This window comes from Manis javanica, chromosome 5 (assembly GCF_040802235.1).
Source record: "Manis javanica isolate MJ-LG chromosome 5, MJ_LKY, whole genome shotgun sequence".
Lineage (NCBI taxonomy): Eukaryota > Metazoa > Chordata > Mammalia > Pholidota > Manidae > Manis > Manis javanica.
Genome location: NC_133160.1, coordinates 55,836,420 through 55,980,598, shown reverse-complemented (window position 1 = coordinate 55,980,598; position 144,179 = coordinate 55,836,420).

Here is a 144,179-nt window from a genome sequence, read left to right as displayed (position 1 = left end):
TCAAAACCAAAAGTTTCTTTGATGAATGCCCTTGTACTGTACACCATGTAAGAACTTATTCACTATGTAAGAATTTGTTCACCATGCAAGAACTTGTTCATTATGCTTCAGAAGATTGGAGTGTGAAGAGAATTAGGCTTGGGGTGGATTAATGATTGTGCATTGAGCATTGACCCCCCTATACAGAATTTTATTGTTGTTAACAACCATTTGATCAATAAATATGAGAGATGCCCTCTCAAAAAAAAAAAAAAAAAGAACCTCAGTAAATTCCAAAAGATTGAAATCCTACCAGCCAACTTTTCAGACTACAAAGGTATAAAACTAGAAATAAACTGTACAAAGAAAGCAAAAAGACTCACAAACACATGGAGGCTTAACAACTTGCTCCTAAATAATCAATGGATCAATGACCAAATTAAAATGGAGATCCAGCAATATATGGAAACAAATGACAACAATAACACAAAACCCCAACTTCTGTGGCATGCATCAAAAGCAGTCTTAAGAGGAAAGTATATAGCAATCCAGGCATATTTAAAGAAGGAAGACCAATCCCAAATGTATAGTCTAATGTCACAATTATCGAAATTGGAAAAAGAAGAACAAATGAGGCCTAAGGTCAGCAGATGGAGCGATAAAATAAAGATCAGAGAAGAAATAAATAAAATTGAGAAGAATAAAACAATAGCAAAAATAAATGAAACCAAGAGCTGGTTCTGTGAGAAAATAAACAAAATAGATAAGCCTCTAGCCAGACTTATTAAGAGAAAAAGAGAGTCAACCCACATCAACAGAATTAGAAATGAGAAAGGAAAAATCACGATGGACCCCACAGAAATACAAAGAATTATTAGACAATAGTATGAAAACCTATATGCTAACAAGCTGGAAAACCTAGGAGAAATGGACTTCTTAGAATAAAACAACCTTCCAAGACTGACCCAGAAAGAAACAGAAAATCTAAACAGACCAATTACCAGCCCTGAAATTGAATCAGTAATCAAATAACTACCCAAGAACAAAACCCACGGGCCAGATGGATTTACCTCGGAATTTTATCAAACATACAGAGAAGACATAACACCCATTCTCCTTAAAGATTTGCAAAAAATAGAAGAGGAGGGAATACTCCCACACTCATTCTGTGAAGTCAACATCACCCTAACACCGAAAACAGGCGAAGACCCCACCAAAAAAGAAAACTACAGACCAATATCCCTGATGAACGTAGATGCAAAATTACTCAACAAAATATTAGCAAACTGAATTCAAAAATACATCATCAAGAAGATCATACACGATGACCAAATGGGATTCATCCCAGGGATGCAAGGATGGTACAACATTCGAAAATCCATCAACATCATCCACCACATCAACAAAAAGAAGGACAAAAACCACATGATCATCTCCATAGATGCTGAAAAAGCATTCGACAAAATTCAACATCCATTCATGATAAAAACTCTCAACAAAATGGGCATAGAGGCAAGTACCTCAACATAATAAAGGCCGTATATGATAAACCCACAGCTAACATCATACTGAACAGTGAGAGGCTGAAAGCTTTTCCTCTGTGATTGGGAACAAGACAGGGATCCCCACTCTCCCCACTGTTATTCAACGTGGTTCTGGAGGTCCTAGCCATGGCAATCAGACAAAACAAAGAAATACAAAGAATCCAGATTGGTAAAGAAGAAGTCAAACTGTCACTATTTGCAGATGACATGATATTATACATAAAAAACCCTAAAGACGCTATTGCAAAACTACTAGAACTAGTATCAGAATTCAGCAAAGTTGCAGGATACATAATTAACACACAGAAATCTCTAGATTTCCTATACACTAACAATGAACTAATAGAGACATCAGGAAAACAATTCCATTCACAATAGCATCAAAAAGAATAAAATACCTAGGAATAAACCTAACCAAGGAAGTTAAAGACCTATACCCTGAAAACTACAAGACACTCTTAAGAGAAATTAAAGAGGTCCCTAACAAATGGAAACTCATCCCATGCTCCTGGCTAAGAAGAATTAATATAATCAAAATGACCATCCTGCCCAAAGCAATATACAGATTCGATGCAATCCCTATCAAATTACCAACAGCATTTTTCAATGAACTGAAACAAATAGTTCAAAAATTTATATGGAACTGTCAAAGACCCCAAATAGCCAATGAATTCCTGAGAAGGAAGAGTAAAGTGGGGGGGGGATCTCACTCCCCAACTTCAAGGTCTACACAAAGCCACAGTAATCAAGACAATTTGGTACAAGCACAAGAACAGAACCACAGACCAGTGGAACAGAATAGAGACTCCAGACATTAACCCACACATATATGGCCAAATTAATATTTGATAAAGGAGCCATGGACATACAATGGGGAAATAAAAGTCTCTTCAACAGATGGTGCTGGTAAAACTGGACAGCTGCATTTAAGAGAATGAAACTGGATCACTGTCTAACCCCATACACAAAAGTAAACTGCAAATGGATCAAAGACCTGAATGTAAGTCATGAAACCATAAAACTCTTAGAAAAAAACATAGGCAAAAATCTCATGGACATAAACATGAGTGACTTATTCATAAACATATCTCCCCGGGCAAAGGAAACAAAGGCAAAAATGAACAAGTGCAACTATATCAAGCTAAAAAGCTTCTGTACAGCAAAGGACACCATCAATAGAACAAAAATGTATCCTACAGTATGGGAGGACATATTCATAAATGACAGATCCGATAAAGGCTCAACATCTAAAATATATAAAGAGCTCACACACCTCAACAAACAAAAAGAAAATAATCCAATTAAAAAATGGGCAGGGGAGCTGAATAGACAGTTCTCTAAAGAAGAAATCCAGATGGCCAACAGGCACATGAAAAGATGCTCCACATCGCTAATCATCAGAGAAATGCAAATTAAAACCACAATGAGATATCACCTCACACCAGGAAGGATCGCCATCATCAAAAAGACAAACAACAACAAATGTTGGCGAGTTTGTGGAGAAAGGAGAACCCTCCTACAGTGCTAGTGGGAATGTAAACTAGTTCAACCATTGTGGAAAGCACTATGGAGGTTCCTCAGAATGCTCATAATAGAAATACCATTTGACCCAGGAATTCCACTTCTAGGAATTTACCCTAAGAATGCAGCACTCCAGTTTGAAAAAGACAGATGCACCCCTATATTTATCGCTGCACTGTTTACATTAGCCAAGATATGGAAGCAACCTAAATGTCCATCAGTTGATGAATGGATAAAGAAGATGTTTTAGATATACACAATGGAATATTATGCAGCCATAGGAAAAAAACAGGTCCTAACCATTTGCAACAACATGGATGGAGCTATAGGGAATTATGCTCAGTGAAATAAGCCAAGCAGAGAAAGAGAAATACCAAATGATTTCACTCATATGTGGAGTATAAGAACAAAGGAAAACTGAAGGTACAAAACAGCAGCAGAATCATAGAACCAAGAATGGACTAATAGTTACCAAAGGGAAAGGGTCTGGGGATGATGGGTGGGACAGAGGGATAAGGGCGGGGAAAAAGATAGAGGGCATTATGATTAGCATGTATAGTGCATGGGGGACACGCGGAGAACTGTGTACCACAAAGAAGACAAATAGTGATTTTACAGCATCTTACTACACAGATGGACAGTAACTGTGAAGGGGTATGTGGGGGGGACTTGGTGAAGGGGGAAACCTAGTAAACATAATGTTCTTTCTGTAATTATAGATTAATGATACCAAAACAAAAATAAATAAATATAAAAAAGTAAAACAAAACAAAACAAAACAACAACATCAAAAAAAAAATGTACCAAGGTATCATTTCATCCTCTGCTGTTGAGGCATCTATACGATTTTGAAAAAATCAACATTCAATATTTTTCTCTATTCTTTTCTTAGAGAACATAATTATGGTTTTCTGCATTTACTCAGGTGCTTTGACATTAATGGATTTAGCCATATAATAATAGCAATTACAATAATAATAATAGAATAATCTATTCTAGGGACATGTAAATTAAAGGCACTGTAGTATTAAGGCACTGTAGAATATGGTCCTTAATAAAAATAATTTGAAATAATCCTGCCCCTCTATTTTATTTAAAAAATGACCAATCTTAAAATACCATGAAATCTTTTTATTTGAACAAGTTCACATGTGAAATTGTCAAACTTAAAACACATCTGTCAAATTCCAGTAATTAAAAAAAGTAAAATATAAGTATAATAAAAATATGAAGCATAACACTAATAAAATATTGAGACTCATTAGAAAAGAGAATCTATCTGAAATTTTCTTTCATCCATTTTATCATTGTGACAAAAATTTAGGATAAGGCAAGATTAATTTGATAATTGTTACCTTATCCTAGAGACATATTCTTATTATCTTAAAAATTCTCACATGATTTGATTTTATACAGTAAATGATCCATTCTTTTAACAAATTCTTTAACACATATTGTTAAATACCTACTATATGTGAGACACTGTATTAGATGCTGTGTATCCATTAACAACAAGCTGTTATATCTGCTGTCATATAATTTAAAATCTGGTGGGTGATAAAAATAAAAGAATTAATAAAGTAATTTTGTTACAAATTTACATAAAAGCTATTGCAATGTTTATTGACTTGGTGATCCTTAGGTCTGAAGGATGAGCAAGACCAATTGTTTATGAAGTCAGCTCTTCCACAATCAACAAACCACACATTCTACATTTTAAAATTTCAACTAACAGTGATCTCAAACATATTCACTTAGATAAACACTGTGACCACATAATTGATCTATTTTATTCCCTTAGACAAATACAGTAATAACTTAACAGATCCTAAATATTTATCGGGCAAATTATTTGACTTCAAAGGTATGTCATCACTTTCACTCTCAGAGAACCTATTTGGAGTTTGGTAATTCATGGCCATATAGTCCACTTTTCACTTCTTTGCTTAAAGTCCTGCTGTCTCATCTCTTTTTCATTGCATGTCATGAGGTCCCTCTTCCTTTCCTGATCACAGGTCTTAGAGGGAATGTTGATAATATACAGAAATGGAAAGAGTTTACCCTTTTGACATATCATAGAAACCTGACTGTGTTTATGCCCAGCCTTGACTGGTGAGCCCTCTCTACCTTCCTTACTTTGCATTTGCTGTGAAATATGTAGAATTGACAAAGTCTCCTTTTTTCCTTCCTTTAATTAATTTCATATCTGTGAGCTTTTACTCCAAACCCTAGCCAGATATAGAGAAGGGAAAATAATATTTCAGGCAGAGACTAGAGTGCTTCTAAACAATGCTTTCTTCAGAAAGGGGAAATAATTTTATGTTAATTCTATTAAATAATGAAGCCATAAAAAGACTTTAACTCTTACTGGTGGAACTTTTAATGCATATTATAAGCCATTTATATTAAAAAACAGCATAGGGTATAGGCTAAGCCCTCAGGATCTAGACTTTCATTACTTCCATTGATTCCTATGTCTATCTATTATCAATGGTTTCATTTTGGTTAAGTTTTCTAAAGTTTGCTACCTTAGTTTTCTCAGGTGCACAATGAGGATAAGTAAGAGGATAATGAGGGCTTCTATCAGATGGACTTTTTCTTAGCTTTGGTGAATGCTTATCTGTTGATTGGTGCACTGTGAGGGCTTGCTTATGCTAGCTCTCTCACTGTGCCATTATCAAGTGTTTCCAACTTTATATACCATACCTTTTTTTGCTAAATGCAACCCAGATTGCCTCAACTCTTAATGATCAAATGTAAATGTTATTTCTCAGTTATTTTTTTTTATATATCACTAATTTTTTAGAAAAATGTTGAAGTCAGTGAAAAAAAAGTGCTCATCAAAATATAGATGTAGATGACTGGAACAAGTTGGCCACATGAGAAATGAGGCAGAAATCTCCTCTGAAAACCACATATAATATGAAAATACAGCAAATACAACTATTCCTAAAAGAGTGACCAGAATAAAGATTTCACCACCCAGTCTACGTCTGGGAGAAGAGAGCATCTCATAGAAAAGGGCAAAGTAATAAAGTTTTAACCTGGGGGGACCTGAGCACTCTCCCCACACCCCAGCTCATTGGCAGGAGGAAGCAAATCAGAGCAGGGAAGGAGTAGAAGCCCAGGACTGCTAAATACCCAGCCCTAGACATCTACTCTGGGAGCACAAACTCATATTGCATGGTGCTCTGGAGATTAGAGGGGGTGAAAAATAAAATCTTGGACTGAGACTGCGAACAGGTTCCCACAAACAGCTGCCCTGGGACAAAAGAGACAGGGGTGCTTTGAAAGATTTCCCAAGAGTGAGAGGGTTGCTAAAGGGGCAAAGTTTCAGGAGAAGGAACAGGTGGACAAAATCATCCCAGCACACTCAGCCCAGCAGGTTTGGAACTTTCAGAAGCTACAGGCACTCCATCACCCTGACAACACAGCCTTGAGGCTCCCCACAATGACAAGCAGCCTGCCACTTATTTCTCCTCACCTGCACCTGTGTGCAAACCTGCTGCCTCCACCATGACTCCAGGCAAGTGAGAGGGCAGTTCTACCTATGGCAGTTTAGGGCCTTAATGTAGAGACTGCTCCCTGCATGAGGCCCACTGCCCCTGACAGTGGAGACAGGCATGGTGGCCAGGAAGGAGGAAAGGGCTTGCTCTTTAGGGTTAGCGATGGCACTGCTTTCCTGCAACTACTGCCATTGCTACAGGTATTGGGAAACTCCAAAGAGCAGAGCTTCTGGGCATAGAGGGTGCCACTTACACAATCCTAGTATTTCTCATGATCCAATAGGATTATGAAAAGGCAGAAGAACCTTGTTCAATCCAAAATCCCTCAAACACCAGAAAGAAGGCTCAGTGAGACTGAAATCACCAATCTGCTTGAAAAATAATTCAAAATAAAAGTCATTAGAATGCCAATGGAGCTACAGAAAAATATTCAAGAGCTAAGAGATGAATTCAGGAGGAAAACAGATACTTTAAAAAATAAAGAACCTGAAATGAAACATACAATGTAGGGATTTAAATGCAGATTAGTTGACATAGAGGAGACAGCAAATAGAATAGAAATTAGAGAACAGGAATTCAATGAAGCTGAGGCAGAGAGAGAAAAATGGATCCCTAGGAATGAAAAAATAATAATAACTCTGTGACTGATCCAAATGAAACAATATTCCCATTATAGGGGTAACAGAGGAAGAAGAGAGAGAAAAAGGGATAGAAAGTGTCTTTGAGGAAATAATTGCTGAAAACTTCCCCAATCTGGGGAAGGAGATCAGGCCATGGATGTACACAGATCTCCCAACACAAGGGACCCATGGAAGACAACAAGAAGACATATAAATTTAAAATGGCAAAGACCAAGGACAGGGACAAAGTATTAAAAGCAGTCAGAGAAAGAAAAAAGAACACCTACAAAGGAAAACCCATCAGGCTATCATCAGACTTCTCAGCAAAAACCTTACATGCCAGAAGAGAGTGGCATGATATATTTAATACAATGAAGTGAAAGGGCCTCAAAACAAGACTATTTTACACAATAAGATTACGATTTTAATTTGAAGAAGGGATTAAACCATTTCCAGATAAGCAAACATTTATAGAATTTACCTACCACAAACCGTCTGTACAATGTATTTTAGAGGGACTGATCTACATGGAAGTGCTCCTAAAGCTAAGTAGCTGTAACAAGAGAAAATAAAACCACAGTAAAGGAAGTAAACCAATTAATTACTAACCAAATGCAAAATTAAATCAGCTACGCACCAAGTTATATAAGGGATAAACAGATTACAGAATATGACACCTAATATATTTAGAGTGGAGGACAAAGAAAAAGGAGAGAGACAAAAAAGGATCTTCAGATTGTTTATAATAGCCAATTAAGCAAGTTAACTTAGACAGATAGTAAAGAAGCTGTGCTTGAACCTTTGGTAACCATGAATCTAAAGCCTGCAATGACAGTAAGTACTTAGGTATCAATAATCACCTTAATGTAAATGGACTGAATGCACCAATCGAAAAACAGAGTTACAGAATAGATAAAAAAGCAAGACCCATCTATATGCTGCCTACAAGAGACTCAGTTCAAATTCAAAGACATACACATACTTAAAGTGAAGGGATGGAAAAAGATATTTCATGGAAATAATGGGGAGAAAAAAGCAGGAATTGCTATACTTGTATCAGATAAAATTGACTTTAAAACAAAGAAAATAACAAGAGACAAAAGTTATATAATGATAAAGGGGTCAGTCCAACAAGAGGATATAACAATTATAAATATTTATGCACCCAACATAGAAGTATCCAAATATGTACAACAAATACTAACAGAATTAAAGGGGAAAATAAATTTAGTGCATTCATTTTGGGAGACTTCAACATACCACTCACTCCAAAGGACTGATAACCCAGACAGAAAATAAGTAAGAGACAGAGGCACTGAACAACACATTAAAGCAGATGGACCTAACAGGTATCTACAGAACGCTCCACTCAAAAGCAACAGGATACACATTCTTTTCAAGTGCACATGGAACATTTTCTGGATTAGATCATAACTAGGCCAAAAAAGAGTCTGAATGTACTAAAAAAGATTTAAATTTTACCAATCAACTTCTCAGAACACAAATGTATGAAACTAGAAATAATTTGTGCAAAGAAAACAAAAAGGTGCACAAACACATGAAAGCTTAACAATATACTCCTAAATAACCAATGGATCCATGATCAAATTAAAACAGAGATCAAGCAATATATGGAGACAAATGAAAACAATAGTTCAACACCCCAACTTCTGTGGGATGCAATGAAGGCAGTTCTAAGCGGAAACTATACAGCAATTAAGGCCTATTTAAAGAAGGAAGAACATCCCAACAGAACAGTCTACATTCACAATTAATGAAATTGGAAAAAGAAGAACAAATGAGGCCCAAAGTCAGTAGGAGAAGGGTGGGACATAATAAAGATCAGAGAATAAATGAAATTGATAAGAATAAAAAATAGAAAGAACTAATGAAATCAAGAGCTCATTCTTTAAGAAAATAAACAAAACAGATAAACCTGTAGCCAGACTTATCAAGAAAAAAGAAGAGAGTTTACATACACAGAAACAGAATCAGAAATGAGAAAGGCAAAATCACTATGGACACCACTGAAATACAAAGAATTATAAAAATACTATGAAAAATTATATGCTAACTAATTGGATAAACTGGAACAAATGGACAACTTCCTAGAAAAATACAACTTTCCAGACTCTTCTAGGAATAAACATAAAATCTGAATAGACCAATAACCAGCAATGAAAATGAATTGGTAATCAAAAACTACCCAAGAACCAAACCCCTGGACCTGATTAGACATTTAGAGAAGACCTAATACCATCCTCCTTAAAGTTTTCCAAAAAGTAGATGAGGGAACATTTCCAAATGCATTCTATTAAGCCAGCATCACACTAATACCAAAACCAGGAAAAGACAATACAAAAAAAGAAAATTACAGGGCAATATCCCTGATGAACATACATGCAAAAATACTCAACAAAATATTAGCAAACTGAATTCGAAAGTACATGAAAAAGATCATACATCATTATCGAGTGAGATTAATTCCAGGGATAAAAGGATGGTGCAACATTTGAAAATTCATCAACTTCATCTACTATATCAATAAAAAGAAGTACAAAAATCACATGATCATCTACATAGATGCTGAAAGAGCATTTGACAAAATTCAAAACCCATTCATGATAAAAATTCTATCAAATGGGTATAGAGGGCAAGTGCCTCAACATAATAAAGGATGTATATGACAAACACACAGCCAATATCATACTTAACAGTGAAAAGCTGAAAGCTTTTCCCCTATAATTGGGAAGAAGACAAGGATGCCCATTCTCCCCACTTTTATTCAACACAACACTGGAAGTCCTAGCCACAACAATCAGACAACGTAAAATACATAAAAGGTGTCCAGATTGGTAAGGAAGAAGTTAAGCTATCACTGTTTGCATATGACATGATATTGTACATAAAAAGCCCTAAAGAATCCACTTCCAAACTACTAGAACTAATATCTGAATTCAGCAAAGTTGCAGGATACAAAATTAATACAGAGAAATCTGTTTCATTTGCTGTACACTAATGATGAACTAGCAAAAAGAGAAATCAGGAAAATAGTTCCATTCACAATTGCATCAAAAAGAATAAAATGCCTAGGAATAAGCCTAATCAAGGAAGTAGAAGACCTAAACTCTGAAATCTATAAGACACTCATGAGAGAAATTAAAGAAGATACCAATAAATGGAAACATATCCCATGCTCATGGATAGGAAGAATTAATATTGTTAAAATGGCCATCCTGCCATTTACAAAGAAACAAAAGGGAGCAATTACAGATTCAACACAATTCCTATCAAAATACCAATAGCAATGAACTGGAGCAAATAGTTCCAAATTTCATATGGAGCCACAAAAGACCCCAAACAGCCAAAGCAATCTTGAGAAGAAAGAATAAAGCTGCGGGATTATGCTTTCAAGCTCCATTACAAAACCACAGTAATCAAAACATTCTGGTACTGGCACAAGAACAGATCCATCAATCAATGGAACGATTAGAAAGCCCAGCTATAAACCCACACATATATGACCAATTAATATATTATAAAGGATCCATGGATATACCATGGGGAAATGATAGTCTCTTCTACAACTGGTGTTGGCAAAACTGTAGAACTACATGTAAGAAAATGAAACTGGATTATTATCTGACTCCATACACAAAAGTAAACACAAAATGGATCAAAGACCTGAATGTAAGTCATGAAACCATAAAACTCTTAGAAGAAAACATAGGCAAAAATCTCTTGAATATAAACATGAGCAACTTTTTCCTTAACACATCTTCTTGGGCAAGTGAAACAAAAGAAAAAATGAAAAAATGGGAATGCATCGAACTAAAAACTTCTGTACAGCAAAGTACATCATCAGCAGAACAAAAATCCATCCTACATTATGACAGAATATATTTGTAAATGACATGCCCAATAAGGGGTTAACATTCATAAAATACAAAGAGCTCACATACCTCAACACCCAAAAAGCAAATAACCCAATTATAAAATGGGCAGAGGGTCTGAACAGACAGTTCTCCAAAGAAGAAATTCAGATGGCCAACAGGCACATGAAAAGATTCTCCACATCACTAATCATCAGACAAATGCAAATTAAAAACACAATGAGATATCACCTCACTCAAGTTAGGATGGCCAACACAGAAAAGACTAGGAACAACAAATGCTGGCGAGGATGCAGAGAAAGGAGAACTCTCCTGTACTGCTGGTAGGAATGTAAATTAGTGCAACCATTATGGAAAGCAAATGGAGGTTCCTCAAAAAACTAAAAATAAAAATACCATTTGACCTGGGAATCCCACTCCTTGGAATTTACCCAAAGAATACAAGTTCTGTGATTCAAAAAGACATATGCACCGTTATGTTTATTGAAGCACTATTTACAATAGCCAAGAAATGGAAACAACCTAAGTGTCTATCAGTAGATGAATTGATAAAGAAAATGTGGTTCGTAAGCACAATGGAATACTATTCGTCCATAAGAAGAAAACAAATCCTATCCTTTGCAACAACATGGATGGAGCTAGAGGGTATTATGCTCACAGAAATAAGCCAGGCAGAGAAAGACAAGTACAAAATGATTTTACTCATCTGTGGAGTAAACAGTGAAGCAAAATCTGAAGGAACAAAAAAAGCAGTACTCACAAGAACCCAAGAATGGACTAGGGTTTACCAAATGGAAAGGTGCTGGGGAGAGTGCTTGGGAAGGGAGGGATAAGGGAATTCAAGGGTATTATGATTAGTGCACATAACACAGGGGGTCACAGGGAAGGAAGTATATAGCACAGAAAGACAGCTAGTGACTCTATAGCATCTTACTATGCTAATGGACATGAGTGTAATGGGGTAAGTCGTGGGGACTTGGTAATAAAGGGGAATGTAGTAACCACAATGTTGCTCATTTAAAACCTGAGCAGAAGATTGTATATCAGTGATACCTTAATAAAAACATATATGTAGGGGTAGATTATTTAACCATTAAAATGAGAGTCTATGTTTTACATAAATAAAAATGATATTCATTTGGTTCACAATAATTTGAAAATATAATTAAATCTCTAAATATTGATATCTAGTAGAAAAGGATATGGACTACTTTCCTACATCAAAATTTAAGAATACAAATGAGAAAAAATTTCTTAGTAGGAGCATTTTAAATTTTCAAAATACAGCAAAGACTAATTGAAATGAAATAGATGAAAATTCCTAATTGTTTACTGACCTGATTAATAAATATATATACTTCCCAGAATAGTTGATTGCACAGGGAAAATGGGCTGACACACTCCTTTTATTGACTAAGACTTCATTCACTTAACTGATTCATCTAAGAATTAAATGGACTATTTTTCCTCTATTCTCAGGTCAATTTCCATTTTTCATTTTTAGTAAAAAATTCTCTGAATTACCAGAGAGTAGAAAGAAAACTGGAATTGGCAGCACTTTGTAGTGAAAACTTAGATTCAAGACTATTATCATTGTTATGTGACTTCAGGCATTTTATTAACTAGCTATGTGATTTGGGCAAGTTAGTTAATTCTCTGCACTGGGTTTTGTATATCTATTGCATATATAATGACAGCCTGGAAGTACATTATCTCTAAGGTACTTCCGGCTCTGATCTATTATCTCTCACGTGTACCATGAAATTCCAAATTTAGTATATTTTTTGATGACCAAGAGAATTGTGAATTATTTTAAAGGGCATTATCAAATTCTCAAATCTTTCTTAAAATATTATTGAAACTGCAAATGCTATTTGTAACAAGTATTTTGGGTTATGTTTGCATCATCATATTGAGTAGAGGTTTTTAAAGTATTCCAATTGCAAATGTATTGAGAATTACTTAACTATGATTTTGCCAAGCCATCTTATAGCTGTAACACACATTGCAACAGATAAAAGGAAAAAAACAGTGTTATTTGAATGTCATCAAACAGATCCAGCCTAATGTGATCACATTAAAAGTCAGACTGAGTGCTAAATGGATATCATTACTGCAGAAATGCCTTGTGTCATTTTTCTTTTTTGAGGTTTTATTCCATCTCTATTTTTTAAGAGTTCTCAGAGTATTCAATGTGCTCTTGAATTAAGCCTCCCCTCCTCCCCCTCAGACTTCTGCACCATGTTCCTACTGTTGTGCCCCGTTTCTTTGAGTTCCCCGTGCAGAGTCCCAGTCACCAAGCCCAGTCACGAGATGCGAAAACAGAACAGGTCTTTATTGCTAGTTCGAACTAGGGTCCCAGCAGCCTGTCAGAACACAGGACTCAATCTGAGACCCTGAACAAAGTTCCCTTTTTGCTTTTATATTTGGGAAGGTAGCAAATACAGCAAAAACAGTTAGCAGATATAGCTAAAATGGTTAGGGGCTTTCTAAGGGGCAGGTTCAGCAAAAATGGATAATCACATTTTCAGCAAAATGGACATTTACTCATTGTGGTTTTCTAGCTTGTGTCTTCTCTAGGGATGGGGTACTTCCTTTCTCTTATTTTGCTTAGGACTATGGTTTTAGTGATTGTGCTTACAACTAGGGTTTTACACAAAATGGAGTTAGGCTAAGATTACAAAATGGAGTAAGTTAGGTCAAGCTTACTTTCCAGGTGTCCCACACCTACAGTCTCAGGAAACACTGCTCTGCCACGGACTGGTGGTGTCAGTCAGAAGCTTCATCAGCCATGCCCATTTGAATTAGGGATGGGGGTGGGGCGCTCAGGCCATGCCCTCTTTCCTCTGCAGAAATCTGCCCTAAACTACCCATCCTCTCTCTCAGGTCTTACTGCCCTCACTACACCTTTCTTGCACTGCCAGCCAAAGGGTTCTATTGCACTACCTAGACAAATTTCCCATTTCTGCTTGTTAGCAGGGAAAGTTTCCCCCTTTTCTACCTGTGAATATTTTAGGGAGATACCACAGAAAAATTGCTTAAGGGCCCAAATCTTACACTCTTTTAGTCTCATAAACAGCCTTTTCTTCCTCAAGGCATACAACTGTTCAGACTGAGTGTGCCATTCTAGGTCTTATGCTCAGTCCAGAGAATTGTGCTGGATTCCTTCTCACATGCTGCTTGCATCCCTCCACAGTGGATTCACTAGACTCCACCACATGCCCACCACATGCATATCTGAATTCCAACCATGAACAGAATCCAAATGCCCAGGAAAACTCAGCAAGTGCGGCTAGATATAAGGTAGGAGTTGGTGCTGGAAGTGGGCAGTGTCGTGGGGCATTGTCTAAGACAAACTTGACAGTCTCTGGGTTCATTGGGCTGATACAATGGATTTCACAAGAAATGGAAGATGTTTCATTAAGTATTCTAAATGTACTAGTCACTTGTAACTAGGGACAAAACATATATAATAATAATTAGCTGAATTTATGTCAAAGTTTAAGCAAAATTTCTACCAGTGAATGTACTCTTTAATGAGTTTTCAAACAAGTAAACTAAAAATATTTTTTTAGTAGCATGGTATTGCCTTTTCAAAAAATTAATTATAGAACAAAAATAGTTAAAAAATAGAAAATACAATAAAAGTGGGAGAGGTTTGGGGAACAGATTGAAACTGCCACCTCCAAATAATCTTTGTTTTGGAGTCTCTTCCCCATTTTAATTCCACTGTATATAGATCATTGCCTTTGTTATTGATATTAATCACGTTTTTATATTGCTGCTAGAATAGTGTCCACACCATTTTATAAGCTTTTCATTTTAGATTATTATATATTTGTCTATCCTTGCCATTCCTGAGAATTTATGAACATTAACTGTACTACCTGATACACTAAAATCCATCATTACAAAGATTATTAAGCCTTTATCACTGACTATCAAAGTTTTAATTTCTCACATTCACTTTCTTTTAATATACGTACATGTACTGAACATATTTATTTCTGATTATTTCTTTAGGATAGATTACAAAAGATATGGTTTTAAAGTGTATAAACATTTGGAGATACTTCATACGTATCATCAGCTGTTCTGCAAAAAATGCCAACTTACACAGTTTTGATCTATCAAGGTACTAAAAAAATATTTAAAAAATTGAATTATTAAATCAAAATTATAGATGTTAATAGTTGAAATATTATCATGCAAATTTGGATAAAAATTAGCAAGTTATTTCAAACTGATCTCCAGTTTAGAGTTTTAGAGAAGAGTCACTAATTATATGTGTATAATCTATTTTTTTATATTAGCCATAAACTAATAGAGAGGAAGTTATCATATGGATTCTTTAGGGTACCCATGAAGGCTATTTATCAAGGTTTCCTTATCTGAGAGTCATTAAGTTGTTTTTCATTTTTCTTTCTGAGACTTAGGCTACTTAAATTTTACTAAAGTAAGTAGTAGAAAAAAGAATGAAGTATACCCATGTATTACCTTAAAAATCATCTTTTGACTGGTACTTTCTGACCATAGCACTCATATTATCTTCCCTTTGTGTGACTGGATGGGTGGATTCATGGACAGACACATAACTGAGTGAAAGAAGCCGTGCTCGACTTGAGTCAGAATTGAATAAACAGCTTAGATGCTTTTTTATTTTCATATTGGCAGTGGTCTAAAAATAAGAGTACTGGTGTTCAGCTAATAAAAAATAAAAATACACAATACCCAGAGGCTGAAGGTTCCTCACTGGAATGCTTTCTAAACTTTAATCCCTAAGGAACTTGCTTATTGCTGGTTGTCAGCTGGAGGCCACTCTCAGTTCCCAGAGGCATCTTCAGTTCCTTGCCACACAAGTCTCTTTAAAGCCAACAAGGAGACTCCAGCTATCTTATGTAATGTAAACATGTACATCTCATCACCTTTGCCATATTCTATGGGTCAGAGGCAAATCACAGGCTGTGCCCTCATGCAAGGGGAAAGATTATACAAAGACATGTATGCCAACAATCTGAAGAGTCTGTCCAACAAATCTACTAGCCTCTCTGTGCTAGCTCAGAATTGTTTGTGTGTGAGTGTATTTACATACACATACATCATACTGCTTTAGACATTACTAAATAAATGTACACTTACATATAACATCCAATTTAAGTAGATGGTTAACCTTTGAAGGCTATTACTAAAAGATCAGTCATTTCAGTCATTCTCAGTTTAATGGGTTCATTGTGATTTTACCATTATTAAAAAGAAAATAAAACAAATTAATAAGCAAGTTAGATCATTCTTGAAAAGTACTGCATTTCAAAAATGGCTCCATAGTAAATAAATGGCTAATCATGAGTCCCGGACAAAAGAAGAGCCATTCACCACTGGAGATTTAGTTGACTTTACAATATTTCCTTGGATGCTTTTTCTGGAATGTTTCGGTGAGATCTAAAAATTCTTGTGCAACCATTTCAATTGAGATTGAAGTATATTGCAAATAACAGAAAACAGGGCTGGGTTAGTTTTTGATTACTGCTGTAACATGTTATCAATAACATAATGATTAAGACAACACAAATTTCACTCACAGTTCTGGACTTGAGAAGTCTAACATGGGTCAGCAAACCATTTTCCTTCTGGAGGCTCTAGGAAAGAATTTATTTGCTCGCCTTCTCTAGTTTCTAGACGATGTGTGTATTCCTTAGCTAATGGCCCCTTCTCCCATCTTCCAAGCCTATATTGAGCCATGTTTAATCCCTCTCTGATTTTGATCTTCCTTCTTTCACTTAAAAGAACCTTTGTGATTACATTGAGTTCACACTGGATCATAATACACCAGATTATTCTGTAATCCAGAACAAAGTACCATCTCAAAACCTTTAACTACATCACGTCTGCAAAATCCATTTTGCTATGTAGGGTTTCATAGTCGCAGGTTCTGGGGATTAGGATGAAAGTGTCTTTGGGTGGGCAATTATTCAACATATCACAGTGGCTTAAATAAGGAGTTTATTTTTCTCATGTAACAAGAAATTGGGAAAAAAGGACTATAAAGGATCGATCATGTTCAAACTGATACATTTCATTTGGGGAGGGTTTCCCCTCATAACTAGAAGGTGGCTATTACATCTTACTGTCATATCTGTGTTTATGTTAGGAAGAAGGAAGGAAAAGCAGTAGTTAACTTCTGAGTTATTAACCAGAATTCTTCCTGAGCATTATACTAGATGCAAGAAGGAGAAAGGAATAAAAAATTTGGCTTGTGCCAGAATTTTAGAGATAGAAAAGGGAGAATGGTATTAGATTTTAGTATTTGGTGAGCTAGTTGACAGTTTATGCTAGAATTACAGTATCTTATTATAGGATCGTTTTATATTTTACTAATTGTAAAATTACAAGGAAAAAGTGCTTTTTGTATGTCCCTACTTGGAAAAGAGATATATCTTACTAAATGAAATGATTTCATCAGCCATCTTTGTGAAAACTACTTCAATAAATGTGATTTCTTTTCTTCTCAAAAGGGCAAAGAATTCATGACTGAGATTTCCATATTTACACCCTTATCCTATACAGAGTTCCATTAGTCCTGTGTAATCCTCCATTATTTGTTTTCCTCTTGGGACAATGAGTAGAGATTTACAAATGAACCTAAGAAATTAGGTTCTGTAGCTTTCAGCTAGAGATGTAGCCTTTTTGGTTTCAACCTTCATGGTATGGTAACTAGAGGGTTGTCAATCAACTTTGTCTGCATATATTTTCAGACAGAGTGGAGCAGAGTAAATGCATACTGGAAATGAATTTTGAACAGTTCAGAAGAGAGGTTTTCTCTCACAGGAACACGGCATGCAGCCAGAGTTAAGGTCAGAACTGATGCACTTCTGTCAAAATGCTCCCAGATTTACACTGTGGAGCCCTACAGTCATCTTTGGAATCCCTGGCCCGTCCTTGTCTGAACAAGGATCCCAGCAGTTATGACCCTCAGGGCACTAAACAAACATTTCTTTCAAGCTGGCTTAGTTTAAGACATAGTCATATTTTACAACATCATGTACCTTCTTTAGTGTAGATAATAGTAACTGATCTTTATTATTTGAATATTTCAAGGAACATTATATATTATTCTGTGCATACTGTGAGTCATAGAGCAGGGTTATATTTTAAACATAAAAATAATAATAATAAATATTTTTCTGATTCGAAACCAACTCTTCTACAACACACATATGATTTATCCTAAAATGTAAGCACAATTTGGGTCACATTGATCACTGCCACAGTTCTCTTTTTTTAATATTAATTTAGAGTTGTATCAAAGCTTTATTTTGGTTTATTTCCAAGGAAGAAGAGATAAACTTCTACCTTTGTAATATCAGAAAGGAGAAATATAGTGAATGGTTCTTATTTTAAATTTTTTTGAAAGTATTGTATATGCTTTCTCCAAACTTAAATCAAAATGTTATGTAGTATCTTTAAGAGTAAAACTTTAATTGGATGGCTCTCTGGAGTGGAAAAGAAATCTATTTTAAACTTATGGTCCTGAAATGAAAATATTAATAAGTTTTTCTAATAATAGATCAAAGTCCCAAGTTTTTAGAACTCAATCATAATTTATCTGTCAAAATTAAACATCTTTTAAAATCCTTTCAGTATTTTCTATTACATTAGTGAAGTCCAGACCTTTCATCAAATTCATAAATGCTTTCATCATAAAGAGTATATTCCAACTTTACTTTTAAAGAAGAAAAAGTCTTACCTTTATTCCCTCCATATTTTCCTACCATATTAAAGCCTGTAATGTTCCCTTTTGGGTCGTAATAGATTTGTTAGTCCTCTAATACCCAGCTAAGGAATTAAAGTACAAAAAATAATATGTTGATCTATGTTTTCTTTTACAGTGTTTATCAGTCTTTGGTTTTAATTTTATAGTATATACATGTATGATTCTTGAAAGGAAAGACTCATGATTGAATTATATTTGTGTACATCCAGTTTCTGAAGTATACTTTATATATAAAAGGCACTAAATACAATTTTCCTTGGAAAATTGAGACAAGGAAGAGGCATAAATAATTACTACAATTCCATGTTCTCTTTATCTGTCTGCAATCACCTCTTCTCCCTGTGCTGTGTACAGATTAGTGATACCATCAAATACAAACTATAGTCTCTTATCCCTCCTGGATAATATATGATTAGGATTTCCATGAGTGCCTTCATATCTTCATAAAACTGTATAACCACTGCAGTCATATTTTAAGTTTGCCTACCTTTTACTGCTAGTTAAAATAAATTAGAATAACTATAAAACTTGATACAAGATGATACAACCCTCTGTCTTGAGTCACTTCAATGGTTTCTATTAAATTGGCATGATTCTGCTAATTAAGTCATCATGGTTTTAGTATGTTTATCTTAGATAAAATTTAAGGTATTTTCATTAGCTCCTAGGAGAATCAGGTACAGGAGCATATGTGATATGGATTTAACTTAAATATGATAAAGATTTGAGTGGGTTTTTTAAGTTGTGCATTTATATACTTTAAAGAATTATTAAAGCCAACTGAAGCCATTTAACACTCTCAAAAAAAATACTGCTGAAGAGTTCTACTATTCATTTGAATCTAGAAAATAACCCAGATCAATTTCTATCATTTATCCAAAATGTTATTCATTTTTCCTTCAGGTCAAAATGAAATCAAGTATAATTCAGAAATATTTCTTCAGGAAAAAAGATTGGTCAAATGACCACTTAACTACTTGGTTTCTGGGAACGTTAAGGTCATGCCTGCACTAGAAATGTGAAGACATAAATGAGACAAATTTCCAAGATGAAGTAAAGCTGAAAGCTCTTTTGCTAGGGCAGGCCTGCTGCCTAGCTAAATTATAAAACTGTAATGTGCATGACTCTATCCACCAATAAAATGGGAATTATACTATAAGCCAGTTCTGTCAGAGGATGTTATTGAGATAATGAGATAATGTCTTTTAAGTGCTTTCAGTGTCTCGGATGAAAGAAGATAACTTTTCCATCCTCAGGAAAGAGGAGACCCATGATCAGTAACGTTTCACATTGGTAAATTTACCTTCTTTAAAAAAAAGGTGATATTAAAATAATATACATAAAGCACCTCTACTAACCTACTGAAAGATACATTCATCAATAATGAAGACATAGATCTGCAGCTGAAGTAGGGAAGCTTCTTGAAATTTTTCAACTATCCATATTCAAAGGCATTTACTTAAAGTCGAAATATAAACATGAAGCATTCCAAAACATTTTGAATTTTATAAAAACAAGGAGGTTTCCCAGTTAGTATGCATATGTGAAAAATGTAATGTTATCCTCTTTAATGTTGTCTAAAATGAAACCTAGTGTATAAAACCTAGATGCTCTTTTAAACAGTCATTTCCTTCCACTGCGCAGTAGAATTCATTATGTAAAACATACTCAACCAATCTGTCCTCTTGGTCATCACATTCCAGAGACATAATTAAAGTTGGTTCAGCCAAAGTGAAAGGCAAATCCAAAACTGACTTGGTATTAAATTAGATCCTGATCCTCTCCAACTGTGATGCTTTACTTTAAACTGAGAAATAATAAATTAATCATATTGTCAATAAAAGATATTAAAGGGCAGTTTCTTTTGCTTTTTTGTTTCCTTTGGCCGCAGTTACTAGTAAAGTTGGTGCAGTTTCTACATATGGAAAAATAAAATGCCTAAGAAATTAATAAATGTCCATAACAATAATGAAAAACTTTATATCTACAAAGGAATAAATTGTAGTAAAATGATAATAAGCATTATACCACTGAAGCTGTGAATGACAAAACAGACAACTGCTTGGGAAAAGATACAAATTGTTCCTGAAAGGTTCACTGAAATAAACATAAATTACTCTTTTTAGTATAGATTTTGTCCTAGCCATAAAACACTGATGCCCAGATAAATGTTTAACATTTCCAATTTGATATTTCTCTAATTATAAAATAGGCCATTATCTTCCTCTTGCACTGATTGCCTTAGGTGAGTCTTTGTGTCCCAACTGCAGCCAATGAGAAGTTAGAAGGCTTCTGATAATGGAAACGTTAATTAGATCATACACATGTCCTATGGATATGATGATCTCTGTTCTACCTCCACACACTGGTGTGTAAGAATATGATGTCTGGAGTTTCTGCAACCATCTTTCAGTGGAAGAGGAAAGTCAATAAAGATGAAAAAAACATTAAAAAAAAGAATTTTCACCTTGATTAAGATTGGTTATAGTCTCTTAATGCTTATATCATTTGAGTTTAGATTTTCTAGTATTTGCATACCAAGATGTAGTACCTTGGTGAGACCCATATACAGCTACATAAACTTGAGGTTTTGACGCAGCAGATCCTGATGCGCTGTTGGAGTTAGCTTCAGCAGCCTTGGGATCCTCAGTGTTGTGCTGCTTGGTTAGAGCTCATCTTTCTGGGAAGCGACAGCTTTCAAGTGACAAGTCCCCCTGTCAAAAAGAAGAACACTATTGCTGAATATGGCACTGACAATTAGGGGCTCAAGTAATTTCATTTGGAGGTCTATCCACCGCTGTTCTCTTCCTTTGTATTGAGTTTAATACAAAGCAATTGTTTTGCCTTTTGGAGAGACTGGATTCTCCACTTTGAAGCACCTCAATGTTTCATTCAGGCAGGCTGAACTCTGAGGGCAGTAGCAGACCAGGGGGGCAGAATGTGTATGAAGAAACGTTGGGTATCCAACATCTTTGAGGGTTTGAAAGCAATGAAAAATTTAGTATTTAGTGGAAACATGACCTTTTGTTGTAATCCCAAATTAGTGAGGCCCTGACAAGCTTTTCAAAATAAAGCTTGTCTGATGTAAACCTAGTTAATAGCAGAAATGGGAATCAAACCCAGGTACTCTGGCCCTTAGTATTTAAAAGCGGTAAGATTAAGTTCATATTCTTAATCATTAAACTACACAGCCTTTCGTATGGAATAAAATATATTAAAAAAACAGAGAGGTGTGTAAGTGATGTCCCAAAAGAGAAATTAATTTGGCATTGGGTTTGTTTTGTAAGAAAGTAGTGGCAGACGGGGTCATGTCATATTTTCTAGGTGATTTGGCTTAACATGGATCTTTAAAGAATGACTAAGAACTCCACAAATAGTCTGCCAGGAAAAGAATATTCCAGTAGTTGGAGTAGCACATAAAAATAAAATAAGTGAACTTTATTCAGCAAACTGCCTATTCTTTAATCTCTCTGATTCCAAGTGACACCGGTAGGTAAACAATGAGAACAAACCAATGTAAGGAAGAAACAAATTATGCTAAGCATTAAATAACCTCTTTGTATGTGTTCATGTTACACCCTGTACCTCACCTAATTTATAACTTGATTTCATGATACTATTGCTGCCTCTTTATATGTCTATTTTACATTGGTTTCTTCTGTTACATTCTTCATTTCTGTTAAGGTAGATATTATGTCTGCCTCATTTATAGTTGTGTTCTTTAAGACAGAGTGTCTGGCACAGAATGATTCAATTAATAAGTATATGTAGTTATACCAAGATGACTTGTTTTTCGAGTCTCTTTTTACCTCATTCTTCCAAAGCCTTCCTTCAACCCTTCTGCAGAGACAACGAGGATAGAGTCAAAGACTGAAAAGAAGAATCTAATGTCCACAGTCATAGAAGTACTGAAAGGAAGGCCCTCAGAATGAGAAGTATGGAACACTGGAAACATTCTGAAACTGAATTATTTCACTTTCACCTTTTTTCTTTTTTAACTCAAGGCTATGTTTCAACAAAAATGAATGCTGAAAATATTTGAATATGAGTAACTAAGACGTGATTAGTATTTTTTTATTGCCTTATAAAATAAAACAATGAGGAACTATCTTTGGAAAATTAAAGGAGCATTTCAATATTAACTAAACAATGAGAGGAATATTGTGATGCCACTCTCTGGGTGATTACATGTTTTTGTTCTATGATTGAGAATACTTGGCCAACAAACCTAAAGACACAGACTCTTATTAGTAGTAATGCTGACATTTTGGTATACATTTGAATAACTCCAGTGTCTATTTTTCTTTTAGTTCTAAACATAAGTTGAGAAGAGAGATATTAATTTAAAGATTTAAAGATACCTTTAAACTTCAATATCAAGCAGAGAGAAAATATATTTCATCTGGAGATCTCTGATGCTAAGAATGTCATTAAGAAAGAGATTGTATTTGACTTGAATCTGATTAGGGCCCCCTACTCATCAGGAGGAGAGAAGACCACAGACTTTCTGCATGCTAGGAGAAAACTTGTAAACAGTAGCATGGAGAATAACATCATGCATACATTTTCAGGAATTACCAGAGAGTAAACTGAATCCCAGAGGAAATAGGAGAAAATTGGCATTAAGTAGGTGGAAAAAAAATTTGGTTACATAGGATTACAATTGCCACATTAAGAATTTTGAACTTTAAGACCAGGCAAACCATTCCTTGTTTCTGACCAATTATCTGTTCTTAAAAGGACATGTGGTACACCATTACTAATGTCTATTGAATATGTTTGGGAGAGCAGCCAAGAAGAACTGTAGTGTTGAACCAAACTATTGACTGACTCTGTCTAAGCCCCTAAAGCTACAAAAACTTACACATCTCAGTAGAAACTGTGATAAGTTTCCCTGACTTAAATAAAAGGACTAAATTGAAAGTAATGAATTCTTGGTATTAAAACAACTAGGATTGGAGTTCACTGATGTGGTCAAAAAGGGTTGTCCAGTATATCATGATCACAAATATCAAGAAATTTATGGAACTCTCTAGCTTCCTATTCTTGCTTCATTTCCCTACTCATTATCTTTTTATTTATACAAGTGCATAATTTATGCTCATCAAGCCAAGTGATCATTGAGAATTGGTTTTTACTTTAACTATATCATAGACTTCATATCTTAGCCCAGGCCATGTGTTTTATTCTCAGTATTCAAGAGTCTAGGCATTTTACTAGTAACTGAAATTTAGGGGCAGTTTCAATGAATATGGAGTTGACACTCAAGTACCATCTTCATAGGATTTATCAGTTCCTGTCTGAATCTGGTCTCCTTTTAAAAGCACACTTCACATATCTGTACATTTTCAATTTGATTTTGTGAGAAGGCAACACTGTTTTAAGTAATCTTGAATGTTAATTTCATGAAGAAAATTATTTAACTATCCATAAGTACCATTAGTAGTCAATTTGTTACATTGTACATTAAATTGTCATGTTGCTTTGAAATTATTCTGCCTCTTTAAAAAGAAGCCAGTTTTGTTTAAATAAAATAATCTTAAATTAGTAAGTTTCCTTAATATATCTTTTTTGTTAATAAAACATTCTTCCTGTTTTATGTACTAGTAGGTTTCATTTTCTATTTTCTTAAATACTTTTACATCTAGACTTATGAGGTCTTTTGTCAGTAATAGTCTTACTTCTTTTAATACCTCTAACAAGTTTTGGAATGAAGAAATGCTTCCTCCCCTCTATTTTTGTGAAAGAATATAAGTTTGACAGTATTTCTTCCTAAACATTATATATCATATTTATAACAAAGGAAACTGAAAGCTTCTTTGTTGTAAATATTCAATAACTAAGTGAATATTTGTATCAGTATTGGTAGGTTCTGTTTTTTAAATAATTTTTTCAATTCATCTAAAATGCAAAGTTCATTAGTTTAAAATTATTTATAATTTCTTATTATTACTCATATCTGTAGATTCAATAGTGTTATAACTTCTTTCATTTCTGATACCAGTAATTTATTTTCTTTTTTACTGATATATTTTATTAAATGTTTTTCAAATTTGTTATTATTTTTTAAAGTAACAGCTTTTGGTGTACTTATTTTTTTGCATTGTTTTTTGATAGGGGTAACTTCTGCTCTTTTCTTAATTAGTCATTTATATTGCTTCCTTTGTATTTACTTTGATCTTTTTTTCTATTTTCTAAGAAAGAAGTTTTAGATTCATGTTTTAAAACTTTGTTTTTGCATATAAGCATTTAATGCTAAAAATTTCCCTGTGAGCATTATTTTAGCCCTGATTTTTATTTTCTAAGTATTTGATAATTTTCTAGATACGCATTATTGATTTAATTCCAATATGGTTGGAAAATAATTCTCTAATATTTTATCCTTTTGATACTTACCAAGACATCTTTTTTATGGTCCAGCATATAGTTTATCTTGGTGAATATATTTACATTTGAAAAGATGTATATTCCGCAACTATTGGACATAATATTGTGTACATTTCAATTATGTCACAATAGTTGATGGTCCTATTCAGATCTTCTATATACTTAACTAATTTTGTCATCTAGTGCTGTGTCAACTACTGAGAGAGTTCTGTTAAAATCTCCAACTGTGACTGTGTATTTGACTATTGCTCCTTTAGTTTGTCAGTTTTTGCTTCATGTATTTTGAAAATCTATTAAGTCCATATACACTTATAATTGTTTAATCTGACTGATTAGTCTAGCCTATTAACATTTGATATTTCCCTTTTTACTTCTGGTAACAATCTTTGTGCTGAAGTCTGCCTGGTCAGATAGAATGCAGTCACTCGACCTTATATGTAATTAATGTTTTCATGGTACATCTTGTTCATTCATTTTACTTTGAACATATCTATGCCTTTGTATTTAAAGTGTATCTCTGATATACAACATATGGTTGGGCTTGTTCTTTTCTCTTTTTTTAAATCTAGACTGGCATTCTGTCTTTTAACTGAAGTATTTAGTCTAATTAATAGAATTATTGATATGGTTGAATTTAGGTTTCCCCCTGTTTATTTTTCTTTGTCTTCTCAGGAATTTTGTTGTTGTTGTTCCTACATCCCTCATTTCCTGCCTTGTATTGTGTTAATTAAATCATTTTAGTGACTGAATCTACTGTGGAGAATTTAACACATGCAATTGAAAAGAATGTGTGTTCTCCTGTTTGGGGATGGAATGTTCCATACACTATTAAGTCCATCTGGTCTAATATGTTGCTAAAATTTCCTTGTTGATTTTCTATCTGGATAATCTATCCATTGACATAAGTTGGGTGTTATAGTTCACTACCATGATTGTATTACAGTTGATATCTTCCTTTGTGTCTATTAATATTTGTTTTATATATTTAGGTGCTTCTATGCTGGGTTCATAGACATGTATAATTGTTACATCTTCTTGATGGATTGGGTGCTTTATCACCATGTATTGCCTTCTTTGTTTCTTGTTACAGTCTTTGTTTTGAAATTTAGGTTTTCTGATGTAAGTATGGCTATCTAGATTTTTTTCCCACCTCCATTTGCATCGAATATTGTTTTCCATCTCTTCATTTTCTTTTTATTTTCCTTTTTTTAAAATTAAAGTATCATTAATACACAATCTTATAAAAGTTTAGTATGAGCAACATTTTGGTTACTACATTCACCCATATTATCAAGTACCCCTGAGACCCCATTGCAGTCACTGTCCATCAACATAGTAAGATGCCATAGAGTCACAACCTGTCTTCTCTGCATTGCACTGCCTTCCCCATGTGACATGTACATTATGTGTGCTAATCATCATGGTCCTTAATCCCCTTCTCTCTCCCTCCTCACCCATCCTCCCCAGTCCTTTCTCTTTGGTAACCACTAGACCCTTCTTGGAGTCTGGGAGTCTGCTGTTGTTTTGTTCCTTCAGATTTGCTTTTTTCTTATACTCCACAAATGAGTGAAATCATTTGACACTTGTCCTTCTCCACTAGGCTTATTTCACTGAGCATAATGTCCTCCAGCTCTTCCATGTTGTTGCAAATGGGAAGATTTTTTCTCTTCTTATGGCTGAATAATATTCCACTGTATATATGTACCACATCTTCTTTATCTATTTGTCTATTGATGGACACTTAGGTTGCTTCCATATCTTGGCTATTGTAAGATATTCCATATCTCAGTGCTGTGATAAACATAGGGGTGCATATGTCTTTTTGAATCTGTGATCTTGTTTTCTTCAGGTAAATTCCTAGAAGTGGAAAATCTGGATTAAATGGCATTTCTATTTTTAGTTTTTTGAGGAACTTCCATATGGCTTCCACAATGGTTGAACTAATTTACATTCCTACTAGCAGTGTAGGAGGATTCCCCTTTCTCTGCATCCTCACCAGGATTTGTTGTTCCTTGTCTTTTGAATGTTGGCCATCCTAAATGGTGGGAGGTGATACATAATTGTGGGTTTAATTTGCATTTCCCTGATAATTAGCAATATGGAGCATCTTATCATGTGCCTGTTAGCCATCTGAATTTCTTCTTTGGAGAAGTGTCTGTTCAGATCCTCTGTCCATTTTTAATGGGTTATGTGCATTTTGGGTATTGAGGCATGTGAGCTGTTTATATATTTTGGATGGTAACCCCTTATTGGGTAGGTCACTTGCAAATATATTCTAACATACTGTATGATGCCTTTTTGTTCTGCTGATGATGTCCTTTGTTGTACAGAAGTTTTTATTTTGATGTAGCCCATTTTTCCATTTTTGCTTTTGTTTCCCTTGCACAAGGAGATGAGTTCAGGAAAAAGTTGCTCATGTTTTTATGCAAGATGTTTGTGCCTATGTTTTCTTTTAAGAGTTTTATGGTTTTATGACTTACATTCATGTCTTTGATCCATTTTAAGTTTACTTTTGCATATGGAGTTAGACAATAATTCAGTTTCATTCTCTTACATGTACCTGTCCAGTTTTGCCAACACCAGTTGTAGAAGAGGCTGTAATTTCCCCATTGTATATCCATGAATCCTTCATAATATAATAATTGGCCATATATGTGTGGGTTTATATCTAGGCTTCCTATTCTGTTCCATTGATCTGTGGATCTGTTCTTGTGCCAGTACTAGAATGTTTTGATTACTATGTCTTTGTAGTGGAGCTTGAAGTCCGAGAGTATAATTTACGCATCTTTATTCTTCCTTCTTAAGATTGCTTTGGCTATTTGGGGTCTTTTGTGGTTCCCTATGAATTTTAGAATTATTTGCTTTAGTTTGTTGAAGAATGCTGTTCGTATTTTGTTAGGGATTGCATAGAATCTGTAGATCATTTTAGGCAGGATGGCCATTTTGACAATATTAATTTTTCCTATCCATGAGCACAGGAAATATGTCTATTTAGTGTCTAATTTCTCTCATGAGTGTCTGGTAGTTTTCGAGGTATAAGTCTTTCACCTCCTTGGCTAGGTTTATTCTTAGGTATTTTATTATTTTTGATGCAATTGTAAATGGAATTATTTTCCTGATCTCTCTTTCTGTTAGTTCATCATTGAATGCAACAGATTTCTATGTATTAATTTTGTATCCTACAACTTTACTGGGCTGGAGTGTATCTAAGAGTTTAATGTGTATTGTTATCCAAAAATGTTATGGGAAATAGATCCAGCATCCTTCTATTGTTTCAATGGCCTGGTTTCCTCAATTTCTACCCACCTTTAGTCAGCCCTACTGCCATCAAAAGATTTATTTTTAAAAATATTTTGTAATTTAATAATGCTGTAATTGTTATTCATTTGAAATGTATATACTTCAAAAATGACATATTCAAGGATACTCTTTTGGAAAGAGCTATGGAAATGCAGGTGGTTTTAATCAAAATTATATAAAACTGGTGAATTAAGGAAGGAGAAATGTTAAAGAAAACATGAAGAAAAAAGACATTTTAAGTAACAGATTTTATGAATCAGTTAGCTAAAAGCATGTTCTATTCCTGTATGTAAAGTCAGTGATATTGTCTAAGTTAAAACTCCTTGTCCCCTCTGATATCAGAAGGCATCAAACAATCATAAATTCCCAAAATAATCCAGGTAACAGGTCTTTGCAATGACATCTCTGACTATTCCCATGCTTATTAGGAATTGACCTTGTTCTTAACATTTTTCTCCTGACAAACAATCATTATGATCCAAGCATTTCCAGGTGTGGAAGACCAATTGAATAAGGCTCAACCCAATTCATCTACTTATTGAGAATTCATGAAATTCAAGTAATTATGAAGAAGCACTATTCAAAATCCCCTGGATTTTCAGGCTAAAGGACAGAAAGAGAAGGAAAATAATTAAAGTTTTTCATGATTTTATTGAATCACTTCAGTAGAAATACTTCTGCTTCACTCTAGTATCTATTGTGTGCAAAGTGGCCCACAGGGTTGGCAGTGATGAGCACTCAGACATAACTGGAGCCATTCTGGAACACCAGAACCAAGAATAAAGACTTCAACCTCTATCAAGAGACTATTACTGAAGAAGGCTATTCATTTTTTAAAGAATTGATCATTACAAAATTCAAGATAAATAGATACCAAGGGAAAACAGAAGAACTTTTCACCTAAACTTACATGCTGGACAGTCAGATGAAAATATCAGCACTCTTTCCAGTTTCTTCAGAATAAAACAGGAAAAAAAAATTTTGATCATCTGAGATCTATAGAAATAGACTTTTATATATCTAGCTAAAATAATTGGACTGAAAACTTTTCTTTAATATTACTTTTTCCTCCATCAAAGTAAAAAATGGCTTTGACTTACATTATTAAGAGTAATAAAAATAGGATATAGCTATAATTTCAAAAGAAATGCTTGGCCAAAAAAACATAAATAAATGTGTTCATCAGTCGGACTTTGTCACAGAGCAATCATAATTTTATAATATAAAATGCTGAGTTTGTTAGCATTTTTGATTCAATGTGAGTTCTATAAAAATGCTATCCACAAATATAATCAACTGCACCCAAAATGATGTCATATTTTCCTTAATACAGGCTTCAAGTTTTGACAATTGTATAGCCATATAAGGATAGTTGCTTTCTGACAGAATGTAAATTTTGACTAGGCAATCACCATTATTACACAGATTTACTGTATGTGACTTGTTACCTTAAAAGAGCATTTTATGATTTCAACCAACTCAGCATTCTGATAACAACTCAGCATTCTGATAATAAATTATGTAAAAGCAAAGCAACATGAATGTTTATACTGTATTTAAGTTTTTAATTTTTCTTAATTCTCCACATAAAATTCTATTCCTTGGAGTATGAATATACATTTGAAGAAAACATTACATTTCTTTGAATTAGAGTAAATGCATCAATTCTCAATTAGATAGCTGTATGTCACAGTGATTGCTTATAAATAAATAAATTTTTATTTCTCTTTAAATGAAATTATATCACAAAAAGGAATATAGTTCAAAAGGGCATATTCATAAATTGTTAAAATTAGCTTTAAAGAAATATACAACATACACAAGTTCAATTAGAGGGCAAAATTGAAAAGTAATAATGAAAGGACTTCTAGTGAAAAAGATGGCAAAGTAGGAAAGCAAGGAAGAAACCTCCACCCACATACACATCAAAGAAGCAACTACAATAAAAAAAGCCCTGAAAAGAACCTGAAGTCTGCAGAGCAGTCTTCTGTACCTGGTGGAGAAGGGAAGACCACACAGAAAAGATATGTCAGGCACATGATCAATCAGGACTCCAGCTCTTCTCTTACCCTAGCCCATAGCAGTAGAAAGAGGAATGGAGTGGGAAGGGAATAAGCAATCAGGAACTCCACATACTTGGCTCAGGTAATCTGCTCTGAGAACACAATTCCACATTGCATTGGGTTCTACTGATTAGCAGGGCTGGACACCAGGGAGAGTCAGAGCACTCTGGAAGGCTGAGAATCCTGCCACTGTGGAAGACAGTCCCCTCTATTGGTCTCACTGAGACCGAACACAGAGGAAGCAGTTTGAAAGATTTACCACAGCAGGAAAGGTGCCAGAAGGATGAGGGTTTGATGGAGATCTCTCTGGAGGAGAAAGGTCAGGTGGATGATGATTCCCTTGGTCTACCTCAGGTACTTATGGGAGTCAGCTCTCCAAATTTCAACACCTTTACTGGTGGCTTAGCCCTGAGGTGCTTCTCTGTGTTGCTGTCCACCCTTCCAGCCCACTTGGCAGAGCATGATCATAATTTACTGCCTGGAAGAGGGAAGGAAGATTTCCCAGCATTCCTGGCCTTGTTTCAGCCCAACTGGGGAGCCAATTCCAAATGCTCCTTCCTCCTTGTTGGTAGCCCAGCCCAACACTGCACTTACCTGGGCAACCTCCCTGCCCACCCTCTCCACCCAGCAATGCTGCCATCACTTCAGGACAGGCAGAGGGAGGCCCCACCCACAATGATCCTCACAGAAGCACTGCTGCTGGGCTCACAAAGAGCTGGTTGAGGTGAGCTGAGACCAGCCACTGAAGGCAGGTAGGCAGAGGGCTAGCCCCATCCACAACAATCTCAATAGAAGCCCCACTGTATGGCTCACAAAGGGCCTCTGCTGACAGAGATCAGCCACTGCTAGCAGACAGGCAGAAAGGTAGCCTCACCCACAGCTCACCAGCACCAACTATAGCTCCACCATGAAAGAGAATTAAGCACAGGTGAGCAAAGTGTCTTGAATTTCTGGGCACCATAGGACACCTTCATCCTGATGCCAATGCTGTTTAGATCAGGAAGCATAGCAGATTTATCTAACACAAAGTAAGAAACATAAAATCACAGACACAATGAGGAAGAAGAGGAATATGTTCCAAACAAAAAACCAGGATAAGACACCAGAAGGAGGGCTAAATAAAATGGAGATCACAGCCTTCTTGATAAAGATTTCAAAGTAACAGTCATAAATATGTTTATCGATCCATGGAAATGTATTGACAATCTCAGGGAGGATTTCAACAAAGAGAAGATTTTCAAAAGAACTACCAAGAGCTGAAGAATATAGTAATTGAAATAAAAAATACAATGGAAGGATTGAATAATCAATTGCTCCAAGTAGAGGAGAAAAATCAATGAGATAGAAATAAAAAAAAACAGGATGAAACTGAGGAACAGAGAGATAAAAGAATCTCTAGGAATGAAAGAATGCTAATAGAGCTGTGTGACAACTCGAAATAAAACAGTATTCACATAATAGGGGTACCAGAAAGAGATGAAACAAAGGAATAGACAGTCTCTTTGAAGAAATAATTGCTAAATACATCCCCTATCTGGGGAAGGAACTAGACACCCAGGTACTGGAAGAACAGAGAGCTTCTAATAAAAGGAACCACAGAAAAATAGTACCAAGACATATAATAATTAAAATGACAAATATTAAGGAAAAATAGAGGGTACTGAAAGCACCTAGAGAGAAGTAAAAAATTTTAGGGCACTCCCATAAGGCTATCAGCAGAATTCTCAGCAGAAATTTATAGACCAGAAGGGAGAAGCATGAAATATTTAATGAATTGAAACAAAAGAACTTCAACCAAGAATCCTCTACTCAGCAAGGTTATTACAGAATTGAAAGAGAGATTAAAATTTTCTGAGATAAACAAAAATTAAAAGAGTTCACCACTATTAAAGTAGCCTTACAGAATTTGTTAAAGGGACTTCTGTAGATGGAAATGTTCTTAAGCCTAAATATTTTTCATCAGTGAAAATAAACTCATAATAAAGGTAGTAGGCCAATTACTAACCAATCAAGTATGAAGTTTAAAAAAAGAAAAGAAAACCAAAAGTGGAAAAATCAACTAAAAAAAAGTCACTCAAGAGATACTAAAAAAAAAGCAGATTATGACATCTAATGCATTAAGTGTGGAGGAGGAAGAATAAAAAATAAGTACTTTTAGATTGTGTTTGAAATAAAGCCACAATCAACTTAATATAAATAGTTATATATTTAGAAAACTCCCTATGAGCCTTATGGTAACCACAGCCTAAAGCCTATAACAGATACTTTAAAAATTAAAAAAATCCAATCACAGTACTAAAGAAAACCATCAAATAACAAGAGTATAAAACATATATATAATTAAAGTGAAGGAATGGAAAAAGATATTTCATGAAAACAATAGGGAGAAAAAAGCAGAAGTAGCAGTACTTGGATGAGACAAAATAAATTTCAAAACAAGGTAACAAGATAAAAAGAAGGATGTTACATAATAATAAAGGCATCAGTCCAACAAGAGGATATAACCATTATAAATATCTATGTACCCAAATAGGAAGGAGCACCTAAATATGTAAAACAAATATTAAGAGAACTAAAGGGAGAAATACACTTAAATTCAATCATATTAGGGAACTTTCACACCCCACTTACATCAGAGGAGAGATGAGCCAGACAAAATATAAGCAAACAGAAGAATTGAACAACACATTAGATCAAATGGTCTCAACATATAGATACAAAACATTCCACCTCAAAGCAGCAGGATACACATTTTCTCAAGTGCACATGGAATGTTCTCCAGAATAAATCACAAACTAGGACACACAAAAAAGCCTCAGTAAATCTGAAAAGATTGAAATTGTATCAAGCAACTACTCAGACCCAATGGTATGAAGCTAAAAATGAACTACATGAAGAAAAGATAAAGAACTCACAAACACATAGAGGTAAAACAAAATGCTTCTAAATAATCAATGGATCATAGAACAAATCAAAGTAGAAATCAAGCAATACATGGAGACAAATGAAAACAAAAATACAACAGTTCAGAATTTGTGGGCTGTCGCAAAAGTGGTTCAAGATGGAAGTACAGAGCAGTATAGGCATGTCTCAAGAAATAGGAGAAATCTCAAATAGTGAAAACTTACAACTAAAGGAACTAGAAAAAGAAGAACAAATGAAACCCAAAATTGGTAGAATGAGGGACATAATAAAGATCAGAACAGAAATAAATCAAACAGAGAAGAATAAAATAGTAGAAAAAAATCAACAAAACTAACTGCTTCTTTGAGAAAAAAAAGAAAATGGACAAACCACAGGCCAGACTTACCACAAAGAGAGAGACAGGACACAAATAATCAAAATCAGCACTGAAAAAGAAATAGTCACAATGGATACCATAGAAATACAAAGAATTATTAGAGAATTCTATGGAAAATTATGTCAATAAATTGGATAACCTAGAAAAATGGACAAATTCCTAAAAAAGTTCAACCTTCCAAGACTGACTCAGGAAGAAACAGAAAATCTCAACAGACCAATTACCAGTAATAAAATTGAATTGTTAATCAAGAAACTCATAACAAACCAAAGTACATACCCAGATAGGTTCATAACTGAATTCTACTACATATTTAAAGAAGAACTAATAGCAGTCCTTCTTAAAGTATTCCAAAAAGTAGAAAGGTAAGGAATACTTCCAAACTCATTCTATGAGGTCAGCATAACTCTGATACCAAAACTAGACAAAAACACTACAAAAAAATAAAATTTTTGACCCATATCCCTGATGAACATAGATACAAAAAAACAACAAAATATTAGGATATGAAATTTAAAAATACACTAAATATATCATCCATCACAATGAAGTGGAATTTATTCCAGGGATGCAAGAATGTTACAATACTTGTAAATCAATCAATATGATATCCCACATAAACAGAAAGGATAAAAGCCATATGATCATATCAGTAGATGTTGAAAAAGCATTTGACAAAATTTAACAACCATTCATGATAAAAACTCTCATCAAAATGGGTGTGGAGGGAAGGTACCTCAACATAATAAAGGCCATATACAACAAATATACAGCTAACATAATACTCAATGGCAAAAAGCTGAAAGTTTTCCCTCTAAGATCAGAAAAAGACAAGGATGTCCACTTTTACCACTTATAAAAAAATAGTACTGGAAGTCCTAGCTAGCCATGGCAATCAGACATGATAAAGAGAAAAAGACATCTAAATTGGTAAGGAGGAAGTAAAACTATCACTATTTACAGATAACATGATACTATATATAGAAAACTCTAAAGACTCCACCAAAAAAGTATTAGAACTAATAACTGGTTTTAGCAAAGTTGCAGGATATAAATTAATTCACAGAAATCTTCTGTGTTCCTATACACTAACAACAAATTAGCAGAAAGAGAAATCATGAAAACAATTCCATTTACAATCGCATCAAAAAGAATAAAATGCTTGGGAATAAACCTAACCAAAGAGGTGAAAGACTTACCCTCTGAAAACTGTTAAGACACTCATGAGAGAAGTAAAAGAAGACACCAATAAATGGAAATCTATCCTGCACTCATGGATAAGAAGAATTCACATTGTCAAAATGATCATCCTGCCCAAAGGGATTTACAGAGTCAATGCAATTACTATCAAAATACCAACAGCATTTTCAATGTACTAGAGCAAAGTTTCTTAAAATACATATGGTAACACAAAAGTAGCCAAAGTAACCCTAAGAAAGAACAAAACTTGGGGGTATCACACTCCTTGACTTCAAACTACACTACAAAGCTACATTAATCAAAACAGTATGGTACTGGCATAAGAACAGATCCATAGGTTAATGGGACAGAATAGAGAGCCCAGATATAAACCCATGCATATATGGTTAATTAATATATAATAAAGGAGCCATGAATATATAATGGGGAAAAGATGGTCTCTTCAATAACTGGCATTGAGAAAACTGGACAGCTACATGCATGAGAATGAAACTGGACTACTGTCTAACTCCACATACAAAAGTAAATTTGAAAAGGATTAAACACCTCAGTGTGAGACATGAAACCATAAAACTCTTAGAAGAAAACAAAAACCTCTTGAACATAAGCATGAGCAATTTTTTTTTCTGGTTACATCTACCCAGCAAGAGAAACAAAATAAGAAATGAAAAAGTGGGGCCATATCAAACTTGAAAGCTTCTGTGTAGTGAAGGACTCCATCAATGAAACAAAATGTCAATCTACAGTATGGAAGAATATATTTGTAAAAGATTTATCTGATAAGGAGTTAACATAAAAAGTATGTAAAGAGCTCAATACCCCAAAAGACAAATAATCCAACTGAAAAATGGTCAGAGGACCTCAACAAACATTTTTCCAAAGAAGGAATGCAGATGGCTAACAGGCACATGAAAATATACTCCATAGTGCTAATCATCAGGGAAATGCAAATCAAAAATGCAATGAGATATCACCTCACACCAGTTATAATGGCCACTATCCAAAAGGAAAGAAATAGCAAGTGTTGGCAAGTATGTGGAGAAATGAAGCCCTCTTACTCTCTCGGTGGTACTGTAAATGGTGCAGCCAGTATGGAAAACAGTATGCAGGGTCTTCAAATACTAAGAACAGAAATACCATAGGACCCAGTAATTCAATTTCTATGAATTTAGCCGAAGTAAACAAAATCCCTGATTTGAAAAGATATATGCACCTCTTTGTTTATTAATGCATTATTTACAATAGCCAAGATACGGAAGCAACTAAAGTTCCCATCAGTAGATGAATGGATAATGAAGAGGTGGTACATATATATACCCAGTGTAATATCATGCAGCTGTAAAAAGAAAGAAATCCTGCCATTTGCAACAACATGGATGCATCTAGAGGTATTATGTTAAGTGAAATAAGCCAGGCATAGAAAGACAAATACCATATGAATATAAAAACAAAACAAAACAAAATAAACAAAATAGCAGTAGCCTCAGGGACACTGAGAAGGGATTGTTGGTTACCATGGGGAAGAGGTTTGGATGACTGGATTGGGGTGGGGAGAGGGGGATAAAGAGGCACAAAAATCTGAATTGTAATTCAAGTTGGTCACAGGGATAGTTGTATATCATGGAGATGAATATAGCCAGTGATTCTGTAACATCTTCCTATGTTGGCAGTAGTAACTACACTAATTAAGGTGAGGATTAAAAATGTGGGTACTTGGTGAACCACTGTGTTGTATAATTGAAACTAATATAAGATTGTATATTAACTGTACTTTAATTTTTTAAAAAGAAAAGTAATAATGAGGGATCACTAAAATATAACTGCAGATTCACTTTAAGCTTTCTCTTTGGAAAACTGAGAGAAGAAGAATGGAAAAGTGGAAGAAAAGGGAGTAACGATGGCCTTCTCCACACTGAAGAGTATAATGCCTAAATTTGACCCATGTACACAATGTGTTTATAATCTTCAAGGAAGAGTGAACTAAAAATTTTCAGTTTCTAAATATGAGTCAGGCACTTCATCCAGAAATTTCCACATAGTCTCTCATTTCATAATGAAATATAATACGAATTTCAAGATAAGTGTGATACTGTTGTAACAATCCTTTCCAGGTAATGAGGGTAAAATTATTAGTAATAATATGCATGTTTTCTGCAAGGGTCATGGAACTTTGATGCTATCTGTAAGTCTAATACTTAAGGTTTAACTGAAGATAGTATTTGCTCTTCACAAAATGGTGTCTCTCTGTGGGCAGTGAATTCTGAAACTACATATGAAAAGGTATTATCTAATGAGTCATGTTAGTGTTAAATCTTGTGCCTTTCTGCCTTCTTGCCTTCCTTCCTTAATTTCTTTATTTTGCCGTTACCTCTCTACATTATTGTATTAAGAATTGGGTCAATAGCTGAGAACTGGTCTACAAATTTGATTCTGTTTTACAACTAATTACTGAATGTTAAACTGACTGATTCAAGTGTTAATATTTAATTTGTATAATTATCATTTCATTGCCATTTGATGGTTCCATATGAGTCATTGCTTTACGTTTGGCTTCTAAAGAAAGATTACCAAAAAAGGGTTGCTAATGAAAATAACTGAAGACTTTCTCAGTTTTCTCACAGACCACTCATTACCACTTGACTCTTTAAATCATATTCTTTCACAAGCTCTTTATCATCATCTTTGCCAATGGATCTTCCAATTTAAAAAATGTGAACTCTGCCCTCTGCACAATTTTCAGTGGTTTTAAGGGATAATTTTGCTTAACATTTTACTTTACTGACTCATGAAATTCTTCATCTTTGCCAAGATACATGCAAATTCACCTTGTAATCACTCTCTTTTGTATTTTCATTCTGCCATGAGATGTTCATAACATTCAAAACTTAGCAAAACATTTCCAGGGATAAATACTTGTATTTAGTGTGTATGTATGTGTTTTGGATAGTGGGGGTGGATGTTTAAATAGGAACTAATTTAAGGAGTTAATATTACAGTAATAAATACTTTCACATTATAAAATTATTTTATTTCTTTTACAACCTCATTAACTGCAGGATTCATATATTGAGTACTTTGATTCTTATCAAAGAATTAATAATATGGGCCCTGAAGCAAGAAGCAGAAATCTCAGAATAGAGAAAAGAGCATGAGACAGGAGGAAAATTAGATAAAAAAGAATCTAGACTAGACCATCACCATTTTCTTAGCCAAACCAATTGTCTCATCACCAATTCTTTAGTGATAAAGAATAAAGATTGACTTTAGAATCAACCTTTGCTTTTGTTTGCTTAATCTGTGTATATAGTTATCATTTCCAAGTGCATTTGAAAATGTATACTCCTTCCCATAGGTTTTCTCACTATTTTCACAATGTGTTGAGTTAAGAATTCCATGAGGTACCAATATATCAATATAACAGGAAGTAAAATTAAGAAAAGTGAATGGTAACAGAATTTCCAAATTTTAGACAAGGGGGATTAATGTTACAAGAAGATAAAGCTTTTGGTTAGAAAACCTCATTATTGGACATTTTTTAAGTAGAAACTAAGCTCTAAAAAGGAATTGTGAGTTTTACCTTAGTTGCTCCTAAGGGGTGGTGGATAACAAAAAGTGAAGAAGAAAGATAACAAAATATTTTTTATGAGGTCAGAACATCTGTTCATAGTTCAATGTTAAAATATCATACAAAGAAATGATATACTCCTTGGGGTAGATAATATTGAGGGACTTCAGTAAGAGGAATATCTAGTTTTTGATATTAAGCTATTACTATTATATGCTATCATGTAATTATTTTATTATTGCAATTATTCCTTCATTAATAATACATTTAAATCAGTGGCCTTGTTTTAGTTGCCCTGTTAATAAATGAGAAAAGACTGATCAGGCATGCAAGGAAGTGGTAAGTCAATATGAAGAATTAAAGATCTGAGCAGAAAATAGAAATGTGCAGTAAAGTTGACCAGAGGAATCAAATATCCCTCCAGATCATCCCCAAAGAATCCTTGGGAATATTGAGGGATTGGATAGGATAGCTTGCATTTTGGTGGAGATAGTAGAGAAACTAACCCAGGAAAAATGGGTGATTTCAAGTAATTTTCCCTGACAGGGCTAGATATTACATGACTATTATAGTCAAGACTATGGTGTGCAGCAAAATTTTACCCATATAGTTAGTATTTACAAGATACTAGTTGGATACACCACATAGTATATAAACAAATGTTGAACAAAACATTCTTCAACCCTGAAGTGTTGAGAATGACAGAGAAGTTACCTTGGTATAGACCGTTGATTTTTTTTTAAACTGTATTAAAATTCTAGCACATGTAATTACCCTAACAATACTAAAAGAAGAAATAGTTCCACCAAATGTGAGTAATATAAATTGTTCACATCAGTAATAACCCAATTAATGCAATTATTGCTGGAATTCTTTTTAAGTAGGATAACCATTGACTCTTTTCAGATAAAATGTGGAATTCTTAAAAGAAAAGAGACAAGTCACTGTATTTTGTAAAGTATAGTTTTTAATAAGGTGACTTCCGAAAATTAATTGGTTCTGTAATGATAGCAAAAAAAAAAAAAAAATCCAAGCAAAAAAATGAAGTCAGAATCATAAGTGAATCAAATAATAAATTTAGATCTCTTACATAAAATTGCAGGGGTTAGCTGAATTTTGGAGCATAATGAGCATTTATTAAATTTCTTCCTTGCTTTCACTCACTTCAACATATATACTAGATATACAGCTTTAATAAATACATTTATACATATACAATTTGTGTTAGTATATATTTGTATATATAATAGATACACGTTGATATATATACTGCCATAAATATAGAAGCTGGAAAAACCTCTTAGCTCTTGTTTTGTGGTGAAGTCATATATTTAGACAAAGAACTCAAGAACCATCTGAAAGCAACAAGTGAGAGAGCAGTTTACAGAGTCTCTATGTTATTAGCAAAGAAATTCTAAGTAGAATGTTTGGGTGAAAATTTAATAGGAAACTATGCAAAAGAAAACAAGGAGTGCGCTTATTAGTTCTTCAGAGAAAAGTGGGTTTTGGATTGAATGATGTGCAGAACAAGTTGAGGGATTTCTGTAAAGTTAATTTAGATGAGAGGATTATGGAAATTGGTTATCAGTTTATGATTCAACTCATGACAAATAAGTAGATGGTATTACTCAACAAGCCTTGCCCATGAAGGCAAACTTCAAAGGAGCAAGAAATGTGAGGACGGGTTATGTGGTTCCTTATAAAATAATTACTGAAATCTTATGTATATGTAATAGACATTTGTATAAATTTTCAGAACTTTTAAGTATATCCTTTAATTCAAAGGAAATACTGAGCAGGCAAAAGTCAGAAAGTCTTATTTCCTTCCTCCCTCCTTTCTTCCTTTCATGCCTTCCTTTGATAAACATTTACCAATATTGAACTCCATGAAAATCCTTCTTCTGAGTACTAGGAAGAGACAAAAATTAACATAAAATCTTCTCTGCTGATAAATACTTATGTAGTGGAGAAAATAATGCTGGTTGTAATAATGCCAATTCAGGTAAAACAGGAAAAGCACTATGCCAGAAAGAGCACCACTTAGATGAAAATAAATTTTTGAGAAAGAATGAAAGGAAAAAGTTTCAATGGAGAGAATAGGCAAGTCCGTTCAGTTTACCTAGAAACTGAACAGACTGAGCTGGGCGGAGAGTAAGAAAGGAGAAAAGCTTTTAGTATTAGGACTTTGGTAGCAAAACAGTGATGCAGAAATATGCTGTTAACTGTTGGAATTGGCTGGTGCTCTAGTGACCCTAGAATAGAAAGGACATAGGGCAAGAGGTACAGCTGTAAAGGTCCACTGAGTCCAAGTTCTGTGTGTGTGTGTCTGTGTGTTTAGAGGTCAGGGTGTTTGACTCTGAGCTTTAATTTTTTTTCAGTAAGGCTTAAAAAAGATTTTATGCTAAAGATTTACTTAAAAATATTGATGCTCTAATAAGTAATTGGCAGGGAAAGGATGGACTGAAAAGAAGCTTTGAAGCTCATACAAGAGAAAAAATGAGAAGCAATGAAATTAAAATTAAAGTCAACAGAAAAGTTCAAAACAGATGCAAGACAAATTCCAGAAATAAAAATAAATGAGACATATGAAAAATAACTTCAAATTTTAAGTTTTGGTGATAGAACTGAGGAATACATAAGAGGGGTTTTAGGATATAGCATGGACATATCTCTTGTGATTCTCCTTCAATTTAGCACATGACATAAACTAAATGATTAAAAACTGCTACTACAATTGTTTGATACTGAATACATCATGATTGTAAAAAAAAAAAAACTTCAATGTAACATTGAAAATTTAAATGGTCCATGACTTTTAAACCAGATTATTACAATTACTTTCACCATCTTTTGAATTGATTTCTATCAGCAAGAGCTTACAATATAATTAAATGTTTTTATCATTAAAACAGGCTAAATCAAGAGAATATGTTACACTCTGTTAAATTAGCTTCAGTAGAACACACCCTAAGGCATTGACTACATTTCTATGTGATTTTATTAAGGACTTAAAAATTTTAAATTCAAAAGATTTTTTATTACAAATTTAGACTAATTAGTAAACAAATTTGATTTAGAAAGGATAGCAGGGTTTTTCCTCACAGTACTATTTATGTATTTAGTTCTTTATGTAAAAAAAGTTGTCTTCAAAGTTGTCATATTTTAAGTTCATACGCTGTCTCCTGACATTCGACTCTAAATGTTTATCATGAAAATCATGATGCTGTTACATTTTAAATTAAACATTGTATATTAGTACAAGTTAAATGTAATTGCAGAATGCCTCTTAATTACTTGTTTAATAACTGTCAGAGCTCATAGGATCACAGAAATTAAATGTAAAAAGTATTAACTAATCTAGTTTATTCCTTTGACAGTGTATGAATATTCTCTGTTAAGAAAAATGTTGTTTCACAAAGTGCTGTTTCTATTCCTGTTCTAAATTACTTTGTCTTGTTTTTTTTTTAATACCCAACAACACTGTGGAATGAAAAGAGTTTTGTATTTTACTTTAAAAATGGGACTAATTCTTTGAGTGGGAAATTTGAGGGGTTACTTAGATCAATGGGTTCAAAACATATCATGTTACACATGTGTATATGATGAAATTAAGTAACACCATGTTAAATAATAATGTAAAACATTAATATGATATAAGTTTTGCATATAGGTTTGTAGTAATCAATAAAAAGCAACCTTCCAGAGACAAAATTGACAGGAAATGGTATATGATTCAACATGCTGGTGAGATAATGGGAAGAGCTGTGAAATGTCAAATTTCTGGTTTGAGACATCCACAGTAAAGATGGGAAGTTAGGTAGGGTACAGGTTAGAAACATGTATGCATAAGAAAAAGAGAACATTTGCATGGAGAGCACATCCTAAGTACATGTCTTTCCCATTCCTCTGCATCCTAATTGCCGGCTCTCTTCTCCAGCTGCTTAAAGTCTTTGCTCGGCCTTTTGGTTCCCAGAGTTCTAATGCAGGGATTTAAACTCAACCTGCTTTCCTTCAGAGAAACAAAAGATAGCAATACTACTTTACACACTTTATGCAAAACATTTTCAGGAACTTTAAATAAGTTGCTGCTTACCATACCCAGAGCCAAGTAACAAGTGTCATACTCTGATTTTTGCAGATGTCTAAATGAGGCGTCACAACTTTAAATCTTTGAAATAGATCCAATACTAGTAGCCAGTTCTGCTCTGAAGCAAGCATTCTTTTCTCTCTTCCTCAATCTCTTCAGAATGACCAGAACTTTGGTCATTTACTAAATGACCCAACAGTCATTTCAAATATTTTGATAACAGATTTATGAAGTGGTAGAAATATTTTAAGTGAAATGTGTGAAATTCAATAAAGTTTATTATGATATAATAATTCCCGGCATTTTAGCATTATAAACATCTATTACACGCATTTAAAAATACATTTATTGACAACACTTAGAGTTGTATTTTAACAACAAATAAGAGCATTGAGTACCATACTGAAAATGCATCATTTTAGTAATGTTTTTTTCTGAAATATTAGAGTAAAATTCATGTTATCTAATAATTGATATTCAAAAATTATTCCTTAGAAAATGTGAAATGAAAGGTGTTGATTTTTGCTTTTGAAATCTCAAGTTGATAAAGATAGCACTTTGACAATTGAGTCTCTCATGGAACACATTTCATCAGCAAAATCTCACATATGACATGCAAATTTATTTAACAAGTGGTATAACTAAGTTGAATGTGTAGAAACAGTTGTATTCAAATGTAGGACAGTAAATGAGATTTCATGATGACACTTTATGCATGCTTTTTAGAGGAAGAAATGTCAAAACTATCAGTTCAATGATCCACTAGAGAAGAAAAGAGATTCATTTCCATTAAAAGAAATTCATAATAAATATAAAATATATAATTAAATAAAATACGGTCAAAAGCTGAATAATAAGATATAGATAGGTGTGTAGGTTCTTTTTTCTCTTTCAAGTCCAAATGAAGAATGTTGTATTAAATTTGAACAACAGTTTTTGGGGTTAAGGTTTGTTAAAATGATACATATCTAATATATTTTGATATTAGAATTTTCAAATAACTGACAATGCAGTTATGATATAAAATGTTTTAAGAATCATTTAAATAATTTGAAAAGAAATGATTATTGTGCTTATTGTGCAAGGATATGCTTGGTTGGAAGGGGATACTGAATACTATCAACTTTCATGATGAGGAAGAATAATTAGTCAATCCATTAATTATGATTATATTTTGAAGTATTACTCTTTTAGTTAAGTTAGTACTACTTTTATATGGCCTTAGTCAATGTGTTATTAGCATGTATAAAATTGAACTCCATAAATGCACAGGATTTCTAGCTAGCTCTTCTGTCTGGCACATCAAACGTTTTCTTTCAATTCATTTCAATGAAATTTGTATTTCCTCTTCTGTAAGAAGACCTATGCTGTATCCTGAGAGATACAAAGATAACCAACATGTGGACTTTGACCTCTAGAAATTGACAATTCTTTTGGAGAAATAGACAAACACCAGTAGTTGGGAAACACCTCTGATGCCGGTAAAGAGGTCATAGTAAAATATCATCTAGCATTCAGGGTAAGGAAATTATAGGCAATGAACTGCACTCTCATTCTTCTTTACTATAGATATGAGTGATATTCAAATTTAGCCTGTGTAATCAACAACACTTTATTCAATGATGTAGCACTGGCCTTTTTTCTATTTAGGTGTTTCATGTCCTAAATATGTTTTTCACAAATTTAAGAAATTTTCTTATTGTTCATATTCACCTGAGATTCAGTTTTTCTCATCTTTTTTGTACTTTTGTTTTGTGACTACAATAGGTTCTGATATAATTTGAATATTCTTGTAAAATTATGGAGCTGAAAAATTAGCCAAACCTATATCTCAATATGTGTTAGCTAACAGAAGATTAAGATTTTTCTTGTTTCATTTAAAATATTTGAATATGCAAATCCTCCTAAAATCATTTGTTTCCTCTTATATTTCCTCTTAGCTCTAGTGTTCATTATTAATCATTCAATCAGCAAAATATTATGGAGTCCCTGATACGTGTCAGATACTCTTTTAGGCACTGAAGGTGTAGTAGTGAAAGTCACTGACCAAAAAATTCTGTCTTAATACAATTTCCATTGTAGTAGGAGAGACTGAAAATATGTATGTAAAATACCTTGTATGTTAATGATACAGGCTAAATATTTAAATCAAAACATATAATTGTATGGCCAACCATAAATCACATGCTGAAACCTGGGTATTATGAAGTCTAAAGAATCTAGTTACCAGGCTTTTAGCTCTTTTGATAGAAAGACGAGCATAGGAGAATTTGGAAGCAAATGTTGAATGTCAAAAGAAACAATAGGTAGCATACCGTATACCACTTTAGCCAGTATTTAAAATATATACCTGCAGCAATGGCAAAAACAGCATGATTCTTTTTAATATAATAGAAATATTCTTTATGCAAAGATTTTCCAATCTCTCCCTCCAGAATGGGGACCCACAGTATCTTCAATTACCAAATCCATCCTTGAGTGATATTAATCCTTCCCTAAACTCAGTTTCAACCCCTCTTTGATGTAGTTAGTCCCTAAAAATTTATTTATATGAATGACCAACAGCTTATGTAAAATAGTAAGTGAAGAGAAGTTGATTACTATAGACTAAGATATATAATAAAGTAAGAAAATATACATATGCATCATTATTAAAGTTCTCTTTTCTGCAGTGGGTCATAAAGTTCTAGTTTGCATTTTTTTATTTTTTCTTCCACTAACCATTATTTGTTTGCTCTCAGGCAGAATTTAGCTGATGAGATTTAAATCTTCATTCTGGAAGGGATCAGCAGCTTCGTTGATTTCTGTCTTTAGTGAGTTGCTGTAGTTTTCCAGGAAGTATTAAAATGTATTCCTGGAAAAAGAATCTGTTGAGATTCAGACTTATGCCTCTTTTTCTCCTTTGTTAAGCAATATTGTGTTGGACATTTTGATACTAAATGATACAGTGTTTTAACAGTAATGCCAGGAACTAGACCAGGAATGGAAATCTGAGATGAGTCTTCTGACCTGATGGGTCCTGAATTTACTGATGATGTCTTTGCCAGGGTTGTGCTTGTTCAGTTGGCTCACACTCAGTGTAGCCATGGTGGTACACATAGAACTTCCACATAGGCTTTAAACATGAACTTTCCCTTACCAGGCTCACCTGCACCACCACTGCTGCTGAGCATCTAACCGGCAACTGTCAGGTGTCAACACTGGCTCACTATTAGGGCTTCAGCTAGTCACCACGTGGCAGAATAATTATAGGAGATGTTTTTTAAGTATGAAAAAGCCAGAGATCAGTCCTTATAAAAATAAATCTGTTGGACATAGATTATTTTTCTCCTCAATGCTTGTAATATTTCAGCAAAAGCCACCTTCTTTGACATCCTGAATGTTTTATTGTAATGTTGTCCCAGGGCATTCACAGGAGAAAGATCTAGAAGTTACTCCAAAATGTCATGTCTGTGAAACCCATGGATTTGTTTACTGATGTTATAAAGGAAATGATAGTTTTTCCTTCTTTTCTGTCTCACAATCTCATATGAATATATGTGGTTGGCAGAAGATCAGTCATACTGAGGATCCTGAAAGAAAGAGAGTTTGAGAAATATGGTTCTAGGGCTTTTATTCCTTGCAATACAGGAGACACTATAGAAAGGTGTGCAAGTGACTACAGCTTGGAATGTGGGAAAGCACGAGAAGGTTTTGCCCAGACAGGTAGCATGATCTGACTTTTCCTTCTAGTCCTCTCACCATAAGTCTATTGCTCAAATCAGATGTATTTCTTTCATCATCTGCAAATTTAGATTGATTGTCTTAATTGGTTAATACAACATAGGAATTATATTCAAGTTTTAAAATAGGTGGGTTGTTTTAGGAATGAAAGCTTTCATAACAGTTATCATAGACCCTTCGTATACTAAAAATGTGTTGATAAGATGTAGGCACTGAGATTACAGATTTAGTGACCCAGGCCTCTGGACACAAAATTCCAGTTACATTGGGAATACAGTTTTTTTTAATATTATAAAAAAATTTGGTCAACAATATGCAGAAATTTCAGAAAAGGATATCTGACACAGACTGTGACTGAAAGAAAAAAGATTTAAGGATAATTTGTTGGATAAAGAATCTTGGATGATAAGAATAAATTAGGCAAAGGCAAAGAGGAAGGATGTACTAAGAAGGCAGAGTAGATGCTATACAACAGTGAAAGCACATACTCCTATCAGGGAGCAACAAGCAATCCATCATATAAGTAGAGTGTTAGGGTAAGGTGGGAGACATTCCAGTCTCTAGAGGAAATTCAAAACTGTCTTTCCTCCTAAAGAGGTAAAACTTTGTAGTTCATGTAAGAGAAAACGCACTTATTAACAACCAAACCAGACCACTGTACTCTGGTGCAAAGGCGGATGGAATAGGAAATTTTTCCAATAAGAATAAAGGGCTTATACATAGAATTGAAATGGCCATATGTTCTTTTGACTCACATCATTTGATCTTAAATGCCCTTACTCCATCTCAACTAGCTGCTCTGTCAGTGTGATCCTGAGAACCTAGAGGAGATAGTCAGCCTTGGGTGGTCACAGGGCGACCAAGCAGGCCTCATGCTGGAAAGGAGGCAGGAATAGGCCACAGAAGCTTCTCTGATGTGGGCTTGTGCTCATGGGAGATGTCTTAGCTTCTGATGGTCCAGCTCAACTCAATAGAATCAGAAACTAGGAACAGTTTTATGGGCTGTGCCTTAGCAATAAATAACAATGTGCATTTTCCAGTAATGGTGGTGATGTATAAAACAATCATCAGATTAACAGAAGTAGCCATATAGTAGGTGGCTAGCCAGAGATTTAAAGGAATTTGGTCCTTTTATTGGCTATTTACCAAGGTAGTGCCTGTAATAGTCAATAGTCAAAGTCTATATGAAAAGGATCTGTTTTGTAATTTTAATTTGACTAATAAAAGAAGTAAAACTGAATAAGATGAAAAAGACTGCAAATAAAAAAATAACATGGGTTCTAAAGTAGACTATGTGGTAGTCCACAAGCTTTGCTTAATTTACCAATTCTTGATAATTCTTGCAATAAATTATTACTCAATTGTTTTTAGAAAGTTCTACAATATAGGTAGAAATATCTGTCAGGATTTATATAAATTGTACAGGTGCAGAATATGCATCTGTGTGCCAATGTGTATGAGTTTAGTGCTGTTCCCTCCACAAAAAGTAGCCCCACAGTTGAGAATTTAAATTTAGGCCACTCTTTTATGATGCTACACAGATTCTATGAAATATTTTGTTCAGTGACCTGCTGAAAGGATCCTATCTATCTCCATTTAATTTTGAGCTTCATCATCAACAGATGTTTAGTAGAGGTTTCCATAGTAAGGGATGGTTTTACATTATATATTGTAAAATCACAGTTCAAAATTACCTGAGTAAATATACTTTCTTTATCAAGTGCTTTATAAATATTCATTTAAAAAGTCATGTTTATAAATTGAAATGGTCCTTTGTAAATGTCCAATTACAATCATTTGACAAGTATAAATACACTTTGTGGCAAACAATACCCTGATTTATGCAGATCCCATTAGATATGACTGTGAACTATAATTATCCTAGTGGACTATAATTTTGCCTGCCCAGTCATTCACAGAGTTTAATACACTCAACTGAGACTGAATTTTCAAAGCTAACAGTGGCAATGATGTATGTGTCACCACCCATTCTAATTATGTTTTTGCTTGAATAAATAATCTCAGCTAGAACCTCATTCATGTTATTTTTCTCAACAGGTCCAAAACAAAGCAAAAATAATATTAGTAGAAAGTCACATTCACTCAGTCTAAAAAACTTGTTTGCTAGATTTTTATGTAATCTTCTCTTTTTAGTATATTTGGTTATTAAAGGTTAAACACATTGGTAGCTAAGTTATTTCCCTGATGAAATAAATTGCCTCCTTTAGAGAGTACTAGATGTAGGGTAAGAAATCACAGCTTAAATATATGTGTTAAGTTTAAACAAAAAAATGCGTATTTACTTCCCTAAATACATGACCCATCATTTCTCTTAACTTGGTAGATAAAATCAGTTGTTAAAATTTAATATGCCTTTAGTGATAGTAATTAATAATGCAGAACACAACTTAAACCCAAGGGAGTACATACACGTAATCCCTTTTAACAAAGTGTTTATGTGACACCAAAACAGGTAGTTCAGACTAATCACTGGTTTGGGCACCATTCAAAAATATGTTACTGTGAATGTAATTCTAAATAGCACTATACTGATCCGAAACAGTCTCTATGTTACAAAGTTTTTCAGGTGACATTCACGAAATAATTGTGAAATGCATCCCTACTTTTCTAATTCTTATGACATTCTATGGCGAACAAAGTCTATATTCATGGAGAGATTCTTTCATTTCTTCTGAACTTAGCAGCAAGGTTCAACTTATAGAAGTTATTCTTCCCCAAACTTTGGTACTATTATATTTCCTTTATTGATTAATGTTTCTTAGTACAAAGATAAGAAAATCAATGAAATCCCAATGAAAATCTCAGAAAATTAATTTTTGCATATCAACAAACTGATTCTGAAGTTTACATGGAGAAACAAAAGACCTCAAACAGCTAAAACTATATTGAAGGAAAAGAACAAAGTCAGAGAACTGAAGCTATCTGACTTCAAGATTTACAGTACAGCTACGTTAATCAAGAAAGTGTGGTCCTGGAGAAAGAACAGACAGATGAATGGAATGTAACAGAGAGCACAGAGATAGACCTCCATATATACAGTCAACTTTTGGCAAAGGAGCAAAGGCAATACAGTGGAGCAAAAATCATCTCTTCAACAAGTGGCGCTGGAAGAACAAAACATTTACATGCGAAAAAAAAAATCTTGACAAAGACCTTACACTCTTCACAAAAATTAACTCAAAATAGGTCATAGGCCTAAATGTAAAAGACAAAACTATAAAACTCTTAGAAGATAACAGGAGGAAACCTAGATGACCTTGGATATAACAATGGCTTTAGGTACAGTGCACCAAAGACAAAATCCTTGAAAGAAATAATTGATTAACTGGACTTCACTAAAATGAAAACCTCTGCTCTGTGAAAGACAATGTCAAGATAATAATAAGAAAAGCCACATACTGGGAGAAAATATTTGCAAAAGACATATCTGATAAGGACTGTTATACAAAATATACAACTCTTAAAACTCAACAATAAGAAAAGAATCGTATTAAAAATGGGCCAAAGACTTTAATAGACACTTTACACAAGAAAATTACAGATGATAAATAAATATATGAAAAGATGCCTCACAATTTATGTCATTAGGGGAATGCAAATAAAAGCAACAATGATAGATGTATTAGAAAGGCCAGATCCAGAACACTCACAGCACCAAATGCTGGGCAGGATGTGGAGTAATAGGAATTCTCATTCATTTTGGGGAATAAGAATGGGTGGAAATGCATTTAAGAGTTTGGTGATTTCCTATAAAACTAAACATACTCTGACCATGCAATCCAGCAATGATGCTCTTTGGGATTTATTCAAAGAATCTGAAAACTTATGTCTACATGAAAACCCAAATACAAATATTTACAGCCTTCTATTGTTCATAATTGCTAAAACTTGGATGCAACCAAGACATCCTTCAGTAGGAGAATGGATAAAGTGTGGTACATACAATGAGTACTATTCAGAGCTATCAAATCATAAAGAGACATGGAGAAACATTAAATGTGCATTATTAAGTGAAAGAAGTCAATCTAAAAGGACCTATAGCTATATAGGTCCACTTATGTGACTTTCTGACAAAGGCAGAACTTTATTGAGACATTAAAATGATAAGCAGTTGAATGGGGTAGTAGTGGGGGGTAGCATGGATAAATAGGTGGAATGAAGAGGATTTTTAGGGCAGTAAAAATACTCCGTATTTTCTGATACTATAATAATGGCTGTATATCATTAAACAGTTTCTCAAACCCATAGAATGAACAATATCTAAAATAGACTATGGACTTTGGGTGATAATGATGTGTTAATATTGGTTATTGTATGTAAAAAATGTACCATTCCAAAGAATGAAGTTGAAAATGGGAGAGGCTATGCATGTGTGCGGACAGGAATTACATGGGTAATTGTTGTACCTCCCTCTCAATTTTGTTGTAAACCTAAAACTGCTATAAAAATATAAAATCTTTTATAAAAATATAAAGTCTTACAGAAAAGTGTAAATTTTAGAATTGAGTGTTGCAATTTTAAAATAAATTTGTAAAGCAAAAAATACTTATTTCACAATGCAAATATTTTTTTCATCTCTTAAAGCTACTGTTCTCTGAATGTGGTTGAAATCTAACATAAGTATTTTACTCTGAATTGCTTTCTATTAAACATAAACCCAACTGTTTGGTGACACTTGTTTCTAGGAATTGCCTCCCTTGTCATTTTGGGGGACACTGTTATTACAGGAAATGCTATAATAAGATTGGCCCCTTTACTTTGGGCATGGAGTTCTGGGTGCCATACCATCCAAATGAACTGTTGACTAGTTTTGAATACAGCATTGTGGTCTCTGTCAATAACAAAATATTTTTCTTTCATTTTGCAGTTATACTATGTTATATAAGTTTCAAAACAAACTAATTTTTCTCTAAATATATCATTAAATTTTAACAAAAACACACTTTTCAGTTTTTATTTGTAACCTTGTTTCAATCTTAAAGTCTGTCATGAGCCCATAGGAGACTGTGTATAGTATACTCAAGGGGGAGAAAAAATGACAATTTTAACCAACAGCTGGCATGTTTGAAACTTAGAGACTCTGACATCTACAATCCTGTGACTCTAGGCAGATAAGCAAGACAAACTCTCTTGTAGAGATTTTCCTCAAGACTTTAACTATTTTCAAGGGACTTTCAATCTCTTTTGCTTACAGCTCTGCTCAGACATGAAAGTTTACTTCCAGAAGTCCAGAAATGTTTGCAACCTCATGAAGAGCTCAGTTTAGACTCATGATGAGCTTCTGCTGTACAAGGACATTTAAAAACCTAATGTTTCTTAATTCTATTGTCAGGAAATATAGTACAGGAAAGTCTCCCTGCACTAGGTAAGACCTCAACCCAGGAGGCTGACTCTGACTGAGAAGAACTCATAAGCGGGTCTCAGGTGCAGACAGAAGGGCAAGAGAAGTAAGTATGCACTCAGGGAGGGAGCGCAGGTGTGCTCTGGGCATGAGCTGTGTGGTGGGCTCTGAGTAGGGTGGTCTTGCAGCTGACGTTTAAGCTGGAGGTGGAATATTAATCTGGATAGGTGAGTTTTTTTCAGAATAGGGAGTGGATTTCAGTTGAAAAGGGGCAGTGCCCTCTTTTTGTTCTGATATAGTCCACCTCGGAACTGTCATGACACCAAGGGGTGTAATTTTTAGTATGCTAATGAATGTATAATGAGTTTTGGAGTAACTGTAGGTTATTTTTGTCCCACCATTCCTGTTCTAGTTGTTTTGAACTGCCTAGAAACAGCATTTTCTTCTGCCATCAGTTATTTTTCTAGAATCTAGCTGGTATGTTTTGGCTTAATATGCTCTGCCAACTGACCACATGAACTGGTCCCAAGTTTTTCTTGACTCACCCAGGGCCTGGCTCTTTTCCTGACCTACACTGCCTATGTCACTATGTATAGTATTAAATATACTGACACATGTTTACTCATTTAGTTTCTCCCTCATATCTAAATTTTGTGTTTCTATGTTTTGTTCTTAATGTTTTCCTTGTTATTATTCATATTAAATAATTGTTTCTAATCACTTTATTAGTGTCTATGTGGAGAGATAAATGTGTTTATCAATTTTATTTACATTAGGTTAAAAGTAAGGAGAAATCAATTTTTTTCACCCACATAAACATTATAAAAATTGTTAAACTCTTAAATTACTATAGTCTATGTCTTTTAAAAATTCTGGTCAGTTTTGAAGACATGATATACTGCTTCAGAAGATGCTTGAGATGAAATTTCTTCCACCAAGAGGTTATGATTCTGAATATTTGTATTCTGTATATAACACTACTTTGGTTTACAATCCTGTTTTCACCTTAAGAAACCACAAAGTCCCAAATACCATTGTGGGTAGAACTGCAGTATTTCCAGAATTTCTCACCTGGTTTTAGTGCATCTCCATATCAATAGGTGTTTCCAAGGGGTGGAGAGGGGTAGTTCATCTCCATATCAATGGGTGATTACAAGGGGAAGCAGGGCATATCTGGACTGGAGAGGTTCGGTGGGTCCCATTTTGCAGCTGGGCCACAGAGACAAGGGCAAGAGGAAGTGGATGACTGCTTGTAAGTAATAAATGGTTTTTTCCCACCTTATTCTTCCCTTTGACTAATTTGGGTTTCAAAGGTAATTTGCCCCAGGCTGAAAACATATTTTCCTAGCGGAATTACAGCTGGCACAGTTGCAGGAACTGTGAACCCTAAATCTGTCTTCATAGGTCTGATGCTCGGGCAGGCTGCCCCTAGGGATGGTAGGGAGATACCCAGAAACCTCCCTGTGGTTGGTAGGGAGGCCCCAGTGGCTACAACAGTGGAGGGTGTTGCTTCACACAGGAGTCCCCATCCATGGGGTTTCCACTTGGGGAGCCCCCAGAGTGGAATTGGTCTAGGGTAAAGCACTATATAGACGGGTAGGCACTTTCCCAGAATTAAGGTAGGATGGACACACGAGAAGCTGTAGAATAGCCCTCCATGAGGAGAAGACTTCTTAGAAGCCCTGAATGGCTGTGTAGTAGCCTGGATTGTTGGATGTTGCTTTAGATAGTGGAAAGGATTATAGAGGAGAGAGGAACACTGTAGCAGGAGAGAGAAAAACTTCAGCATCACTTGGGTAAGCTGGGCAATGACCTATGGAATGCCCTTAAGAAAGAGAAACGGTTATTGAGAAGACAGGTTGTGCTCCTGGAAGATACATTAGCAGTGAGGGAGGAGGCAGCTGAAAAATCCACTGAAGAGTTGTTCACTGTAGGAATGAGAAATCTGGTGTTTCATACAGCTCCTCCATCACTCTTTGGGTCCCTAGTTATGACTATTCATGCCCCCTAAATAGGGAAATTCATAAGTGAGGCTACACATACTTCAGCGGATCTAGGGAAGGTTGAAACAAAAAAAGCATGGAAGGAAGTGCAGGCTGCAAGTGAAAGGAGAGGTGCAAAGGGACCCATGAAGGTCTCGAGTAACCCAGATATGGGTTGATTTGATATAAGCCTGGGTAGTGAAAGAAAAACTTGATGCACAGCCCAATAGGGTGTTGTTACAACTATGACACTAATCAAACCAAGAGCAGCAGTTCCAGCCGCTGAGGTCCAGAACACAGAAGCTGGAAACAAAGTCCCATGTCTGGCCTGTGTCCCTGCAAGACTTCCTGGGGGACAATATTCAGGCTTCACCTGGGCACTCACCACCACAGGAGGATTATTAGGCATTGTGGTTTGAGGCACTGAGGGGGTGTCAAGACCCCCAAATTGGGGGATGTGGTGGGGAACAAAAGCCATATGTAGAATTAGCAATTCATTTGGACCCCATGAATATACAACCTGTCCTGTTGCGGATGGACACAGAAACTGAAGGTTCTCTGATTTACAGCAATCCTGAACAGTTTTCTGGGAAACCTGTTATAATAGATGGGTATGGGGGTAAGGCAATTAGAGTGAAGAAAACCCAAATCCCACTGGGGACAGGTATTTACTCCAAAGGAATATACTGTGTGCAATTTCTCCCATCCCTGAATATATCTTAGTTGGTACTAAAGGGCATCAGGTGGGACTAGGATGAAACAGTGAAGATGATTTAACTGCAGCTAAGCAAGCAGTCAAGGCTGTACAGGTCTTGAGTGTAATGGACTTATCAAGGCCCTGTGAGCTAGATGTTCATGTAACCAAAAATGGTTTGGATGGGGCTTTTGGCAGTGGCTTGAACAGGCACACCAACCTATTGGGTTTTGGTCACAAGTATGGAAAGGAGCAGAGGTCTGGTATATCTTGATAGAGAAGTAACTGGCTGCTGTGTACCATGCCTTGCTGGTTAAGGAGCCCACCACTGGAACTGCTCTGACCAAGTTAATAACCACCTATCCTGTCACAGGGTGTGTGCAAGACTGGACCCAAAGGCAATGTTGTGGCATGGCACAGATGCCTACACTGGGCAAATGGGGCACACAGGTACAGCAGCATAGCACCCTCTTTACTAGCCCCTTAAGTGGAGAACTCCAACACTTATTGGGGCCAGTGACCTATACCAGTGGAAAGCAGGAAGAACTTGCTTTTGAGCCATTGGTAGCCAAGAGTCATTATCAGGAGGGAAAAGCCCCTATATCTGAAGATGCTTGGGATACAGACAGCTCCAGTCAGGGGCAGCCCCTGAATTGGAGGGCTGTGGCTTTCCACCCTAAGACTGAGACAATATGGTTGGAGGATAAAGAGGAGAAGAGCAGTCAATGGACTAAGTGACAGGCAGTGTGGTTTGTGATCACCCAGGAGCCCTCCCCCATAGTTGTCTGCACTGACAGCTGGGTCGTCTATCGGGGCTTGACCCTGTGGCTACTGACATGGTACCATGCCATGGTAACCAGCCCCTTTGGGGGAAAGAGTTGTGGCAAGAACTATGGGTCTCTGGTCAGACTAAGACTGTTACTGTATATCATGTGACTGGCCATTTGCCTTTAGAATCCCCAGGGAATGAAGAAGCAGACATAATGGCCCAGGTGTGGTGGCTAGAAGGAAAGCCTGCCTCTGATGTAGCCCAATGGTTATATCAGCATATGCTCATGCAGAGCAAAAGACCATGTGGGCTGTAGCCTGTTTGTGAGGCTTGCTATTGACCTTTGAAGAAGTCAGCAGAGCCCAGAAGGGAGTGCCTTGTGTGCTCTAAGAATGACTTACACTGTTCCACAGCAGCAGAGGATAATAGTGAGGGGCAGATACCCCTTGTCAGGTGGCAGATAAACTATATTGGGCCTCTGCCCATATCAGAAGGATGTCAGCATGCCATGACTTGTGTGGACACTAGCTACTAGATTGTTGTTTGCTTTTTCTGCATGTCATGAATTTCAGAAAATCACCAAAAGAGCCCTAGAGCATCTCTTTGCAGCCTATGGCTGGCCACAGATGATTGAGAGTGATCAAGGCAGCCACTTTACTGGACTTGTATTATAAGAATGGATGCAGCAATTTGGAATAAAGTGCAAGTTTCATGTACCATATAACCCTACTGGGGCAGGCATAATAGAGAGGTACAATGGTTTGTTGAAATCTGGCCTGAAGTCAGACACTAAGAGTCTACAGCACTGGTCAGTTTGCTTTTTGACAGGGCTACGGTGTTTGAATGAGAAGCCCCAAAAAGGAGCCTTGAGCCATGTGGATATGCTCATGCACCTTGCTGCCTCCCCTATACAACTGCATGTGCAAACCAAAGAGGAGTTATTGAAGCCAGGATATGGCCAGCAGAGCAACACCCTGCTGCCAGCAGCAACGGCATTAAACCCTGGAGACTGTTGAGTGGATGTGGCCCTGAACTTTTTGACATTGATGGCTGGCCCTTCTGGCACTTTGGGGAAAAGGTCTGGAAGCTGGCCTCCTGTGTATTCCTGGAGTAACAGCAGAGTGGCCCCCAAAGATCATGATAGTATACCTAAAATATCCAGAAGGTAAGAGCACCTTATTGGGAAGTTTTCTTTAATTTTTTTATTATTTATTTTGGTATCATTAATCTACAATTACAGAAAGAACATTATGTTTACTAGGATCCCCCCTTCACCAACTCCCCCACACATACCCCTTTGTATAATTAATCTACAATTACAGAAAGAACATTGTGTTTATGAGGTTCCCCCCTTCACCAAGACCCCCACACATACCCCTTCACAGTCACTGTCCATCTGTGTAGTAAGATGCTGTAAAATCACTACTTGTCTTCTCTGTGTTGTGCAGCCCTCCCTGTGCCCCCCATGCACTATACATGCTAATCGTAATTCCCTCTTTCTTTTTACCTGCCCTTATCCCCTCCCTTCCCACCCATCGTCCCCAGTCCCTATCCCTTTGGTAACTATTAGTCCATTCTTCGGTTCTGTGATTCTGCTGCTGTTTTGTTCCTTCAGTTTTCCTTTGTTCTTATACTCCACATATGAGTGAAATCATTTGGCACTTGTCCTTTTCCGCTTGGCTTATTTCACTGAGCATAATACCCTTTAGCTCCATCCATGTTGTTGCGAATGGTAGGATCTGTTTGTTTCTTATGACTACGTATATTCCATTGTGTATATGTACCACATATTCTTTATCCATTCATCTACTGATGGACATTCAGGTTGCTTCCATATCTTGGCTATTGTAAACAGTGCAGTGATAAACATAAGGGTGCATCTGTCTTTTTCAAACTGAAGGGCTGCATTCTTAGGGTAAATTCCTAGAAGTGGAATTCCTAGGTCAAATGACACTTCTATTTTGAGCATTCTGAGGAACCTCCATAGTGCTTTCCACAATGGTTGAACTAGTTTACATTCCCACCAGCAGTGCAGGAGGGTTCCCCTTTCTCCATAACCTCACCAATATTTGTTGTTGTTTGTCTTTTCGATGATGGTGATCCTTACTGGTGTGAGGTGATATCTCATTGTGGTTTTAATTTGAATTTCTCTGATGATTAGCGATGTAGAGCATCTTTTCATGTGCCTTTGGCCATCTGGATTTCTTCTTTAGAGAACTGTCTATACAGCTCCCCTGCCCATTTTTTAATTGGATTATTTGCTTTTTGGGTGTTGAGGCGTGTGAGCTCTTTATATATTTTGGATGTCGAGCCTTTTTCGGACCTGTCATTTATGAATATGTTCTCCCATACTGTAGGATACCTTTTTGTTCTGTTGATGGTGTCCTTTGCTGTACAGAAGCTTTTTAGCTTGATATAGTCGCACTTGTTCATTTTTGCCTTTGTTTCCCTTCCTCGGGGAGATATGTTCATGAAAACGTCACTCATGTTTATGTCCATGAGATTTTTGCCTATCTTTTTTTCTAAGAGTTTTATGGTTTCATGACTTACATTCAGGTCTTTGATCCATTTGGAGTTTACTTTTGTGTATGGGGTTAGACAGTGATCCAGTTTCATTCTCTTAAATGCAGCTGTCCAGTTTTGCCAGCACAATCTGTTGAAGAGACTGTCATTTTGCCTTGGTATGTCCATGGCTCCTTTATCAAATATTAATTGGCCATATATGTTTGGGTTAATGTCTGGAGTCTCTATTCTGTTCCACTGGTCTGTGGCTCTGTTCTTGTGCCAGTACCAAATTGTCTTGATTACTGTGGCTTTGTAGTAGAGCTTGAAGTTGGGAAGCGAGAAATCCCCCACTTTATTCTTCCTTCTCAGGATTGCATTGGCTATTCGGGGTCTTTGACGGTTCCATATGAATTTTTTGAACTATTTGTTCCAGTTCATTGAAGAATGCTGCTGGTAATTTGATAGGGATTGCATCAAATCTGTATATTGCTTTGGGCAGGATGGCCATTTTGATTATATTAATTCTTCCTAGCCAGGAGCATGGGATTAGTTTCCATTTGTTAGTGACCTCTTTAATTTCTCTTAAGAGTGTCTTGTAGTTTTCAGGGTATAGGTCTTTCACTTCCTTGGTTAAGTTTATTCCTAGATATTTTATTCTTTTTGATGCTATTGTGAATGGAATTGTCTTCCTGATTTCTCTTTCTATTAGTTCATTGTTAGTGTATAGGAAAGCTACAGATTTCTGTGTATTAATTTTGTATTGTGCAACATTGCTGAATTCCTATATTAGTTCTAGTACTTTCGCAGTGGAGTCTTTAGGGTTTTTTATGTACAATATCATGTCATCTGCAAATAGTAACAGTTTGACTTCTTCTTTGCTAATCTAGATTCCTTGTATTTCTTTGTTTTGTCTGATTGCCATGGCTAGGACCTCCAGTACCATTTTGAGTAACAGCAGAGAGAGTGGGCATCCCTATCTTATTCACAATCTCAGAAGAAAAGCTTTCAGCCTCTGGCTGTTCAGTATGATGTTAGCTGTGGGTTTATCATATATGGCCTTTATTATGTTGAGGTACTTGCCCTCTATACTCTTTTTGTTCAGAGTTTTTATCATGAATGGATGTTGAATTTTGTCGAATGCTTTTTCAGCATCTATGGAGATGATCATGTGGTTTTTGTCCTTCTTTTTGTTGATGTGGTGGATGATGTTGATGGATTTTGGAAAGTTGTACAATCCTTGCATCCCTGGGATTAATCTCACTTGGTCATGGTGTATGATCCTCTTGATCTATTTTTGAATTCAGTTTGCTAATATTTTGTTGAGTATTTTTGCATCTACATTCATCAGGGATATTGGTCTGTAGTTTTCTTTTTTGTGGGGTCTTTGCCTGGTTTTGATATTAGGGTGAGGTTGGCTTCATAGAATGAGTTTGGGAGTATTCTCTCCTCTTCTATTTTTTGGAAAACTTTAAGGAGAATGGGTGTTATGTCTTCTCTGTATGTTTGATAAAATTCCGAGGTAAATCCTTGTGCCCCGGGTGTTTTGTTCTTTGGTCGTTTTTTGACTACCACTTCAATTTCTTTGCTGGTAATTCATCTATTTAGATTTTCTGTTTCTCTCTGGGTCAGTCTTGGAAGGTTGTATTTTTCTAAGAAGTTGTACATTTCTGCTAGGTTTTCCAGCTTGTTAGCATATAGGTTTTCATAGTATTCTCTAATAATTCTTTGTATTTCTGTGGGATCCGTCATGATTTTTCCTTTCTCATTTCTAATTCTGTTGATGTGTGCTGACTCTCTTTTTCTCTTAATAAGTCTGGCTAGAGGCTTATCTATTTTGTTTATTTTCTCACAGAACCAGCTCTTGGTTTCATTGATTTTTGCTATTGTTTTATTCTTCTCAATTTTATTTATTTCTTCTCTGATCTTTATTATGTCCCTCCATCTGCTGACCTTAGGCCTCATTTGTTCTTCTTTTTCCAATTTCGATAATTGTAACATTAGACTATTCATTTGGGATTGTTCTTCCTTCTTCAAATATGCCTGGATTGCTAAATACTTTCCTCTTAAGACTGCTTTTGCTGCTTCCCACAGAAGTTGGGGCTTTGTGTTATTGTCATCATTTGTTTCCATATATTGCTGGACCTCCATTTTAATTTGGTCATTGATCCATTCTTGATTATTTAGGAGCATGTTGTTAAGCCTCCATGTGTTTGTGAGCCTTTTTGCTTTCTCTGTACAATTTATTTCTAGTTTTATACCTTTGTGGTCTGAAAAGTTGGCTGGTAGGATTTCAATCTTTTGGAATTTACTGAGATTCTTTTTGTGGCCTAGTATATGGTCTATTCTGGAGAATGTTCCATGTGCACTTGAGGAGAACGTGTATCCTGTTGCTATTGGATGTAGAGTTTTATAGATGTCTATTAGATCCATCTGTCCTAGCGTGTTCTTCAGTGCCTCTGTGTCCTTACTTATTTTCTGTCTGGTGGATCTGTCCTTTGGGGTGAGTGGTATGTTAATGTCTCCCAAAATGAATGCATTGCATTCTATTTCCTCCTTTAATTCTGTTAGTATTTGTTTCACATATATTGGTGCTCTTGTATTGCATGCATTTATGTTTATAATGGTTATATCCTCTTGTTGGACTGAGCCCTTTATCATTATGTAATGTCCTTCTTTATCTCTTGTTACTTTCTTTATTTTGAAGTCTATTTGTCTGATACTAGTATTGCAACGCCTGCTTTTTTATCTCTGTTGTTTTCATGAAATATCTTTTTCCAACCCTTGACTTTTAATTTGTACATGTCTTTGGGTTTGAGGTGAGTCTCTTGTAAGCAGTATGTAGATGAGTCTTGCTTTTTTATCCATTCTATTACATTCTATTACTCTGTGTCTTTTGATTGGTGCATTCAGTCCATTTACATTTAGGGTGATTATTGAAAGATATGTACTTATAGCCATTGCAGGCTTTAGATTTGTGGTTACCAAAGGTTCAAGATTAACTTGTTTACTACCTTACTGTCTGACCTCACTCGCTTATTGAGCTGTTATAAACACAGTCTGATGATTATTTCTTTCCCTTATTATTCCTCCTCCTCCATTCTTTATATGTTGGGTGTTTTATTCTCTGCTCTTTTTAGGACTGCTCCCATCAAGAGCAGTCCCTCTAAGATGCCCTTTAGAGGTGGTTTGTGGGAGCCAAATTCCCTCAACTTTTGCTTGTCTGGGAATTGTTTAATCTCTCCTTCATATTTAAATGATAATCGTGCTGGATACAGTATCCTTGGTTCAAGGCCCTTCTGCTTCATTGCATTAAATATATCATGCCATTCTCTTCTGGCCTGTAAGGTTTCTGTTGATAAGTCTGATGGTAGCCTGATGGGTTTTCCTTTGTAGGTGACCTTTTTACTTTCTCTGGCTGCCTTTATACACTGTCCCTGTCCTTGATGTCCGTTATTTTAATTATTATATGTCTTGGGGTTGACCTCTTTGGATCCCATCTCTTGGGAGTTCTGTGTGCCTCCGTAGTCTGAGCAACTATTTCATCCCCCAGTTTGGGGAAGTTCTCAGAAATTATTTCTTCAAAGACACTTTCTATCCCTTTTTCTCTCTCTTCTTCCTCTGGTACCCCTATAAGGTGGATATTGTTCCTTTTGGATTGGTCACACAGTTCTCTTTATATTGTTTCATTCCTGGAGATCCTTTTATCTCTCTGTGCATCAGCTTCTATGCATTCCTGTTCTCTGGTTTCTATTCCATCAATGGCCTCTTGCATCTCATCCATTCTCTTATAAATCCTTCCAGAGTTTGTTTCACTTCTGTAGTCTCTCTTCGGACATTTGTGATCTCCCTCCGATGTCTGTAATCTCCCTCCAGACTTCATCGCTTAGCTCTTGCATATTTCACTGCAGCTCTGTCAGCATGTTTATGATTTTTATTTTGAATTATTTTTCAGGGAGACTGGTTAGGTCTACCTCTGCAGATCCTTTCTCACATGTAACTATCTTAGACTGAACCAGATTTTTTTGCCTTTTCATGGTGATTGCTGTGGCTGTAGGCAGGTTGCGGGTGTGCAGCTGGGAGAAGAAAGTCCTTTCCTGTTGGCTGGATGCCTTGCCCTTCTCTGCTGCCTGTTATGGCTACCTGCACTCCTGGAGCAGCCACCGGGTTAATCTCCTAAGCTGCTGTGGGCAGGGTGTCCATCAGAGCAGCACAGAGCCCTGCGGGGAGTGGCAGGCATGCCAGGTGCACTCCTCCGTGCTAGCAGCGACCCTGCCAAGCAGCTGTGTGGCAGCAGTGGCCTTTGGGTCTGGCCCGGGTGGCTATGCATTGGGGTGGGATTCTGGTCAGCTCCTGGGAGTGTGCCTGCTCCCTCTGACTCCACTGCCAGTGTGTGCGGGGCTTTTCCGCGCAGGCTTCTACTGGGCTCTGGCTTCAGTGCCGCTGGTGTGCGCGAGCTGCACCCGGGCTGTTTGGTCACGCCACTGTGTGCTAGCCCTGCGGCGCACGTATCTGCTCTCGGTTCCTTCTAGTGCTTCTGCCCCTGGCATGCGCTCCCACTCTTCTGCTACTGGGCCCATGTGTTGGGGTCCACACCAGTTGGAGGAATGACTGGCAGTCTGCCTAGTCCTGTGAGGGGCTTCAAAGCTGCACTGCCTCCGTTTAGGGAGCCTAAGTTTCCCAGGTATTCCCAGCTGCTGGGACAACTTCGTCCAGCTATGGGGTCCCTATCTCTTTAAGACTTGCAGAAAGCACTTGCTTTTCTTTTGTCTCAGGGGCACTGATTGTGGGGACCTGCCCACAGGTTTTGCTTTTCTGTTTCTCTAATATCCAGCACCCCATGCACCTTGTGCTGCGTTCCGGGTGCGGATTTCTAGACTGATTGTTTAGCAGTCCTGGGCTTTCACTCCTTCCCCATTCTGACTCCTTTCTTCCCACCAGGTTTTGGGGTGAGGGTGTGTTCAGGTCCTGCCTGGCCGTGGCTTGTATCTTACCCCCTTTGTGTAATGCTGAGTTCTCGCAGATGTAAAGGTATCCTGGCTGTTGTACTGCATCCACTGGTGTCTCTTTTAGGAATAGTTGTATTTATTGTATTTTCATAAATAAATATGTTTTGGGGAGATTTCCTCTGAACTACTCACGCCACCATCTTCTCATCACCGGGAAAGTTTTGTTTTATCTTTATGGCCAGTGTATGTACCTACCTCCCATAGCCCTATATATTGATACATCTGTAACTCCCCCAGGGAGCCCAGGGAGAAGGGTGAATGTCTGGTATACTAGACCAGGACAAGGTCCCATTCCTGCCAGTGCCCTATCATTGGACCACTCTCTTGCATGTATCCTTCCTTATGGGCAAGAATTGCCTATGCTGCTGTCATTAAAACATGTATCTTATGGTCCGTAAGGTTAATTTATTCTACAGTCCCTGTGCCCTGGATGTGCCCCTGGCTGTAGCTGCCTCATTATGATTGCCCTGAACTTCCTACCTGTTCAGCTACTGACAGGCTGTGGAATGGGTGAGCTATGGACTAAATCTGCAAAGGACTTTGAACCTAGCTGAATTCTCTGGCTCAAGGACTACCATGATTTTATGTTATTAGTCTGGTTACAGTGCTCCGGTTTTCTCACACAGGTGCCATTGCAGAAGATGGGGAATAAGTAGATTGTGAGGCGATATTTCTGGAGGGATGGGCTGTGGGTAAAATTGCTATATTTCCAGAATCTCTCATCTGGCTTTAGTGCATCTACATATCAATAGGTGTTTCCAAGGAGTATAGAAAATTAGTCCATCTCCATATGAACAGATAATTACAAGGGTGTGCAAGAGTTTATTTGTACTGGAGAGGTTGGGTGGAGCTCTCTTCTGCTGAAGCCTGGTTAAGAGAGTGACAGGATGACTGCTTGTATGAAATAAATGGGTTTCTTAACCTTATTTCTCCTTCTGACTGATTTAGGTTTTAGAGGTATTTTGCCCCATGACTTTCCCCCGTATTTACTGGTTTAAAGGTAATTTTCTCTGGGCTGGGAGCATATTTCCCCTCTGGAGTTACATCCACATTCAAATAGCATTAAAAGTTAATAACTGTTTTTTTGAGGAATAAAATGTTTTTGAGATAAAAAAGAGAGAGATAGGCTCATTCATGCTCCATCTGTTGTTCCACTCTCTCCAATGGCAACTTCAAGGCATATTAAATGAACTGAATGCTTCCTAAAACATTTCTGTGCAATAGGCTCACTCTGAGAGATGGCTTCAGAAGAGTTCCAAAGTAAAAGGATTGCTCCCTTTCTCAGGGGGCTGGTTAATTGTATGTGCATTCATTTTGATTGATTTTTAAGACTGGTGGAAAAAAAGTAACTCTTCAGTGCAGAAACAATTACAGCAGGAGCTGCTATCCTTTACTGAATGAACAATGCTATTTATAAAGGAAGAAAATCACAAAGGTTTGTTTCCTGCTGCTAATTTTGCTAAGGCACTGAATTAGTATGATACTGCTGGGAACCGCAGGAGACCTTTATGATACATGAGCAGGAAGGAGCCGACCTGATGAGTGGCATTAATCATCAAAAGCTCCAGTTAGTGAATATGTCAACAAGGAACCAAAGGGGAGTTAACCCCCACCCTCACCCCACAAAGTCAGTGTTGAAGATAATGTTAAGTAAAAGCAAAAGTGGCCCAAATAATTGATTTATTTTTTTACTTGAATCAATTAGAGGTAAGAAACAAAATTCTTGGTGGGAACAAAGTGGTTATGTTAAAGGAAAATCAACAACAAAATTAGTCCATCTCTATTTTGCTTTTTTCAGCTCTGTGTCTAATTCATGTAATTTTGCTAGAGCTGCCTTAAAAAAATACCACAAACAGAGTGGCTTAAACAAACAGAAATTAATTGTCTCACTGTTCTGGAGTCTAAAACTCCAAGGTGAGGTGTCAGCGGGTTTAGATCTTCTGAAGGTCATGAAATAAATCTGTCCCATGCCTCTCCCATAGTTTCTGGCAGTTTGCTGGCAACATTTTGCCTTTTAGGAGCATCACCCGATCTCCGTCTTTGTATTCACATGGCTTTCTCCTATTATATACGTCTATCTCCAAATTTCCCCATCTCATAAGAACACTAGCCACCTTGGATCAGGGCCCATTCTAATGATGTCATTTTAGCATGTTCTCTGTGTAAAGATCTATCTGTAACCCAGGGGAGTAAATCCAGGGTAAACGCTTTAGAAACTGAAATCACTCAAAGGGAAAAATAGAGTTTACTTCTTACAAGAAGTTTTCCACTTCTGCTCCCTCATCTCTCTCATGAAGAGGATGTAGAAGAAAAGGCCTCCACTCAACCTTTCCAGTTCAGAGAAGCCCTCAGTTCACCCTTGTAATTCCCTATTCATATGGAGATGGACCTTTCCACCCTCTGGGAATAACTACTGTATGGAGATGCACTAAGCCAGGAGAGAGAGTCTGGCTTTTTTATTGCAATTTTGCCCAATTGTCTCCATATGAAATTGTCAGATAGCTAGACAAACATGATTGGGTTCCTCCCTGTCCTAGACAAAGCTTTCCCTGTCTCCACCTAGCACCTTGTCATCAGATGGCAGACATGCCCCAAACCCCTCTGTTTATGGTTCAGTCTCCTATCTTATCAGGACCAAACAAGATGTAAACAGCCCAACAGGGTTTCCAGATCAACACAAGTTGGTTGCAGGCCCATTAAGACCCAGAATGTGACCCAGAGCTACCTCATGGTTCATTATACCATCATCATAATAAATTTACACTGCAGTTTTGCCTCCTGCCCCCACCCTCACCACCAGTAGGTTTTGCTTAGGTATTTGTGAGTAAGCACCTGTGCACTAGGAAGGTTATATAACCTAAAGATGTCAATCAACATGTCAATTTAATGACATAAGATTCATGGAGGGCCTTCTGAAAACCAACCCTAACCCTAATAGCTGCGCTGTTCCTGGTTTCCAGACAGCCCACTCTCCAACCTTCTCAATGTTAGGGTCCAGGCTTCCGAGGCTTCTCCAGAGAACAAACTACACAGGCATAGAGATGTAAATTCAAGCAAAGTCTTTATTCAGCCAGCTAGCTGGGGTCCAAGTCAGCCCGACGCAGCGGGTCTCAACAAGGACCCCGAGCACTCAGAGCCAAGGGTTTATATAGCATTTTCAAAGCACTTAACTCATAGTAATTTTCCACAGCTATACATTATTCTTGCAAGACATACATCCTGGGGTTAAGCAAGGGCAGGGTGAGACTACTCCTCAATGGTTAGGGAGGTTCTGCATGATAAACTTGGTATGTAAGGTTAACTGACCAAGGTTAGCTGACCAAGGGTCACAACTGCCCACCACCCGGTGCTCATGATTAACTTGTGTTTCAAGGCCTTACCCAGGCCCAGGTTTTTTTGTGTTTTTTTTTCTCTTCTTCCTGAGTCACACCCTCAGAAAATGGTTTCTAGGTTTCTAAGATGGCTATGCTTATGCTAATTTACTAATCTTACTAATGCTTAGATTCTACATTTCCCCACTTTCCTTTGACCATTCCAATCATGGAATGTTTGTTTCTTCCTGCTGTGTGAGTGAATGATACTGCGGTCTCAACATTAGCACCTGAACAGCACTCACTCTTTCCTTAACAAAGGCTATTAGCTGGTTTAAGATACAGGGACCTAAAGTGAGAAGCAGTATAAAAATAAGCAAGGGCCCTGCCAGGGTGGATATCAGGGTTGTAAGCCATGGGGATTTAGTAAACCAGGATTCAAATAGCCCTTGGCTGGCCTCTCGCTCTCTCTTCCTTTGATCTGGCCTCTCTCTAAGTTTAGACATTGAATCTCTTGCTATTCCGGAATGGTCGGCTGTTAAGGTTTAGCTAAGTTTTATTAGTTCTTTTTCCTGACTCTTAATGCTCTCTGCACTCCTTTACATCAAGAGCATACTTTCTCTTTGCTTAATAAACTTGTGCTATTTAAGACTGTTCTAAGTATGTCTGTTGATTGGAATTCTTTCCTTTGAGAAGACAAAATCTGAGAAAACAATGCCCTCAACTGGCAACAAGATCACATCCTGAGGGGCTGAGGGTTAGGACTCCAATATATCAATTTGGGTTGGGGAGACACACAATTCAACCCACAACATGATTAAAAAATAATCAGTGAATAAATCAGATTTTTAATCCATAACTAAATTCATAGTTTGAGTGATGAAACATTCATTTCTCAAAAAGTGTGCAAGGGATAGGGCATGGATATGTGCATATTAGAATTTTAGGGGCCAAAGGCAGGCTGTCCCAAGATGTGCCACTTTGACATGCAGATTATTTCAGAGCTGAGAACAATTAAGGCCCAAAAAACTCAGACAGAAACTTTAACCTTCCCCACTCCCAAGTGCTTAAAAAGAATATAGATACAGGACCTGCTCCAGGAAAAGAGCTATTAAAATAGATATCTACATTATAATGTGACCCGGGGGTGGTAGACAAGGGGGAATGTGGCTGTTAAAATTCCTCATTATATCCATTGTTTCTGTGTGGCCCAGGGAACATTTGTTTGCCAAATATTAACTTTTTCATATTCCTTTGAATTGCTTCTCTCTTCCTCTGAAGTCCCAGATCTCTACCCACTTCTTCTTAGTTGTGGATGATATATACCTCATTTTCCCTGTCTTTGGAATCTATGTCTGTGGATTCCCATATGTACACAATCAAACACTGTTTTTTTCTCCTGTTAATATGTCTTACATTGATTTAATTCCTAAACCAGCTATAAGATCCTTGAGGGGTAGAGGAAATTTCTTCCTTCCCAATGAAGAAAAATCAATCTTCCTTCCCAAGATTTCTGAAATATTTTCTTGTTTGTTAGTTTGTTTTATTATTTATAAATATAAGGTCATTGAATGTTAGCAAATCCAGAAGAAATTATAAAGCTAATCAGAGGTATTGTTAAAGCAGGCAGATAGCTAGGCATAAGCCAAGAGCAGGCTGCTGGGGAGGACTATTGTAAAAAGCAGACAAGAGCCTCTAGCTAAAGGCCCTGGGCCCCCAGCAAAAATACCATTGGTTTGAGGTGGGTACATTTCAATCCTGTGCACCACACATTCTGTATTACCCCCACAATGCAGCCAGACATGAGCAGAAAACAGGAAAATGGCAGAATTTCAATGCTATATGACCTTCTACTGGAGGCACTAGACCAAGATGGGCAAAATAACCTAAGTAAGCATGCATAGAACCTAAAAAACCAAGCAGGGGAATTGGGCTCTGAAGAAGGGCAGGGACATGGGACAAGCATCATGATTAACATTTCCTGCCTATGATGAAAAATGCTGAGCTATAAACAGTATAGTAAGAATAGGATAGACTCCATCTTAAGGCTAAGATTCCATTTTAAAAAGCAGAGAGTTGAGAAGTAAAATTCCTAACATATTCTTTTGTCATCAGACAATAACCCACTGGCCTATCTTAAGGCAGGGCAGGTAATCTTAACTGATCCGTCCCCACTGATTGAGGGTAACCACTATCTTGGAGAAGCACAAGATAAATAAATCCCTTGTGCTGGGTTTATTTAACAGAATTAGCTGGAGGACTGATAATACAGGAAAGAAGACATGATGTCTCTCACCAGAGATATCATCTTGAGACCACAAGTCAAGTCTCTGCCCAACAACCACCCCTCTTCCCTTTGCCCCATTCCTGAAAACCTTAAAAGACAGAATCCCCAGCCTTTCAGCACACCTCCTCTCTGAGGACACCTGCACTTTCTTTTCTTTAAGTGTGTACTTTCAAATAAAGCTTTCTCACTGCTTAATTATTGCAGATTGTCACTTTCTTTCTTATTTCATTTTATTTATAAGTCTTCAATCTGTCTCTGCTTTACTACTGATAAGTAGGAAGGGGCTGCTAAGAGCTCAGGTTCTGACCTGCATGTTTCCATCACCTGGGTGACCTGGGCAAACTAAAGCTGTGTGATCTGCTCTTAGCAGCCTACCTGAAAATCTCCTTTCTTCAGAAGTTCTCAGAACATATCTCACTCCATCCTGTGTTCCATGGGTCCCCCAAATCTTGGAGTGATAGGAACTAGTCCCCATGGTGTGCAGATCCAAGCAGACACAGGATGCCAGGTACCCTGGCTTCAGGAGTTGGCAAGGGAATCTGCTCTAGGCTGAGAACTTACCCTCTTTCCCTCTGCACTTTGCTGTTCTCTGCTGCCTGCAAGGCAGCTACCATTCCCTGCTGCTCCTGCTTTAACTAATTCCCCTTACCTACTACACTCGTCTGACCTGTTGGAGAACTCTTTCTCGCCCAAAGTCAAGAACCCTCCGCCATCCAGGTTGAGGATTCTCCTAGTGACATCTGCCTAGCTCAGAGTCCCACCCTAATGGAGTCAGGGGAGGCAGAACTCAAAGCCCAGAAAGTCATAACCACATAAAAACACAACCCTTGTAACCAAATGGGGCACATGAATCTTCTCCAGTTGCCTGCTTGGACCCCTCCAAGTGTACTTTCACTTTTAATAAACTCTTTGTTGCTTTCACTTGCAACCTGGTCTCTCAATTGAATTTTTTCCTTTGGAAAGAAAAGAATCAGGAAAAACACAATACATCATCAAGTGACAGCAGGACATGCTAGTTCAGTAAGAGACAGATAAAAGACAAAGGTAACCCCTGTCTAGTTAGAACAGGATAAAAGGCCTTGGGATAGGACAAAAGCAGGAAGCTTAATGAGGGCCTCACGAAAATACAAGAATAGGAGGCCTGTGGTGGGAATGCCCTTGTTTTTTTGTTTGTTTGTTTTTGTTTTTTGCTTGCAGTAAGGGTTGCACAAGCATGGCCAATTTGGAAATACAGACAACTTTCAGCAAGACTGGTTAGAACAAGGAACAGCATTCCAGTGGAAACCAAAAGAAATTAGACAACTCCACTCAGTCTGAGGTACATTCCTCTAGACACAGCCCAGACACAGGCATGCTTGCCCTATCCCATGAGCTGGGAGTTCTGTACTATTGATTTTTCTAAATAAAAACCTCTTTTTCCTTACTTGCCTGACTTGAGCATTTGTGAAGTTCATTTTTCAACTCCTTGAACAAGTACCCCCATATCAAGTGTAAATCCTTACAGAGCACCCTAGACAGAAGGCAAACAGTTTACTCTTTCTGCATAGATTTTGTACTCAGCAGGTCTTCTACCTTCTGGTGGCCACAAAACATGCAATTATTATTATTTTTTATTTTTCTATATGAATAAAATCATTACAGGTAGGTTCTGGAATGAAGAGTAAGTTTTAAAGATATACATAATATCTCTAGGGAAAAAAACATTTTCATCAGAAGAAAGAATACTGTTAAAGAGAATTAACATAATATGAATCAGTGCTGAACACAGAAGACTCATATTTTAAATTTCATAAGCCATGTAACATATCTATTGTTATAAGGTCACTGCAGGAATAATTGTATTACTAGGGTTATTTTTCACTTTATAGGTGGTAAATGCCAATGTGAACATGATAATGCTTTCAATCATCAGTGACTGTATTGGACATATCATGCAAACACATTGGGTTTGTACAACATCTATGTATCATAGTAAAGACAATTATCCTACTAGAAAACAGTTGCCAAGACAATTTAAACAACAGAGGTTTATTTTTTGTTTATTCATTTTTATTTTTGAAGCCATAAAACTCTGGGAGGCCTATTCCCATCTTAGCAGTTTTCCTTCAATCTGGATTTAAAGTACAGGATTCTTGACTCCCAAAGTTATTTCCAATGGTTAGATCCTGACAAGCAAGTCTGACCACTGACCTACACCATTTTCAACTAATTATATCTGACAAGAAAATTTTTATTCAATCACTACATTTAGCAACTCATTTCTCTTTAGAATTTTTAAGCTTGTCTAGAATATTTCATGGCCAGCTGCTATGCCATTTGATCAAAGTGGGATTTTAAAGCAGGCGAAATCTTCCAACATGAACTAGCAATTATGATAGTACAACTTACATGACTTTAACTATGTACATATACATACATGTTTGTCATGCATGTACAACTCACATAAGTTTGTTAAGTACTCCTAATATGTCTTTTTTTTTTAACTAACCTTAGTCTTTGGAAGTAGACTGGCAGACGTTAATTTCATTATGGTAATGGGAGTTCATATTTATGAAATAATTTTTAAGAACAATATCTATGCAAATGCTAAAAGAATCTTCATTCTTAGATCTTCACTCACTGTTTTTCATTGTGGTTCAGTTACTGGGCTTGCCAGCTCTAACTCCCTGAACACCCAACATAATGCACACCACATAACAGATACTTAACAGATATTGACTGAATAGAACTGTTATGAGATTAATCAATAATTATTTCAGGCTTTAAAAAATGCCTTTTTCAAAGCACATAAAATTGATCTTCCCATTTATTTATCACAGCAGCCTGAGGAAGTAAGTGCTATTACCACTCCTATTTTACAGAGGAAAAGGTTAAATAAGGTGCTAAATGTTAATAGAGTACAGATCGTTTTTGAACCTAGGCTTGTCTACCCTCAGAACCCATGCTATAATTATTATACTGTGTTATAATATAGTGGAGAAATTTAAAAAATAAAAGATGGGAAACATGTTTCATTTTTATTACAGAACAATATTACAATGCATAGCAGCACTGAACTTCTGAGGAAGTTCCATGTGATTGTTAAACCAATGGAATCACTTCCTTAGGGTCAAGGCAGGACTGGCATTTTCCTCTAGTAAATTTATTTTTTGGATTACGAGCATCAGATATGTGTGTAATAATTCAGCAGGGGTTCATCATCTTGGGTTCTCAGCATGAAGAATCCTTGTATGGAAGCAATTTAGTAGAGTTTCCTGCCCCTTCCCCACAACCAAAAAAAAATTCAGTCAGTTGGGCTCATATACAGCTAACTTTAATGACTAAATGCTTTAAGTTTTCAGGATGTGTTAATCTGAGTACAGAAATCATACAAAATAATTATGGATTATCTAGTTCCAAATCATTATTCAACAGATTTCAAAAGCTCAGTATTTTTAGGATAAACACTTTATACTGAGATGTTTCATTTAGATATAAATATATATGCAATACATGGAGTAGTGATTAATAGAATAGAAACAAATCTTGTAACATTATATGCCCTTTTATGTTAATTTAGATAAAGATATAGTAATTGCTAAACCATACCTAAGTCATAAATACCAGCATAATAGTTTTCTTCTCTGAAAACCAATATTATATGTAAAATTGTATAGCATATGTATGCAATGTTAATTTTGTTTCCATTTTTGAAAAAAATATAAAATTTATATAATTTTAATGAACTTTTAAAACTTATTACTGATTTTCAAGGACTGAAAGGGCAAAATAATTAATAAGCTTTTAACATAACCAGTGACAGACCTAGAATTAAAAAAATATTTTTTAGCAATATCAAGGAGGTAGATATAATTGATGTATCAATTTGAGGAGCAAATCTAAGGAGAACAGATGAGGAAGAGGCACTACTGTATGTAATAGCTCGCTGTTTATTTAGAACTAATTACCTTGGTTATTCCAACTGTTGTAGAATTGCTCAGAGAATCTTCTGTTGTGGGGTGATTTCTCCTGTTCCCTGAAATTATAAGGTATTTATGACTCTGGTAAATATCGTTTATGGACTTTAAAGAACAGAACAAACAGGAGAAGCCTCATCTGGAAATAACTGAGGTTCCTAATTGTTGTTTAAATTATTCCAACTAAGGTGCTAAAATCACAGAAACATAATACAAAAGACTATTCTGAATGAGCAGTAGTTCGACTTCCTCGAAAAGCAAGGATATCCATATGCATGGTTTGTGGTGCTTGTTGATTTCTGATTAAAATGGGTACACAAAATGCAGTTGTAGAACTGCAATCTGCATTTCAGAAATGCCTGTTAGGCTAGAGATGTGGCTATTGTGCAGGATCTAAGCATGCTTGGACTATTGGCCTGTGCCTTTTGGGAAGGTCATAAATATCATTCACAACACAAAAGAGTGAAGTTGTTTTTGAACACTTGCCAATGAATATCAACTTTCTTTTTTCCCCTCACAGGGAAGAAATGTAGTCAAGCAGAATCCCTCTAATCCAAACTACACAAGGGCAGTCAGCACTCTCAGTCTGGTCCACCTATTTTGATATGAGCCTGGACTGAGATTGTAGTCCTGTGTGTAAGAACAGTATCATTGTCCAGTGCTCAAGGATTCATTATTGGAAGAACTACAGACTGAATGTTTGTGTTGTCTCAAAATTCATACAGTGAAATACTAAAGCCCAATGTGACAGTACGAGAAGGTGGGGACTTTGGGAGGTGATTAGGTCATGAGGGTGGAACCCTCATGAATGAGATTATTCCCCGTATAAGAGATCCTAGAGAGCTCACAAGCTCCTTCTCCAAGTGAGGTTACAGTGAAAAGATAGCTGTCTATGAACCAAGAAGGACTCTCACCAGACCCCAAATCTTCCATCAGCATGATCTTGGAATTACTAGCCTCCTGCACTGTGAGAAATAAATGTCTGTTGTTTATAAGCCACTCAGTTTATGGTATTTTGTTACAGCAGCCCAAATGGATGGAAATGGAAGGGTATGAAGATCAGTCCTGCCCTGGCTCAGTGGAACCGACAGCAAGACTGCCCATTTTACTTAGGAATTCATGCCCTCTCTAGCTTTGAGGTTCCTCATGTTTGGGTTTCTGGGGAGGCGAGAACATGGTGTCTTTAGTAAGAGGCTTTCTACTATCTACACTTCACTTCCACACAATGAAGTTGGTTTCACTATTTAAAAAAAAAAACTATGCTATCCTTTTTATTTGTGTTTATTCTGACAGTGGCAAGAAAAGTGTTGGCTATGCTCTACCAATGAGGGGATGCAGATAGATCCTAATGTGCATTCCTGTGCAAATATAAAAAATACATTCGTTCATCCTGCCGGTTAGTTGTGGAGCACAAGTTGGCTTATTGGGCAGCACTTAGCTGAAAGTCTTTCAAATCACTTCGGTGGATCATTCTACAAAATAAGGTATGAGGGTGTCTTATTCTGTAACATACTGACTACTTATATATTCTCCTAATGGGAGAAAATGGATTGCAAATTTTCCTGTATCATTGTAAACAGCACTGTGAAACTTTCTTGGACAGGTGACTAGAAAAGATCTCTAATCATCAAGGAAAGGAAAGCCAACTTGCATAAACTGGTTAACCCATCTTCTTCTCTTTCATTCTACTCCATATTTGTTTGATTTGTGGTTTCTACTTGATGATATACATTCTAAAAACCTTGTAATATTATCTGTTTAGTTATCTGAAGTTTAAAATGCTCTCAATAATGCCCACTTTCTGGGATGGATAATCCACAGTTGAACATATATGTGTAAAGTTAAGGGAGAAGTAATTCATGACATGGAATTCACACATTCAAGTAGTTGAAGGTTTGGAGAAAGAGATCTGAGACCTATGCTAAGAAATCATGAAAATGAGAAGAATTTGAGGCTCATAAATGGGGTAAAAAAAAGAATGGTACAAGGAATTAAAGACACCACTAACACTAAAGACCTGATGTAATTGTTTTATTTTTTATTTTACTTTTTATTGAAGTATCATTGACATACAATCTTATATTGGTTTCAAATATATAACACAGGTGTTCAGTAGTTACCCATATTATTAAATCCTCACCCCTACTAGTGCAGTTACTATCTGTCAACATAGATATTACAGAATCATTGTCTATATTCTCCATGCTGTACTACCATCCCCATAACCACCTTATATTATGATTGAGAAATTTTGTGCCCTTTTATCCCCCTCATGCTTCCTACCCACCATCTCTCCCCCATGGGAAAGACCAGTCACTTCTCAGTGTCTACTGCTGTTTTGTTTATTCTGTTGGGCTTTGTTTTCATATTCCAAAAATGAGTGAAATCATATGGTATTTGTCTTTCTCTGTGTGGCTTATTTCACTGAGCATAATACCCTATAGCTCCATCCATGTTGTTGCAAATGGCAGGATTTTTTTCTTTATGGCTGCATAATATTCCATGGTGTATATGCACCACATCTTCTTTATCCATAAAGATGATGTATTCATTTTAAAAGACAGAGAGAGCCAGCAGAGATAACAAGTTAATTTTCATTGAAGGATGGACAATGACATTTATGTTTGTGGTTCAAGTATTCCTAGTTGATTCTGAGCTCCACAGAAATTTTAGAGGAATTGACTGTGGACTTGGGTGGAAGTTAAATCACTGGACATGAAATAAAAGAATGTGGGGCTATTGAACCTGATATGTAATTCACACAGTCAAGGTAAATGGTAGAAGTCTTTGTGAAGCCCCCGAATCTGAAAGGCAAGATAAGAGTTTGTGTAGCTCTAACCAGAGAGTTTAAACTTCAGAGCATTTTTTTCTGACATTTATTGTGACCAACCATAATTGGTTGGTCACAATAATGCCGGAGGTTTCTTCCAACCAGCTAGGAATTGGAACATAAGATATATTTTTAAGAGTCCTAGCTATGATTTTATAGAAAAATCATATAATATGGATCCTTCCAATTCTTACTTCATAAATCAGATTTATGTTAAACATTTTGTGTGTGTGTCAAAAGCACTAAAGCATGATTTCCCATTTCTTAACATTATAAGGCACATAATACCATTTTGTCTTTATCATTGATGCCAAGTTTAACCATTTTACTTCATATTGCCTGCTAGATCCTTCTATAGGAGAGGAAAAAAATTTCCTTTGGCATTACATTGAATAATATATGGAGTGATGCTTCAAACATGTGTGAATGATCTTTTAACATTCATTGGTAATCTTTGCCTGAATAAGAAAATATTATGATAGTCACAAATGCTGATTTTCTCTTTTCCTGCTAGATGTAGAAGCTGTTAAATAAGAGGTTTTCTCCTCCCCAACTTTTTTTAAAAGTAGCCTCATGGTCTTCTGCGTGTTATTATTCAGTGCATTATAATTGGTTACTCTTACTACTCTTTATGATGCTTATTTGTCTCTAATTTGGCTCCTGAGGACACCTTTCTAGCTGGATCCTTTGTACCTTGAAATATTCCCATTAGTTTTGGAGGATGTCCTTGCTTCTCGGATCTCTTATCTATTCAGAGTTATTCTCTTATGCACAGAGAAGTTTGGATCTGACTTCTCTTTTCTCCAATTAAGTACTTAATTATCACAACACCATTTACCAAAAATTATATAAACAATGAAAGCCCTTTATAACCTAACAGATTAACATTGATTTGTGATGCCATATTTACCTATGTAATGTAGTTTCTTAAGTGAACTTTTATATTTTCCCATAAGATATAAAAAGCTCATTAGGCTTGACTTCTAATATGTCAACTTCATTCCATAAACACAAACAGCCTTTATATGTAAATGGAACAAATATATATATTTTTGAAGAATTTCATACCCAACAATCTCTCTCCAACCCTCCCTCCCCATTTCTTTCTCCCTCTTCCTCTCTTTCTTAATCTCATTTTGGACTTGATCTTAATCTCTTACAACAAATGACCAGAAAGATTAATATAAAATAAAAATGTAAATGTACCTGGTTTTTAGTTTTATATGCCAGTTTTAGTGTAAAAACTCTGAAAAACAGTAAACAAGTATTACCCAGTTAAAAAAATTACCTCACTTGCTTTAATTTCATTCACCATGCTTTGTGTTTGTCCTATATGATCTCCTATCTGTTTAAAATGTTCTCCTATTTTAATATTGTCAAAATTATGCACTTTATTCTTACTAATTTAACTGGCATGATAGGGTAGGGGGGTAACTTTAAAAACTGCAATTCCTGTGTAGAAAATGATAAAGAAATACAACAAAATGGCACTATTTTATTTTGTTCGTTAAGCTTCAGGATAGCAACAAATTTGTAATGCTATAGAGCATAGTAGCCAGTTTTTTTTCTATTTAATTGTAAATTGTCCTTTCTGAGTAAAGATGATAGTATTGACACAATACCCACAAGTAAGGCACTCTGTGGTTTCCCAGCATAATTATGGATTTTATTGGATTCATTCACATTTTCTTGTCTTACTGGTGAATAGAAAAAAAATTATTTTACTAAAAGCAAGATATTTGATTTGACTCAGTCTGTGTCCTTCCTCTTTCTTTTTTCTCTCTTTGGTTCTAAGAAGAGATAGCAGCACTGTTTAATAAAGGATCTGTGCTCCATCAAGCTGTGAGTATTAAAAGGGACTAAATTCATTGACAGTGAGTAATGTCTACTATAAGATTTACTGTAAACTTAGATGAAATTTATTTTACTTGTGGGAAGTGAAGAAGTAAAACAGAAAATAATATCCAGCCTATGAAATCTTTAAATCAGGATTTAAAGTGCTAGGTAATTTACACAAATTCTATGTAATAGTCCACTCAGAAGAAAATAAATAAAATGCAGATGTCATTTAATTAAAAAATTCAGTATTCTGGTCTAATCACTGAAGATCTCAACCGCTATGGACAGTGAGTGTGTGATGGGGGGGCTCACTGGACCATCCCAGTGACCAAACAGAGCCCTAACCAGGTAAAGGGTGCTCCGACAGCCCAAGATGATCTTAGCTCCTTCAGAGATCACGTTAAGTTTGGGAGAACATTTCTGTAGGCTTATCTGTGGCCTCTTTGGTTCCATCTAGTTATGGGCAGTCATAATTTTCTTAATTCTTTGTAGGCTTCTCAATTTAAGAATTAGTTTTAAGTGAGTTTCACGACAAAAGCACAAATCATTCAGAAAAAATGCCTTATCAAAATTTCTCTTAAATTGTTGTTTATGCTAAGATGGTATCAGGGTTTTTCTACCTTTGGAGAACTGAGCAGTGTTGAAAGACAGGAGATCATTCCTACTTTCTTTCATCCATTTAAGGCATTTCTTCACCAAGTGTTTTCTCTTTTGATGAATCCAAATGAAGAAGCCAGCAGCTGTCAGGTGAAAGAGCCCAGGCTGTTTATGAATTCCAGGGAGGATAAGACAGGTTCTGAAGCTTTACAGCAGTTGTTACAAACACAAAATTAACCTCAGTACTAGAGTCTATCCTGCTCTGCAAGTTTACTCTGCTTTAGACCCATAAGTTCAAGTTTACTGGATATAAAAACAACAATTTCACAAGTATGTTCTTGGTTGCAAAACTGTGACTACTACTGTGTAGTTGAGCAACCACATTATAAAATCTACCATAATTGCATGGTTGCTCTTTTAAATATTTTGGTTATTGTAATATAATGAACAGAGCATTTGGATTTCTTTAACTTGCATTGTTGCTATTCCCTTGCCATTCAGTTCTGTTTATTAGGGCTACTTGATTTCTCATGGTTAGTATATATGTGAAATAACTTTACCAACATTATACCCAATGGCAATCATTTAAAATATTTAATGTTTTGTTGTTTATACATAACAGACAAGTACCACAATGGAGAAAAATTCAAGGTAAAGTGGAATAGTATAAAATTATAATCAAGTTTATAAAATGAGACAGCTTCTAAAGAGACAATTACGTGTTTCTTAAAATTGTTAAAATTCAAACAATTCTTGAATTTATTTATTCTCATAGGTATTCTTATAGATTTGTTTATCAGAGTTTAAGTTTATTGGAAGACTTGGAAAAAGAAAAATCAAGAATTGTTGTGTATAAAGACAGCTAATAATCATGTTAAGATGCACAATGAAACAGGAAATTAAATCATATGGAATGACGTTTTGAAGTTAAACTTGTATATAAATTTAAGGATGTATATATTGATGAAAGTTAATGATACTTACATGTGGATTATGGGATTTTCAGTACAGTTTTTACTTTTTATTATTTTGGCTTTTTTACACTTTCTAACTTTTTTGTTAGCAAAAGCTCTGCAATTACAATGTTAAAGTACCAATGTTAAGCTTTTACCAAACATTGTGAACTTTAATGATTTTTCTATACAATAAATGAATTTCACTGTTTATTAATTGATGTTTTTATTCTTATTTCACCTGAACTCTATAGGCATTATTTATAATTCATGTATTTTTTACATTTTAGTGATTCATGAGCATACTGACACAATATATATTAGAATTTATATCTTTTTTTAGTAAACATAATAAAATTTATTCATACTTGGAATTCAATTAAAACAATGACCACTGGCTAGAAAGTACACAAGGAAAACACAGTAATATGTGTGCTCTTTATATTTGAATATGAGATTTCTCAAATACATTATTTAAGATGAGGTTATGGTACCAGTTCTTGTGATGAAATTAGTAGTTTTCTGTCAGTGATTTAATCCCTCAGCCCCACAAAAATATAAATAAATCTTAAGACTAATGTCATGGAATTACTAAACATTATTTTACAATAAATGCAAGAGTAAATATATCATGATATCCATATACTTTATGACAAAAATGAGAGAAAATAAAGCACAACACTATTGTGATGGTTCTGTGAAGACAAAACTAATGTAGTTAGAATATGTGTATTTTCAAATAATAAAAAAATTTCAAAGGTTAAATCTAGGTTACTCGGAGGAGGAAATAAAAGTATGAATAAATCAAAAGATTTCCTTTACATCACTCTTTGAACTGGGATTACAATAAAATCTAGAAAACAGGCACATTAAGATTGATTTCTTATACAAAGGATCAAAGTCCCAGTTGGCATGTTGTTGAATGAGGAGCCATAATAGGGAGTATGACCAACTGGCGTGTTTATACCTGGAATACTCCCCTTCAGAGAAGCCAACCAAGATGGGTGGCATTGGGGTTTATGTCTTTTCACTCTAAACCAGTATCTGACCTCCCACTCAATTCTGGGAAAGCTGACTGCTGCAGCTGAGCTGCTGAACAGCCTCGCTCTCACTTTCCCTGCTTGCTTAGTGGTGCAAGCATTTGCCCCGATTGAGATCAGCCAGTCTGAGACAGAGGATCATTCAGTGTGTGATGAAGGAGAAATGAAGAATTATCCAGCCATGTGGTGACCATGGCAGGAAAAAAGTGTATAAACTTTTGTTCAGTAATTAATGTTTCAGTATTTATCTTATTTGGAAATTATCTAGATATTCAGTGAATATACATCATTTAATTTAGCATGGTATGACTTTAAGGTTACAAATTGCCAAAAATATTGTGGAAACTATTTTTAAGTAGACATACCATAAAGTGTAAATGTTGTTGAAAAGTCCATTTATAACTTTTATCTTACATCTATTTAATTTACTTGTTCTTAACAATTATGTTTTGATTATATTTCTTGCTGGCAAGTTCTGTAACAGAGATAATGGGAGCTTATTTGAATTTTAGTGAACTTAGGTAGAATAAAAGTATTATATTAAATGCTGATAACTCTAAAGACATGCCTATTTTAATTAAACCAATACATTTAAACTAGCTTTTTTTCTTTTTTTTGAATAAATATTGTCCTAGACCACATGAACTGGAATAGATCTCTAGAAACTAAACTAAAGGAATAGAATATCATAATTTTTTCCTGTAAAGATATTACTTCAAAGTGCAAGAGCAGGAATGTTGGTTGTACTGCAAAAAAAAAAAATTTTTTTTCAGTATATTGTGATATTTTAACATTATAAACATCTCAGCCTTTCTTGCTGAGAAGAAATTGCCTCTCCTCCAGCTAGGCCATTCTAAAGGATGGCAAAGGGCACAGGCAGGAGCATGTCTTTGATTATTTTGACTAATCAATCCAGATACATTCCTCCTCTATCTGGCCCCGGCACCCAGGAGGCAATGTTCTTCTGCCTTAATCTTCTGCAGCCAGGTGCCAGGCAACTGAGGACCATTTCTATAGCCCCAAATACACCAAAATTATTCAAACTCTCCCATCCTGAGCTTCATCCTGCCTGGCTTTCCCTTACTTTTCTGTGAAAGCCTCAATGAAGGTGGCGGGTTAAACCTTTCCCTCGTTTCTGTCTTCTACCTTCTGACCACTCTGTTTTCTCTCCTCTGTGGCTCTGTATGGTATGCTATGCCTCCTGTCTCTAGACCTCTGGGTAATAAACTTTGTTATTTCTGGAGTCTCTCTTGTGGCTGCAACTGACTGGCTGTGTCATAAAAGAAAACAAAACATTGGTGGTCAGCAGATTATAAGAATTATCTCTTCACTTGCTATGTGAACTTGTGTAAGTTACATAATTTCCTCCACGGGGAAGAGATGGCTCTCTGAAAGTGCTATGCAGGAAGCAATTGTACTTACAGCTGTAGTTCTCAGCTGTGGCTTTACTTTAGTATCATGGGAAGAGATTAAAAATAAAAACAGAGGCAAAACTGATAAATATTCAATTAAATAAAATAGAAAAATAAAGTCAAAACTCCTGGTGATGGAACCTGGGCAATAGTGATTTTTTGCAGCATGTGGAGGTAATGATGAAATTGCCCATGCATTGGAGAGGCATCAGTCTTATGACCTTTTGTCTTTGTAAAATATCTTGGTTTCCCATGAAGTGACATAGATAGTATGTTTGTTTATAGACATAAGAAAACAACAGAAATGATTCTGTTTAAAAAGAACTACTCTTGATCATCTCAGCAGGACTGAATATATCCATGGACAGTGCCAGGCCTTCTGCTGGTGGCATCTTCTGGGTCTCAGTGCAGAAAAGGCATAACCAGATCTGTGGTCTCACAGAGTTGAGAAAACTGCATTTGGGGATGACACTGTGAAAAAAGACATAAAAAATATTTAACAAAATGTTTAGGAATTCATTTGAGTAATATATAAAAACAAAAATACATCATGAAAAGAAGGTTTCCCCCCCAGGTATTCAACTTTGGTTTAGCATTTAGAGGTAAAAAAATAAACATTATTTATCATAGTAGTAGAATAAATGAGAAAAAGCATTGATGGAAAATTGTTGGTATAGTAATGACATGACAAAATTCAACAATTCATAAGGACTGTCTGATATACAACAAGGAAAATTGGGAAATTTTCCATTTTGATGATAAGCATCTTTGAAAAACCTAATTCTAACTTTATACTTAATGATAAATGAATGACTGCTTCCCTCCAAAGACAAGAAGACATGCAACCTCATTGCATGGTGCACATTGTCACCACTTCTATGTAACGTTTTTCTGGAGGTTCTATATACTGCAATGAAGAAAAAGAAGTTCAAAGCATGCCTATTGCAAAACTTAATGCCAAAACGTTTTATTTCACAGAAAGCAAATTTTATATTTGATGAAATATCCAAAGAAACCCAGAAAAAAGTCAATTGCATTTTTATACACTGGGAAACAGTAAATGAAATAAAAACATCATTTAAAGTAAAACATAAAGATAAAATACTTTAGGATAAATTCAACATGATGTAACAAAAACCAATATGCTAGTATTTACAAAAAAATTTGGCAGTAATTTAAGAAGGCCTAAAATAGGGAAAGATATATCAATTTCATGGAATGAAATAAATGATATTGTGAAGTTCTTGGTTCTTCCCAAATGCAACCATACATTTAGCACAATCCCAATCAGAAATTCCCAAAAACTTTGGTTTTGTTTTGGTAGAGGTTGACAAACTGATTCCAAAATTTATATGAAACTATGAAATCATAAAAAAAAGCTAAAGTAAAATTGAAATAGAATGAAGTTGGGAAAATTATGCTAATTTATTTTAAAATGTATTCTGAAGGTATCAAGTGGTGTGGTATTCACATAAAGATAGACATATTAAATGGAACAATTCAGAGCATAGAAATACACTTCTCACCTCTACTGAATTCTGCCTGTGTCCTTCACTCAATCCACTAAAAGCTAAACCTTTCCCCAAAACACATTAATTGATTTTTGACTGTGCTGCCACAGGTAAAGAATAATCTCACTAGTGAATAGTAATAAAATGGGGGAATGGATATCCAAAGAGCTGTACCTTATCCATTGCTCTTTCCAAATATTATGAACTCATAATATTATGAAGTCATACACCTAAGCATCAAAAAAGATAAAGCTGTTAAAGTTCTAGAAAAAAAGATAAGAAAAAAAATTTTCCCACATAAGGTGGTAGACAGGGTAGGCAAAAGTTTTTTAAAAGTAAAATATGAAGCATTACACAACACCATTTATATTTACATGTATATATGTAGGTGTGTGTATATATATATTTATATGTGTGTCCACACACATATACACACAAATTTGGTATAAACACACAACACAATACTGTGCAGTAAGAAAGAACAACCCATAGATATACACAACAACAACATGGGTAAATCTCAAAAGCATTTTCCTAAACAAAAGCTCTAACAGGAAAATAAATAATTATCATATCATTTATTTATATGAAATTCTAGCTCATGCAAAACTCATCTATAGTAACTGAGAACAAATCTGTGATGGTCTAGAGCCAGGGATGGAAGGGTGGGTTTAGCGCAAAGGCACACAAGGGAATTTTGGGGGTAATGGAAAATGGAAATATTCTATAAATTCTGATGTGTGGTACTTATCAGATGTTAACATTTTAAAATATATGAACTGAGTATTTTAAGTGAGTACACTTTATCATATATATGTTATATCAAAATCAAGTAGATTTAGAAAGTAAATGTGCAATAGCTAAGAAGTAAAATAAAGTTCAAGCCCTATCCCAGAACAGTTAGTAAGAATTTCTAGCTGGAAAATCTACACATCAGTATTTTCTACAAAGCTGCTGGGGAAATTCTAACATCTAAGCAATACTGAAAGCTCTTATTCAAGCAAAATTAAGATTTTGTTCTTGTAGACTTCTGTTTTACTTAAATAGTGCTTACAAGTAAGGGATGTAATTGTTATTGTTACTATGTTTTGTTTTGTTTGTGTGTTCATACACCTAACTCATTAAAGTTGAAAGTAATTTGATTATAAAAATCCCCTAATGATAAGTTTAGCAGTACAAAATATCTCCTTAGATTCTCAAAAAAGAAAAAGGAGGAATAGGAAAAAGAAAAAAGTGGGTACACTTTCAAGGAGATCTTTCTTTCACCTTACATTTAGGCAATTCCAAAACAATGGTAGTAAACATTTTTTTAAGAGGGCTGATTTATTTAACTTGTTTTTACATAGCATATTGTGCTCAAAAATATTTCAAACAAAGAACACATCTGATTAATGTGTACACTCTAATAAAAGTATAAAAGAAGAAAAAATATCACTGACCCAATGAGAATTAATTCTTGGATCCTCAGCTGTCATAAACCCTTCATTGAGCAAAATGATCAATAATATAAAAATGTTAGAGACACAAAGAGTGTCTTTGTTACAAAAGTCAGACTATGGACTGTCTTCTATCAGAAGATTGGCAGATTAAAAATTGGCTAAGGACTCTTACTTCTTTCCCACTACCTCTGGATGTGTCCTGGCTAAGAATGTGGGCTTTGGAGTCAGATGTTCCAGATTTTAATCCTGTCTCTATCACTTACTAATCAAATGGCTTAGTATAAGTAACTCACGTCTCTCAATTTCATTAGAAATCTTGCATAAAAATAATCACTATCAGATAATATGAAGGTTCTTTGAATTAATGCATAAAAGGCCTAGAAATTTTAAATTAAAATACAAGTTAAATACCATTAATGTTGCTATCATTTAAAAATCTATCCCTTGTTAATAATCCTACAGGATGGAGACAGTGACTTTTATATCATCTAAATTCATATATGTCATGGTAAAGCAAGAACTATGACTATTCAAATAAGATGACAATGTACAGCCATTTAATATTAATCCAATTAATGAAAAAAGTAGTCCTTTAGATTTTGTAAAATATATTATCACAGTTTGCAATATTTATGGAAGAAGTTTTGTTTTCAGTAAAAAGACTCATGAAGTTTGTATAAGGAAACCTGGTCTCCCTTACTGAAACACTAGGTCAAAATTGATAAGAACATGCCACATATGCTGCCATGATCCCCATGGCAGATCTAAAGATCATGAAACTGTCCTACTGTATCTTAAGAGAGTCCCAGAATCTTTCTTAGTGTAAAGCTCTAGACTTTACCTTCCACTGAAGTTGATATTTCCGACAGATTGCTATTAATGGATATAGATAGATCCTCATAGCTATAATCATGAGAAACATTCTTGCTTCTATAGATATAACTATGGAAACAATATCCAATGATGTTAAAATGGAAAAATACAGAAAAACAACCATAAAAATAAATATAGTCAGTATGTGTGAGGGGGAGAGCTTGTTATATGAGAACTCTGTAATTTCCACTCAATTTTGCTATGAACCTAAAACTCTGAAAGATGCCTGTTGAATAAAAAAGTTAATACAGTCAAGTTATAAATTATGCGTGTGACCAAATATAAAATAAGATGATTTTGTGTCAAACTAATATAAATTATAATTAATTGAAAGAATAACAAAGAAGAAAGATGGGTCATGGATAGTTGAGCTCCCAAAAAGGAGGTAAAAAACAAAGAGATTAAGACTGAAAAATTGAAAAAGAAAAAACCTCAAAGAGATAGCTGCAGGTGGGAGCAGGACAGTATTCCAGGACTTCAAACCTTTTCTCAGAGACAACCAGCTTTTGTAGGCTGAATGAGAAGGCAGGATCTCTAGAGTCTGAGATTTGATTCCACCAGAGGTTGAAGGTTCAAGGCAAGTTTTTCCCCAAAGAGCAAAAATGTTTAGCCTTTAAAACATTTTTGTCAACTTGAAGTTGCTGACATACAGGCAACATTTAAATGGAGAAGGCAAGGCAGACACCTGTCGTCCACAGAGCTCAGTTTTCTGTGTGGTCATCTCACAGTGGCAGAGTATAAACAACTGCTGTTTCTAATGGGCTAGGACACAGTTGAACAATCAGATTTAAGTGCTAGTTTCTAAAAAGTACATGAACAAGACTTATTTTCATTTCTTCTTTGGTTTTCCTTAAAAATATTGTGAATATATCTCTGTATGGCTCCGGAAGATGACTGGTTAGCCAGAGACGGGTAAGATTCCTCAAGGGAGGAACAACCTAAGACAGGCACAGTCACAGGGGGGCCATCAGGTGAGAAATTGGGGATCAACAGAGGTGAGGCTTAGAACCTCACCCCCTCCCCTGTTTTGACAGAAATCTTCGGCATTCGTGGATATTTTGTTGCCCTTGTCTAGCTTGGATTAATACTTAGCCTATAGGCACACACCTGATCATCTACATTTGCTTTCTTACAGCACTAAACTATGTTTTCTACCTTTATCTTGAATCTACCTACCATTTCAGCATTTTATTAAATAATAATAATAATAATAATAATAATAAGGGAGAAATGTGGGATTCACATACAAATCAAGTATAAAAATCAAACGAATATTCATATTTGACCTGATTGTTTATTGTTCATAATGCATGATCAAAACCGAAAGTTTATGTGACGACTGCCCTTGCACTGTTCACCATGTAAGAACTTATTCACTATGTAAGAATTTGTACATCATGTAAGAACTTGTTCATTGTGCTTCAGAAGATCCGAGATTGATGAGAATTAGGCTTGGGGTGAATTAATGATTGTGCATTGAGTCCCCTGTACAGAATTTTATTGTTGTTAACTGTTAATAATCATTTGATCAATAAATATGAGAGATGCCCTCTCAAAAAAAAATATTGTGAATATTTATCTTGACTCAAACAAGCAGCTGACTAATTTTTTTTAATCCTTAAATAAGCCAAGATAAAACTCTTCTGGTTCTTTTTAAATCTACTCTTGCAAACAAAATTGTTCCATTTTTTGCTCATTTGATGTCTTTTACATACATGTGATTATTATGTCTGAAATAAGATAATCCATCTGAAGAGCAGACTTTATTGCATTGGGTATATTTGCCAAATGAATTTAAAAAGAAAAAAATAATGTGTTAGATGGATTTATGGGACAAATAAGTCACTCCTGGCAATAGGTTGCTAAGAAAAGGCTGGTTTAAAAGTTAAGAAGCTCATAATGCCAGCTCAGAATTTACATCTAACAATTTTATAGGCCAAAGCCACGGCATAGGCATCCTTATCCTGCAGTGTAAATAGGATTACCCTTCCAAGCATTATACTAATGTGAAATTAAACTGCCAAATTGGCTTGTAGGCTGCATGGACTTGTGCATTTGTGCATAAGATGAATGTAACTCTGAGTAAAGTTCAATATTGTTCCATCTGTTAGGCACCTTTATCTCCTAGAAATACAAAAACTGTAAACACACACATGCACAACATCCCCATTCAAGTACTGAGTCATCGTGGGTTAGCTTACTGAAAAACAGCACAATAGCAGCCCTGATCAACCTTTATTACAAATTCAAACTTTTCTTCTTAAAAATTTCTGCTGCTTTAAATTTTTTCTAGTTATTAAAAAGCTGATGTAATTTGAATTATTTGTTTTTAAGTAAATTGAGGTAAGACCCACAATTGAAAAAGCCAAATGTAAATAAAAATGTTGGCAAATGGATATAAGAATTTGCTGTCAATGTCAATCTCTAATGGCAATAAACTTGTCTGAATAATTTTTATTAGTCATTATAAATTCTTTGAATTCTTTTAACTACCTTGAGTTCTGTCCATGACACATCTTTGTTGTTAATATTACTGTATTTTAACCACAAGGCTTGTGGAAAATTGCAAGGGTAAATAGGAAATTATTAATTGACAAAATAGCAGTTACCTGATAGCTTACTAATCTGAATCACATTGAATGTATTTTTAAGAAAATAGCTAACAAGTACCTACTTCCATATAAGAGGAGAGATTTAGAAGGTGGAACATTTTAAGGTAATAGGATCATAAGTTTTAAAATTGCTTCTTTGGGAGAAATTTATAATTAAGCCCTTTTTCTATAAATATTTAGATAACATTTTTTGAAAGTGGTTTTGTTCTATTTATTTTTCCACCCTTATTTTTGACATACAATATTGTGTTGGTTTCAGGTGTGCAACATAGTGATTTCACAATTGTGTACACTATGAAATGCTCACAACAAAAGTGCAGTTACCAACTGTCACCAAAGGTATCGATTATATTGATTATTAATAATTTTTCATACAGTATATTATTGATATATTTCCTCTGCTGTGCTTTTCATCTCTGTGACTTATTTTATAAATGAAAGTTTGTACCGCTTTATCCTCTACACTTATTTTGTCCACCCCCCAACCTATTCCCATAGAGCAACCACAAGTTTGTTCTTGAATATCTGCTGTTTTATTTTGTTTTTTAGATTCCACATATAAGTGAAATCATATTGTATTTGTTTTTCTCTGTTTGACTTCTCTCATTTTAACATATTTTTTTATAAGAAGGAAGAATTTCACCATCTCACAAAAATAATTTAGCCCTAACTCAATATAAGTATTTTCTACAAATTTAGTTCAGTTTGCTTCTAAGAAGGCATAAGTATAAGTAAATAGATAGCTGGCTCTTATTTTTCAAGGAAGACACTGTTAGTGAATATTTACATTATACTAACTTGGGAGGAAAAGCTGCTTTCCTCTTTTTCTGATTCTTTTATAATTTTAAGAGAAATATTACCAAGGAACAGGAATTTATGAAATTGTATGCTCCTAATGTGTTTTTATCCATATTTAGATACAGCAAATAAAAAGTAATTATGTAGATCTGGAGAACAGATTGTAAAGAATATCTTCTTGTGACTAAATTCTTAAATTTGTGATCATAGGAACTGATTTATGAGCCAAGCAATTGTTATAGTGTAAGTAAGGGTTTTATTCTTTTATTACAACAAAGTGATTCTTAGCACATGATTTAGAGGGAAAATGATTTATATACATTTTAATGTAGATTTCTTATTCATGGGTAATATAATATCCAATGCACATATGAAATCATAAAATCAATGATTGGAAGCACTCCACACAAACTGTTAAGTGGTTCTGGAGAGCATTATATGATTGAAAACAGAAGTTAATAAAAAGGGTGTGGAGAAAGAGAGGTGTGTTGTGTTATACTATATAGGCAATGGAATTGTATTTTACAAAACAATAGTATATAAAATGTTGACTTTTTTATTAGTAAGACTTTCTGAATGTAAAAACTAACAGACCAGCTTCACTGCACACTGTTTTTATGATGACCACCAGCTAGTGTCAATTTAGCTGATAAAAGAAATATACCCCTCTCTCCTTTTTTTCCCAGTATGTTGTTAAACCATATTGTTTTTAATGTGCTTTGGAATTTCCATGAATTTTTATAACACCTGTGCTGTTATTTTGACATTTACTATTACTATAATGAAAATATTTTGTCTGATGACACTATCATCTAAGAACTCATTAAATAGCAGAACCAGTGCTACTTCTGAAAAGTGATGCTAGGCACAAAAACCTTGGAATTCATGAAGAAGGTCAAGTTTTTAATTTAGATAGCTTTATTTTATATAAAATAAAAAAATTCCATTACAAAAAAAGTACATCTAGGATGTATGTTCTGTGATTAGAAACATCTATATTCTAAGACTTCATTTCTCCACTGCCTTTTCTACAGTAAAAATTATTCTTGAATTATTTTAGGTTTGAATTATGCAAACTTTCAAATATGCAATATCTCCAGAAATGACTCTCTTAAAATAAAACACAGCCTTCTCATATCTCAAATCCTGTTAGAATCTTTTACAATGAGAAAAGTACTATTTTATTTTGTAAATTACCATGAAGGAAAGCAAAAATGGTCATTGTCCAACTTTTAAAAATATAAAGAGAACTTTGAAATGCCACCAGTAATACTACTCACTAGAGATATCATTGTTAATATTTCAGTAGGTTACCTTTTATTATCTATGTATACATATATACATATAATGTTTTATAATCTGCATGTAAATATGCACATATTTTCTATAACTGTATTATAAGGAGATGTCCATGTCAATAAGATATTTTGGAAAACACAATATGGATAACTAAGTTATCCATAAGTATAAGTATAATCATTCTGACTTCTTTTCTTAATATTTAGTAACACCATATCAATATTGTGGAGGATTACTGGACTGTCTGATAATTTCCTTAGGACCATTTCCCTTAAACTGAATTACAGGATAGTAACTCTTTCAAAGGTTATTTTAAGTTTTGCTATTTTGCTTGACTGAAGATAGTGTACCAAATGTGACTGGACTGTCAGAAATCAAACACAAAACCTCTAGCTCAAAATGGAAATCTATTTTGTAAGAGTCTTACTTGATTCTCTGAGCCTTCCACCTGCCTTGGGCAGATCACTCAAACATCAACGCCCTAATGATTCTTACAGCCCATTTGGTCAAATATTTTTTTCTCTTCATCATCATTTTTCTTCCTGCTTCTGGAATGTGACTGCTTTGGTTTAATTTGTTCTAGAAAGCCTGTCTCATGGTCAGGAAGGAGGAAAGAAGAAGCTGATCGCACTGTGGTCTTCCCACTGACTTCTGACATCCTCAGTCAGGGCTCTGTTGGCGTCTGAGTTGGACTGTTCTTCCTTGGGTGGAAGTGGCCAGACTGGCCTCAGGAAGTTTAGTTTATCCCCCCACCACAACTCTTCCACACCTGCCATGGAACCCCACCAGGCATTGTGATAGCAAAATTGACTCTGACACATTTCAGTGTGACTGCTGAGGTCTGGTACTGCCTGCTGAATGGAAACAGGAGGGCAGCATCCATTTTTTTTTCATCTCGTCCAGATACTCAGAGATGCTGAACTCTGTGTTTGTTTTTTCTGCTTTTATATCACTTCAAGTTGACTGTCCTCCAACATAGTGTTTGATTTCTATCTTAGTTCAGCTTCTTTAAGAAAACTTTGATGAGATAAAAATTATAGTGCATGGATATTTTATTAGTTTTTCTTTAATTAACAAAGTAAGTTTAAATATATTGTAATTTGCATTAATTCTATAAGTACTTTGTTTATATTTCTGCCTGTTCTTTACTTGTTAGTTGTCCATATTTGATTAGGTTTCCTTACAGAAGGATTTGCCACGATCAGTTGGCTCTCAGTGTATTGTATTGCCACCTGGCTTAATGTCTTCAATTGTTTTTCTTCATGTTTAAAGTAAAATCCAAAAATCCTGATGTGAAGGTCCTTGCCATACCATTACATTCAAATATTTTCCTATTTAATGCTTGCCTAAATTTACCAATTTTCTCCCCAAATTGGGCTTCTCCACTTATTGAAATATGCCAATGCACATGCAGAATTTTTCTTACCTTGTCCCTAGCCATGGAATGTACCTTCCTATCCTTAGGCTGTGCTATGGACAAAATGTTTGTGTCCTTTCAAAATACAAATATTGAAGCCTTAACCCCCAGTGTAATTGTATTTGGAGACAGAGCCTTTATGGAAGTAATTAAAGTTAAATGAGGTCATAAGAGTGGCACCTGATCCAATAGGATTAGAGGCTTGATAAGAAGAGAAACCAGAGTGTACTTTCTCTCTCCTTCCCTGTCTCTCCCTCTCTCTCTCTTTGTGCAAGCACAAAGGGAACACCTTGTGAGGAAGAAGACACAGCGAGAAGGCAATCATCTTCAAATTAGGAAGAGAGAACTCACCAGAAACTAGATGGGTCAGAACCTTGATTGGACTTCTACCTTCCAGAATTGTTAAAATATATTTCTGTTCAAATCATGGTATCATGTTATGGCAGCCCAAGCGAGCTAATTTACATTTTGATACTGTGAAATGAGGTGCTGCTATAACAAATACCTAAAAAGGTGGAGGCAGTTTTGGAACTGGATAATGAGCAGAGGTTTAAAGAGCTGTGAAATGGATTCCAGAAAAAGCCTACATTGCTATAAAGAGACTGTTAGTACATACATAGATGTTAAAAGTGATTGTGGTGAGAGCCTCATAAAGAACAGAGGAAAACTGGAGAGGAAGCCTCCATCTTTAGAGAACATGTAAATAATCATCAACATAATGTTGGTGGAAATTTGGTCATTAAAGGCCATTCTGTGAGGTCTCAGGCAGAAATGAGGAACATGTTATTGGAAACTAGAGGAAAGGTCATCCTTTTTATAGTAATAAAGAACATAGTTCACATGTGTTCTAGTGTTTTGTGGAAGATAGACATTGTGAGTAATAAAATTGGATATTTAGATGAGGAAATTTCTAAGCAAAATGTTTAAGGTATGACTTAGATCCTCCTGATTGCTTATAGTAAAATACAAGAGAGAGACAACTGAAGAAGGAATTGTTGGATAAAAAGGAACAAGAACTTAAAGATTTGAAAAATTCTGTCATCCATATTGCATAAAATGCAAAAGTGTGTTCTGAGGAGAACACCAAGGGTGTGGCTGGACTGTCATTTTATAAAGAGATTATGGGATTATATAAGCAGAAATACTGCCAGTTTGAAACAAAGGGGACAGAGACAGGGTAAGTGAGGGAAGGCTGTAGAATTTACATTCTATAGGAAGGGGGTGATAGAGAGCTGTATATGTTATGAGAAGGGACAAATGACCCCAAAGGTGAATCAGAGATCAACAGGGCTAGGAAACAAGGCTACCTTTACATCAGTTTCAAAGATTCGGCCATCACCAAGGTTTCAACAAGCTAGGCTGCCATTAACTAGGGCCTCAGGTCACCTGGAGTTTTGTGGGCAGACTGCCTGGTGCATTGGGTTTGGGTCCTGCCTGCAGAACCTTGGTGGAGGGACTTACTCATGGCAGAGTCATATGTATGGACTACAGCCCTAATAAATTCATAAAGTGATTATCAAGCTAAAGACAATTATTCTTGAACCTAAAGACCTAACAGTGTTTGCCTTGGTAGGTTTTGGACTTGCTTGCGAGCTGTCACCCCTCTCTTCTTATCTCTCCCTTTTGGATTGGGAATGTCTATCCTATGCCTGTGCAACCATTATAATTGCAAGCTCATACCTTGCCTGCTGTCACAGATATATAGCAAGAAAGGAATTTTGCCTCAGGATGAATTGTATCTTGAGTCTCACTAATAACTGACTTAGATAATTTAGATTTTTGAGTTGGTGCTAGAATGAGTCAAAACTTTTTGGGCTCTTGGGATGGAATGAATGCATTTTGCATACAAGAACGACAAGAATTTTGGGGTCCAGAAGTGGAATATTATGGACTGAATGTTTGTGTTGCCCCAAAATTAATATGCAGAAGCTCCAACCCCTAGTGTGGCAGTATTTGGAAACAGAGCCTATGCAGGAGCAATGAAGATTAAAGGAAATCAGAAGAGTGGAGCTCTGATTTAGTAGGATTAATGTCCTTATCAGAAGAGACACTAACAAGATTGCACTTTCTCCATGTGAGCACAGAAGGTCATGGAGGATTACAGCAAGAAGGTGGTCATCTGCAATTGAGGAAGAGAACCCTCAGTAGACACAGAATAGACTAGAAACTTTTTCTTCAAATTCTAGACTTGATGACAATGAGAAATAACTTTCTTTTGTTCTATAAAAGAAAATCATACACTCAAGTTTAAAAAATCAAAAAGAACCAAAAAGGCTAATGAAGAGTGGTCTTGTTCCCTCTATTTCCTAGCACTCCCTAATACCATTTCTTTGTTTTTTGTCTTTTAGCTGTGTCTTCTTTTATTTACTTGTGTGTACATGAAATGTGTATCTATACTGCTATTTCTAGATACATAATGTTTAGAAAGTATATATCCAAATAGAAAGTCTTCCATTATAATGTATGGATTTAGATCTCTAAATTCAAAACCCCCTTCCATTGTTCTTTCTTGACTCTATTCTTACAATAAGCTTATATCATAATATTTGGTTAAATAAATATTAAATATATATTACTATGCATTTATAATTACTAGTCAATGCTGTCAAGTATTAAAAAAAACTTTTAACTTATCTGAAGTGAATAGTCCTCCCACTCTTGAATTTGTATTGCTTTGTAATAAATAGTGTTCTGTCTTCTGAAACAGTCCATTAGATTCTAAAAAGTCTCTCAATGGCATTTTCTATATGCTCAACCCAATCAAAAAGTATATCAATTCATTATTTTCAAGGTAACCTCTATTCTAAGCTCTCTGTCTTTTGTGCCCACTCACATTGATTGTGCTGTTCTTCTCCAGGTCTGCTATACAACTCCTCCTGGGACTTACTTTTACTGTTATCTTTTTTCTAGAACTAACCCCAGAACCTCTTTTTTATTGAACTGAATTCTTCTATTTTTTCAGTATAATCTTTTGACTTTGGGGAAGCATAACTTTCAGTGGTTTCCACAAAAGTCATGGAAGGTGGTATTTTGAAAAGATGCATGTCTATATAAAAAGCCTGTCTTCTACCGTAGTACAATAGCCCTCTTTTGACTTGATAGAGAACTCAGGAGGGCTAGCATTTTCTTGGTATATGAAAGTATAACTCTCATATCTTCTAACTCCCACATATTACTGAAAATCTAATGCAGTTCAGCATTATCCTACTTTTATCCACTGTGTTCTGCAAATTTTTAATGCAGTTTCAGTTTTACTTTAAGTCTTTTCCATTTTGCTGAGGCTTGATAGCCTATTAATGTGGAAACTAATGTCCTTTAATTTTGAAAAAAAATAATTATTGCATTGTCTCTGATTAATGTTTTTCATCAGTCTAATTGGTTTTGGTTACCTATTCATGTTAAAGAGAAGCAAAGTGTTAAGTGGCAATTCTGTTTGAATTGGCAGAATTTGTCCAACAGTGTGTATCTCAGTTTCTGTTTCTTATTGTCACATAGCAAATTACCATACAATTAGAAGCTTTAAAAAATCCATTTATATTTACAGTTCTGTAGGTGAGAATTCTGGGTATGGCTGAGGTGATTTTTCTGCTCAGGGTTTCACAAGGCTGAAATGAAAATCTTGGTTAGGCTACATTCTCAGCCAGAGGCTCAACTAGGGAAGCATCTACTTCCAACCTCATTCAGATTGGTGGGAGAATTCAACTGAATTCTAAGAAATTATCTGTTATAGGAATGAGGTCCATTTTTCTTGCTGATTGCTGGCAAAGTGTTGCCTTCAGATCCTAAAGTCAGATCCTAGTACATGACCCTCTCCACACCATGGCAGTTTGTCATTTGAAGGCCAAAAGGAATACATCTGCTGCAGCTTTAAGTATATTTTATGGGCTCATTTGTTTAGGTCAGGCCCATGGAGCATGCTCATCCCCTTATTATTAACTCAAAGTCAACTGACTTAACACCTTAATTACATCTTCAAAATCCTTCTGTCTTTATTAAATAACGTGACCTTATAATTGGAGTGATATCCCATCATATTCACAGGTCCTTCCCTCTCATGCACAAAGAAGAGGATTATATATGTCTGTGGGTCATTGGGATCCATCTTAGAATTCTGCTTACTACAATGTAGATGATAGTTTAGTGGCCCAAAAACTGAGTCCAGTTCACTGTGGGACAGTACACTCCATGGAGAATATTCTTTCTCTTATACTGATTAGTTTAAAGGGAGGAATCATTCCATTATGTCTTTTGTGGAGTGGGGTTATAACACTAATTTTAAAAATTCTGGGAGACTATCAAGAGACCATGGCTGGATGGATTCCTGCTTATCACCAAGCAGACTTCCTTTTAATTGACCTTATTTAACTCTCTGCACTCCTTTTCACAGCTGTGCTTCAAGCAGCTCAAATGGAAAGGGACAAAAATGGAAAGGGACAATATTTTGTTTGGTTTTGTTTTTGATTAGGAATGGGAGAGGACATTCTAAAATCTATGCTCTCCTTTTATTGACTTTCAATTATTTTTCCACATGTTTTCAATCCCACCTACATTCTGCCTTAACATAACTTGTCTATTTGACTTACAGCTTTAAAATTGTTACCAACTTCCCTCTGCTGTGATGTTAATTCTTCTCTCCTATTACTGTATTGGATAACTATTACTGTGTAACAAATTATTCCAAATTTGAATATTTTAAAACAGCAAATATTTGTTATCTCACAGTTTCTGTGGGTCAAAAATTCAGAAAGAGCTCAATGGGGTGGTTTTGGCTCAGTGTATCTTATGATACTGTGGTCTAGATGTTGGCCAGTGCTACAGTCATCTTGACTGGAGCTGAAGAATGATTTTATGTCTTTTGTGGAGTGGGGTCCACAGTTGGCTCGCTCAGTTGGCTGTAGGCAGGAAACCCCAGTATCTTAATGAGCATCCACAAGAAACCTAGTTCCTTGCTGCGTAAACCTCTTACTGGGCTGTTTGGCTTTTCTCAAACCAAATGATCCTTAATTTAATTGTAATGTGGTTTGGGGTGGTAGAAGAGATAAATGAATATGTTAATATATTGAAGTACAGACCAAAGCAATAAAAAAACAGAAAAGAACTAATCGGTTAAATTCTTCCTTTTTTCTTGTTCTTATTTCCAATGTCTTCTCTCCATTTGTCTTATATGTCCATAAGTTTTATACTTTTGGAAAAATCAACAATATGGTGAAAAATTCATTGTATCAAATATCTAGTCCCATCTATCTATACTAGGTAGTCTTGTGAATTTTTTAATCTGTCACCTAAGTTTTACAAACAGATGTTTTTGTCTAACACATTATATTGCTTTTAGAACACAGTGTTTCTTTTCCAGAAGAGTAGAGCTTCTTTAAATCAAAATGCAGTCTAATATAGGTTGAGATATGACCCACAGTTTCCCTTACAGAGCCCTCAACAAACTTCACTCAAAGCTAAGCCATGTTCGATTTTTGTTATTGACTATTAAGAATGATATATACATTTCCCAGAGAAGTTCCTAAAATGTGATGAATTGCATTTTTATTATGAAAAGAGTTCCAGTATTTTTTTTCTTTTTTAGTATCCAGGGCCTCAATAGACAATAAACACTTTTTTTTTTCAAAAAGCTTACAAATAAGGAGGCAGCTAAAAAATTCCAGAACAGTCCTTTATTTGGGGGGAGAAGGGCTGCAGCTTTAAATTTACATTAACTTAGTAGCTATTTCTGTGATACAGAATTATTTGTTTTGTAACAGTTTATTTGTTCATATCAGAAAATGCATGCATCTGCCAGGAAATTGTATCTTTTACAAGATTGCTAATACTACAGGGAAAACAAGGCAGAAATTATAATCAAAGTGTGCTAGATATATACTCTGATTTTTTAGACTTTGTAACTGACAGGGTAAATGATTCCTTTGCTTGAAAAGTTAGAATGCTGTTGCTCTTAAAAAGTTTGAGTAATCTCATGATATTCATCAGCTCTAGCTGTCAGCCTAGCTCAAATTATGTGTCATTTTTGCCTTTGCAAACACTAGATTTTTCTACCTGTTGGACATAATTTTCTCATTATGTAACAAAAATACTAACAATTCAAGACCTGGTAATGAAGTGGCTAGAGAGGACAGAAGTAAAACAAAACATACTTAGTATCTCCTGATGGTTAATTTAGATGGTATTTAACATTGCAACAAGGTAAGTGAATTCTGGCAAAACTGCTTTGATTGAACAATTTTGTGATTGAAAAATCATACATTTACAAAAAATAATGTTTTGTTTATAATATATGACAATAATAACTAACATTTTAAATTGATATGTATGTATACAGGCACTGTTGTAAGCATTTCATTCAATTTAATATATGAATCATTATATCCAGTTTTTAAGACAACTGAGGAATAGGTAATCTGCTCAATGTCATGGAGATACTTCCCAATAGGAACCTGGGTTTGAAACTTGGTGCTTAGACTAAAGCCTAAGAAACATGTTTTCATATTGATTGATCTGAGTTTCTCAACTTTAGCACTCCTGACAACTGGGATAGATAATTCTTGGTTGTGGGGAATCCTACTGTGCACTGTAGGATATCAGGCAGCCCCTGGACTCTTACCTCTAGATGCCAGTAGTTTCCCTCACCCCTCATTGAGGCAACCAAAAATGTCTCTGGGCATCACCAATATTCCCTGGAAGGCAACCTCATCCCCAGTCGAGAACTCATGATACAGATTTATTTATTCTATATTTAATGTTATTTTATAGTAACTTGAAATAACATACCATAGAGATGGCTTGATATGAGTACATAAAGAAAAAACAAAAAATTATCAAATTTTTTGTTCATCAGTTATCTCACAGCCTTATGTTTAAAAGTCAACAAGGAGAAAAATAATGGTAGTAAGAAAAGAGCCTAATTTGAAAATGCTATTATAAAAAATTTTTAAAGGGACTTGCAGGAGTCTTTAAGAAAAGGACAATTTAATTAAGACTAATAAAGTCAGGGAAGTTTCAGCTGGTCTATCAGAGGAACAGAGTCCTGCAGGACAAATACTGATAAATCTAAGCAACTTGCCTAGATATCATAAAAGTCAGGAGCCCTCAAGGCCAACTGGAGAGTGCATGTCCCCACCAATACCATTCAAATTCTTTTTTAAAAAATGTTAACTAATTACTTTTTTTTTCAAACCATATTCTTAAGGACAATAATTTTTAAGATCTGAAATAATGGATTTTCTAGGAAGATGAGTTATGTGAGTAGGTCCTCATTTGAGGGAACTCAAGTAGAGTAATGTAGTTGGGTCATAATGTTTAATGGAAAGATAAATTCCTTTTAAGGTGATATATAAGCAGAGTATTGGGCCGTTCTATATTGTGATAACGAATCTGAGTTGCACCTTAAAAATAAAGGTCACTGAATGTGTTATAGAAAGATAGCATGGTTCAATTTGCACTTAGAACATTCTTTGAAAAATTTTGAGGTTGGTTTGGAAGATACTGGTAAGAAAGCTGAAATCATCTGGCTGACATTGATGACCAGAATCACAAAAGTAACAATGGACTTGGGTGGACATAAGACTGAATTCAAAAGTTAATAAAGAAGTAGCAGGCAGCCTGGGCATGTAAAAAAAAATATATGTAAGGATCATATAAGATTCTAAATTGGCTCCCAATTTCTTGTTTTAGAAACTAGGTGGTAGGAATCAATCCCAGCAGTACACAGGAAGAGAGGTATGTGAGGAGGAATGGATGATGAATTCAAATAACTAGATGTGGACACCAAAAATGTTTACCACGTTAAAGTTTAATTATAGCTTTCTCTTGATCTTATGATGCAAAAGCAAATTGGCATGAATGTTCAGTTTAAGCAATTTGCAGCATTAGTTTGGCACTAACTTTTCCCTCTGGCACTCTTTAAACTTGCCCTGGCTTCAGTGCCAATACTGCCAGGATGTACTTGGCAGCCATAGGATCTAGATGTCAAATTGTAAAATTATTCTGTTCCACTTTCTTTTTTAACAAATGCTTTCTGTAAGATAACTTTACTTCCTATTTAGTGATTTAAAGTGAATTTCTGAGAAATATTTTTCATAAAAGTGTTTACTACTTAAATTCAGCCCATGTCATGCACCTCATTCACATTCTCTCATGCTTACTATGCAATCTGCTGGAAAGTTAGCAGTCTATAGCACCTTTCACAAATAGCTATGTACCTGGAAAGCTGGTCTCCTGCAGGCATAAATTCAAAGCTCATTCATGTAACATTGGGTTCCCTGGAAACAGATTTTGAGACAAGGAGTTCTGTGCAGAATGCTTACCAGGGAGTGCTCTTGGAGATAGACATGTCAGGAAATAAAGAAAGCAGAGCTAGACTTAAGGGCTACTGCAAGGCTGTGCAACCAAGATATCAGCTAATTATACACAGAGCTCTGCAGCTGGAGTGGCCTTCAACAGTGGTTCCAAACTTAAGCAGAGAACCTAGCCTACATCACTCTATCTTCTTGTCATTCCTAAAAAGGTAAATAACTTGGAGTGCAACAGTATCCTATGACTAATGTAATGTGCAAAGAGGAATACAGCTATGAACAATTAGCAATCAAGATTACACTATCAGACAGCAAGAGGATGGGCACCTTGTAGCTGAAGAAGGTATCTGGGTAAAATATCACAGAATTTGCCAACTTATCATTCATACTGTTGGGAAGAAATTTGGTTCATTGATGTAGGGAAGTCAGAGTGAAAAGTAAGGAAGGAATTCATTAAAGTGTGAATATCAGGAAATGTCAGCTGCATTTCAGGCAGCAGAGAGCGAGGAAGAACAGAGGCAGGAAAAGGAAGCTCAATGAATTCCTGCTCATCATTGGGCAAATCCCCTGCCAACTCTTAATGCCAGAGTCACATGGCATCCAGGCCCAGCGTGGGAACTAAGTTACCCCAGGATTAAGGGGAGCCACAGAACAGTGGATGGAGTGAGATTATGTTTTGAGAATTTCCCAAGAACAAAGGAGATTTTCAGGCAGGCATGATCATACTAAAGAGCATAATCACACACCCACAGTCTTGCCTGGGTCACCCAAGTGACAGGAACCTGCAAGCCCAAATTAGAGCTTTTATTTCAGTAGCCCCCACCTACTTATCTGGTGTAGAACAGAGAGAGTGGCATACTCAAAGAAAGGGGAGTATGGGCAACCTCAGAGAGGAGGTCCACTTAAGGGTTTGGGGTCTGGGGTTTTATTGGGCCTTTTGGATAAAGGTTAGCATAGGCATGCTGTATACAGGTATTTCATAACTCCTTTTAAGTTTTCTTAAGAATAAGATTATTTACTGCTAGAAGAAAAGATGGCAGCATGAGAAGTGAAACAGAAACCTCCTCCCCAAACCACATATAACATGAAAATACAGCAAAACTAACACTGAAAGAGCAACCTGAAGACTGCAGAACAGGTTGCTTATATTTGGAGAAAAAAGAAGACATCACAGAAAGAGGTAAAGTAGCAAAGCCACCATCCAGGAGGACTCAAGCCCTGCCACCACCTAGCTCATAGGCAAGAGGAAGAGAAACAGGACAGGAAGGGAGTAGAAGCTCAGGACTGCTAAACACCTCAACCCTGAAGATCTGCCCCAGAAGTATGAACCCACATTACATAGTGCTCTGGAAATTAGAGGGGTTGGAAAGCAAAGACAGGTGGAATACTCAGAGAGACTGAGATTCCAGTCACTTGTGAACAGGTATCCCCAGGTGGCCACGCTGGGACAAAAAAAAGTGGATGGCTTGAAAGATTTCTGAACAGTGAGAAGAGTGCTACAGGGCAAGGATTACACAGAACTTGCTGCTCAGGAGAAAGGACAGGTGGACAAAATCATCCTGGCACACAGCCCAGCAGGTTGGGAACTTTCAGGAGCTTCAGATGCTCCATCCCCCTGGCTGGCAATACAGTGCAGAAGTGCCCCACTGTGATATGCAGCCTGCTGCTTCTCCTCCAGGCAGGCACCAGTCTGCTCACATGCTGCTCCTGCCATCACTTGAGGCCAGCCAGAGGGTAGCCCCACCTATGGCAGCTATAGAAGTGTAATGCCTAGGCTCCTCCTTGCACACTCAGGCCAATGGACCTGGCATTGAAGGCAGGCAGTGCAGGTGGGAATCAGGAAAGAGCTCTTTCTTCTGAGAAGGTGCCAGCACCATGTAACTGTGAACCTTTCTGTCACTCCAGGTACTGGGAAGCTCCAGAGATTACAGTTTCTGGGCACTAGAGGTTGCCACCTACACAAAGTGATTATTCCATAGTAATCATTAGAATTATGAAAAGGCAAAATAATTTTGTAAGAACCAGAATCCTTCAAACACCAGATAGAGGGCTAAGTAAAACTGAAATCCCCAATCTTCTTGAAAAATATTTCAAAATAAAAATCATAAACATGCTCATGGAGCTACAGAAAAATATTCAAAATCTCAGGAAGAACTTCAAGAAATATATAGAAACTTTGAAAAATACAGTATCTGAAATGAAATATACAAGGAAGGATTTAAAAGCAGATTAGATGAAGTAGAGGAGAGGGTACATGAAATAGAAATTACAAAACAGTAAACAAAGAAATTTGAGGCACAGAGAGAAAAAAAAGGATCTCTAGGAATGAAAGCATAATAAGAGAACTGTCTTTTGTGTCCAAATGGAACAAAATTCACATTAGAGTGGTAACAGAAGAAGAAAGAAAAAGGGATAGACAGTGTCCTTGAGGAAATAATTGATGAAAACTTCCCCAGTATGGGAGAGGAAATAGTCTCTTAGGCCAACACAAGGGACCCAAGGAAGACACCACTAAGACATATAATAATTAAAATGGCAAAGGTCAAAGACAAGGACAGAGTATTAAAAGCAGCCATAGAGAAAAAAAGATCACCTACAAAGGAAAACCCATCAGGCTATCATCAGATTTCTCAGCAGAAACCTTACAGGCCAGAAGGGAGAGGCCTGATATATTTAATAAAATGAAACAGAAGGGCTTCCAACCAAGAAAGCTCTATACAGCAAGATTATCATTTAAATTTGAAGCAGGGATTAAACAATTTCTAGATAAGCAAAAGTTGAGGGAATTTACCCCCCCACAAACCATCTCTATAGTGTATTTTAAAGGGCCTGCTCTAGATGGAAGTGGTCCTAAGGCTACTAGCTGTTAGCAGAGTAAAAACACCACAGTAAAGGAAGTAGACCAATTAATTACTAAGCAAATGCAAAATTAAATAAACTACCCACAAACTCACTCAAAGGATACACAAATACAGAATATGATACCTAATACATAAAGAGTGGAGGAAGAAGAAAAATAAAGAAAAAAATAACCTTTAGATTGTGTTTGAAATAGCATAATAATTAAATTAAGTTAGACTGCTAGTAAAGAGGCGGCATTTGAATCTTTAATAACCAAAAATCTAAAGCCTGCAATGGCAATAAGTACATGTCTATCCATAACCACCCTAAGTGCAAAAGGACTGAATGCACCAAAAAATACAGAGCTACAGAATGGAAAAAAACCAAATCTATCAATGTGCAATCTACAAGAGACTCACTTAAAAACCAAACACATACACTCTAAAAGTGAAGGGATGGAAAAAGATATTTCATGCAAATAAAAGGGAGGAAAAAACAGGAGCTGCAGTACTTGTATCAGACAAAATAGATTTCAGAACAAAGAAAGTAACAAGAAACAAAGAAAGACATTACATAATGATAAAAGAGTCAGTAGAATAAGAGGATATAACCATTATAAGTATCTATGAAACCATATAGGAGCACCTAAATATGTGAAACAGCTATGAACAGAATTAAAGGGGAAAATAGAATGCAATCCATACATTTTAGGAGAAAACAACAAACCTCTCACTCCAAAGGACAGATCAACCAGACAGACAATAAGTCAGGAAACAGAGGCACTGAACAACACATTTGAACAGATGGACCAAACAGACATCTAAAGAACACTCCACCCAAAAACAGCAGGATACACATTCTTCTCAAGTGCACATGGAACATTTTCCACAATAGATCACATACTAGGCCACAAAAAGTGCCTCATGAAATTCAGGATTGAAACTGTACTAAGGAGCTATTCAGACCACAAATATATGCAACTAGAAATAAATTATGCAAAGAAAACAAAAGAGCCCACAAACACGTGGGGTTAACAACATGTTCCTAAATAACCAATGGATCAATAACTAAATACAAACAGAAATCAAGCAATATATGGAGACAAATGAAAACAGCAACACAACCCACCAAAACCTGTGGGATGCAGCAAAGGCAGCTCTCATAGGAAAGTATATTGCAATACAGGCCTACCTCAAGGAAGAACAATCACAAATGAACAGTCTAAACTCACAATTCATAAAACTAGAGAAGGAAGAACAAATAAGGCCCAGAGTCAGTAGAAGGAAGGGCATAATAAAGATCAGAGCAGAAACAAATAGAATTGAGAAGAATAAAACAACAGAAAAAATCAATGGACCAGGAACTCTTTATTCAGAAACATAAAAAAAATAGATAAAGCCATAGCCAGACTTATCAAGAATAAAACAGAGTGTATAAACATAAACAGAATAAGAAATGAAAAGGAAAAATCACTATGGACAGAATAGAAAGACCAATTATTAGAGAATACTATGAAAAATTATATGCTAGCAAGATTGATAACCTAGAAGAAATAGACAACTTTCTATGAAAATATAACTTTCCAAGACTGATCCAGGAAGAAACAGAAAACCTGAACAATGACGAGCAATGAAAATGAATTGATAATCAAAAAACTACTTATGAACAAAACCCCCAACCAGATGGCTTCAACTGCTGAATTTTTTTTTTTTTTTGAGAGGGCATCTCTCATATTTATTGATCAAATGGTTGTTAACAACAATAAAATTCTGTATAGGGGAGTCAATGCTCAATGCACAATCATTAATACACCCCAAGCCTAATTCTCTTCAGTCTCCAATCTTCTGAAGCATAACGAACAAGTTTTTACATGGTGAACAAATTCTTACATAGTGAATAAGTTCTTACATGGTGAACAATACAAGGGCAGTTATCACAGAAACTTTCGGTTTTGATCACGCATTATGAACTATAAACAATCAGGTCAAATATGAATATTTGTTTGAATTTTATACTTGATTTATATGTGGATCCCACATTTATCCCTTTATTATTATTATTATTACTATTACTATTATTATTATTATTACTTTAATAAAATGCTGAAGTGGTAGGTAGATGCAAGATAAAGGTAGAAAACATAGTTTAGTTTTGTAAGAGAGCAAATGTAGATGATCAGGTGTGTGCCTGTAGACTATGTGTTAATCCAAGCTAGACAAGGGCATTAAAACATTCACAGATGCAGAAGATTTCTCTCAAAAGAGGGGTGGTGAAGTTCTAAGCCTCACCACTGTTGATTCCCAATTTCTCACCTGATGGCCCCCCTGCGACTGTGCCTGTCTTCGGTTGTTCCTCCCTTGAGGAATCTTACCCGTCTCTGGCTAACCAGTTATTTTCCAGGGCCATACAGGGAGATGTAAAGTTGGTAAGTGAGAGAGAAGCCATATTGTTTGAAAAGGTTAGCTTTTTACATCTTTGCAGATTTATGCCCTATGGCTTCTATGCCCAGCATTTGTCTTTAGGTATCTTTACTACTTGGAGGAATTATGATACTCAGTAAATTCGATATGAGGCACGAATTCTATTTAAGGGTTGTAATTAGGAAGGAAGAAGAAAAGCTATAGAGGTAGCAGATGGAAGAAAACATGGGAGAATTGATTATTTCTTTGACATATCTTCTTGTAGAGTAACTTAAGCATGTATAGGTTTTAACTACTAATTAAATTGCACACACACATTAACATAATAGGAATACAGATACATAACCAAAGCAGATCTACAATTACCAGTCATCTCCAGTGAAGCCAAGAAAAACAGTTAGGCATCCTAGGCATTTGTGAAAATTTGTCTATAATATGATGGATATTGTCCAACTGTACTTGAATAGTCTTGAGAGAAATCAGACAAATTAAAACAACACATTCCTGGGAACTGTTCACATCCCATATGTTCTTTTAACAGTAGATAGTCTGTAGTCATAAGATTTTGGAGCGCTACAACTTGCACTTCTCCTAATTTGTGGTTGAGTTCCAACAGTATAGATCCAGTCAAATTTGTTGCTTTAATGAAAGCACAGGCCAGCTTAGATATCTCCTTCTTCATTCCAATGGCAAGTCCAGGAACTGGTGGGATGGATGTAGCTACAACTGCAGCATCGCCTGGATCTTTGTTGAGGTTTTTTGATAATCATCTTCTGGTAGGAGTCTTCCAGAGAGAGCTGATGTTGGAAGTTCTTCTTCATATCGTATCTTAGTTCATTATCTGGGTAGCCAAATTAGGCTTTGATCCTGTGTATAAACACAAACAGACCCTTTGCCCACACTTTGATATGCCCTTTTTACCATTGTGTAGAACTCATTGGAGCTCACCACACAGGAACTGCTTTTTTTTTTAAGAGAAGGGAATATTATCAGAATAGTGTACCTCCATAGCTGATCATCTGACACCCTTTAAGTGACCAAAATTAAGGATATTTAAAGCATGCATTAATAATTGATTTACAGTTAGTTTTAGCCTATCAAGGAGTAATCACACTTTTCTTTCTTTCTTTTCTTTTTATTTTATCTTTAATCTACACTTACATGAAGAATATTATGTTTACTAGGCTCTCCCCTATACGAGGTCCTCGCTATAAACCCCTTTATAGTCACTGTCCATCAGCATAGCAAAATGTTGGAGAATCACTACTTGTCTTCTCTGTGTTGTACAGCCCTCCCCTTTCTCCCTACCCCCTATGCATGCTAATCTTAGTACCCCCTTTCTTCTTCCCCCCCTTATCCCTCCCTATGCACCCATCCTCCAAAGTCCCTTTCCCTTTGCTACCTGTTAGTCTATTTTTGGGTTCTGTAATTCCGCTGCTGTTTTGTTCCTTCAGTTTTTCCTTTGTTCTTATAATCCACAGATGAGTGAAATCATTTCGTATTTCTCTTTCTCCACTTGGCTTATTTCACTGAGCATAACACCCTCCAGCTCCATCCATGTTGCTGCAAATGGTAGGATTTTCCCTCTTCTTATGGCTGAGTAGTATTCCATTGTGTATATGTACCACATCTTCTTTATCCATTCATCCACTGATGAATATTTAGGTTGCTTCCAATTCTTGGCTATTTTAAATAGTGCTGCGATAAACATAGGGGTGCATCTGTATTTCTCAAACTTGATTGCTGTGTTCTTAGGGTAAATTCCTAGGAGTGGAATTCCTGGGTCAAATGGTAGGTCTGTTTTGAGCAATTTGATGTACCTCCATACTGCTTTCCACAATGGTTGAACTAATTTACATTCCCACCAGCAGTGTAGGAGGGTTCCCCTTTCTCCACAGCCTCCCCAACATTTGTTGTTGTTTGTGTGGATGGCAGCCATCCTTACTGGTGTGAGGAGATGCCTCATTGTAGTTTTAATTTGCATTTCTCTGATAATTAACGATGTGGAGCATCTTTTCATGTGTCTGTTGGCCATCTGTATTTCTTTTTTAGAGAACTGTCTGTTCAGTTCCTGTGCCGATTTTTAATTGGATTATTTGTTTTTTGTTTGTTGAGGCATGTGAGCTCATTATATATTCCGGATGTCAAGCTTTTATCGGATCTGTCATTTTCAATTATATTCTCCCATACTGTAGGGTTCCATTTTGTTCTATTGATGGTGTCTTTCACTGTACAGAAGCTTTTCAGCTTAAAGTAGTCCCACTTGCTCGTTTTTGCTGTTGCTTTCCTTGCCCGGGGAGATATGTTCAAGAAGAGATCACTCATGTTTATGTCTAAGAGGTTTTGGCCTATGTTTTTTTCCAAGAGTTTAATGGTTTCATGACTTACATTCAGGTCTTTGATCCATTTTGAGTTTGCCTTTGTATATGGGGTTAGACAATGGTCCAGTTTCATTCTCCTACATTTAGCTGTCCAGTTTTGCCAGCACCATCTGTTGAAGAGACTGTCATTTCGCCATTGTATGTCCATGGCTCCGTTATCAAATATTAATTGACCATATATGTCTGAGTTAACATCTAGATTCTCTAGTCTATTCCATTTGTCTGTGGCTCTGTTCAAGTACCAGTACCAAATTGTCTTGATTACTATGGATTTGTAGTAGAGCCTGAAGTTGGGGAGTGAGATCCCCCCTAATTTATTCTTCTTTCTCAGGATTGCTTTGGCTATTCGGGGTCTTTGGTGTTTCCATATGAATTTTTGAATTATTGGTTCCAGTTCATTGAAGAATGTTGCTGGTAATTTGATAGGGATTGCAACAAATATGTATATTGCTTTGGGCAGGATGGCCATTTTGATGGTATTAAGTCTTCCTAGCCATGAGCATGGGATGTTTCCATTTGTTAGTGTTCCCTTTAATTTCTCTTAAGAGTGACTTGTAGTTTTCAGGGTATAGGTCTTTCACTTCTTTGGTTAGGTTTATTCCTAGGTATCTTATTCTTTTTGAGGCAATTGTGAATGGAATTGTTTTCCTGATTTCTCTTTCTATTGGTTCATTGTTAGTGTATAGGAAAGCTACAGTTTCTGTGTGTTAATTTTGCATCCTGCAACTTTGCTGAATTCTGATACTAGTTCTAGTGGTTTTGCAGTGGAGTCTTTAGGGTTTTTTATGTACAATGTCATATCATCTGCAAATAGTGACAGTATAACTTCTTCTTTACCAATCTGGATTCCTTGTATTTCTTTGTTTTGTCTGATTGCTATGGCTAGGACCTCTAGTACTATGTTGAAAAAGAGTGGGGATAGTGGACATCCATGTCTAGTTCCCAATCTCAGAGGAAAAGCTTTCAGTTTCTCATGGTTCAGTATAACGTTGGCTGTGGGTTTATCATATATGGCCTTTATGATGTTGAGGTACTTGCCCTCTATTCCCATTTTGCTGAGAGTTTTTATGATGAATGGATGTTGAATTTTGTCAAATGCTTTTTCAGCATCTATGGAGATGATCATGTGGTTTTTGTCTTTCTTTTTGTTGATGTGGTGGATGATGTTGATGGATTTTCGAATGCTGTACCATCCTTGCATCCCTGGGATGAATCCCACTTGGTCATGGTGTATGATCCTTTTGATATGCTGTTGAATTCTCTTTGCTAATATTTTATTGAGAATTTTTGCATCTACATTCATCAGGGATATTGGTCTGTAATTTTCTTTTTTGGTGGGTTCTTTGTCTGGTTTTGGTATTAGGGTGATGTTGGCTTCATAGAATGAATTTGGGAGTATTCCCTCCTCTTCTATTTTTGGAACACTTTAAGGAGAATGGGTATTATGTCTTCTCTGTGTGTCTGATAAAATTCCGAGGTAAATCCGTCTGGCCCCGGGGTTTTGTTCTTGGGTAGTTTTTTGATTACCATTTCAATTTCATTGATCGTAATTGGTTTGTTTAACTTTTGTGTTTCTTCCTTGGTCAGTCTTGGGAGGTTGTACTTTTCTAGGAAGTTGTCCATTTCTTCTAGGTTTTCCAACTTGTTGGCATATAGGTTTTCATAGTAGTCTTTAATAATTTTTGTATTTCTGTGGAGTCTGTCATGTTTTTTCCGTTCTCATTTCTGATTCTGTTGATTTGTGTTGATTCTCTTTTTCTCTTAATAAGTTTGGCTAGAGGCTTATCTATTTTTTTTATTTTCTCAAAGAACCAGCTCTTGGTTTTGTTGATTTTTGCTATTGTTTTATTCTTCTCAATTTTGTTTAATTCTTCTCTGATCTTTATTATGTCCCTCCTTCTCCTGACTTTAGGCCTCATTTGGTCTTCTTTTTCCAGTTTCGATAATTGTGATGTTAGACTATTCATTTGGGATTGTTCTCCCTTCTTCAAGTGTGCCTGGATCGCTGTATACTTTCCTCTTAAGACTGCTTTCGCTGCGTCCCACAGAAGTTGGGGCTTTGTGTTGTTGTCATTTGTTTCTGTATATTCCTTGATCTCTGTTTTGATTTGTTCATTGATCCATTGATTATTTAGAGGCATGTTGTTAAGCCTCCATGTGTTTGTGAGCCTTTTTGTTTTCTTTGTAGAATTTATTTATTGTTTTATACCTTTTGGTCGGAAAAATTGGTTGGTAGAATTTCAATATTTTGGTATTTACTGAGGCTCTTTTTGTGGTCTAGTATGTGGTCTATTCTGGAAAATGTTCCATGTGCCCTTGAGAAGAATGTATATCCTGTTGCTTTTGCATGTAGAGTTCTATAGATGTCTATGAGGTCCACCTGTTCTAGTGTGGTGTTCAGTGCCTCTGTGTCCTTACTTATTTTCTGCCTTGTGTGTCTATCCTTTGGGGTGAGTGGTGTGTTGAAGTTTCCCAGAATGAATGCATTGCATTCTATTTCCTCCTTTAATTCTGTTAGTATTTGTTTCACACATGCTGGTGCTCCTGTGTTGGGTGCATATATATTTAGAATGGTTATATCCTCTTGTTGGACTGAGACCTTTATCATTATGTAGTGTTTCTTTATCTCTTGTTACTTTCTTTGTTTTGAATTCTATTTTGTCTGATATTAGTACTGCAACCCCTGTTTTCTTCTCACTTTTGTTTCCCTGAAATATGTTTTTCCATGCCTTGACTTTTAGTCTGTGCACTTCTTTGGGTTTGAATGGAGTTTCTTGTAAGCAGCATATAGATGGATCTTGCTTTTTTATCCATTCTATTACTCTGTGTCTTTTGATTGGTGCATTAAGTCCATTTACATTTAGGGTGACTATTGAGATATATGTACTTATTGCCATTGCAGGCTTTAAATTCGTGGTTACCAAAGTTTCAAGGTTAGCCTCTTTAGTATCTTACTGTCTAAGTTAGCTCGCTTATTGAGCTGTTATATACACTGTCTGGAGATTCTTTTCTTCTCTCCCTTCTTATTCCTCCTCCTCCATTCTTCATATATAGGAGTGCTCCCATCTAGAGCAGTCCCTGTAGGATGCCCTGTAGAGGTGGTTTGTGGGAAGCAAATTCCCTCAGCTTTTGCTTTTCTGGGATTGTTTAATACCGCCATCATATTTAAATGATAGTCGTGCTGGATACAGTATCCTTTGTTCAAGGCCCTTATGTTTCATTGCATTAAATATATCATGCCATTCTCTTCTGGCCTGTAGGGTTTCTGTTGAGAAGTCTGATGTTAGCCTGATGGGTTTTCCTTTATAGGTGACTTTTTTCTCTCTAGGTGCCTTTAAAACTCTTTCCTTGTCCTCGATCTTTGCCATTTTAATTATTATGTGTCTTGATGTTGTTCTCCTTGGATCCTTTCTGTTTGGGGTTCTGTGTATTTCCGTGGTCTGTTCAATCATTTCCTTCCCCAGTTTGGGGAAGTTTTCCGCTATTATTTCTTCAAAGACACTTTCTATACCTTTTCCTCTCTCTTCTTCTTCTGGTACCCCTATAATACGGATATTGTTCCTTTTGATTGGTCACACAGTTCTCTTAGTGTTGTTTCATTCCTGGAGATCCTTTTATCTCTCTATGTCAGCTTCTATTCGTTCCTGTTCTCTGGTTTCTATTCCTTCAATGGCCTCTTGCATCTTGTCCATTCTGCTTATAAATCCTTCCAGGGTTTGTTTCACTTCTGTGATCTCCTTCCTGACATCTGTGATCTCCCTCCGGACTTCATCCCATTGCTCTTGCATTTTTCTCTGCATCTCCATCAGCATGTTCTTTTTCAGGAAGACTGACTAGGTCTGTCTCCTTCTCAGGTGTTGTCTCTGTGATCTTTGTCTGCTTGTAGTTTTGCCTTTTCATGGTGATAGAGATAGTTTGCAGAGCTAGGACGAGTGACAGCTGGAAGAGCTTTCCTTCTTGTTGGTTTGTGGCCTTCCTCTCTGAGGAGAATAGTGATCTCTAGTGGCTTGTGCTGGGCAGCTTTGCGCAGGCAGGGCTACTGCTTCCTGCTCAGTTGCTATGAAGTTTATCTCTGCTGTTGCTGTGGGTGTGTCCTGGCTCGGGCTGCTGCTCCAAAGTGGTGGAGCCCCATTGGAGGGGGCGTGGCCAGGAGGCTATTTATCTCCATAAGGGGCCTCTGTGCTCCCTGCTGCTCAGAGGGTTAGCGTGCCCAGAGATCCCCAGATTCCCTGCCTCTGGACTAAGTGTCCTGCCCTGCCCCTTTTAGACTTCCAAAAGCACTCTCCAAACCAAAACAACAACAGCAACAAAAAAAAAGAAAAAAAAAAGAAAATTAAATAATAAAAATTAAAACAAAAAAAAAAGAAAAATGCATGATTTTCTTTGTCCTCAGGCGCTGGTCTCAGGCACCTGCTCACCGGTCTTGCTTCCCTGTTTCCCTAGTATTGGGATCCCTGTCCCTTTATGACTTCCAAAAAACACTCGCCAAAAAAAAAAAAAAAAAAACAAGAAAGAAAAAATATATATATATATGGCCGCTCCCGTTTCTTTGTTCTCCCGTGTCAGCCTCAGGCACCCACTCCCCGGTCCTGCTGCCCTGTTTTCCTAGTATCCAGGACCTTCGCATTCACTGTGTCTGCGCTCTGGTCCGGATGGCTGGGGCTGGGTGTTCAGCAGTCCTGGGCTCCTTCTGCCTTCCGCTCATATCTCTCTGACCACTGGGAGCTGGGGGGCAGGGTGCTCGGGACCTGCCTGCCGGGGCTTGTATCTTACCCCCTTCATGAGTCGCTGGGTTCTCACAGGTGTGAATGTGGTCTGGATGTTGTCCTGTGTCCTCTGGTCTCTATTTTAGGAATAGTTGTCTTGTTATATTTTCATAGATATATTTGGTTTTGGGAGGAGATTTCTGCTGCTCTACTCATGCCGTCATCTTGGCTCTGCCTCATCTTCATTGCTGAATTTTATCAAACATTTAGAGAAGACCTGATACCCATCCTCCTTAAAGTTTTCCAAAAAGTAGAAGGAATGCTTCTAAACTGGTTCTATAAGGCCAGCATCACTCTAATACCAAAACCAGGCAAAGATATCACAAAAAAGGAAATTACAGACCAATATCCCTGAGGAACATAGATGCAAAAATACTCAACAAAATATTAGAAAACTAAGTTCAAAATGCATCAAAAGGATTATCAATCATGATCAATCCTAGCCATGGCAGTCAGGCAACACAAAGAAATAAAATGCATCCAGATTACTAATGAAGAAGCGAAACTGTCACTGTTTGCAGATGTCATGATATTGTACATAAAAAACTAAAAATCCACCCTTAAACTACTAGAACTAATAACTGAATTCAGCAAATTGCAGGATATGAAATTAATAAACAGAAATTTGTTGCATTTCTGTATATGAATGATGAATAGCAGAAAGAGAAATCAGGAAAACAATTGTATCAAGAAGAGTAATGTACTTAGGATTAAACCTTACCAAGAAGGTGAAAGAGCTGTACCCTGAAAATTATCAGACACTCATGAGAGAAATTAAAGATGACACCAAATAAATGGAAACACATCCCATGCTCATGGATAGGAAGAATTAATAATGTCAAAATGGCCATTCTGCCTAAAGCATTCTTTGGATCAATGCAATCCCTGTCAAAATATCAATAGCATTCTTCAACAAACTAGAACAAGTAGTTCTAAAATTCATATGGAACCAAAAAAGACCCTGAAGAGTCAAAGCAATCCTAAGAAGGAAGAATAAAGCTGAGGGGATTATGATCCTCAATTTCCAGGTCTACTAAAAAACCACAGTAATCGTGCCAATACCATCAATATATCAGTGGATCAGAACAGAAAGCCCAGATATAAACCCAGTCATATATGACCAATTAATATATGATAAAGGAACCATGGATATACAATGGGGAAGTGATAGCCTCTTCAAAAAATGGTGTTGGCAAAACTGGACAGCTGCGTGTCAGAGAATGAAACTAGATTATTGTCTAGCTTCATACACAAAAGTAAACTCAAAATGGGTCAAAGGCCTGAATATAAATCATGAAACCATAAAACTTTTAGAAGAAAACACAGGCAAAAACCTTTTGAATATAAACATGAGCAACATTTTCCTGAACACATCTCCTTGGGCAAGGGAAACAAAAGCAAAAATGAACAAATGGGACTACATCAAACTTAAAAGCTTCTGTACAACAAAGGACACCATCAGCTGGACAAAAAGGCATCCTGCAGTTTGAAAGAATATGGTCATAAATGATATATCCAATAAGGGGTTAAAATATAAAATATATGAATAATTCACATGCCTCAACTCCCAATAAGCAAATAACCTGATTAAAAATGGGCAGAGGATCTGAACAGACAATTCTCAAAGAAGAAATTCAGATGGCCAACAAGCACATGCAAACATGCTCCACATTACTAATCATCATGAAAATGAAAATTAAAACCACAATGAGATATCACCTCACACCAGTTAGGATGGTCAACATCCAAAAGACCAGCAACAGCAAAGATGTGGAGAAAGGGAAACCCTCCTACACTGTTGGTGGGAATGTAAACTAGTTTATCCAGTGTAGAAAGCAATATGGTCATTCCTTAAGAAACTTAAAATAGAAATACCATTTGACCCAGGAATTCCACTCCTAGGAATTTACCTTAAGAATGCAGCAGCCCAGTTTGAAAAAGACATATGCACCCCTATGTTTATTATAGCACTATTTACAATAGCCAAGAAATGGAAGCAGCCTAGGTGTCCATCAGTAGATGAATGGATAAAAAAGACGTGGTACATATACACAATGGAATATTATTCAGCCATAAGAAGAAAACAAATCCTACCATTTGCAACCATGTGCATAGAGCTAAAGGGTCTTATGCTCAGTGAAATGAGCCAGAAAGAGAAAGACAAGTACCAAATGATTTCCCTCATTGGTGTAGTATAACAATAAAGAAAAAATGAAGGAATGCAGCAGCAGCAGACTCACAGATTCCAAGAAGGGACTTTAGGCTACCAAGGGAAGAGGGTGGTGAGGAAGGCAGAAGGGGATTAAGGGGCATTATGATTAGCACACATAATATTGGTGGCTAACAGGGAAGGTAATATAGCACAGAGAAGACAAGTAGTGACTCTATAGCATCTTACTAACACTGCTGGACAGTCAATCCAATGGGGTGTCATGGGGAGAGACTTGATAATATGGGTGAATGTTGAAAACACAATGTTGCCTATGTGAAATCTCCATAAGATTCTATATCAATGATGCCTTAATAAAAGTAAAAATAAAAATAAAATAAATAAGAATAGGGTTATTTAGGTGACTGTTAGTTCAGATCTCAACATTCTGTATGCACATAGGTTTATTCACACTTCAGAGGTCTATCTGCTGTCCTGGTTACAAAGTTGCTTAATTAAGGGGCTAAAAGAAGAGGAAGAACAGCATATAGATTAAGTTAAAGCATAATATGGGCCTTTTTCACTGGCTAAGTAGTTTTTACACTGGCATGACCCTTGTTGTTTTTCCCTGCTCTACCTCATGAGATAAGCAGCGACCTTGCTTGACTTTTCTTACTGGGGAACTTGACTATTCCAAGTCACTCCAGGCCTTTGAAACCTCAACGAATTAATTTATCAACTCTGTGAGTCTCTTCTGGTTCTCTAATTTTGTCTGGTTAATTCTTTGAGTCCCTTTCAGTGGGTTTACTTGCTATTCTCTCTCCACCCCTCTCGTGTCTTTCTGCCTAACAATACTATTTCTGAACTCCCATCTCTTCCAGTAAACTAATTCTCATTGCTTGTTTTTTCACTCTCCAGTTGGACTTTCTGGTCCAATTGTATCTTTTCCTTCAGTTGTATAATCTGTAAATCCGATTACCATCTATTAACTGTTTGGGTTCTGAGTTACTTTCTTTTCTCTTCTCTCTTTTCTCTATGCTTGGATTTAAGGTATTGACTGAAAAGTGGCTAGAGGTAAATGTAATCTGGTCTATATAATTCCACATAATTTTGAGCATGAACACTCACTGTTTTGCTCACAGTTTGAAAAAGACATATGCACCCCTATGTTTATTATAGCACTATTTACAATAATAGTTTTTATTTATAATAAAAACTAATAATAGGATATAAAAATTTGAATGTGCATATAGAAATAAAAGCCAGAAAAAAACTTAAATATGTAATGTTTATAAACACCAAGCCCAGTCCCTGAAACAAAAAGCTATTTCTTTCCTTAATGTCTTTCCTAAATTGACCCAAAATACTTAACAAAATTCAGTTAGATCAACTATTTAAAATTAGTTTTGTGCTCTTTTCTTTGTACAATGAAAAATGTTAATAATTAATAAATTTACAATACTAAGTGTAACAAAATGTCAAGATCTTGAGTATATTTCAACAGTTTTAAGTGAAAATACTATTTTTTTCCTCTGATATTAGGAGGAAAGCATTTATTCTTTCACTATAAAACGTCATATGTGTAAGCTTTCATAGGTACACTTTATCAAGTTGAGGAAGTTCCTTTTTATTTCTAATTGGCTAAGAAGTTTTATTATGAATATATGTTAAATTCTCTCAAATGCTTATACCGCATCCATTGAGGAAATAATTTATATTTTCTAATCTCTTTATATTGTAAATCATATTGATTTTAAATCATTCCTAGGATAAAGCTGGTTATGATATAGTAGCCCTTTTATATGAATTGCTGGATTAAATATACTTAACTATTGGAAATATATATTTTATCCCCTTTCTATAATTCAGAGAAGCTAGAGAAGTTCATCAATTTTATTGATCTTAAAAAAAAAAGTCCTTCATTTTTCTTTTTCCATTGATTTCTACTCATATTTTTTATTTTATTCCTTCTACATATGATATATATACTTTGGTTCACTTTTTCTAATTTTTTAAGGTAGGAGCTAAGATAATTTATTTGAGGAATTTTTTATATAATAATTTTAATACTTTTTCCCTTAAGAACTATTATTGCTGCATTCCACTAATTTGATATGCTATATTTTCATTTTAATTCAGCTAAAAATATTTTCTAATTTTCTTTCTATATCTTCATTACGCATGTGTTATTTAGTCATGTTAATTAATTTCTATATATGTGGTGATTTTCCAGGTCCATTTCTGGTACTGATTTTTAGTATAATTCTGTTGTTGTCAGAGTTCATATATTTGCACAATTTCACCACAATTTGTTAAGATTTGTTATTGCACAGCATATAGTCTTGCAAGATTTTGGATTCTGATGCTATTAGGTGGAGTGGTTATTTTTGCTTGGTTTGATTGATACATGTACTGATTGTCAACTTACTCTTTCTTTCCATTAGTGAGAAGATTTCTGAAATCCAAAATTATGTTTATGGATTTTTGTATATCTCCTTGGAGTTCTATAATTTTCTTTTCCATATTTTGAACCAATTAGTTCCTTATACACTAAGATTGAGTTTTCCTTTTGAAGAATCAAAAAGTGGGTTAAATATCACATATTACCAAATATAATTTGAAATATTACTTGTTAATAAATCTTTGAATTTATGATTGTTTTTTAAGTTAGTTCATAGAAGAAGGGAGAAAAATATGCCTTTACATTATCTTTTATAATTATATAATTACCTTTATTGGTGCTCTGTGTTTGTTCATGTGAATTTGCGTTACTGTCTGGAGTCACTTGCTTTTAGTTTTTAGTCACTTCCTTTAGTTTTGTTCTGCCAGCAATAAATTCTAAGTTTTTGTTTACCTTGCCATGTCTTTATTTCACTATGATTTTTAAATGCTAATGTTCCTGAATGTAGGATTCTTGGTTGACAGTTATTTTTGTGTGTGAGTGAAACTTAGATATATTTTCTCCCTGAGTCTGGCTTCAGTTATTTCTTCTGAAGTCAGAGGCTAATCTTACTGGGATTCCCTTGGAAGTGATATGCTGTGTTTCTCTTGCTGCTTTCAAGATTTTGTCCCTCGTCTTTTACTAAGAGTATCTTTTCTGATGTGTCTTTGTAGGTCTCTTAAATTTGGTCCTACTTGGCATTTGTTGAGGTTCTTGGGTGTTTAGGTTATTATTTTTCAATAAATTTGGGGAGTTTTATCATTATTTCTTTGAATATTTTTTCTCCTCCTCCCCTGATACTCCCATTACATGTATGCTGCTGCCCTACTCTTCTGGGAAGTTCAGTTAATTTTTCTTCATTATTCTCCTTTCAATGCTTTGACTTGCATAATTTCGATCAATGTAACTTCAAGTTTGCTAATTACTTCCTTTACCAGTTCAAATCTACTGTTTAGCCTTCCTAGTGAATCTTTTAAAATTTCATTTCTTTTATAATTTCTATTTCTTTATTGATATTCTTTACTGATATTAATGTGACATTGTCATCATACCTCTTTACTTCTTTAATCATACTTCCTTTGCTTTTAATGACTACTTTGCAATCTTTTTTTCCAATCAATGTGACATCTAGTTGCTTTCACAGGATGTTTCTCTCAGCTGCTTTTTTTCCCAGTGTATGGGTCATTCTTTTCTATTTTTTGCCTGTCTCATATTTGTTTCTTGGAAAATGGACATTTTATTTTATACGGATTCTGAGTATACTCCAGATACTGTCCATCTTTTTGTACTGGTTATTATAATTTGTTTGCTTATTTGTTTAATGACTGGCTTGATTATTTTACTGAAGTCTTCCCATGTCCCCTTACCCACACTGTGTTAAGCCTCTGATAATGTTCCTCAAAGAGTCAGAGCTTTCAGTATCCCCACAGTCACCATGGCATAACAGTGACTCTGGTAGGGCTCTCTGTCATTCTACCTGACTACATCTATCTGTGAAACTCCAGTAATTGCTTTGCTGGCAAATTTACATAAGCCCTGGGGCAAAATTACTCTTCAAACTAATGCAGTCAAATTTGTCTCCTTTGAGGGAGTAATTTCTAAAGTCAGAATTTGATATTTGTTCTGAGTTTTCCTCTCAGCTGTCTTATTCCAGTGTCCTGCAAACTAGCAGGCCTCCAGTATAGGTTTTATCATAGCTACCAATGTCCTCCCCATTGCTTTTCATCAAAACCTGCTCTTGAGAGTTCCTTTAAATTTAAACTTTACCATATTATGTTGAAAAATATGTCAGTTGTTTTGGGAAGATATTAGGAAGTATTCTACATCCTGACTTTCCCCAATGGCAGAATCTCTGAATGAGTACTCTGTAGTTGGTGATGGGACAATGGAAAGCTGCTCTCTGAGTGACACTTTTCCTGTGAGCAGAGCATTCAGTGGAAGGAGTTAACAGCCTATGGTTCTCTCAGTTTGCCTCTGTGGTGTGCTTCACAAGCTGGAGGAAGAGCTATGAAGGCCCCAGTATTCTTAACATGCCATGCCTCACACTCTATTCCATGAGTGGAGGTTGCACAGAAAGAAGCCCTCTCCTCTAGACTGCACTTGTATGTGATTTAGCCTCAGCAGCAGGTGCCTAGGAGCAGGATGAGAAACACTGAGGTCATGCCTCTCACAGAAAGAAAACCTTCCAGGTGGGATCTGGAAAGAAATGGGAGCTTATCTTGGCTGCAGCAGTGTGGAGTGGAATCTTTCTTGCTGAGCTGGGAGAAGAAAGAGAGGGAGTGGTTTTGATTTCAATAACAGACCTTTGCTTTTTCTTTTGAATTTTTGTTGATTTTCTTGAATAGATGGTTTTTCATTTGCTGTTTGCCCTTAGAACTATTGCCAGAGGTTTTAAATGTGTTTTTTAAATAATTTTCACGAATTTCACTGCAAAGCAGATCAGTGGAACTCCTCATGCTCTTATGCTAGAATTCAATCCTTCTACCTTTCTTTTTTTTTGTTTTATTATCATTAATCTACAGTTACATGAGGAACATTATGTTTATTAGGTTCCCCCCTTCACCAAGTCCCCCCCAGAATCCCCATTACGGCCACTGTCCATCAGCATAGTAAGATGCTGTAGAGTCACTACTTGTCTTCCCCGTGTTGCACAGCCCTCCCCATGCCTCCCCTACATTATACATGCTAATCATAATGTCCCCTTCCCTCCCCCCTTATCCCTCCCTTCACACCCATCCTCCCCAGTCCCTATTCCTTTGGTGACTGTCAGTCCATTCTTGGGTTCTGTGTGTCTCCTGCTGTTTTGCTCCTTCAGTTTTTTCTTTGTTCTTATACTCCACGGATGAGTGAAATCATTTGATACTTGTCTTTCTCCACCTGGCTTATTTCACTGAGCATAATACCCTCTAGCTCCATCCATGTTGTTGCAAATGGTAGGACTTGTTTTCTTCTTATGGCTGAATAATATTCCATTGTGTATATATACCACATCTTTTTTATCCATTCATCTACTGATGGACACCTAGGCTGCTTCCATTTCTTGGCTATTGTAAATAGTGCTATAATAAACATAGGGGTGCATGTCTTTTTCAAACTGGGCTGCTGCATTCTTAAGGTAAATTCCTAGGAGTGGAATTCCTGGGTCAAATGGTATTTCTATTTTAAGTTTCTTAAGGAATGACCACATTGCTTTCTACACTGGATAAACTAGTTTACATTCCCACCAACAGTGTAGGAGGGTTTCCCTTTCTCCACATCTTTGCTGTTGCTTGTCTTTTGGATGTTGACCATCCTAACTGGTGTGAGGTGATGTCTCATTGTGGTTTTAATTTGCATTTCCCTGATGACTAGCAATGTGGAGCATCTTTTCATGTACCTTTCTTTTTGTAAAGTATTTTTTGTGTGTATATGTGGATAAAGTTGCAACATTTCCAGAATCTCTGGCCTGTCCTTAGTGCATCTCATTATCAAATATGTTTCCAAGGGGTGGAATCTCTTGGATCCATGTCAATAGGTAACTACAATGTAGAGCAAGAACATATCTGGACTGGAGAGGTTGGGTGGGCTCCCTTCTTCTCTAGCTGGGTCATGAGAGACACTGGTGAGGAGAAATGGATGAATGCTTTTAAGCAATAAATGGGTTTCTTTTTTTTATTAAGGTATTATTGATATACACTCTTATGAAGGTTTCACATGAAAAAACAATGTGGTTACTACATTCACTCCTGTTATCATGTCCCCCACATGCACCATTGCAGTCACTGCCCATCAGTATAGTAAGATGCCACAGAGTCACTATTTGCTTTCTCTGTGCTACCCTGTCTTCCCCCTGATCCCCCTCACACCATGTGTGCCAATCATAATACCCCTGAATCCCCTTCTCCCAACCTCCCTGCCCACCTACCTCCACCCTTCCCCTTTGATAACCATTAGTCCCTTCTTGGAGACTGTGAGTTTGTTGCTGTTTTGTTCCTTCAGTTTTGCTTTGTTGCTATACTCCACAAATGAGAGAAATCATTTGGCACTTGTCTTTCTCAGCCTGACTTATTTCACTGAGCATAATACTCTCCAGCTCCATCCATGTTGTTGCAAATGGTAGAATTTGTTTCTTTCTTACAGATGAGTAGTATTCCATTGTGTATAAGTACCGTATCTTAATTCATTAATCTACTGATGGACACTTACGTTGCTTCCATATCTTAGCTATTGTAAATAGTGCTGCAATAAACATAGGGGTGCATCTGTCTTTTTGACTCTGAGAAATTATATTCTTTGGATAGTAAATTCCTAGGAGTGGAACTCCCAGATTAAATGGTATTTCTATTTTTAGGTTTTTGAGGACCCTCCATATTGCTTTCCATAGTGGTTGAATTAGCTTATATTCCCACCAGCAGTGTAGGAGAGTTCCCCTTTCTCCACATCCATGCCACCATTTATTGTTCATAGTCTTTTCTATACTGGTCATCCTAACTGGTGTGAGGTAATATCTCATTGTGCTTTTATTCACATTTTCCTGATGATTAGTGATGTGGAGCATCTTTTCATGTGCCTGTTGGCCACGTGAAATTCTTCTTTGGAGAATTGCCTGTTCATATCATCTGCCCATTTTTTCATTAGGTTCTTTGACTTTTGGGTATTGAGGCATCTGAGTTCTTTACATATTTTGGATGTTAACCCTTTGTTTGATACATCATTTACAAATATATTCTCCCATATGGTAGGATACCTTTTTGTTCTTTTGATGGTGTCATTTGCTTTACAGAAAATTTTAAGTTTGATGTAGTTCCATGTGTTCATTTTGCTTTTGTTTCCCTTGCTCGAGGAAATGCATTCAGGTAAAATTGCTCATGTTTATATTCAGGAAATATTTGCCTATCTTATCTTCTAAGAGTTTTATGGTTTCATGAGTTACATTCAGGTCTTTGATCCATTTTGACTTTACTTTTGTGTATGGGGATAGACAATAATCCAGTTTCACTCTCTTGCATGTAGCTGTCCAGTTTTGCTAACACCAGTTGTTGAAGAGGCTGTCATTTCCCCATTATAAGTCCATGGCTCCTTTATCATATATTAATTGACCATATATACTTGAGTTTATTTCTGGGGTCTCTAGTCTGTTCCACTGTTCTGTGGGTCTGTTCTTGTGCCAGTACCAAATTGTCTTGTTTACTGTGGCTTTGTAGTATAGGTTGAAGTCAGGGAGTGTAATCCCCCCAGCTTTATTCTTCCTTCTCAGGATTGCTTTGGCTATTCGACACCTTCTGTGGTTCCATATGAATTTTAGAATTATTTTCTCTAGTTTGTTGAAGAATGCTATTGGTATTTTGATAGGGATTGCCTTGAATCTATAGATTGTTTTAAGCAGGATGGCCATTTTGACAATATTAATTCTTCCTATCTATGAACAAAGAATGTGTTTCCATTTATTGATATCTTCTTTAGTTTCTCTCATGAGTATCTTGTAGTTTTCACTGTATAGGTCTTTCACTCCCTTGGTTAGGTTTATTCCTAGGTATTTTATTCTTTTTGATGCAATTGTGAATGGAAAAATGCAATTTCCTGATTTCTCTTTCTGTTAGTTCATCATTAGTGTATAGGAGTGCAACAGGTTTCTTTGTATTAACTTTATATCCTGCAATGTTGCTGAATTCAGATATTAGATCTAGTAGTTTTGGAGTGGATTCTTTATAGAGGTTTTTTATGTATAATATCATGTCATCTGCAAACAGTGACAGATTAACTTCTTTACCAGTCTGGATGCCTTTTATTTATTTGCATTGTCTGATTGCCATGGCAAGGACCTCCTCTAGTACTATGTGGAATGAAAGTGGAGAGAGTGAGCATCCTTGTCTTGTTCCCAATCTTAAAGGAAAGGCTTTTAGCTTCTTGCTGTTAAGTATAATGTTGGCTGTGGTTTTGTCATATATGGCCTTTATTTTGTTGAGGTACTTGCCCTCTATACCCATTTTGTTGAGAGTTTTTATCAGGAATGGATGTTGAATTTTGTCAAATGCTTTTTCGGCATCTATAGAGATGATCATGTGGTTTTTGTCCTTTTTTTTGTTGATGTGGTAGATGATGTTGATGGATTTTTAGATCAATCCTTGCTTCCTTATAATAAATCCTACTTGATCATGATGGATTATCTTTTTGATGTATTTTTTATTTAAGCTTGCTAATATTTTGTTGAGTATTTTTGCATCTATGTTCATCAGTGATATTGGTCTGTAGTTTTCTTTTTTTGTGGTGTCTTTGCCTGGTTTTGGTATTAGAGTGATCTTGGCCTCATAGAATGAGTTTAGGAGTATTCCCCCTTCTTCTACTTTTTGGAAATCTTTAAGAAGGATCTGTATTAGGTCTTCATTAAATGTTTGATAAAATTCAGTGTTTGAGCCATCTGGTCCAGGTGTTCTGTTCTTAGGGAGTTTTTTGATTACCAATTCAATTTCCTTCTTGGTAATTGGTCTGCTCAGATTTTCTAGAGCAATCTTGGAAGGTTGTATTTTTCTAGAAAGTTGTCCATTTCTTCTATGTTATCCAGTTTGTTACCATATAACTTTCATAGTATTGTCTAATAATTCTCTGTATTTCTGTGGTATCTGTAGTGATTTTTCCTTCCTCATTTTTGATTCTGTTTATGTGTGTAGACACTCTTTTTTCTTGATAAGTCTGGCTTGGGGTTTATCTATTTTGTTTATTTTCTCAAAGAACCACCTGTTGCTTTCATTTATTCTTTCTATTGTTTTATTCTTCTCAATTTTATTTATTTCTGGTCTAATCTTTATTATGTCCCTCCTACTGCTGACTTTGGGCCTCATTTGTTCTTTCTCTTCTAGTTTTATTAATTTTGATTTTAGACTGTTCATTTGGGATTGTTTTTCTTTCCCAAGGTAGGCTTGTATTGCAATGTACTTCCTTCTTACCACTGCCTTCAGGGTGTCCCATCAATTTTGCATTGTTGAATTATTGTTGTCATTTGTCTTCACATATTGCTTGATGTCTCTTTTTAGTAGGTCACTGATCCATTGGTTATGTAGGAGCATTTTGTTAAGCCTCCATATGTTTGTAGGCTTTTTCACTTTCTTTGCATAATTTATTTCTAGTTTCATACCCTTGTGGTCTGAGAAGCTGGTTGGTACATCTTCAATCTTTTTTAATTTACTGAGGCTCTTTTTGTGGCCTAGTATATGATCTGTTCTTAAAATGTTCCATGTGCGCTTGAGAGGAATGTGCAGTCTGCTCCTTTGGGTACAAAGTTCTGTAGATGTCTGTTAGGTCCATCTGTTCTAATGTGTTGTTCAATGCTTCTGTCTCCTTACATATTTTTTGTTTGGTCTATCTGTCATTTGGAATGAGTGGAGTGTTGAAGTCTCCTAGAATGAATGCATTGCATTCTATTTCCCCTTTTAATTCTGTTAGTATTTGTTTCATGTATGTTGGTGGTCCTGTATTGGGTGCATATATATTTATAATGGTTATATTCTCTTGCTGTGCTTACCCCTTTGTCATTATGTAATGTTCGTTCTTTGTCTCTTGTGACTTTCTTTGTTTTAAAGTCTATTTTGTCTGATACAAGTACTGCAACACCTGCTTTTTTCTCTCTATTAGTTGCATGAAATAGCTTTTCAATCCTTTCACTTTGAGTCTGTGTCTTTCTTTGTGTTTGAAGTGAGTCTTTTGTGGGCAACATATAGTTGGGCCTTGTTTTTGTATCCATTCAATGACTCTCTGTCTTTTGACTGGTGCATTCAGACCATTTCCACTTAGGGTGATTATCAGTAGTTATGTACTTATTGCCATTGCAGGCTTTAGATTCATGGCTTCCAAAGGTTCAAGGGTAACTTCCTTGCTATCTAAGAGTCTAATTATCTCAGTTAGCATGCTATTACCAACACAATCTAAAGGTTCTTTTTTTTTCCTTTCCTTTTTTTCATCCTCTGTTCTTTATATTTTAGGTATCATATTCTGTACTCTTCAACTTTCCCTTTTTTACTACCTCTGATGACAGCTATTTAACCTTAGGAACACTTCCATCTATAGTAGTCCATCCAAAATACACTGTAGTGATGGTTCGTGGGAGGTAAATTCTCTCAGCTTTTGCTTATCTGTAAATTGTTTAATCCCTCCATCAAATTTAAACAGTAATCTTGCTGGATAAAGTATTCTTGTTTTGAGGCCCTTCTGCTTCATTGCATTAAATATATCATGCCACTCCCTCTAGTCCTGTAAGATTTCTGCTGAGAAGTCTGATGATGGCCAAATGTGTTTTCCTTTTTATGTGATATTATTTCTCTCTCTGTCTGCTTTTAATAGTCTGTCCTTACCCTTGATCTTTGCCATTTTAATTATTATATGTCTTGGTGTTGTCCTCCTTGGGTCCCTTGTTTTGGGAGATCTGTGCATCTCCATGGCCTGAGAGACTATGTCCTTCCCCAGATTGGGGAAGTTTTCAGCAATTACTTCCTAAAAGACACTTTCTATTCCTTTTTCTTTCTCCTCTTCTCGTACCCCTATAATATGAATATTGTTCCATTTGGACTGGTCACACAGTTCTCTCAGTATTCTTTCTTTCCTTGAGATCCTTTTTTCTCTCTGTGCCCCAGCTTCTTTGTATTCCTCTTCCCTAGTTTCTATTTTATATATCACCTACTCTACCATGTCTTATCTACTTTTAATACCCTCCATTGTGTTCTTCAGTGATTGGGTCTCCATCCTAAATTTGTTCCTGAGTTCTTGAATATTTTTCTGTACCTCCATGAGCATGTTTATGATTTTTATTTTGAAATCTCTTTCAGGAAGATTTATTAGTTCAGTCTCACTCAGTCCTTTCTCTGGTGTTGATATTTTGCTTTGAACCAGGTTCCTTTGACGTTTCATATTTGTATGTGGTGCCCTTTAGTGCCCAGAAGTTCTACTCTATGAAGATGCTCAGCTCCTGAAGTGATGTTGGGGATCGCAGGGGAGTGTGCTGGTTCCTAGAGGTGATGAAAGAGCTTTTTCCTGTTTCCTGGCTATACTGCATGTCTCCACTGCCAGAACCAGTGAGCCGAATGCACAGGTGTAAGCCTCTATGCTTTGTGTTTGTAGCTGCCATAGGCAGGGTTTCTCCCTGGCTGGCCTGATGCCAGGGCAGGGGCTGCCAGTTTGCAAGCCAGGTGCAGCCTAGCTGGGAGGAAGACAGATCAGGCTGCATACCAGGGGGTTGGAGCCCCTGAAGATCATTTAAGTTCCCAGCCTGCTGGGCGGAGTGTACCTGGACAATTTTGTCTACCTGTCCTTTCTCCTGAGCAGCAAGGTTTGTGCAATCCTTGCCCTTATAGCAGTCCTCCCACTGTTAGGAAGTCTCTCAGACTGCCCACCCAGCTCAACCAGATGTGAATTCCTATTTTCTGCAAGCAGCTGGAATCTCCATCTCTCCAGGTGTTCTGCCTGTCTTAGCTTTCCAACCCCGCTAATCACCAGAGCACCACGCCATGTAGGTTCGTGCACCCAGAGCAGATCTCCAGGGCTGGGTGTTCAGCAGTCCTAGGTTCCCACCCCTTCCCTGCTCCGTTTCTCTTCCTCCAGCCAGTGATCTGGGGTACAGGAGGGGCTTGTGTCCCACTGGGTCACAGCTTTGGTATGTTACCCTATTCTGTGAGGTCTGCTCTTTTCTCCAGGTGTATGCAGTCTGGTGCAACCTTCTTTCCTGTTGCTCTTTCAGGATTAGTTGTATGAATTATATTTTCATATTATATGTGGTTTTAGGAGGAGGCCTCTGTCTCACCTCTCACACTGCCATCTTTAATCCAATCTCTCTTATAAACAGGTTTCTTCTACTTCTGCCTTTGACTGATTTCAGTTTCAAAGATATTTTATCCTGGGATTTTCTCCCAGAGTTACAATATAGAAATATAGGTCAGTAGTTTCTTTTTTTTCATTTCTTTTGTTACTTTAAATATACCATTCCTTCATCTTTTGTCATGTGGTTTATGGTGAAAAGGCTGCTGTCATTCTTACGTTTTTTTCCTTCTTGAATCATAGTTCTTATGGACTGAAGATTTTTCTTTATTACACATTTTTATCAACTTGATTATGATGTTCCTAGTGTAGTTTCTTTCCTGATTTTTCTGCTTGGAGTTTGTTGACTTTCTTGAATCTGTGCATATGTAGTTGTCATCACATTTGAAATAAAACAACAACTGCTATTATTGAAAATTTTTCCTCCCTCTCCAACTTCTGGCCCTCAAATTACACAAATGCTGGATTTCTAAATGCCCACAGATAAAATGAAATTCTGTTCACTTTGTTAGTCTTTTTTCTTTTTGCATTTTCATTATTCTTATAGATTCTCCAATCTGCACTTAATCAAATTTGCTCTATTTTTCATTTCATTTTGTATATTTTTTTTGATCCCTAGTAGTCTGCTTGAGTGGTCTTTGTGTAACCTGTTATTTCATTATTCATCATACACTCTAGAATCCATTAAAAAATTACTGTAGCTATTTTAACAATCCTGTGCTAATTCTTAGTCATGATTTTTTCTACTGATTGATTTTTCTCCTGACTATTAGTTATTTTCTTGCCTCTTTAATGCTTGTTAATTTTAAATTGTGGATTACAATTTACTGCTCCTTTTAGACTAATTCATTGTTTTCCTGTATAATGGATACTATGGATATATGTTGCAATGAGACTGCAACACCTTTAAATGTGTGTACATTTGTTTCTTCTAGTAGGCAGTTAAATTACTGACCCATTATTTCTACACTGTCTGGCTTGTTTCATTCTTCATTAGTTTATATATATTTTAGTTTTTTCCTTACTCCTAGGGTTTGGTTCATATGTAAAGACATACTCTTTTTTCCCAAGGCTTGAAGTGTCTACAGTCTTAACCGAAAGAGTTTGGAGAAATCTCTATCACCTTCCAGGCTAGAACTCCAGTCTTTCAGCACTTCACAGTGTCTGGTATTTTTCTTAGCTCTTAGCCCTCCTATGGTGGTGACTCTCTACTAGACTTCTAGTAGTCTCCTTTCTCCATGTGCAAATAATCCCTCAGTCACAGAAACATGGGGAACCCTCTGCAGATTTCTGAAAGCTCCCTCTCTGTACTCTTTTCTCTTTAGAGAAGGGTAGTACTCACTCCACTAATTTCAACCACTTCAGCTACCCTAAACCCCAATATTCTGCCTCAGTTCAGTGAGGCTGTTGTACTCAGATTGGATTTCAACTTACTGCAGTGTAGTAGGGAAGGTCTCCCCAGACAAAAAGCTTGAGTACATGTGGAGCTCACCTTGCTTGTTCTCCTTTTCTCAAAATTACTCCACTTGTGGCTCAAAGCTTGGGAACATTTGCCACATGTTTTTTCTGCAATTTGATATTGTCTAAACTGAAAAAGTAAGGTTGCGTACATTTAACATATAATAGCTATAAATGAAATTTTGAAATCTTCAATGTTAAATACAATTTTCTATCTTTATATCTTTGAAAACAAACTGATATGAAAACAGATTCATAATACTTCTGAAAAAAATATTTTTCAGCAACTACCTGAAGTACTATTTATTTTTGTAAAAATAATATGGGGAAAATATTTTATTCATAATTACATCAGTGTTTCTAGATAGAGTGTGTGATTTAGCTTAGACTTAACTTTATGAAAGTCACCAGCCAAATACAGCATCAGTTATTACTATCATAATTATTTGAAACTAAACATATGTTTATTAAATACTCTAATACCTACCCAAAAATTAACTGAATAATGACTTTACTTTTTTAATACATGGCAATGAGTCAATATACTTGAAAGTGAATAAATCAATCTAATTGCAACTACATTTTTACCTCTGAAAGCTAAAACATTTGTGCTTTTTAGCATTGGGCCAGCTGGCAAATCATTTTTATATCATATTGGCTGATTCTTACTAATTTCCTACCATTTTAACCAATAGGTATATTCCCCCATTTATACACTAGTAATGTAAAAATGATTATTACAGATGGAAAAATTCACAGACCAGGGTAATTATTTCATATGATCACAAATAGGCACAAGAGTGTAAGAATAACCATGACTTACAGAACATTGGGTTAACACAGTGCTTTTTTTTTTTCAAATATAATTTGAGGGCAGACACTACAATTCTCAGTATATTCCCAAAACTAAGTGGCAGTCTGATAAGAGTTACATTAAAGTAAAGATCAAATAATGATGACAAGATTCTTTCCATTTCACTTTGCCCCAGTTTGACATAAGCTGCAATTTATGTGATGCCACTAACCATCAGTCAATTACCATTCAATGTCAAATAAAGAGATGAAATGGTAATTGAACATATCTTTTAAAAAATACATGGGGAAAAAATATATAAAATCAGCTACTAAGCTGTATACTGAGAAGTGGCCCAAGTACATGATGCATTTGTATTTTAAGGCTGTGAAGCATTGCTGATTTGACTTTTCCTGCATAATCCATTAAGTATTTTAGTCCCAAAGTAGTTTTGTTAAACTACTACAAAGTAGTTTGAGGTAAGTTGAGGTCCAGTCAGAATACAAAGTAGTTTTGACAGCCTCAATTAATTTTGTTTCCTAAGACCTGAAAGAATTCTTTATCATTAGATAGTATTGATAGTAAGCCTTGGAGACCTATGCTACAAATATTACTGATTTCATGATATTTTATGAACTTTCCTTGACCAATATGTTTACTATCAAAATAAGTCAATTTAAAAGAGATGAGGGTAAAAATAATGACAATGATTTAAAAGTTAATGTTTTGAGCATGTATTATATACCCCATATACTTTTAAGATACAACATACCAATTTTAAAAGGAAGATGCTATTGTAATCTACAAAGCAACTCCTTAATTTCTAGAATTTCTTGGGTTTCTTAAGTAAAATTAAAGACATTAGAAAGAAGTTCTAGAAATAAAATGAATGACTCTGTTTTTAATGTCTTATCTGTAAATGACAACAGATAGACTTAACAACACAGTCCCTGACTTATAGTGATCCAATTTACAGTTTTTCAACTCTACGAAGGTACAAAGTGATACATGTTCAGTAGAAACTGTAATTAGAATCTGGAATTCGATCTTTGCCCGGGCTTGCAATAGGTGATGTGATACTCCTTTGTGATGCTGGGCAGCAATGAGCTACAGCTCCCAGTCAGCCATGAAATCATGACATCACCTAAATATTTGACCACTCCATATTTATAAAATCATTCTGTTTTTCATTTTCACTACAGTATTCCTTAAGTTACATAAGATATTCAACACTGTATTATAAAATAGGCTCTGTGTGAGATAGTTCTGCCCAACTGCACGTTAATGGAAATGTTCTGAGCATGTTTAAGGTGGGCTAGGGTAGGCTATGATGTTCAGTAGGTTCTGGGTATCAAATGCGCTTTTTAATTAAAATATTTTTAGTTTATGGTGGGTTTATTGGGACATAACTACATAGTAATTTGAGGAAGATCTGTAATAATTTCAGTACAGACTCAGGAAGATTAAGTTTGGCATAACGAGACAAAAAAGGATTAGCAAATGATAGCAAAGGGGAGGCTGAACAAGACGATGATACTGTATGGGACCATACTCACAAAAAGCCATACTAACATTTAGAGAGGAAGAATCTTAAGTTAATGTCATAAATGTAGTGTAATTTTGTATATAACTTATACTTTTATTCATCTTTAAATAAAAAGTACATACAATTTCAGTGTGGTATGCTTTAATTATTTTCTTCCCAAATTCTTTTAGCTAACTTTATAATATTTGATGTCAAAATTTAGCTACTTGGTATATTTGAAAAGATAGGTACACATGCCTGATAGATGCATGGAAAATTGCAACCCAGTACCCAGTGGCCTTACAGGCAGGTTCCTTCTACACCTAGATAATAAGGAAGCTCAGGATAGACCCCTAAAATATGCAGATGTTGATTTGTGGGATAAGGTCCTGTAAGATCCACAAGTACATGTGTACTCATACCAAGTATGATTTAGAAAGAGAAGGTGCCTTAAAACAGTTTAAAAAAAAAACAAGTTAGACTTTCTCATACCTTTAGTGGCAAGAGTAATGACACAAAAGTAGTATAATGATACAAGCATATACTCTGTTCTTTTTTATTTTCGAAACTGTTCTTTTAGACCCTATTTCTTATTTTTCTAAGAAAAAAATTGGTCTTATTTCAACAAAATAATAACCAAAGATATTAAAGAAATGTGATCATTTCTACACTCAGACTTTTATGCTCTGTATATTACATGGAAAAATGATGACAAAGGGTCTTGACATTAGAAAAGAAATGGAGGAAGCAAATCTTGATGTTAGTTTTGACAAGCAATACAAATATATATAGGCGTTTGTGTATGTGTGTGTGTGTTTGTGTATGTGTATGTATTTGAATTCAAATATGAACTATATCAGAAGAAATAAACCCTGATTTCAGAAGTCTTTTCTTGCTGGTCAGAAATACTTAAAAAAAGGAGTAAAACTAGGAACGATAAATATTCTGAGAGTTCCTAGTATTTTCATATTTTTCTCATAAGTGTTTATCAAAATCAATGAAAAGAAGCCCCTGAAATTTCATGGCTTGATGAAAAATAGCTTTATTTTCTTATGTTTATTAAAAATAAAGAGGAGACATAAAAGGCAAAGATTAAATAAATAAAATTTTTCCATAAAAGTTTATAACTGTATCACATAAATTAAAATAGCTTCCAAATGGTTATACTATTTCACTTATTACTCATTTTTATAGACCTCAAAAAGATTTAAGAGGAAAAAACGCATAATATTAATGATCCATTTAATAAACAGTTATTGAATACCTTATGTCAGCCACTATCTTACCTACTTCAACGACAAAAATTGCAAAAAGCTATGCTTTCTTTGCCCAGGGAATTCATAGTCCACTGGGAAAAGACAGGAATACAAACCATTAGTATAAAAGAAACAAATGCTGTAATGGTATGAATGGAATATAATACAGCAGCATAGGAGAAAATATTTTGAAATAGAATATTTGAAATAGATCATATATGAAACTACCAATTTTTAATAAACTTTGTATCTATTATTTGTTCAGGAAAATAATGGGTAATGATAACTTTAATATGGAACAGTCATAACTGACAATTTTAAAGTTCATAATGAAGAATAATATTTTTAGTCTATAAGGAAAGCTTGTAATATTCATACTACAAGCCATATTTTATATTTTCAAAAAATGTTGGTATGTCTCTGCATGATGTTGTCAGTACAGTCCTAGTACCATTTAGGCTTTGTGTCTATGAAACACGATTAATTTGCATAGTTGGAATCAAAGGAGTCTATCTATGGATATTCATTTTACATTTAGAGGTGTTACAGATTGTTATGTCTAAAATCAGATGCCTCAGCTATATGTGTATGCTATAGTTGTACAAACAAAACTACAGGTGGCTTTTTGGCTTGTTTTCCTCATCATATAGTTAATTTACCCAGACCTTTCCTATAAAACATTTAAAGTCACAATGTGCCTGCCATATGATCATTCATATAGTAAATACCACCATAAAAATCATATGCCTCTGTAATGTAAACATGTTGTGAATTCATTTTATTTTTCAAATTGTAGATGAAAATGGAATTTTTGATATAACCATTTTTAGTTTAGCATTATATTTCTTTTACAACCCTGGACACTGGCTAGTAGCTAATTGAAATTCCATATAAAGAATCCAGATATCATCTCAAGGCAAGATAGAGTGATTTTGTTTTTTTCTTAACCCTTTATTTCTCATTCCCCTATACTTCTTCCTGAAGGAGATGGTCATATCTGTATATGGATATAAAACTGCCTATCATCTTTTGGATCCATTCTTTCATCTTCCTTAATATTTTTAAGGAAAATAGTTCATAATGAGCAATATCAATTGCTCATTATTTAAATGAAGAAATATATGTTTCATTTAATGAAGAAAAGTTTCATTCTCTTATAATGAAAAATTCATATTGTTGAACTTAAATGAATAAGGGTATGTGAGTTTAATGAAAATTGATTTGGCTTGCTTAACAAATTTTTCTCGCTATAAATTATAGCTTTTTACACTGATGAAAGTCTTGTATAACCCTAGAGCAAAGATTGGCTCTATGTTTTTCATAACATGCTATTTTATGTACTAAAATTCTCCCTACTGAGTATTAGAACCCTGGATCAATATTCACTTAACAGGAAAATAAAAAATGCCACACATATCATTAGCATTATCTCTTCGAACATCACTTGTCACTGATTTGTAGCCTAGGTGAGATGGTTTATAATCACAAAGTCACAAAGTACCAGTGATATGTGATTAGTCACAAAAATAAGACTTCTTATTACCAAGGGGCACTCCAGTCATGTAAAGGTTTACACACTAAACTTGCAGAATAGCTCACCTCAAGCTGGGTAGCACATTAATACATTTATCAAGGTCAATCCTATGATTCAGGATTTAAAATAAACCCTGTATTTTATTTTTCTTTATCTAAACTTGAAATTATTAAAATTCCAAGATCAATCTTTGTTAGTTTGACCTCATGTAGTTTATTATAATAATTATCAATAATTATTGAAAAGAGAAAAGTAAGAAAAGAAAATAGAAGAAAAAGAACTTCATCAGTCTCTGGAAAGCATAATATGCTATATAAGTTTTTACTTATTTTTAGTTGCAGTAATCATCACTTACTAACAAAGGTGTGTAGGATTTGAAAAATCAAAAGTTAGCATAAGTACAGCCATCTTAAAGGCTTAAATACCACCCCCTAACCTAGAAGGAGGAAAATTATTAGAATCTTGAAAAACAAGTTAGTCAGCCAATGTTAAATGTAGTGACCTTTAGTTAGCTAACCTCAAATCAGTTAATCATACACACCAAGCTTATCTTGCTAGAACCACCCTAAACATTCCGAAGGTGATTTTATCTAACCAGACCCCAGGATGTGGCGCCAGCCAAAGATTTATGTGTCTATGGAAAAACACTGTATTGTGATTATGGAAAATGTTGCCCCCTTTGAAAATGCTATAAAACCTTCTGGCTTTGTGTGCTCAGGGTCCTTGTTGGGACCCGCTGTGTTGGGCTAACTTGGACCCCAGCTAGGTGGTTCCTGAATAAATTCCTCTTGCTTGTTGCATCAAGAGACGCCTTTTGTGAGTGATTTGGGGCAGCGTCCTCCTCTGGGAGAATCCAACAGGTGCAGGAACTTACCAAAACAAATAAAGACACAAATAAATAAAATACATTGATTGCCTAATGTTGGTAATAGCATAGTTATTTGGTTGTTTAGAAGAAATATTCTCAAATTTAAAGTCTCTAAAGAACTACTAACTTCATCAGAGAATACAGATAGGGAAAATAATAAGGGGGCAATTGTTGCACTTGTATTTAAGATGACAAAAACTTCAGATACTTTTTCACTGTAATGGCGACATTTGCACAAAGATCTAAAGAAGATCTTTGAAAATTTGCTAGCAATCTTAGAAACTTTGGGGCCAGAGAGTTTTAGTGAATGCAAAAGCTTGGGCCTGGCCTGGAACATGCTCAACAAACTCTGGGAAAGCTGTCCCCCAGCCCAGGAGCTGCCAGTGACATAAGCACCAGAGGGGACAGCAGCAGGGGAGTCCACACAGGGAAGGGAAGGGCAGTTTGTGGCCCACTGTAACAACTTCAGCTTTATGCTTAGAGAGATGCATTCTGAAGGGCAGTAATAAAAATTCTGAAATATTGGAAACAAGTGGTTACTAAGATGGAATCTCATCATTAAAAATCGTCATGTCAGTTGGCACTGACTAGTCACCTAATTCAATGTTATTGGATTAAGAATGTCAGCAGTCAGGAAAAAATACCGGCATTTATCCATGGTTTTCCCATACAATTAGTTTGTCCTAATTGTACCAAAAAGAGGAGGAGGAAGAGAAAGAGAAAGAGAGAGAAATGTTTTACTTTGAAATATGAACAAAATAAAACAGTACTTGTCTATATCCTCTAGTTCAGATTTCAACTTCTGTGCAAAAGAAAATTTGTTCCAGGTAAGCTTTTATCAAGAAAGGAAGATGGACTGGTTACTGAAACTGCTAGTGGTTGAACTTGGGCACTTTATCTCAACGTCCTGGGACTCTGTGTTTTTTGTAAACTGTAAAATGATAAGAGTAAAGTAGAGGATTTTAAAGTGCCCCTTTATGCTCTAAAATGTTATGACTTAAAAATGAAAATGATACTGTAAATACAGCATACATACAACAGAAACTATTTGAAAAGGCAGATTGCTAATCTTCTCTAAAACTAATACCTAAATATTGTAAACCTATGCATGCATATAGTATGAAAATAAAAGAAACATATGAAGCATACAGAAAAACTTTTTTTTAACCATCAGAGTTCTTTCTACTTTAAATTTGAGTCTTTCTTCTGAGCAACCAAAGAGCTATGCTGCCACCTACTGATCAAGTGATCAGCACCTACAAAATGTTGCAAAATTTCTCATATAAAAAAAAATTCAAAGACTAATAAATACCTATCCCAGGTCATAACAGAGTCCTCAGATTCTAAAATGAGGATTATAAAAACTTCTGAGCACTCATTTAAAACAACTCATTAGTGAAACCTTATTTAGATCTATTTATTATAAACCAAACAACACTGCTGCTTTTCAGGTAGTCTTATCTGTCAATAATGCAATACATTTCTCATGGCCTTTCTAGGGGGAAATCATTAGTGATACTTTGATCAGTGTTCCAGTATTCTATTCTTTTATAGTAACAAAAAGAAGGCATTTTCTGGGACTCCCAGAAACAAAGCATTTCATTTTAGAAGACAAAATAAAAACTGCTTTTTAAAAAGGAAAACCCCAAAGTAAGTCTTGGCTAAAGACTGGATATAATAAAAGTGAGTCATGTAAGTGCTAATAATACTTGCTTTTTCGAACACTTAGTCCCTAATATAGCTGTGGCACTTAAACTTCTTTCATTTAGAAACATTAGCACCTAAGCATCTTACAGAACTGCTGAGAAGGATTTGCTCATCCGTACTGTTAGAAAAGGCTTGGCAATTCGTGCAATTTTAAGGTGCTATCCTGCTATTATACACTGGCAGTGAGTCATGCTGATGAATTTTTGCCACATCATCCCCATCCACTGATTGTGTGGTAATGCAGTCCTATGACATGATTTCTAATCTCTGAAATTTGTCACATCCAAAACAAGCACTTCTGTTTATAACAAACAAGAACTCTTCACTCCAGTAAGGTGATAGAAAACAAAAAACTTAGAGGAAAATAGTAATCAAGCATTATAATATTTAAGCTAGAATAATTTATATCCCACACTTTTTTCCAAAAAAAAGATCTTCATGTGTGTGCTTCTTCACTTGCATTTGAAACGCAAATTGTACACACTGGAGGAGGCTAGGGTGCATGAAATAATGTCTCTCCTTGCTCTCAGAGCAAAGCCACTCCGAGATAGCCCGAGTACTTTGAACCACCTAGCTTTAATGTTTCTACCCCTGAATCCTTAATCAAATGGATTGCCTCATCAGAAAGATTTTTTTGAACTCTTGCTTAAAATTTAATTTTCCTTTTACAAAGCAAGCTCTCACATTTTCCCCAAATATGCTTCATGCCCTGCATGGTACTTAAACTTTGATAAGAACCACATTATTTCTTTTTTTATGTTACTATACATGCTCATTTTTTCTCCTTGTTATCATTTTCTCTCCCTTTCTCCATCTCTTTTCCACAGTATCTCTTCCATATTCTCCTAACTCTCTTTCTGTATATGTCCATATTCTAAAACACTGAATAATCATATATACTGAAACAAGAACAATGACTCATCTCTTCCATTTTTATACACACCTTTGAGTTTAACCCATGTACTACTTATAATAATTTAAAGATCCTTTTAAACCTAGAATTAAAAAAAAATCTCATTCATGTTGACATTCTGAGGACTAGAGGAAATTTGATTAACACCCTTTAGTATTCTTATTTTCTATGCTAACTGTATCTGAATTTGCTCTGAAATATAAAGATTCTTTTGAGAATAACCCTTTGTGGTCATGATCCAGGAAAGAATTTTGAATTATCCAAATAACTTTTTTTTTCAGTTTTATAGTAAGTGGAAAGTAAATGTCCTCAATATTTACTACTTTAAGCAATTTTATTTTTGAACATGCATGCTAATTACTGAATCTAATCTAATATAAGCATTTAATTTGGGGTACATAATTTATTTTAACTTTTACTATAAATGTGAAAATGGCATTATAGTATGACATTTTTCCAGCTGATTGAGGTAAAATTGACAAATAAAGTTGTGATATACTGTAAAAGGATTCCCATGACCTAGTTAATTAAGAAATCTATCACCTTACCTGTCTTTCTTCTTCTTTTTTTATTGTAAGCATATTAAAGTTTCACTCTCATAGCAAATTTCAATTATATAATACAGTGTTATCAACTACGGTCACAATGATTTACACTGGATATTTAGACATAACATAGCTGAAAGTTTGTGCCCTTTACCAACTTCTCCCTATTACCCTCACCTCCTATCCCCTAGAGACCACTTTTCTACTATCTGTTTCTATGAGTTTGACTTTTTTTGGTTCCACATATTCAGTTCCACCATGATTATTTGTCTTTCCCTGTCTGGCTAATTTTGCTTAGGATAATATCCTTAAGGTCCATCAAATGGCAGCGTTTTCTATTTCTCATGATTGAATAATATTCCATTGTGTGTGTGTGTGTGTGTGTGTGTGTGTGTGTGTGTGTATACATCTCTATATATCATATCTTCTCCATTTATCCGCTGATGGCCACATAAGTTATTTTTCATATTTTGGCTACTTGGCTACTGTGAATAATGCTGCAGTGACCATGGGCATCTATTGCATGTCTTGTTTTCATTTCCTTTGGGTAAATACCCAGAAACAGGATTGCTGGATCAAATGGTAATTCTTTCAATATTTTTGAGGAATCAGTTTTCCATAGTGGCTGTAGCAATTTACATTTCCATATAATGTAAAACACTTCATGAATTTTCAAATCATTTTCTAAAATAGAATTGACCATTTTCATAACATTGATTCTTGCCATTTCTCCAAAATTTAGGTTAAGTCATCGTGAACCAAATCCCAAACCCTGGGATATAACATTGCTGAAGGAACGGCCATGGAGAGGTTCAGTTGTCAATTTCCTCAGCATAAAAGGCATACCTTTTTGGAGCATTTATCAGAGAATCTGTGTTAACCAAGGGTAGTGTTTTCCTTTGGAAGCTTTTATTGCTTCATCTTTAGTTTTATAATTTGAGGAAATTTTGTCAGACCTTCTTTTTCTGAAAGGGTAGAGGAAGCTCTGAAAGTATATGCTGTTAGTGTAAAACAAACCACCTTGTGTAAAAAGAATAAAAGTACTAGGATATTTGTTTGGCTTGTAATCCCATAAACTCTGACTGAAAACTTCAATTTAATGTTAAATTTTAATTTTAATGTGAAGTAGTTAAATTCTTAAATCTTGTGGTATAAGTCATCTGGGAATAATGTTACATTAAGTTTCACTGCATTTCCTAAATTGGTTGCTGTTCAAATATTAATACATTTCCTATAGACATTTAAAAAATATTTATATTCATGACTATAAATGAGAATAAATATATATGCATATCAGGAGATATTAACTAATGTAAAACAAAACAGCAAATAAATGAATCAATCTGTCCTTTATATCTATGGTACTCATTAAGAACTATGTGTTTTGACAGCTATAAGGAAATGTAAGTACATGAGCAAATAAACAGGCTCCTTTGATGTTAATCCCATCTTATATATGTATAGGCTGAATTATAACTGAATTATATGACTTCAATATAGGATGAAGAGAAATACAATTTAATCAATGTTATAAATGTTATAGATATAACAATAATTTTCTGTGTTGGATATCAATACTAGTATATCCTTCCATTCCATTACTATTGTAACAATCTCCCCATATTTCATTTCATTCTTTCATCTATTGCTGTTCATGTAAAGGACAAGTTGAGAATCTGAAGTTCATGTGAATATTTGTATATAAATGTTCAGAAGAATGAGTCAGGATATATAAAGGTCATGTAAAACAAATAAACAAAAATATAAAGGACCATAGAAATGACTCCTGTGTGTTCTGTATATGTGGTGACCCCAGAGCTTGCTATATTCATTTAAAACCTGTTCTAATGCTTAAAAATAAGGGTTTGGATCTTACACCACTCTGAAAAATTAACTCAAAATGAAAATTAACTAAAGACTTAAATATAAGACCTGAAACCATGATGCTCCTAGAAGACAACTTGGGAAAAGAACTCCCTGACATATGTCTTCATAATGATTTTTTGGAAATCACGACTAATGTACAGGCAACAAAATCAAAAATAAAGAAGTGGGACTACATCAAACTAAAACAGATCTCCACAGAAAAGGAAGTCATCCACAAAGTGAAAAGACAGCCTACAGAATGGGACAAAGTATTTGCAAACCATACATATATGATAAGGGGATAATATCCAAAATATATAAAGAACATACAGCTCAACATCCAAAAAATCTGGTTAAAAACTAGACATACGACTTGAATAAACATTTTTTCAAAGTAGATAAATGAATGGCCAACAGGCACATGCGAAGATGCTCACCTTCACTAGTCATTAGGGAAATGTAAAACCACCTCATGCCTGTTACATGGCCATCATCAACAATACAAGAGATAACAAATGCTGGTGTGGATGTAGAGTAAAGTGAACCCTTGTGTACTCTTGGAGGGATTTTTTTTTTTTTGAGAATAGTAGTTTTTTTTTATCTTGGTATCATTCATCTACAATTACATGAAGAACATTATGTTTACTAGGCTCCCCCCATCACCAAGTCCCCCCCACATACCCCATTACAGTCACTGTCCATCAGCGTAGTAAGATGCTGTAGACTCACTACTTGTCTTCTCTGTGTTGCACAGCCCTCCCCGTGCCCCCCACGCACTATACATGCTAATCGTAATGCCCTCTTTCTTTTTCCCCGCCCTTGTCCCACCCTTCCCTCTCATCCTCCCCAGTCCCTTTCCCTTTGGTAACTGAGAATAGTAGTTTTTTTTTTTTTGAGAGGGCATCTCTCATATTTATTGATCAAATGGTTGTTAACAACAATAAAATTCAGTATAGGGGGGTCAATGCTCAATGTACAATCATTAATCCATCTCAAGCCTAATTCTCGTCAGTCTTCTTGGAGGGATTATTAATTGGCACAGTGATTACATAAAACAGTATGGAGGTTCCTCAAAAGATTTAAAAATAGAACTACCATATTATCCAGCAATTCCACTTCTGGGAAAATATGTAAAGAAAATGAAAACACTAACTTGAAAAGATATCTTCACCCTCATGTTCGTAGCAGCATTATTTACAATAGCCAAGACATGGAACTAACTTAAATGTCCTTTGATAGATAAATGGGTAAAGGATTTGTGGTATGTAGATATGCACTGGAATATTTTTCAGCCATGAAAAATGAGAAAATCTTACCACTTGTGACAATGTGGATGAACCCTGAAGGCGTAATACTAAGTGAAGTAAATCAGACAGAGAAAGGCAAATAGTCTCACTTATATATGGGAAAAAAAGCTCAGTAAAAGGCATCAGTTTTGTTGTTACCTGAGATAGGGGTGGGGGTAGGAGGGATTGGAGAAAGGTGATCAAAAGGTACAAACTTCCAGTTATAAGATAAATATACAGTACTAGGGATGGAATGCACAATGTAATGACTATAGTGAACAGTGCTGTATGACATATAGGAAAGCTGTTAAAAGAGTAGATCCTAAAAGCTTTCTTTAGAAGGAGAATGTTTTTTTCTTTTCTTTTTATTTTACCTATATGAGATAAAGGATGTTAATTAGACCTACTGTGTTAATCATTTCATAATATATGGAAATCAAACCATTATGACATACACCCTAAACACAGGGTGATGTATGTCAATTATTTCTCAGTAAAACTAGAAAAATAAATAAAAAGGCATTGGGAAGCCAGTGGTTACAAAATATAACCAGATTGTATCCATCTAGTCTTCTCTACCTTTTAACACATTTTAAGTTCAATGCTTTTGGAAATTTATTCATGGTGTATATTTTAAGACACCAGAAACATATTTGGGAGACTAAGTGGAAGAGAAACAAGAACACAATACTTAACTGTGCAGAGTTATGAACATGTCTGTCCCTCCCAGTGGAAACACAGCCCATGGAGGGGCTTTTTTCATAGCACAACACCTGACCCATAAAGCTACTTACTAGTTTGAGGCAAGGTAGGAAGGAAGGGTTGGGGAAGAAGGATAGATGACTGAACGAATGGTTAAGAACTACCTAGTTAAGTTAATTTTATTTTCAAAATTTTAAGATAAAATCCTTTAAAAAAATAATATATTTATTAAGTAAGATAATTCTCAAAATATAATTTATAGTCTTACTTTTCACACACAATCTTCCTAAGACTTTGACTTCATCTTGAGTTTAAAGTTATTTCAAATTTCCCTTAGATATGACTCAATTGCTTGATTAAATTGTGAAGGGAACAAAATTCCATTTATTCTTCCTTCCCTTCTACCTGACATATTTTAATTCTAAATGAGTTAATATCCTGATAGCATGAAAGTTGCTCAACCTGCTGCAGGTAGATTTTATAATCAGGAGTGAAAATAACTTTTTTCTATGCCAGTTAGTGCCTACTCTGAGTTTGAGCTAAAGGTAAGGGACTGGTTTACTCTAACCTTTTTCAAATGACCCCTGTAGTCCAATGTATTCTTAAATGGAACACCTTTTAAAGTTTTTAAATTTCCTCCGTCACTATGTTTATGGAAATCTTCAAAGTAAGTAATTCACATGAGAACAGTCAAGTGATAATTTCCTTTCTTTTTATTCCACAGCACATTAATTATAGAGATACAGATAATTGAAGGAGAAAATTCCAAACACATGGGCCAAACAGTTTATGTGATACTTGAGTTTAATTTTGCATCAAGCACACACACACACACAAATCCTGAATCTGCACAGAGTAAAACTGTTTTGCATCCTTAGAAGATATCTCTATTCAGTTATTCAAAAATTGTTGTTATTCGTAATCAAAGAAACTAAGAAAAGGGGTATATGAGAGCAGATATTACACCAAATCTTCAAAATCCATCCAAATTAAGGAAGACTGTTTAACCCACTGAGGAATCATAAAAGTTGCAAATAATAATTTGCCTTTTTCCTCAAGGGGGCAATTCCCTAAGTCATCATTCCTATACTTACGTCACTGACAATGCATTTGGAATGGTAAGTGATTTACACACACACACACACACACACACAAACACACACACACTAGCTTGTCACATTAATACAAGCTCACAGGCTCATGAGTACTATTGTCTTCTAGAGTTAGGTTGGGGAAAGGAGAAGGAGGTCTGTAAGTGAAGATTCTTTCACCTGGAGTCCTTGAACTTGACTTAAGGCTAGACACACAGGTAGGTTAAAGAAGTCAAGGAGACGTGTGATCTGGGAAGGAAGAAGAGTACAGAGTCTTTGCGTAGCCCTACTCTCCAAGTCAGCACTTAACTAAACGGTAGCTTTTGCAATATTCCTCTATTTCATCACATTTTATTTCATTTACTCATTATTTTGGATCAGTGAGAAAACAGAAGATTATACATATATTCATGACTTTATGATATTAAGCATATTTTTCAAAAGGCAAAAGGGGCATTTTTCAAGTTTTAAAATTAATGTAATAACTTGAATTAAGCCTTCATATATGATATGCTGAGTTTTAAACATATTTATGTGTGCATTATTTTTACCAACAAACTTGAGAAAATTATGTCAGAGTCAATGAAGCATACTGCAACATAATAGATGTGCAAACTCTACTTACTCACTTGTTGGGTTTGACCTTAATTCTAAAAGGACTATGTCTTGTATATTAATGAATGTATTATTCAGAAGGTATGTACATGCAACATACAACATATACACAAAACATTAAATGTTAACAAATGTACAAATGACAAATAATCGTCAAATATCACATCTAAACAAATGAAGTTAATAGATAACCTAGATTATTATTTAGGTCACCTAGTCATAGCCATAATTTTGTGCTTCATGTAACAGGGCATCTTGTTTATTTCCATATGAATTAATTTGAATATGACCTTAGTGGTTCTCATGAGGCATAGCACTGCATTTCCAGAAGACTTTACTTTAAGAAAAATTTATGAGCTAAACATTCAACCTCATTTTTATTCGGTAGTTTTTACTTACTGTATATAGTTATGTCCTTTTGTGTTCTTCATTACTCTCACTCCAGATTACCCTTCAGGGTGGGATCCAACAGAAACAGTGTTTTGCAAGTCATATAACTATTGATTTCCATTCAAGTGCTTTTAGCTCATGTGCAAAGAGTGACATACATTTTTAATGATATAGATAGTAGATGACATACTCCATTGTAAAACATCAATGAAAGGACATATTGGAGACTTCTCAAATTGAGAGGAAAAAAAAATTCAAATAAGGTGAAATAATTTTCTCATCGCAGATATGGACAGAAAATTCAGCTTGTGTTCCCTTTCTGGAAATCCAGTCTGAAGAAGGGTTACAGGAGAACTTTGCACTGTCTGCACTATGTAATAGCAGATCATATCTCTTTTCATTTCCTCTGCCGCGGTGACTGTTCAGAACATTTTGTTTACGGGAGGCCTCATTAATGATTCTTTACAGCTGACCCCTGCTGTAGATGGTATTACCACTCCACAGGTTTCTATCACACAATTTTGTGGATATGTCAAAAACATATGTCAGAGCAGAAAGGGCAGAGATAAACCTTGGGGATTCTAAAGACTGACACCTGGCTGGAATTCAATTTGTCAGAAAATGTAGAGTTGTGATGCAATGCACCAAGAAGCTTAGGTTAGTTCAACATGACTCATTTTTTGGAGTTTAAAATTAACTCTGAGGACCTCTTTAAAAGTAGTCAAACTCTGTACAAACACAGTGATGAAATATTTAAACACAGTGCAAATTATGTTTTGAGTCAAGACAATGAATATGCTTAATTAAACTGGCACTGAAAAAGTAAATATTTTAGCTCATATCACATTAAAGCTAAAACCCTGGAAATTAAATTGTACATTTCTAATCATTCATAATGTTGTTGTTGTGTTTATAAAAAAGTCCATTGTTAGGCAGCATCTTCATTATGAGACAATGGTGTCCCATCTAATTCCACAGCAGGAAAAGCATTCAATAGTGCAATATTGCATACAAGGGATTTTAGCAAAAAATCAATACAATGCAATACTGGATTCTAAAATCTGAAGTCATAGATAAAGAAGGTCTCATAACCAGCTCATTTGTTATATTATGGAATTTGTTATTAATTATTTATTATTCTATCTTAGTGGACTCTGTAAGGGAATTATTTTTATTACAAACTGACATTCTAATAAACTTAACTAAAAACGGTGGGAAATATGTTATGCTTTATCAAAGAACTAATAGTAAACAAGACAAAAACAAGTTAAAACACCATTTTGATGATCTAAAGTATGTAAATGTTATCAAAGAAATAATTCCATTATTTGTATGTCACTTTTAATTTTATGTGAGATTTTTTTTTCCAGTTTAACCAGTTCTTTACTGATAGATTTTTTTTTTAGATAATTATTTTTTATTGAAGGGTAGTTGACACACAGTATTACATTAGTTTCAGGTGTACAACACAGTGATTGAACATTTATATACATGATAATTCTTGGTACCAGCTATCACCATACCAAGTTGTTATAATATTTTGACTATATTCCTTATGCTATACATTACATCCCGGTTACTTATTTATTTTACAATTGGAA